The 121,896-nt window shown below is 31.7% G+C and overlaps 3 protein-coding genes, 1 long non-coding RNA gene and 1 pseudogene across 10 annotated transcripts; 2 read left to right on the top strand and 3 right to left on the bottom strand.

Moving 5' to 3' along the window:
- Positions 1-1,242: 1,242 nt before the first annotated feature.
- On the bottom strand, positions 1,243-7,736 carry LOC137820534 (WD repeat-containing protein DWA2-like). Of its 4 annotated transcripts, none has more exons than XR_011082646.1 (13): positions 6,992-7,736; positions 6,830-6,913; positions 6,613-6,745; positions 6,344-6,455; positions 5,402-5,501; positions 4,472-4,599; positions 4,013-4,082; positions 3,611-3,710; positions 3,275-3,320; positions 2,611-2,681; positions 2,449-2,522; positions 2,180-2,238; positions 1,243-1,626 (listed from the first exon to the last, which is right to left on the bottom strand). XR_011082646.1 is itself a non-coding variant. In XM_068624669.1 (13 exons), the coding sequence occupies exons 1-13, from the start codon at positions 7,193-7,195 to the stop codon at positions 1,585-1,587; spliced, it is 1,212 nt and encodes a 403-aa protein (XP_068480770.1). In that variant the 5' UTR covers positions 7,196-7,217; the 3' UTR covers positions 1,243-1,584. The 4 variants fall into 4 exon arrangements, 2 of the variants coding, with proteins under 2 accessions (XP_068480770.1, XP_068480771.1); XR_011082645.1 differs by having other exon boundaries at positions 2,611-2,901; positions 3,622-3,710; positions 6,992-7,217; XM_068624669.1 differs by having other exon boundaries at positions 3,622-3,710; positions 6,992-7,217.
- A 9,420-nt stretch (positions 7,737-17,156) lies between these two features.
- LOC137820608 (uncharacterized) lies at positions 17,157-21,415 on the bottom strand. Its single transcript, XM_068624770.1, has 5 exons — positions 19,970-21,415; positions 18,701-19,822; positions 18,449-18,640; positions 17,955-18,334; positions 17,157-17,214 (listed from the first exon to the last, which is right to left on the bottom strand). Exons 1-5 carry the CDS (start codon positions 21,413-21,415, stop codon positions 17,157-17,159), a joined length of 3,198 nt encoding a protein of 1,065 aa, XP_068480871.1.
- Positions 21,416-33,177: 11,762 nt separating this feature from the next.
- On the bottom strand, positions 33,178-36,243 carry LOC137820357 (uncharacterized). Its single transcript, XR_011082612.1, has 4 exons — positions 36,094-36,243; positions 33,838-33,858; positions 33,663-33,732; positions 33,178-33,501 (listed from the first exon to the last, which is right to left on the bottom strand). It is a non-coding gene; the product is annotated as an uncharacterized lncRNA (long non-coding RNA).
- A 223-nt stretch (positions 36,244-36,466) lies between these two features.
- Positions 36,467-60,510, top strand: LOC137820355 (U2 small nuclear ribonucleoprotein A'-like). Of its 4 annotated transcripts, none has more exons than XM_068624404.1 (11): positions 36,467-36,588; positions 36,676-36,740; positions 38,321-38,377; positions 38,694-38,733; positions 38,825-38,923; positions 39,630-39,695; positions 43,649-43,854; positions 44,054-44,227; positions 44,520-44,570; positions 45,502-45,675; positions 60,274-60,510. In XM_068624404.1, exons 6-11 carry the CDS (start codon positions 39,686-39,688, stop codon positions 60,283-60,285), a joined length of 627 nt encoding a protein of 208 aa, XP_068480505.1. In that variant the 5' UTR covers positions 36,467-36,588; positions 36,676-36,740; positions 38,321-38,377; positions 38,694-38,733; positions 38,825-38,923; positions 39,630-39,685; the 3' UTR covers positions 60,286-60,510. The 4 variants fall into 4 exon arrangements, with proteins under 4 accessions (XP_068480505.1, XP_068480504.1, XP_068480502.1 ...); XM_068624403.1 differs by having other exon boundaries at positions 54,519-60,510; XM_068624401.1 differs by lacking the exon at positions 60,274-60,510 and adding an exon at positions 46,232-48,693.
- On the top strand, positions 39,702-42,872 carry LOC137820354 (pentatricopeptide repeat-containing protein At2g13600-like; annotated as a pseudogene).
- Positions 60,511-121,896: the final 61,386 nt, after the last annotated feature.

Raw genomic sequence — 121,896 nt, 5'->3', positions numbered from 1 at the left:
AACGTGGGAATAGGGAAATAGAATGGCTCAAAAGTAAATCAAGTATCGATCCTCGTTGGAAAGCAAAAGTCTTCTCACCTTATCCACATCTCAGCCCCAAGTCTTAAGTCTAGTCACTGAAAATTGCTTGCACCTTCACTTCCACCTTTTGTTAAACGTTGCCTTGGCACGTTTCGTTCAATTTCTACGAGGACACGTTGGAGTACATGTTTTGACAGAAATGGTGGATAAGAAGCTGACTCAATCCGAGTGCACGCTGACGTGGTACCAGAAACATGACATAAAACTCATGGTCATTAACCTCTTAACGTGGCTCACGCAAACAAATCATCTAAGAAGTGAAATCACTCTTATTGCACCTTGACGAGGAGACCAAACAATGAGTAACAAAAAGAGCGTAGCCTCAAATGGATAACAGGGCAAGGCAATGCAACTCAACCTTCCTATTATATTCTTCCTCTTTCTCAAGGACCACAATTTAGTCACCCACTTTATATGATTAGGAGAGCCCCCAAAATGACATTAATTAATGGATATGACTGAGTACTCTGCTGAAGTAAATGTTTTCAGCGAACGGAAATAAGATAATCTATCAATTTCCTTGCTAGATTTCCTTTCTCTGATACAATGCCACAATGCCTTGTTGCCAAGACTGAGAAGAGAAAAATCCACATGCTCAAATCTCAAATTAACCACCACATGGACAACAAATGATTTCCAACACGACTATTTTCACGTTGAGCTTTCGCACATAGATAGGTGTCAATAACACCATTCAGTAGCTGTACATTGATCAAAGTAATTACGCCCATATTGTTTAAGATACACCTCCAACGTCCCATCGTCCACGAATCCGTGCTTCAGCCTAATAACCATTATTAATCAGCTAGTTATAAATAGAACCAAAAAGATTATCTTCTTTAAAACATAAAACATATTACAAGATGCAAGTGAAAAAATAAACATAAATGTATATGATATTGTTATCATTCAATTCAATCACTAATATGCATGGATAATAAGTTTATTAGTTTTTACAATAACTAATTTAAAAGTCAGAATAATAATAATAAATATTTATTATTGATTGACAGTATAAAATAATTTGTAGTAACATTTCATGACAACTAAACGTGGCATGGGGCAGCAAAATTAAAACTTCATCTAGCAATTTTCTGTTTCTCGATTACAGTCCATATGTAAAATAATGGAAGAGGTATTACCTTTCCTTAAGAAAAGAACTTACACAAACTTGTAATTCCATAGATTATACAATGACTTCATGAATTACATGACATGGATATGTAATCAAAGAATTAGCTAGAAACATAATCCAGCCTAAAACAATTCAACGTCCAAGGATAAAAAAAATTACAAAAAAAATGTTGATTTCTGAGAGCTATCAACGCTGGAATGCACAAGTAACACTAAACTTGTTCAGCCTCGTCAAACCCACCTACGGTAACATGATGATAAAACATTCGGGCGTTTCAGTCATCTGTTTATCTAAAGATCCCAGAGGCAGGACATTACTGACATACACAAGATGACAAATGATGGCTTCATGGTAATTGGTGCTGAACTTCATTTTTTGGGGATGAAAGACTTCACTGATTCTACGACAACCTGTTTTCAAAACGAAATATCAAATTAATGCGATGATTATTGATAAATGTAGACAAGTCAATCGAATTGTTATCCATGCTTTAAGAAAGTCAACGATTTAGACTGTCATTGTCATTATACCCAACCCAAGGCCTAATAATGACGGATTAAATAATAAAACAGGATATTACACTTTTGTTTATAAATATTTGTTTGTAACTACGTAGTATGATATTTGGGACCATATGCATGCTATTACCGCCCCTACTAGCAGGAAAATTAATTACCCAAAAGATTCAGTCGTTATACCCAAACTCAAGGATTAATAGCGGATCCAATAATAAAACAAGATATTACGCCTTTGTTTATAAATATCAGTTTTTGACTACGTAGTATATTTGGACCATGTGCATGCTATTAGCGCCCCTACTAACAGGAAAATTCATTATCCAATCGAGTATGTAACAGTAAGAAATAAGAAACAGAAATTTATGTTTTCTGCATATCTTTTTCATGAAGGGACTTTATCATCTTCCATTGAGAATAGCCTATATAGATTTACTTGTAGTCTTACCCTGCCATCATAGGATAATGATGCAAATATCCATGGTTCACGAGAACTCCACGTGAGCCCTGTAACATGAATAAAAAAACTGTAAAGGAGAGTCTATTTGCGTGTGTTTGGAATGATATTTTGTGTGTAAGAGCTGAAGACCATGTCAAAATTCACAAAAAGAAGCAGAAACTACAATTATCTATGTTTATTGAATGTGGATCCAATTTGACATGACGTAATTCCAGACAACTATAAAGATCACGGATTAAAAAACTTGAATCTCCTACCATAAATGCTGTCTTCATAATCACTGTATGAATTAAGCAATGGATCAACCCATCGGGCAGATGAATCTACTTGTCTGCTAAAATGAAAGCTCGGATGAATGAAAAAAAAAGTAATCATAAAATAATGTAATATGTAGTAATATCATAAGATAGCAATATGACCTTTCAACTGTTAACTCGTCATGATTCGTTGAGGCAAGCCACAAGTTGACAGTCGAATCCGTACCGCCACTCTGTAACAACCACAATCCATGACAAATAACTAAATGTCCCCTCATGATAATTTAGTATGCAAACCACCCCACCTTTCACCAATAAATGGACACCAGCAAGAGATTTAGAAGCCATTAAAAATGCATGTTTGTAATTTTTTGCACATGTGGGTGTGGGAAAAAAGCTTCTCAAAACCAAGTTCATATATGCAAAGTTGACAGTCGAATCCGTACCGCCACTCTGTAACAACCACAATCCATGACAAATAACTAAATGTCCCCTCATGATAATTTAGTATGCAAACCACCCCACCTTTCACCAATAAATGGACACCAGCAAGAGATTTAGAAGCCATTAAAAATGCATGTTTGTAATTTTTTGCACATGTGGGTGTGGGAAAAAAGCTTCTCAAAACCAAGTTCATATCTAAAATAAGAACTTAAGGGAGTATCCACCCTCAAATTTTAGTCGGTTAAGCTCACCATACACTTCAAAATAAATCAAGGATTGATACACCCTTTACTTTAGAAAAAAGCTCACTTCAGAGGAACCGCATTCCTCTGTGTGAGCATAGAGAGAGGGAGAGAGGGAGAGAGTGAGAAAGAGAGAGAACCAAGATCATTCCATCATACTCTGGATTACACTTGACAGTCCACGCCCTGGAAATACAAATAATACATAGTGCCAATCAGATGTCTGAAAAAATAATATCAAATAATATATTTCATTTTAGACGCAAGTTTTTAATGAAAAAAAAATTGTTTTAAAAGAATGATTGTAACAATATATGGCAAGCACTGAAAATAGAGCAGTTGTTCCCTCTCTGCTTTCTTTTTTGCTTTTTATTTTCTCTCATATTTACACCGCAGGGATGACCGAAAATTAGAACCTTGTTGGGTTCTTAGAGAGAGAATATAGCTAAAATATAAAATCAGCTCTGCGACTATACATGCTAAGTACCAATGAGTATGTCCTGGAAGCTCTTGGATGGGAACTTTGGGTTTTCTTACATCCCAAATATGTATCCCAGACTCATGTTCAGCAGTAACCTGTACAAAACATAGAAATTCAATTTTGCCAAGACGAACAAAAGGTGGTGGATTACAACTATTTCATAAGTTGCTTCTGTAAACTCAACGTGCAATAGACGTGAAAAAGTATTTATACTAGGAAAACAAAAGTTAAAATTGCTATCGAGGATGTGTTTATTTGTATTTGTAATAGAATGCCAACAAAAAACACCGACAGTCCATAAAAAACCACGCAAATTTCAATAAATGTTAATGAACACAAATGAGTGAAGGTATAAACATGTATAATTATAATGAGGAACACAAAATTCAACTCTTACAAGTATGTGCTGCTTCTGAGGATGGTAATCAACACTACATACATGAGAACATTCAACTGAAATACTCTTCCTGTGATTAAAAAATAATCACGTCAGAATATATGAAACTCCTAGGGGTACCAATTCAGACAAAAAGCAAATTGGTTTCAGGGGGAATGTATATTCCTCTCCTAGCACCCCAAATCCTGAACTTCAAACGAAACAAACATTTTACTTAACCAGAAAGAAAAGCCAGAGTTGCAGAAACATTAACTTCCAAAATTAAACAATATTGTATAATTTTTCTGGATGCCAAAGATTATATTAGTGCATAATTCAAGGTTCAAACTAAACTAAACCAGTAAAAAAGTGCAATTACAAAGTCACATTTCTGCTCAATGGGATGGATGGAATATTATCATGTCATAGCTAAAATTAAACCATTAAAAAACAGAATGACGTTATATAAACATTACATACTTCATTGTTCTGACATCCCAAAATTGGAGATACGATTCACAAGTTGCAACAACAGAACTCACATCATGAGGATCCCATGCCCCTCCAGATAACTTGTGCAGCATACCAGCTGAATCTTGTGATTGTACCTGGTGTGGTGTTTGAATGTATTGGAAGGCAGTGGAGGAACTAGTTCAAAATCACAAAAAATATCCTAGCATTTTTACAAATAGTAGGGATCATAATCACAAGGACTATGATTATTTGACTCTGAACTACAGATCTAGAGTCCTAAATTTATGAAACAAAAACATACAATATTAATTTAACACCAACTTCCTATATTTTTTTTGGTGTTTGACTTGTCATGAGACTCGAAGTTAATACAAATGTCAGTTTTTCCATCTCAATTAATCAACTGTCATAAGGGAACAAAATCAAATCTATTATGGGCAATATGATCCACTTTTGAAAAACTTTTATAACGAACTTAGGCTTCACAGATTTGTTTCAGGAAGTCCATTGACCTATATCTTCACTCATCTTCAATCATTCATTTTCTATAATGCCTCTCATTCAAATAACATGATAAGATTCAGTAACAGAAATTAACTGATTAATTGTTAATGCATAACAGATGAAGAAATATAAATTGTAAAATATTTTTCCAATTACTTTCAAAATTTAGATGCCCAGAGACAATAGAGAAACTATCCACTTATTTTTTACACAAGATCAAATGATCTTTCATTGTTTACTTAGCCTAAATCATCGTGAATTCTTCCACCAACCGTTTAGGGTTCATTTCTTTGTTTATTAAAACAAATTATGGTACCTTGAATAATGAAAGCATGTTATTTTGCACCAATATGTGTTACCTTTATGTATAAATGATTTTTTTTTTCAATGTGCTTGTGTCACAAAAAATATACAATAACATGAACTTCATACCTGTGCAGTTTTCTTTGAAACATCTAAATTCCACAAGTACATATTTTCCTCATTGATGCTGATCAATTTATCATGCCGTCCAGATGGCCACCAAAGAATACTGTTTGGTGTGAATATTTAGTAAGGAATACAAATCAATGTATCAAATTCAATGGTTTCAGTAAACATGCAGTGAACAGTAAGATTATCAAAGATTACAAATAGGCTTTAATTACACTTTTTATCCCAATATTGAGGCTCCGAAATTTTTAAAGCATTCAAATTCCCCAAATTTTCTAATGGAAAGTTCAGGTTCCTTGTCAATCTAGTGCCCAATTACTTATAGAGATGTTGGAGACATGGCCAACAATTTACATACATTACATGACATTTTACAGGGTAAAGCAACACAATGAACCCACTGGTAGTATTAACCTAGTTATATATATCATTTGATTACACTTAAATGTGTCATCATATATTTTCTGTATATTGGGGATTTAAATAAGTCAGTTAACAGTGAGACCATTAATAAGTCAACACAGTAAAATGTTGTGCCACATGTAAATTATCAGTCACTAACTTCAATTATTAATTGAACAAAATGATAATACTAGGATCTGATTTCTTTAATTAAGCAAATGGAGAAATTGATTGCTTCGAAAATCATCTGAACCAATCAACCAATCCCACGCATTGGTCATGATAGAGGAACCAAACAACAATTAAGCCTAAATAATACAAGCAAATTTTGTAGGATATACCCAAAAGTGCAGTCCAGTACAGTAAACTAAAGAAATCACACCTTGCTTAATATTAGCATCTCACTACTTTCCCACACAAACAGTTTCACAGCACAAAGCACATGATAGAACCCAAACTGTCAAAGTGCGAAAGATAAAACTGAAACATCATTCCATAGTCTAGAACTAACACGCCTGCAAACGGGAATTTCAAACCCACCATTTAATCTTCCCAGAATCAGTGTCAAGGGAAGTAATTCGCTCAAGCTGAGGTGAATTTAACTCGCCATATAACTCAGGTATCTGCCATATAGCTGCTCCATACGTTTCACCTATAAGAACACGGGTAATATAAATCTTCAAACCAAGAGTGATGCACAAGAAGCACCAGCTACATGTAGAGGTAGCAAAACATTTACAACACGCAAAGCAAAACCCAAATACGGACAAACATACACAAATAGAAAGTTAGAAGACGAGGTTGATTACCGTTAGAATAGACGGTTGAAAAGATCCGTTGATCAAACGGACAAGAGACGAGGTCCCAGATCTCGTTGGGGTGGGAAAACAATCCCTCGCAGAAGAGTTCGGTTCCATTGGACGAGAGCCGAATCAGATGTACCTACGATGGAACCATTCTATTACTGTCCACACGAATCAAGCGCGGAAATTGAAGCGCAAGAAACGAGAAAATGTGAAGATGTACCTCGTTCTCTTCTTTGAGGCTCAGAGTTCCTGCAAGGAAGCTAGTGTGATCTGTGTCTGCTTTTACATCAGATATACATCTAGCCTGTCATCAGAAACAGAGTATGAGAAATGGAAGAATTAGATCGATGAGGATAACTTGTGAGGGTTTTGCGGGTTGGACCTGATATTTGAGACCGTAACCGATGCCTGAAGAAGCAGCTTGCATTGCGATTTCTTGGACGCAGAATCTTTCTACTACACCACTCCTGCCACACCTCAATGTGGAGTTGCAGGCACACTGTCCCCAGATACCAGAGTTAAAGCCGGGAAATGGTAACACCGTCACACGCCGATGCTGCTTTTTTTTTCCCTTTCCTGAAACCATGTTTTGGGCCTGTACTCAGGCTTTTCTAGAGGGCAATTGCTTCCTGCACCATATCACTGCATCCGATTTCAGCGGAAAAGACGAAACTGTCCTTAAATTTTTTTTTCGAAATATGTGTTATGGATTTTTTTTTTCCGAAACGAAATTTTATATTACGGATTCTTTTATCCGGAATGGGTTTTTCATTTTTGTTTCCAGAATTTCATTTCCGAAACACAATAATTTTTTTTCTGAAATTTTTTTTCTGAAATGTATTATTTTTCAATTCTGGATTTTTTTGTCCGAAATAGAATTTTAATTTTTATTTCTGAATTTTTATTTCCGAAACTCAATAATCACTTCCAGATTTATTTTTCCAAAATATATTATTTTCAATTCCAAATTTTTATTTCTAGAATTAAGGGCATTTTTGGAAATTAAAAAAATATGTTGGGTGCAGGTTAAAAATATTGGATGTAGGAAGCATTTGCCTTTTTAGAGTTCTAGGGCCAATTCTTCCTGCACTTCCTACACCCAGTATTTTTTAACCTACCTCCAACATAATTTTAAAATTCCAAAAATACTTTTTATTTCGGAAATAAAAATCTAAAATTAAAAATAATACATTCCTAAAATAAAAATTCGTAAGAGCATTTTTTGTTCTGGAAACAATAATTAAAAATTTCATTCCGAATAAAAAAATTCGCAATACAAAAAATAATATATTAAGGATATTTTTGCTTTTTCCATTTAAATTGGATGCAATTATATGTTGCACGAAGTAATTGCCCAGAATAATTGTAATTTGCACTCAACATCTTTACACAAAATTATTCTGAAATACTCTTTCCAAAACACATATTTTTAATTTTCAAAATGATAAATTTGAAATTTATAATTTTTTTTTAAAAAAAGTATGTTATAAAAATATTCCAAAAATAATAATCTAAAAGTTATTTTAAAAAAAAGGATAAAATGATCTTTCCAAAAATTATGATTCCAATAAGTGATTTGTTGGGTGGTGGTAGAAACACCCCAAATTGATTAGTATTTTCCATAGAACAAGTTTTGCTAATATATATTTCTCAGAAACTATAACATTACTATCATGAATTATTTTAAATAATGTAAATGGTTTTTTTTACAACTTGTTTCGTTATTTTTCTTGAATACATCAAAATATTTTACTATGATAATTATATGTTAATATGGTTAATTTAACATTAAATTAATATATTTATTAAAAATTTGAATGGCAACACTGAATTTTTTTTGAGATGTCAAGAAGTCAATTTTAGAAACACCTAAAGATTATTTTTTTAAAAAACTTTATAAGTAAATATTAAATATAGTTGGTAATTGGGTAGTTGTTAAATTTAGGTTGGGAAACAAACAAACACAACCTACATGTCTTAGCTTAAGCTTTACTCTTATGGTCAATTTATTTATTTGGGCATGTTTATTCTAAATTTACTATTACTATAAAATATTTTATTTATATTTATATTTTTTTAGCAAAGAATTAATGAAATTAAAAGAGGGACACTTTAGGGGTGTCCCAACCCATATACAAGAAACCTTTGATTCTAGACCTTCAGATAGCACATACAAGGCTCTCACCTGCAAAAAATAGTGCAATTACATATCCTAAATAACTACTAAGAACAAAAGCACACTACCATCAAAGAGCCCAAAAAAATTACACCACACCAAAAGAACAACCAGCAGCAATGTGGTGGCATCAAACTAGATGGAAACAAATACACAATTCATCCCAGCCAAAGTCCATGATTCCCCCAGCAGTGCCTATTGATATTGTGACAGCTCCAGCACGCCAATCTTAAAAGTGCTAAAAGAACATCCTCTCTTCAAAATTTCAGCAAAGGAATTTGAATCTGGTTTGAAGACAACAACTTGAAGTACACAAGGTTCCAACTAGTTGCAGCCCCGTAACAACAACACCTCTGTTAACCCAGCTGCCCATCCTTTGCTACATAAATTTTTCATCTAAGAACCTTGAATTAAAACATCTTCGGGCCACCGCTTACTCTTCCATCTACCTTCCAAGATCTTTGCACACTTTATTCACCCTTTAGAGGATTATAACACTGCACCCCGCCGACTGTACTTGCACCAGTAAAACAAAACAACCTTCCCCATCTCTCAAACTGAACCAAGAAGAACATAAAAACCATAACCTTGACCTTAATTGAAATATGCAATATTTATTACAACATCCAACCACTAATACAAAAATCTTAAAGCTTGTACTGGTACGTGTAAGCTATATGCAACAGGTTATGAAAAAATAAAAAACACCTTTATTCACTTAACTAGTTACCATGTTAATACAGGTTACAGGTGATAGGATCCAATAGGAAAAGGAGAACATAACTCTATTTTCTTTATGTTTCAACCATACCCATGATTGTACTTGTGCCATGGTAAAAATCTCCTCTGCATCTATCTTTGCTTGGTTAAAGATAACTCTGTTTCTATGCTTCCATATACATCATACTATTGAAAACCAGAGGCTTTTCCACAACCTATTATCTTCCTTGTTAAAGCACATACAAGAGAATTGTTCATCTCATTGTGGTTCACAGAACAAATTCCCATCCAGCTGAAGCACATGTTCCAAACTTTACATGATTCCCTACATGAAAGGAGAATGTGTGCAATTGTCTCCTATTCCCTTCCACAAAAAAATGCATAAAGTGTCTCCTAAAGACACTCCTCTTTTGTGCAAATTTTGTTTTGTCGCTAACCTATTCGAGAAAGCCCTCCACACATAGAACATGGCTGAGGGCATGACCTTTAAACTCCAAAGAGAACCAAACACTGATACCCCCCCCCCCCCAAAACCCATGGTTACCTAACTTATTATAAGCAGCTTTTACCGAAAAAGTATATGATGGAGGGTCGTTCCATAACCTTGAATCTTCTTTATCAGGTTGTAATGACACTTGTGATAATATAGACATAAAATCCTCTACCATAGTTTTTTCCCATTCAAACCACTCTATTCTCCAACTGAATTTCCACTCCCACCCATCTGCGTTCCAATTTCCAAAACAATCAATGGATTTGTCTTTAAGCTCAGAGTTATTATATATTCTTTCATATCTTACTTTGAGTTGTCCATTGGCTATCCATTCATCTTCCCAGAATTTGACCTTCCCCCCTGATCCTACTTTCCAAACCATATTCTGATTGAACCAGTTGTCTCCTTGGTCTGAAATACTAACTTTGAATAAATCTATCCACCACCTAGATGTGAACCTATTTCTTTTCGGTACATAAGAGCTTGACAACCCTCTCGAACCATACTTAGATTCTAAAACCTCCTTCCAAAGTCCATGCTCTGTGGAACCCAGTCTCCATAACCATTTTGCCAAAAGTGCCTTATTAAATAACTCTATACGCCTAATACCTAGACCTCCCTCCTCTTTCGCTTTACAAATATTATCTCAGCTAGTCCAAGCAATTTTCCTCCCTTCCGTTCCCCATCCCCACAGGAACTTTCTTTGTAAATTTGTAATCTCCTTGCACACTTCGATTGGTGCTTTAAAAAATGATAGGTAAAAAAGTGGTATAGCGTTGATAACAGATTTTATAAGGCACACTCTTCCCGCAAATGACAGGTTCCTCCCCTTCCATACCGAAAGTTTCTTCCTTATCTTCGCTAACACTGGCTCCCAAAAAGAACACCTAGATGGATTACCACCTATAGTTAAACCTAAAGATGTGAAGGGTATATCCATTAGGCTACAATGAAGTATTTCTGAATACATTTTAACCTCGTATCTATCTACTCCAATTGCGCCTATCTTGCTCTTAAAGAAGTTTACTCTGAGACCCGAGCTTAATTCAAAACATCTTAATATAACCTTAATGCATCTAATATCCTGCACGTTTGGTTCGCACAAAAAAAGGGTATCATCAGCAAATTGGAGTAGATCCACCTCCACCTTTTTATCCCCTATTTTGATGCCAGATAACAAGTTTTTTCTTGTTGCTTGTTTTACTAGCCCAGATAAACCTTGTGCGACAATCAAAAACAAAAATGGTGCCATCGGGTCCCCCTGTCTAAGACCTCTAGTTGGTTTGAATTCTTTTGTTGGGCTACCGTTTACCAAAACCGAGACAGTAGCAGATTCAAGGCATGCTCTAATCCATTGAACATGTTCCTGCCGGTTGACCTAGCGCAAGAGCGTTGCCTCGTCACGTTCTCCCTCACCAGCTTGACACCACGTGCCCTTCAAGTCCACACCACAGATAGCCTCTCTGAGAACCTGAAAAACACAAGGTGGCGCCTCTGCGGCCGGTGGCGCTCCGACGCTCAAGTCAGTGACAAGAACACCCAAAAACTGAGAGAAAAATATACTTTGTAGAACCGTACTAAAGTGCCCTCAACCCAAAGCAATGAGCCGTAATGAAAAACGTCCCTCTGCAAATTTTGTTACGCTTACCTTTATACCTAGGTTTTTTTTTCTCTCCAGGCAGTTACGCTTTGGACGCGTGGCTCGCATCCAACCCTGCACGTGTCATCATCTGGGCTGGGGTAGCAGTTAGTACCCGGCCCTACACGTGTCATCATCTGGGCGGGGATAACTCGAGCGTCACTTCTGTGTAGCATCCAACCCTACACGTGTCGTCATCTGGGCTGGAGCAACAGGTAGCATCCAACCCTACACGCGTCATCATCTGGGTTGGGGTAACTTGAGCGTCTTTTCTGTGTAGTAACCAGTGGGCGGCTAAGTCTCCTATTCAAGGAGTAATCTAGCACGTAATACATTCTGGAACACCACCTGACAAGGCGAGTATCGGATGCAACAAAGTGCACCATCTCTGTAATATCGCTTGTCGCAAGTGCCACCTTCCTTATCGCTACGCCATGCATGTTCTAGCTGAGGAAACCTTGCCACCAACGAATGTCCACTCTGGGAATCCTGTCGCTGATGAGCAAGTTGTTCCCTTCAACCCACTCGACCTTCACGCCCCATGCTGGCGCAACAATCATCTTACTGAGCTTATACGCTTGAACTTACTCTTCTGAGCCTCCAGCAGCTTTAACTAAGTCTACTGGGAGATCCGACGATGTGCTCCTTGTGGCGATGTCAGACCACCCGATCTTCCATTATCTAATACGTCGATGACACACAAACCCGGCGACAACCGACTATGCTCGCTTCTGAACCATTCACCTTTCTCTTGTCCACGTGTTCTGCTGAGCACGCCCCACATAGTCACGTGCCAGACACGTCATCACACCCGATGACTTGGTCAGTACACAAGCCCCCCAGTCTTGAGTTGCGACTTGTTCAGCGAAAAGACTAAAGGGTTGAATTTTCGGCGACCTACGTGGCCTTGCGCGTTGGCGCTCATACTGTTCACTGATTGGACACTTCACCAACCCCCTTGATCATACGACACGTGGACTCATCAACGACCATTATTCATTGCCGTTTGCGCTTCTCGCAACGTTCGAAACTCTTCGAAACTCTTAAACATTTCGCGCCACTTCACTGTTTCATTATCTTCTTCCTCACTCCAAACTTCCGAAACGCTTCAGCGAACGCTTCGACTCCTTCAATCACCATCTTATTGAACGCTCTTCGGATCATCAAAAGGTAACTTTTTTATCACTCCCACTGATATTTATTGCATTTTAATCGGTTTGCATCATCCATTAACTGTTTGGAGCATACGTTGTGGGATGTTTTTCTTTGCTTCGCTTTTTTCTGCGCTTAGGGTTTCTAACCTTCTCTCTGCGAGCCCCCCTTGTTCTTCTATCTCCTTCTTTTCTGTTGAGTCGCTCTATTTACAAACTCTCATCTCTTCCCCTTTTCGTCTTCTTGCAGCTTTTCTGATGGCTCGCTCCAAAGTTACACCAAACCCTCCTCCATCTCCCCGCAACCCTCCGACGAAAACTCGTAGGGCCAACCCTTCCTCCTCCCGCGACCCCCCAAGGGATCCTAATGTCCCTTCGAGCCAGGTCGTGAGACCTGCGTCTTCTCGACCCAGCCAATCGCAGCCAAACCCACCTCACACCAGCACAGTTGTGAGGTCCCTCCCCGACTACAAGCAACTATACCCTTGGGCCTCTTCAGCTTTGTTGGGTGAGACTTCCTCCATCAACACCGACTGCGACATCCTCCGCCTCCGGAAAGGTGACCAGGATCACCTCTCTTTCAGCAAAGAACACGATGAGAAGGTATCTGTGCGTCCTTGTCCTCCCGGAAAGCCTATTTGCACCGATAACCAAGGGAGCGACGACGTCCCCTTTTGCTTCGTTTACACCACGACGTTCAAGAAGGTCAAACTCCGATTCCCTTTCACCCGCTTCGAGAGGGAGCTCCTAATCGAGCTTGACATTGCCCCCGCCCAGCTTCATCCCAATGGCTGGGCGTTTGTCCGAGCTTACCAGATCATCTGTGCGCACTTGGGACATCCAGCTTCGATGGACGTGTTCCTCTACCTGTTCGAGGTCAAGAACCCGGACGATCGTCTATGGGTTAGCCTCAATGGGGTCGCTGGGAGGTCAATACTCTCCATCTTCCAGCAATCCTATAAGGACTGGAAAGGGAAGTTCGTGCGCGTCTGCTGCAACGACCGAGACCCTACCCTCCTCGACGGATTTCCCTTGTATTAGGTGAACAAGGGAAAGAAAGAGTCCAGCTTCAAGAGGGCTAGGGGGCCAGAAAAGATGGGGGAGCTCGACAGGGACTTATGCAACTTCTGGAAAGGAGTTGCCTCCTCCAACGAGACCTTGCCCACCTCCTCCATCATCTCCTACGAGTTCTTCGAAGGCCAGCTGGATGTCCACATAGGTTTGTCTTTAAGTCCTATCCCTGGCTCGAATTCGCCTAACCTTATTTTTACTTTGGTGCCGCTGTTCTGGTTAACGCATAGTTTTAACTTATTCCATGCATTGACTTACACTGCTTATTTTCCTATGTCTCACCGATTGTTGAATCTCTGTATTGGTTCGTAATTGTTGGCCTCTTTATGCAGATATGATGCTGGGGAAAGATAGGATGGTTGAGCTGCGCTCCATAGCTAAACTCCACAAACTTGCGGCGGGCTCTCAAACCGTCCCCAACTCCGTCGCAGAGATCGCCGCTGCCTAAGGCCAGTCCTCACCAGTTGGTCCGTCCAACGCTGCTGCTCTTCCTGCCCCTGAACGGAAGAAGATTGCCCAAAAGGCTAAGAGGAAAGCCCCCAGAGTCGTGTCGGACGATGAGGCGGATGAGAGCACCGAGGACGGGCTGATCTGCAAACGAAAAAGGGGAGTTACAACAGAACCACCAACTGCCGAGGCCGCCCTTCCCAACTATGTCGAGAATCCCCCAGCGCCTCCACTCCTTTTGAGTCCTCTGGGGACGTTCTCGCCTCAAACGCCTCGGCCGCCGAAACTGCGCCTGAGCAGCTTGCTGATACGCAAGCTTCCTCCCAAGCTGCCACAGAACACCCCGCCTCACCGCCTCGCCTCGAGGCTCCCCTCGCCATCCAACCTTGCGAGGGTGGTGGTGAGAACCAACCCTCAGCTCCTCCCTCGACCCCAAGCCTTCCCGCTCCTCTCCAAGAGGCCTTGAAGTCTTTCACCGTGCGTCTGAACGCCATGGTCGACAGGTGCCTTCCCCAAATCGTCGGTGAAGGGCTAAAAGACTCCTTGGACAAATTCGAGCTTGACAACCGCGTCCATCAGGATGTGGCGAGCATCGCGAGAGCCGAAGCTGAAAAAGTCAAGTGCGACATGATGATGCAAGGCTTAGAGTTCTCGCGGGTCGAAAACGCTCTCAACAAAGAGCTCCGAAGCTTGCGTAAGGACAAAAAGGAACTGCGCCGGAAACTGCACGATAAGCTTCAGGATGCCGTTGAGTTGGAGAGCAAGCTCGTCCCCCTAAGGGAGAAAATTGCCACGCTGGAGGAGGCCCTAAAAGCCGACGCCAAAAAGATGGCCAATCTGGAGAAGAGGTCGACTGAGAGGGAGACCCTTCTGGGGAAAGTTGAACAAGATCGGGACAAGGCCACCAATGAACTGAGTGAAACTGCTGCCGAGCTCGCCCAAGTTCGCGAGGAGAACAGTGGGTTCAAGACGAAAATCGACGAGCTTCAGCTTGAAGCTGCCCAAGTTCTTATCTCCGGCTTCGGAGCGGCTTTGGAGCAGTTCGCTTGCAAATATCCCGACCTTGACCTCTCCAAGTTCTCGGTGTACAACGAAGTGGTGGATGGCAAGATCAAGCCTTCGACTTAACTGTTGCTCCCACCTGCCACTTCAACTTTACCGCCTTTGAAACTCTCGTATTTAAATTTGACTTGTATGTAATAACTTTCATTTTGCTCAAACTGTTTGATATTCATGTGCATATATATGTATATATATATGGTCTTCTAATTTATCTATTGTGTGATCGTTTGGTATGACCGACTGGTTTTTATTCGACCCAATGCACTTCGCACAAATTTGTACTTAATTCTCTGGAGATCACTTTAACTTAAACGAGCGGTTAGTCTGTAACAATAACGTTTAACGCGAAACCACTTACTTGGCAGTAGGGCGTAAGTCGATCTTAGCATCCGAAATCTGTCTCGCCCGATCTGCCAAAGGACAAGCGCACTCTTACGTTATCGCCCAAAACTTCACTGATCCGGCTCTCGCCGTGTGACCCCTTTTCTATTTCGATCTCGAAGCCGTGGGCCTTTTGCGACGCCGTTTTGCTTTAACTGAAAACGTTCCCTGCGGGGCCACCCGGTGACTTCATCTTTGCTCATCTGGAAGGTGAGCTGCCTTTCGGGTCTCCCTCTACCTTCCTGAGTCTTTAACCTGAGATAGCTTAAATCGTTGTCCCCTCATCTGGGGGTAGAGCCGCCTTTCGGATCCTTCTCTACCTCCCTAAGTTTTAGAACAATGATTTAGGTGGTGAGGTGTCCTTTGCGAACCTCCCCCAACCGCCCTTAACCTCTTATTTTTAACTGGTCTTACTAGGTCAATATTGATGTTTCACTTAAGGGGAAAAGCGTCTTCTATCGACCTTCCTTTCCTATTCTTAAGATCATTAACAACCCTGACTTTTCAGTTTCCTCTTGCTTGAACTCACTCGAGGGTGAGAAGGACTTTCTCTGGTGCCTCAACTTGCCCAGGGGCTACATCTCCTCCCCCCCGGATGCACTGAGGGCTTTCAACTTGCCTCAATTTGCTTATGCAAAGAGGTCTTGTAATCTGCTCTTGCCTGTGCTCGCTCAGGGCGAGGAGGACTTTAAATCTTTTCTCGCCTACACCCGCTCGAGGCGAGGAGGTCTTTTTAATCTCTTCTCGCCTACACCCGCTCGAGGCGAGGAGGTCTTAAAAACTTTATCCTATACCTCCGATCGCCAGCCGGCGATGAGGGTTTTAAAACTATGTGCTTTAAAACTTTGCGCTGAATGCATGCGATCTGAATTCGCCGTTGCTTTAAATTACACAAAGGCTTAAAAGTTTCTTTCCGAAAACTTAAAAAGCGATAAGCATGCAAACTTAATAACTTGGAAACTTTGATAAACTTCGAAACCTTTTTTATTGGGTGGCCTCGTTAAAAACCCTCCTTAGGGAAAAAAGAGTGCCCCCTTGAAAAACTGTTCAGACTGAAACATCCTTAACTGTTCAAGATAATTGCTACTTACAATTCTTTAACTGTAATAAAACTTAAGATGGGTGGCGTTCCAAGTGCGAGGAATCGCCCCTCCTTCCAGCATCTCCAAGCGGTAGGCGCCGTTCCCGAGTGCTTCGGTTATTCTGAACGGTCCTGTCCACTTGGGCGACAATTTGTTCTCCATCTCATACTGGTGGGCCTTCCTCATCACCAGGTCGCCATCTCTGAACTGCCTTGGTCTTATTCTAGAGTTGTACTTGCGTTCAACTCTTCTCTTTACTGCTTCAGCCTTCACCCGTGCTTCCTCCCTGACCTCATCCAGCGAATCCAAGTTCATTCTCCTTTCTTCATTCTAGTCTTCCTACACGAAGTTCTGGAATCTCAGCGAGCTTTCCTAGATTTCGACTGGAATCATCGCATCGCATCCATACACTAAGCTAAACGGGGTTTCATTGGTTCCCGATTGCTCAGTGGTGTGATATGCCCACACTATGCGGGGAACTTCTTCAGCCCAAGACCCCTTGGCCTTTTCCAACCTCCTCTTCAAGCCTCTCAGCAGAACCCGATTAGCTGACTCCACTTGCCCATTCGTTTGTTGGTGCTCCACAGAAGCAAACACCTGTTGCGTTCCGATGTCCTCGCACAGCTTCTTCAACAGGTGACTTGCGAACTGAGTCCTATTATCTGATACCAAACGCTTGGGCACACCAAAACGACACACAATATTCTTCCACACGAAACTCTGGATTTTGTGCATGGTGATCTGGGCTACTGGTTCTGCTTCAATCCACTTCGTGAAGTACTCGATCGCCATAACCAAATACTTCATTTGCCTGATCGCCAACGGGAAGGGTCCCAGAATATCGATTCCCCACGTGTGGAACGGTCAGGGGCTGTAGATTGACTTTAACTCTTCTGGGGGCTCCTTGTGCCAATCGGCGTGTTGCTGGCACTGCTTGCAACGCTGGGCATATCTCTTGCAATCTTCCCTCATTGTGGGCCAGTAATAACTTGCACGGACAGTCCTTGTTGCCAGAGCTCGACCCCTGATGTGGCTCCCACAAATCCCTTCATGGAGCTCTGCCATAATTCTCGTGCACTTCTCTCCGTGTACGCATGCAAGAAGAGGGTGTGTAAACCCGAACCTGTACAACTCGCCATCGATGAGGGTAAACTTGCTGGAGTTCTTCTTTATCTTTCTGGCCTCCGTCGAGTTCATTGGGAGCACGCCATCCGCCATGTAGCGCTGGTATGGCGTTATCCATGTATCTGGCTCGTGGATAGCGCAAACTTGCATCGTTTTTACCTCTTCCGCTAGGCACGCTCTGACCCTCGGCGTCCTCAAAGTTTCCTGCGCTAGAGATCTATGGCTCCTCGTCGTCCTTTCCATCGACTTGCAAATGTGAAGGACCTGGTGATCCGCGACAAAAGCTCGAGGTGTCTTCAAAGTTTCTTGTATGACGGTCCTCTGCCTGCCCCCCTTGCCCGAACTGGCGAGCTTGGCCAGCAAGTCAGCTCGGGCATTCTGCTCTCTCGGAACGTGTATCACTTCAAACAGAACAAAGGACCTCCTTAACTCTCACACGTACTCCAAGTAGGCTGCCATCTGTGGGTCCTTGGCTTGAAACTCGTCGGTTACCTGCCCAGTGACCAACAACGAGTCACTCTTGGCCATCAGTACCTTTTCTCCCATCTCCTTTGCTAAAAGAATTCCGGCGATCAGGGCCTCATACTCCGCTTGATTGTTGCTTCCTTTAAAGGCGAACCTCAAAGATTGCTCTATCAACACACCGTTGGGTCCCTCCGAAATAACCCCAGCCCCGCTACCCAGCTGGTTAGACGACCCATCCACCGAGAGTACCCAACGAAAATCATCCCCGGCGTTCTATACTGTTTCGGAGGATAGCTCAACCACAAAGTCAGCGAAGACTTGGCCCTTGATCGGTCCCCGAGGCTCATACTTGATATCGAATTCCGACAATTCCACCGCCCATTTCACCATCCTCCCAGCTACATCCAGTTTCTTCAAAACCTTCTGGATGGGTAAGTCAGTCATCACCAACACTGTAAAGCTCTGGAAGTAATGGCGCAGCCTCCTCGCTGAGAACACAACCGCCAGCGCTGCTTTCTCTAAAGCCTGGTATCTCACTTCTGGGCCCTGCAACACCTTGCTAACAAAATAGATGGGTCTCTGGACTTGATCTTGATCCTGGATAAGCACCGCACTTATCGCCTTCTCAGTTATGGCAAAAGATAACCTGAGGGGCGTTGCCACTTGAGGTTTACACAGAACCGGCGGGCTCGCCAAGTACTCTTTAAGCTTGACAAAAGCTTCTTCGCACTCCTTCGTCCAGACGAACCTGTTATTCCGCTTCAAGCATTGGAAGTACGGGTGACCCTTCTCTCCACTGGTGGACACGAATCGAGACAGGGCGACCATCCGACCCGTGAGCTGCTGCACCTCCTTTACAGTGGTAGGACTCCTCATCGCTAGAATGGCGGCACATTTGTCGGGGTTTGCCTCGATTCCCCTCTCCGACAAGAGGAAACCCATAAATTTTCCTGCCTCCACGCCAAAAATACACTTATCAGGATTTAGTTTCAGCTTGTACCTGGCTATTGTGGTGAACAACTCTTCTAGGCCAGTGACGTGCCTGCTCTTTTCTAGGGATGTTACGACCATGTCGTCAACGTACGCTTGCACATTCCTTCCGAGCATAGGGGCGAGTACCTTGTCCATTAGCCTCTGGTACGTGGCCCCCGCATTCTTCAGCCCGAAGGGCATCACTTTGTAGCAGTAGCACGACCTTTCTGTCATGAAAGCCGTCTTTTCCTCGTCCATGGGATGCATCTTAATCTGGTTGTATCCTGAGAAGGCATCCAAGAAGCTGAGCAACTTACACCCTGACGCACTGTCTACAATGGCATCTATACTTGGCAAAGGATAAGAATCCTTTGGGCAGGCTTTATTCAAATCCGTGAAGTCAACACACATCCGCCATTTCCCACTGCTCTTCTTGACCAGAACGACGTTAGCGAGCCATTCTGGATATTGGATCTCCCTGATATGGCCTGCTGCCAGGAGTTTCTGCGTCTCGTCCTTGATCGCCTGCCTCTTCTCTTCATTGAACTTTCTCCTTCTTTGGCGAATTGGCCTGACTTGGGGATCCATAGCTAAACGATGGCACAAGAAATCGGGGTCAATTCCCGGCATGTCAGAAGCAGACCAAGCAAATGCATCCAGATGTCTACTTATAACCCGGGCGATTTGGTCTTGTGTCTCGCTGTCTAAGGTTTTCCCCAGTTTAAACGTCTTGCCGCTGATCTTCTTCTCAAGCCATTTCTCCACCGGCTGAGGCCACTTCTCGCTGGCGATCAACGCCCTCGCGATACCTGACTCCCTGGCGGTCTCCGAGCAGCTTCTCTCTTCCTCCACCCGAGCAGCGCTTTCGGACCTCGCCTCAATATCCTCCATTGGCACATCGGGCACATCGCCCTCGACGACCACCTCCAACGCCATAGCCATATCTCGCCGGCTTTCTCGCTCAAGTTCCACACCAGGGGGCGGCGTTGTGGATACGTGGCATACATATCTCTTGTTCTTGAGGCTATTTTCATAGCACTTCTTCACCTCCTTTTGGTCAGAACGGATGGTGATGATCATCCCTTCCATTGATGGTAGCTTGACCTTCATGTGCCTTGTTGAAGGCACAGCTCCTGTCCTATTGAGTGTTGGCCTACCCAACAGGATGTTGTATGCCGACAGAGCGTTTACGACGAGATACCTTATCTTCTCTGTGCGCGAGACCAGACCGTCTGTGAACGTCGTTCTTAACTCAATATACCCCCTAACCTCCACCTGGTCCCCGACGAAACCGTACAGGCAGCCCCCGTATGGCCTTAGCTGGTCGGGGGATAATTGTAACTTCTCAAAAGTCGGCCAAAACATCACATCTGCCGAACTTCCTTGATCGACCAACACTCGATGAACAGTCCTTCCTGCCGTGATGAGCGAGATTACGATAGGGTCATTGTCGTGGGGCACGACATCCCTAAGGTCGTCCTTGGTGAACGTGATGTCCACGTCGGGTGAGTGGTCTTCAAAAACCTCCACTGACATCATAGACCTTGCGTACTTCTTTCGCTGTGATGCGGTGCACCCGCCACCCGAGAACCCACCAGCAATGGTGTGGATCTCGCCGTGGATGGGTACCTCGTGTTGCTGTCCCTCGCCACCCTCCGGTTGGGAGCTCAATGACTGGCCCGCTTGCTTCTCCAGCAAGTAATCCTTCAAGAACCCACATTTGACCAACTCGGCGAGTTGGTACCCCAAAGCCAAACACGAGTTGAGAGAGTGGCCAAAGATCTTGTGGAACTCACACCATGCGTCTGGCTTCGGTCCCAACACCTTGTCTGTTGTTTTCTCAGGCACTTTGAGCCTGGCAGCGATATTTGGGATGGCGATCAGGTCCGCCAACCCCATCACGAATTCATACCTTGGCGGGCGATTAGCCTCTTTGGGCTTCCCCGGCCCCTTCCCCTTACCTTTCTTTGGGTCATAAGGATGGCGCATCCTCTGATCCCTCTTCCCCGCCGCCGCCTCCATCACCCTCTGCGGCTGGATCCTTGTCTAAGTGCGGGGCTTAACTGGGGCCACATTTCCCCTCTTCTCGGAGACTTCGCTCTCAGCGGCGATGTGAGCCACGAAACGTCGCCGGATTTCAGCGAACGTGGCGGGGTGACACCTGATAAGCGACTCACTAAAGGGCCCAGGCAAAACGCCCTTTTTGAAGGCATGTACAAACATCTCTTCATCTCTGCCTGGCAAGTGGACTATTTGCACTCCGATCCTGTTCAAGAAATCCTTCAGGGACTCCCCCTGGTACTGCCTCACGTCGAACAAATCATAAGACACCAACGGCGGTGCCTTTTTCACTATGTAATGCTCAACGAACATCTTAGAAAACTGCTGAAACGTGGTAATGTGGCCAGTAGGCAAATTGACGAACCAGTCCAGCGCTGTTCCACTGAGTGTGCTCATGAACACCTTACAGTAGACTGCGTCCGACCCCCCCGAGAGCATCATCTGAGTGTGAAACGCCGTGAGATGAGCCTCAGGGTCCTCCACTCCGGTGAAAGACGCCTTCACCGCCATCGTATTTGCAGGGACCACCGAGTCCATGATCTCCTGAGAAAATGGCATGGGAAAGTTACGCGGTGGGGACGGGGTAGCAGATCTGTCCCCAACCGCGCGCTCCTCCCGTTCTTGAAGAGCTTTACACAGCTCTTCATTGATCCTGTTGAGCTCTTCATTCCTAGCTTGTGAAGCCACCAGTGCCTCGTGCATTCTTTCTTGCTCAGAGCGTGAAGCAGCTACGTTCTCCTGCAGCGTCCTCATCATATCCATCACCTGTGTCATAGACACAACATCCTCATCTGTTGACGGCGCGACTGAACTGGACCGCGTTGTCCTCATCCTTTCTCAGCAAGCTCAGCAACTCAAAGAAACTCCGAACGAACAGTAAAACTTCGAAAACCGACTGCGATAACAAGCAGTCGAACAGAAAACACCAAAACTTCAACAAACTCGAACTGTGGTTGGGAATCACCTTTTATACGGCCCCACGGTGGGCGCCAGATGTTCCTGCCGGTTGACCTAGCGCAAGAGCGTTGCCTCGTCACGTTCTCCCTCACCAGCTTGACACCACATGCCCTTCAAGTCCACACCACAGATAGCCTCTTTGAGAACCTGAAAAACACAAGGTGGCGCCTCTGCGGCCGGTGGCGCTTCGACGCTCAAGTCAGTGACAAGAACACCCAAAAACTGAGAGAAAAATATACTCTGCAGAATCGTACTAAAGTGCCCTCAACCCAAAGCAATGAGCCGTAATGAAAAACGTCCCTCTGCAAATTTTGTTACGCTTACCTTTATACCTAGGTTTTTTCTCTCTCCAGGCAGTTACGCTTTGGACGCGTGGCTCGCATCCAACCCTGCACGTGTCATCATCTGGGCTGGGGTAGCAGGTAGTACCCAGCCCTACACGTGTCATCATCTGGGCGGGGATAACTCGAGCGTCACTTCTGTGTGGCATCCAACCCTACGCGTGTCGTCATCTGGGCTGGAGCAACAGGTAGCATCCAACCCTACACGCGTCGTCATCTGGGTTGGGGTAACTTGAGCGTCTTTTCTGTGTAGTAACCAGTCGCGCGGCTAAGTCTCCTATTCAAGGAGTAATCTAGCACGTAATACGTTCTGGAACACCACCTGACAAGGCGAGTATCGGATGCAACAAAGTGCATCATCTCTGTGATATCGCTTGTCGCAAGTGCCACCTTCCTTATCGCTACACCATGCATGTTCTAGCTGAGGAAACCTTGCCACCAACGAATGTCCACTCTGGGAATCCTGTTGCTGATGAGCATGTTGTTCCCTTCAACCCACTCGACCTTCACGCCCCATGCTGGTGCAACAATCATCTTACCGAGCTTATACGCTTGAACTTACTCTTCTGAGCCTCCAACAGCTTTAACTAAGTCTACTGGGAGATCCGGCGATGTGCTCCTTGTGGCGATATCAGACCACCCGATCTTCCATTATCTAATACGTCGATGACAAACAAACCCGGCGACAACCGACTATGCTCGCTTCTGAACCATTCACCTTTCTCTTGTCCACGTGTTCTGCTGAGCCCGCCCCACATAGTCACGTGCCAGACACGTCATCACACCCAATGACTTGGTCGGTACAGAACCCATTTACCGTAAAACCCTAGTCTTCCCAACATGTAATATAAGAACTCCCAACTCACCGAATCGTATGCCTTCTCGAAATCAAGTTTCACAATCAGCCCCCTTTTCTTCCTTCTTTTCAGATCGTCCACTACCTCATTCACAATAAGGGCACTATCTAACAAGCCTCTATTGGACAAAAATGTTGATTGTGATCCATCTATCACTTTCTCAATTACTTTTTTAATCCTGTTAGAAAGCACTTTTGTCAGAATCTTGTAAAAGCAACCAACGAGTGATATAGGTTTGTACTCTTCAAAGGATTGAGGGTTCTCAGACTTTGGGATCAACGTTAAGAATGAAGCATTACATCCCTCCGGAATCTTCCCCTCTCTATGAAAGAATTTTACAGCTCCCAACACGTCCTTTTCTAAAACACTCCAGTTGTTTTTAATGAAATTGAAAGTTACTCCATCAGGGCTAGGACTTTTATGACCATCACAATTCCAAATGGCGTCATTTATTTATTTTTCATCAAACGGATTAATCAAGAGTCTATTATCAGATTCAGATATCTCCTTGAATTCCACATTATCCAGTCTAACCCCAATATCTTCGATGGCCGACATCTTGTTTTTGTAAAACTCTTTAACCATCTCCTTTACCTTATTTGGTTCTTCCACCCAGTTACCAGAGAGATTACAATGTGCTCCTTTTATCTCATTTCTCACCCTCTTCCATTTGATAGAAGCATGAAAGAATTTTGAGTTGGAATCCCCCTATTTAATCCATAGTGCTCTTGACTTTTGTTGTAGTAAAGATTTGTTTCTCTCATTTATTTCCTGTAACTGACTCAAAAGTTCTCTTCTCTCCCTGATTTTATTTTCATCCAAACCATCTGTATCATCTCTCATATCCAACTCTCTTATATTCCTCAAGATGTCAAGTTAATCTTATCAATATGACCAAATATCTCTTTATTCCATCCCTTCAGATCACTTTTTAACATATTCAATTTCTCTTTTAACACAGAGATTTCGTTACCCTGAACCAAGTAACTTTCCCACTTGCTTTTAGTGAAACTTTCAAACTCCTTATTTTCTTGCCATATGTCAAGAAACCTAAAGGGTTTTGGGCCCCAATCAACCACATTTGATTTTAGCACCAATGCACAGTGGTCAAATATTTGTCTATCTATGACATATTGCTTACATCCTGGCCATTGTTGTAACCATTCAAAAGTAATTAAGAATCTGTCGAGCCTGCTTTTTGCTTTACCATTAGGTCTGTACCAAGTATATTTTCTACCAATACAGGGTATATCCACCAATTCCATATTATCAATGAAATTATTAAAACCTTGCAATTCTCTCTTGTTACCATTGGAACTATTTATCCCCCTACGTTCCCTTTCGTGTCTTATGGAGTTGAAATCTCCCAAAATGCACCAAGAGTTACAAGGTTCCCTTTTGCCTAATCTCTAATAAATCTGCCCACATTTGCCTTTTCACTTGCAGATTACAAGAAGAATACACATTTACAATGACAACAAGAATGTTTTTCTCCTTAAAAAACCCCGAGAACAAAATAAACCATCTATTGATGAGGTAATTAGAACACTGGAAAAACTTTTTATGCCAAATAGTAAGAATACTCCCTGACCCATTAGTTGGTTCACTATAACAATAATCAATGTCATTATCTCCCCATAACTGACAACAATTATTTAAACTAAAATTTGTCATTCTTACTTCTTGCAAACACAACATTCTAACATCTTCCTTTCTAATCAATTCCTTAATATACCTCCACTTTACTGGATTCCCAAACCCTCTCACATTTAACGTAAGAATTCTCATTGATGACTCATATTCTCCCCCGCTTCCCTTTGGATTTTCAGAATCCTATCCCTTTTTTCTAATTCTTCTAGGCATACCATCACATTACTCTCAACCCCGCATATAACCCCTAGCTGTTTACCCAATTCCCATACTCTAATCGTTTCTAGACTTCCATGTTTTAACCAGAACAGTTATTTATTCCCATATCAGAAACAGAATTACTAATTTGGGATAGAACTGATCTTAAATTCTTGCGTTCTTCCCGCTTGCTGTTTTTGCTTGATTCGCCCACCCAAAAGACTCTTCTTTCCATTGTAGCAGATGAATTTATTGTAAACGGTTCATTGCCTTGAATTTTTTGGTTGTCCATATCATTCGCGAACAATTGATACCCCTTATTTGCTGGTTTTTCAAACGGTACATATGTGTCACTTATTATGCTTAAACTCGAACTAGATTGAAATTGGATGTGCGTATGTTTGTTCTTCGTTTCAACTGAATCATGTTGAGAAGGTGATTGGTAGGCCTCCCCTATTTGTGTTACGCATAAAGAATCTTCCACCCTCGAAATTGAAATCGTTGGATCATGCTCCCCTTCCTTCACCACTTTTGCCGACGTCTGTGTGTGTTCCCCCTCCTTCATCACTTTCGCTTTCGCTAACGTCGATGCGTTTTCCCCCACGTTCTCCATTTTCGCCGACGTCGATTCTTCATAGATAGGAACTGCTGCCCCTTGCACTATCATCTTCAACTTACATGGGTGTTTCCCCCTTTTCTCCCCCGTAACCTCGAACGGGTTAATGGTTATCGCGGTGGCCGCACCGTTACCGATATTCATATGACGTGTGGTGCCACTATCACTCCCTTGTTGTCCACCCTGGTCTGTTTTGTGAAGTTCGTAAAAAAAATCTGAGTTAACCGGGCTTCTAGACAACCCATTCCACAGCAACTCCTTCTTACACCCAACTGGGCCAAGTTTTGAAAAAGCCTGCTTTAAATTTTTACTTCTGCACCTCCCTTCTTCCGTTGCATATGTTACTTTGTTCTCCACACATTGGTCCATATCTGAAAGCCCACACCTTTTTTCCACGTCTACCCTACTTAGAGCCGTTGGTGTATCAGACCCTAGGTTTTCCTTTCCTATGACTGATTTGAGAATAGGTGCAGAGATAAGACCTATGGTTCTAGCCATGAGAGATTTACAGCAGCTTAACGGTGCAGCAGGTTCCGATTTCCGACAGCCTTGTACCGCTAGTGGCGGTGCCATACTCACTTCTGCCGTCGATTTCTCCTCGACAACCTTACTTGCTTCTTCAAAATCCCTACTGCCCGATCGCACTGATGCATTAGATGCTATTGAGTCAGCCTCTGTTTCGAAACCTTTAGAGTCTTCGTTCCAATAACATTGACAAAGTTTATAATCTGGAATTGTGCATTCTTCCTCCACTGAAACCTGATACAACACTTCGTTGATTTTCATATAGGAATCTTCGCTTCGCATCCCACTGTAACTCTATAACCTATGAATATAATCAATGTATTAATAATTTCAAACGGCACAATTATATATTCACAATACAATATTTAAATCTAAAAGTTCTCTTTTGTACATCTTTTATACATTTACAGTATATTTTTATTGAATTTAACTTAATTAAAATATTTAAACACATTCTTGAATTTAACTTAATTAAATATTTAATACACAATATAAAAAGCATAATATTTTTTTTTTAATTTTGCATTAAATCAATCCATTTAAAAAAAATTAAAAATTAAAAAATTAGAACTTTTAATCAAAAAATAAAGTTGACCTGATATGAGAATCTTAAGATTCTATACCAGTAATTTCTAAATTTTGTCTCATTTGTTAAAATAAAACACAATTATATACTCAATTACTCATATAACACTATTTACATTTTTATTTTTCCATCTAACACTGTTTTGTTTTTATTTTCCTATCTAACACCTTTTTGTTTTTATTTTTCTATCTAACAGAATTTCAAATATAAAAAAAATTAATAAATTAAAAAAAATTGATAATTTTAATTTTGAATGCATTAATAAAATAAATATTTTTAATGTTTAAAATAGTTAAAAATATAATTAATGAATAAATAAATAAGTTTTTACAAAATAAATAAAAAAAGTAATAAATTAAAAATATTTAGTTTACTTTTTTTTAAGAATGAAGAAAATAAAAAATTCAACCCTACAATAACATAAAAGTTGAATCTATAAACAAAAATTAATATTTATTTTTATTATTATTAATGATGTAATCATGTTAATTTCAAGTTCAAGTAAAAAATACAGGACATAATTATTAAGGGTGGCAAAGTGGGGCGGATTGCGGTAAAAAACGCGGGGCAGGCTAACGTTTTCAACCCGCATAACCCACGGCCCGCGCGGGCCAACAGCGGGGCGGGGCGGGGCGGGGCGGACTGGCCAGCTAACCTGCAAAATAAAAATAAAATATAAAAAAATTAATTGACTTGACAATAATGGTCCAATGGAGGAGTGACAACTTTGAGGGAAAAAAATTAGGTTTTCACTCAAAACACAACGCAATTACGCTATTTCAAAAAACACACACAACACACGACACACTCTCCTTTGCAGCGCTGCGCTCGCTCCGCTTACGACTTCGCGTGGCTTCGCCTTCAACTGTTGTGCGCTCCGCTGCTCCACACTGCTATTGCCTCCACTCCTTCTCTATGTTCTAAAAAAAAAATGGGTCGGCCCGCGGGCCAATCCGCATGCGAGGCGGGTCATGAAAATCGGCCCGCATTTTGTATGCGGGGCGGGCCAACGCGGCCCGCATTTTGCGGGCTTATGCGGGGCAGACCGACCCGCTTTGCCACCCCTAATAATTATAAAAAAAAGAAGTTAATTAGTATTAATTAATAATGGACACAAATAATATTGAAGTGTCTACCCTAAATGCAAAATCCTAAAAAAAAACTAATACAAATGTTACACTTAGTGCTTAAAAATGAGAAGAAAAAAAATTCAAAAATAAATAAATATAGAAAATAAAAACAAAAAACATTAATAAATAAAGAATGGCAGAAAAAAAATAATAAATAAAAACATAAAAGATATAAAAAAATACAAAATAAAATAAGATAAAGATAAAATATAAAAATAAAATAAAAACAAATAAAAACAAGATAACATAAGAGATATATGCTTTTCAACAATCTTGAGTTGTGTGTACAATCATCAACAACTTCACAAATTTTGTTTATTATCTTTGCTCAATACATTTGCATTTGATTTGATTATGCACTAAGGTGTTAATGGAAGCCAAAACCACCAACTAAGGAATGTTTAAAACTTAAGTTATGTAGTAAGAAAAAAGTGGTTACCTTGGTTCTATTAATTGGACACCTATGTATGGGTTTTAGAACAATTTGGACTCATGCGCAAAATTACTACTAACTCCACCTATTTTGTTTGTTATCTTCACTCAATACATTTGAATTTTATTAGGTGTTGTACTAAGGTGTTAATGAAAGCTAAAACTACCAACTAAGGAATTTTTAAAACTTGACTTATTCTGTAAAAAAATAAGTGGTTACCTTTGTTCAATTATGTGGACATCTACATATAATTTTTTTAACAATCTTGACTTGTGTGCACAATCACCAACAACTGCACAAATTTTGTTTATTATCTTCACTCAATACATTTGTATTTGATTTGGTTATTTACTAAGGTGTTAATAAAAGCCAAAACCACCAACTTAACAATGTTCTAAACTTAAGTTATGAAATAAGTGGTACATGTGTTCTATTAAGTGGACACTTGACATAGTTGCTCCTGTCAAGAGTTGGTGGCCATAAACGTAACACAGGTGACCACTTACACACACACAGGTAACCATTTTGACTGTGAAAATAGGTTTGCATGAAGCTTTGCCTAGGTAACACCTTGGTTAGCCCAAAATGTTGTAATCACGAAATTGGAAGTCATTAAGGAGTAAGGGTGAGTATTTAATGTTGTGGGGGGTGATGCGAAACTAATTCCTAGCTCATTGAAAATAGTTCATCCTGTCAAGAGTTGGTGGCCATAAACATAATATAGGTGACCACTTTACACACACACGGGTAACCACTTTGGTTTTGACAGTAGGTGTGCAGGAACGTGTGCCTGGGTAACAGTGTGGTTAGCTCAAAGGGTTGTAATAACGAAATTGGAAGTGATTGAGGAGTAAGGGTCAGGTTTTAATGTTTTGAGAGTGATGCAAAACTAATTTTTGGCTCATTTGAGACAGTTGATCCTGTGAGCAGTTGGTGGCCATAAACATAACATAGGTGACCAGTTACACACACACATGTAACCAATTTAGCTTTGACAGTAAGAGTGCAGGAACCTGTGCCTCGGTAACACCATTTTTGATGTCGTACTTGACTACGTTAATACATTTGGTTTGTTTATACAACGGTGTTACCCAGGCACAGGTTCTTGCATACCTACTGTCACAGTCAAAGTGGTTACCCGTGTGTATGTAACTGGTCACCTATATTATGTTTATGGCCATCAACTTTCGAAAGGATAAACTGCCTCAAATGAGCGAGAAATTAGTTCTACATCATCCCCAAAACATCAAAAAATCACTCTTACTCATCAATCGCTTTGAATTTTGTCATTACAACCCTTTGGGCTAACCACGTGGTTACCCATGCACAGGTTCCGACAGACCTACTGTCACAACCAAAGTGGTTACCCCGTGTGTGTGTAAGTGGTTACCTGTGTTATGTTTATGGCCACCAAGTCTTGACAGGATCAACTCTCTCAAATGAGCGAGAAATTAGTTCTACATCTCCTCCAAAACATTAAAAACTCACCCTTACTCCTCAATCACTTCCAACTTCGTCATTTCAACCCCTTGGGCTAACCAAGGTGTTACCTAGGCAAAGCTTCCTAGAAACCTACTTTCACAGCCAAAGTGGTTACCCATGTGTGTGTAAGTGGTCACCTGTGTTATGTTTATGGTCACCAACTCTTGACAGGATAAAATGTCTCAAATAAGCCAAAAATTAGTTTTGCATCACCCTTAAAACATTAAAAATTGACCCTTACTCCTTAATCAATTTCAAGTTTGTCATTTCAACGCTTTGTGTAAGGATCTAGAAAATAACCTTGGAGTAGAAGTGATATATTTTAAAAGATACCTGAATATTTTATTATTAAAATGAAAATGACATATAAATAGAAAATTCAGTTATCCAGGTTTCATTTTAAAATAACCACCATCTCTCTAAAAGTTTCCCTTTTCCTTTCTCTCCCTTCTCTCTAAGATTCTGACCTTCTCGTTCATCTGTTTGACGATCAGAGTACGCCATTAGACTCCTGGCAGCAAAGACTACAAGACTGCCCGATCAAAATCCTAAATAGAGTAAGTTCATTTTTGGCTTACTCTTTTAGCTTTAGGGTTAATTAACTCAAGGTCCTAGTTATATAGTTAGATTTTGATTAGGACTCTGTGGTGCAGGTTAATTACCTTTAAGTTTTTGGGTAGATTTGGAGCTCTTAGTGAGTATCAACTAAAGTTCAGGTAAGGAGGGAAGCTAGTCTTATTATTTTCAATAAAACCCTAGGTTAGAAGATTCTGGATGTGGAGGTGACGTGGTCACCAATTCCAATTGTTTTTGCTTGCAGGATTGTCTCTCTTGAAGAGTAAAGTAATATATTGACTGGAATGGTTGATTTTGAATCTGTTATGGGAATAATTTGTTGAAACTGTTTGTGATTGAGAATTGAAAGTGTTTGAATGATAATATAAATGAGTTGAACTATTCTTTTTGAATATTTTGGTTGAATTACTTAAGTGAGATGTTTGATGAGAAGTGGTTGTGTGATTTCAGATGATGATTGATTTAAAGAGCATATATTTGGAATTAATTATGTGTTTTAAGTAAAGTTTGAGATATATTTGGATTGTTTAGAAAGTTTATATATATGAAGTGATTGAGTGGTGCATTGATATGTTAAATGATGTATGTAATGAGGTTAAAGTGTGATCAAGACGTAGTATTTTTAGGAAAGGAAATACCATGTTGAGATTGTTATTAGGGTGTATTGATTTGTGAGTGTCCTGTGAATGAGACGATCCTGACTCTACTGATATAATGGAATCAAATAGATGAAGTTATTCAGTTGGTGAGAGTCGAAGGAGGTCCATTTGGCTGATTCTGAGGTTTGAAAGAACTGATCAGAGCATATCAAATGGATTTACCCTGTCATATGAAGATGATGAGATGATGAGATATTGAGATAATTATGTGCATGGCTGTGTGGGTTTCACAGCAGTAGTATGACAGGTGCAGGTCTCTGGATGCTAATTTCAATACACGAGTCTTCCGGAAGTAGAGTCAAGTGTCTATGTGTTGTGAGTCAGTAAAAGTCTGACATATGAAAGATAAATTTTATGAATGTAATAGACACTTGATGGTTTGAGAAATCATATGAGAATTGATGAATTATGCTTATTAATTTGAAATTTAAATTATATCAAAACTTTTTATATAGATAGCTTACCCTGTTATTTGTTTGTGTTTGTTTCTTTATCTGTGACGATCGTGTTTTACTTGGGAGCAGATGAGATTTCAGGTGATAGAGCTCCTTAGTGAACAGCTGGAGAATGAGATAGTTTTATTTGAATGTTTTGTTTTGTTGTTAAAACTTTTGATGTATATATATTAAATCCCTATGAAGAGGGATATTTCTTTTGAGATACACATATGAGAAAGTACTATATGTTATTTGTAATTAGATATTGCTTGTTTTACTTTTATTACATTATATATGGGTAAAATTAAGGATGTTACACTTTGGGCTAACCACGGTGTTCCCCAGGCACAAGTTCCTTCACACCTACTATCACAGCCAAAGTGGTTACCCGTGTGTGTTATGTTTATGACCATCAACTGTTCATAGGATGAATTGTCTCAAATGAGTCAGGAATTAGTTATGCATCACCCCCACAACATTAAAAATCGACACTTACTCCTCAATCATTTCCAATTTCGTCAATACTACCCTTTGGGCTAACCAATGTGTTACTTAGGCACAGGTTCTTGCACGCCTACTATCACAGCCAAACTGGTTACCTGTGTATGTGTAACTGGTCACCTATGTTATGTTTATGGCCACCAACTGTTCACATGACGAACTGTCTTATATGAGCCAAGAATTAATTTTGCATCACCGCCACAACATCAAAAACTGACCCTTACCCCTCAATCACCTCTAATTTTTTCATTACAGCCCTTTGGGCTAACCAACGTGTTATCCAAACAGAGGTTCCTACACACCTACTATCACAGCCAAACTGGTTACCCGTGTGTGTGTAACTAGTCACCTATGTTATGTTTATGGGCACCAACGGTTCACAGGATGAATTATCTCAAATGAATAAAACGTGAGTTTGCATGACCCCCAAAACATTAAAATTTGATCCTTACTCCTCAATCACTTCCAATTTCGTCATTACAACCCTTTGGGCTAACCACAGTGTTACCCAAACACAGGTTCATGCACATCTACTGTCACAACAAAAGTGGTTACCTATGTGTTTGTAACTGGTCACCTGTGTTATATTTATGGCCACCAACTGTTGACAGGATAACTTTCTTAAATGAGCCAAAAATTAGTGATTTAGATGAGCCAAAACTGTTCATTTTTTCATGACCTGTGATTTAGATTACGATTACCATATATGTTATTTTCATCATATGTCATTGAATTATTGAACTATTGGCCTCATTCCATTTTATAGTCCATGTACTCAAACATTAAATTAAAACTGACATTTCGAATCAATTTACATTTATACAAATATAACATTACATAAAATAGTTATTGTATGTCTTAAATATCTATAATTCTGCCAATACAATGCCAACCAATGTCTAAAAACATTTAACAATTATAAGGTCAAAATGTGATTTACAGGTTCAACCCTGTATCCTATCATAATAACTCAGCATTGCAAGACGTCACATTTTTCTGCCCTCAAGTCCAAATCTGACAGCAAATGTTCACGATGGATGTTGTCTTCGTGAAACACCAATTTGCAAACCAAATCTTGCCGCAAACTTTTAATTTGAACCTAAGCAGACAGCATCACCCATTAATATATAGACATGTGCCTTAAAACACAAATAGAAACATATATAAATGTAACCAAACTAATGAGTGGAATCCCATTTCGACCCAATGAGTAGTAATTTCTAATTAATGTAAGCATATGTGTTTTTAATATGTAGTTACCGTGCAGTTTCTTTCACAACATGCCAAGTATCCATATATCTTAAAGAATCCCAGCACCACTAGGTCATTGCTGTAGAGATAGAAATTTCAGTCCATATCAGATAAAGATGTAGAGATGCCAAGTTAAATGAGAATGAATATGTAATATTTATATCTTGTAATGACATTCTTGTACCTGCAAGCAAGACCGCATAACCTGAAATAAAGGGAGGGAGGGAGCATGACTTAGAAGAAAGAAAATTCTTCAATTACTCATATTAAGGAATGAAGCTAGAATTCTCATTCATAAGAGATGGGTCAAACATTTGTAACTGAAATGGATAGGTTAGCAGTATTGCAACTAGTTTTGATATTGCTCCAACAACAGCATAATCAACAGAATTCTGGGAAATAATTGTAAGTTTTGGATAAATTATAGATTAATTTGCCTATAACACAAAATTAATTGATATCTTTCTATAAACGTTAGATAGAAGGAAGCTAAATGTACCAGACCCAAATGTGTGGTATAAAGCTAAAAACTTGTAACAAAAGAATTTAGGATATGCATAAAGCTAAAATCTTGTAACAAAAGAATTTAGGATATGCATAAAGCTACAACTCTGGATCGTACCTAGCCATTTCAAAACAGTAAATAAAAGCTAACTGAGGCATCCACTACTCTCATGCAGGCAACAATCAGAATCGTGATTCTTGAGATGCATCATTTTGCTCAACCAAATTACTAGAGCAATTATTATAGTAATACAAGTGACAAAAAGGTCAAACATCAATAAATCATTTGAAAAATGTAAATTATCCAATACATGTAAATTCAAGAGTTAAATCGACCGAATGTCCTCTAACTTACCAACAATTTATCAGGATTTTTATTATGTAATGGATTTCCTATGAGCTCTTCTTGGATGAATGGTGAAAGATGGTGCGGAAGCTTATGGATGAGATGGACAAGGTCCTCCTAGGAGGTGTGATGACCTTGAAGGTGCATGAAGAGTATGGACATGGGGAGGTTCGGCTAGCCCCTTTGTAGGTGGTGAAAGGAAGATTAAAACCTAGAAGCTAGGCAAGGAGCAAAGTATGGCACTAAATGGGCAACATAACATTACTCAATTTAATCTTGAAAATACAAGGTGTAGGCTCCTCTTTTTATAGGCTAAAGAGGACCATCATGAAACCCTAATGCTAATCAAAATGAAATGCAAATTACATCACATGGGCACATGGAGCACATGGCCGGTCCTAGTGGGAGAAATCTTCTAGAAACCGTGAGCAATCTAGGGTAAATCAATAAGGAGACAAGTTTATGCTTTTCAACACTACACCAAATACTAAGCTACCCCTAATGGGCCTTCATGTAGCATGTACAAGTTCCTTTCTCTACCATCCGTAGATTGACCCAAATGTGCGTGGAGATGCTTGGCCATGGACCTAGTGATAGGTCCTAGACGCTCTAGTCTTCCTCCTAGACGCTCCCTTTCTAGACGCCCTTCATCTTGAGGTAGACGCTCCCCACTTGGCTCTAGACGATCTAGACTTGGCTCTAGACGTTCTAGACTTGGCTTTTGTTCGTCATGGGGTGGTGAGCTTGGCCCTCCTCCATCATTATGTAATGTACTTCTGCTGTTATTCTTTCTTATATGTTTTTAATTATATAATATACGTAAGCAAATGTTAACCAATTGTCATGGTAAATACTGAAAAAGTAAATATTGTAATTTCTATCCATTTGAGCAACTTGGAAAATAGATATATGGATGGTTTTAAATCCACCATATATGCTTCCCTTCTCCTACGAACATGATGATTTGTTCAAGCATGTGCACATCTACAGATTTCTCATTGTTATAACTACTAATATTTTTACAGCAATGACTTTCTTTGAGAAAAGAACAAATGAGGGTTGCTATGCTATTTACTAATGAACCCTTTCTCTCCTTCAAGAAAGGGGGAGGTGCTATTGATTGTCTCAAGATTCAGCAACAAAAAACCATTGAAGTCTAAATCTTTCTCAATAACTTGGTAATATTGAGTTTTTTCTCAATAACATGGAATCATGGACAAGATGATCTAAAACTCCTTCCGAACATAGTAAAAGCAGGTATACTATGAAACAACAAATTTTAGGAGATGTCCCGGGTGGTAATTCTTCTGGATTGGCATAGAATGCTTCCAAACGGAGCAAATCATTGTACTGAAATGTGAGAAATTTAATACTTGGAATGGGTTGGCCTCTTGGGAAGAGTCCAATGGTTTTCCATCATATCATATGAAAGTCCAATGGAAAAAGGAATAGAAATAAACTCTATATATAGATTAATACAAGCTAATGCAAAATTCCGAAAAAAATTATATCTATGAGAAATTAAAGTTAGATATATTTCAACATAGATATGTAAAAGAGACATGGACAATCTAAATACAGAAAATAAACCTAGAACCCGAGGTTGTCTGCTCCTTCGTCGTCGACGCTTCCTCTTTTCTCCAACAAACGCCGCTTACCCTTGAGTAACGAAGAACTCTGAAACCCTAGTCGCTCCCTATCTCAACAAATCTCCAAAGAAACCTCGTGCTCACCTTCTGACCTAATTTTTTTTAGAAAACTGCCTTGCGAGATCACCATCCGTCATTTACAAAACTGCCCATTGCCACATCCTCAACCTTGACCACGTGTGCAGCGTCAAGAGTGTGTAACGGCACAACATATTCTGCATCTCCCTCGTTTTGGTAAAACAGGGGACGGAGTTGTCTCCCCCTTATCAAGGTAATCTGGAACATCCACTCGCAGGCCACGTGTCTCCTCTTTCTCTCACTCCGTCACGGTTTTCGACCAATCGCAACCGCACCACCACCGGCCTCCTGCACTGATTTCGACGTCGCCTACTTCCATTCCTACGCTCACCTCGGTATCCACCTGGAGATGATCAAGGTTCCTCTCTCTCTTCCTCTTCTTCTCTCATTTCATCTTTCTCACCAACACTCATTCTCTCTATTCACATCATGCTTTCCGATGCAGGATCGCGTGCGTACTGAAACTTACGGGGAAGCAATCATGCAGAGTTTCATTTTAGGCAAAGTAAAGTAATTTTTCTGTTCCCTCTTTTCCATGCCGCCACTTGCTATCACTGCAATTTAATTCATATATTTTCTCTTTTTTTTTTTATATACTCTGCAAATGGTCATTTCTGTTTCTTCAGATAACAATGTACTATCTAAAGTTTTCAAGGGGATTCCCGACTACTATAGCCGCACCAGGAATAATTCTCGGATTACTGTACTCCACTAATAGAATCTTAGTCAAAATTAGTAATTGAAAAACTCTGTACTTCAATGACCCAATTCCTGTAGCAGACAGGAGTCGTGGAACCCTAATCCTAGTATGGTACTTGAAATGATTGTTCTCACCCTTTCACCAAACTCATTTCTAGAGATGCCTTTAAAAGGCATGTTGGGAGTTTGGGATTGCGAAGGGTTTGATATACTTTCAATAGAAAATGAACTATGTGCTGAAAGGTCGCCAGTGGAATTGCTTCTATTACAAATCCCCAGTACATCTCTCTTTTAGCTATCCAGTGTGTTGTGAGGAAACGGAACCTCAAGCTTTATATGTAAATAAATGGAAAACTCTCACTCACCTAAAGGGAGACAGAAAGCTAACATTATCTGTTTGCTTCCTTAGCTCCTAATTGTCCCTTTATCTTTTTTATTCAATTTTTACTGACAGAATCAGGTTTGATGGGAACTCTCCCAAAATGACCCAAACTCATATTTCCTTCGTTTTCTTTTAAATGCCCGAAATTTCCTGCTGTCCATATCTTTTTCATCCTAAAGTACTCTTTTTTCTTTTTGATAAGTGGGGGGCTAATTCCTATCCTTACACTCAATTATCCTCTTTTTTAATTTTTTAAAAATAAAGATCTACTTATCATAACTATTAAATATGAAGATTCTGTTTTTCATCTTGGAATCCTTGCTATATGAGATATAATAATTGTAATTGCAAAAACATGAATTTTCTACTTAATTGTTATTAAAAACCATTCTTTTTCAGTATATATAATGTATATGTTGTGCATGTAGATTCTCAAAATTTATTAAAACTACTCAAAATTAATAGCATTTATAATCAACTATAAAATTTCATTGGTGTCTTAAACAAAGCACAAAACTAAACATCAACAAAAGAAAAATACAAGCTTCCTAGATTAAATTTTTAGTCATCATCTAATTACATCTTTATACTTCAAATCTGGAAATTTAAATCCCAGAAATATCCCTCCAAAAAAGGTTTAATGTCTTTGTTAGAAGGTAGTTTTTAAATAAACACTAAATGGTGGTTGGTGCTGCCACAACTGCTAAGAAGCCCCTTTAGCGGCAGGGGCTGTTGCTCTCTGCTACACTGCTATAGACTCTATTGTGTGCTATTTAAAACCTGATTTCGATAACTTTTGGCCTTAATGGAGGCCATTTTTCAATTGAGATAGGTTAGTACATTGCCTATGGGACCCTTGTGGAGGGAGATGCATGATATTTGTGTTAAATATCAAATCATTGATATCTCATGCTATCATTCATAATTTGCTTGTTTTGCTAAGTTCTTCTAGATTTAAGTTTCTTATGGTTTTTCCTGTCCTTCCTGCTCCTTAATCTTATTCTTTCAGGTTGGATGTGGTACAGGAATTCTTTCTATATTTTGTGCTCAAGCTGGTGCAAAGCGGGTATGGTCTTTCAAACTAATGTTCATGTCATTTTAGTTAATACAAATGGATTGCTATTATATTTTTTTGGTGATAAAATCTATATTTTGCTTTAAGCCCTCTATTTCTTCATTTTTTTTTATCTCACCTTCTGTTCTATATTTTTAAACAGAGGAAGATCTTATGCACTTTTATCTTTGGGATTAATATTATATATTGCTGTATTCTTGGAACCTTATGCCTTTGTTTAAGCTTTTAATGTACTTGTTTCAAACATTTTTTTTCCATCACAAAAGCATTTGACATGCATGATGTTGTGGAATGTTTGTCTTGCCAGGTGTACGCAATTGATGCCAGTGAGTGACATTGCCCTGCAGGTAATTGTCAAAGATCATAAATTTCATTTGGACCCCACTTAGTTTTCATGTGAGGTTGTAACTAAAAAACACTCAATTTTCTATTTTGTAGAACTATTACAGAAAATGGGCCTTCCTTTTGGATCTTCTTAGATGCATCCATGGCTTTACAAGCCAATTATTCCCTTTTTAGAAATGCAGAAAACTTGAGGCAAGCTATATGTGTATTGGCTTTCATGCTAGATTTAGTTCTAAAGGGCTATATAACCCAATGGATGTGTGATATTATTATCTTATCCTGTGCTTGTTGAAGATAAGAATACAATATTTGGGCTATTGTATCGGTTTTGAGTTCATTTTATGATACAGTGTATGTAATATACTATATATCCATGCAACTATATTTTCGAATCATAATTATGACATACGGTAGAATGAATAGTGCTTGTCTATAGCTGACCAAATAGCAACCTAACCTTTAATTTTAATTGATCCCCTTTCTCTCTGCATCATTTTTCCTGAGGTTGTGAAATATAATATTTTTTTACTAATTTGCCTTTCCTTTAAAAATGAGTGATGGTGTCAATCATCATTATCTGTACTCTTTGAAAGACTGCAAGAATCCTTGTTACGCCTTTTCTGTTTCCTTTACTCATAAAGCATTGTAATACCAGTGGTTCTTAGTGGATTATTATAAACTTTTCTTGGAGGATTGTATTACTTTGCTTAACATTTTGTAATACTAGTGGCTCCTCTTTTTCTGTTTAATTTTTTAATTTTTGGTAGGATGTAGAAAGCAAAGAGTTGAGTTCTTATGATGTTGTTCTATAAGTTTAAAGGTTGAGATTGTGAATAAGTTGTTGCACATTTTTACCTTGAATACTTCGTTTCAATTAGTTACTTTCTTTTGGGAGCAGGCAAATGAGGTTGTGAAAGCCAATAACTTGTCTGATGTTGTTGTTGTATTGCATGGATGAGTCGAGGTAGGCTCCTTTGGCCAATATATGCTTTTTAATTTTTTTCATTAACGCCATACTTTATACCATAGCTTTACCTAGTATACAGTACTCTTCAGTATGTGTAATGTGTTCATGCTGTAGTTATCATTCCCGGATAGCAGAGTGGAGTGGCTGACCCCAAAAGTGGGATTAGTTGATAGGGGGTGAACACTATTATAATATTTTATATGCATACACACACATAAGCTGAAAAACAGAAAAGAAAACAAAAAATCATACACTAATCGTAGTTAGTAGTAACAACTTATAGTACTCAACAAACCTGGATAGTATAAAGTCAATAAAAAAACAAATATAAAACCTAAATTATCAACTTATAGTACTCTGATGAAGAGGTGGATGTTATAATTTCGGAATGGATGGGCTATATGTCTTCAAAATTGTTAGTTGATGAAGGAAATGATTGAGATTTGAATTTGATTAGAAGAAAGACAAGATATGAAAGTGATGGTGAATTATTATAACTGTATTGCTCCAACTGTGGAGCAAGTAAAGCAAATGTCTTACATGCAACTATCTCAAAAGTTTTACGATGCTTTCAAGCAGTGTGGGACTTCCCTCAAATCCCCACTCATTGCTCGCAAACTTCATGCCCAACTCATACTCTCTAGCTTGGACGCTTCCCTTTTCTTACTCAATAATCTATTGCACATGTACTCCAACTGCGCCATGCTAGATGATGCTTTTCGTGTTTTTTGCCAGACCAGTCACGCCAACACCTTTACCTGGAACACCATGCTCCATGCACTCGTCCATTCTGGTCAGATGCAGGAAGCAAAGAACTTGTTCGATGAAATGCCTGTAAGAATGAGAGACTCTGTTTCTTGGACCACAATGATATCTGGTTATTGTCAAAACGGCTTCTCTGCTCATAGCATCAAAACTTTCAAGTCAAAGCTTTGAGAATCTGATCATGAAATTCAAAACTTTGACCCCTTTTCCTATACTTGTACAATGAAGGCTTGTGCTTGCCTTGCCTCCACTCAGTTGGCTCTTCAGTTGCACGCCCATCTCATCAAGTTACATTTAGGAGCCCAAACTTGCATTCATAACTCCCTTGTTGATATGTATATTAAGTGTGGAGCAATCCGTTTGGCTAAGGCTGTTTTCCTTGACATTGAAAGCCCGAGTTTGCTTTGTTGGAACAGTATGATTTATGGATATTCTCAATTATATGGACCCTTTGAAGCTCTCCGAGCGTTCAACCGAATGCCTCAACGTGACAACGTTTCATGGAACACACTGATATCAGTGTTCTCTCAACACGGCCTTGTAGTACGCTGTCTTAGTATGTTCGTGGAGATGTGCAATCTAGGTTTTAGACCCATTTTCATGACTTATGGTAGTGTACTCAGCGCATGTGCCAACATTTCTGATCTACAATGGGGTGCCCATTTGCATGCTCGAATTCTTCGAATGGAACATAGCCTGGATGCATTTTTGGGAAGTGGTCTCATCGACATGTATGCCAAATGTGGATACTTAGGACTGGCTACGCGTGTTTTTGACAGTGCAGGGGAACGTAATCAAGTTTCTTGGACTTGTTTGATTGCTGGGGTGGCACAATTTGGACTTGGCGAAGATGCTTTGGCACTATTTAACCAAATGAGATTGGATTCTGTGGTGTTGGATGATTTCACTCTTGCCACAGTACTTGGGGTTTGTTCGGGTAAGAATTATGCTGCCCCTGGAGAGCTACTTCATGGATATTCAATCAAAAGTGGGATGGAATCCTCTGTTCCTATAGGGAATGCAATCATTACAATGTATGCAAAGTGTGGTGATACTGAGAAAGCTGGCCTTGCATTTACATTGATGCCACTTAGAGATACCATATCATGGACGGCCATGATTAGTGCATTCTCTCAGAACGGAGACATTGACGGGGCACGCCAATGTTTTGATACTATGCCTGAGCGAAACGTCATAACTTGGAATTCCATGTTAAGCACATATTTTCAGCACGGCTTCACGGAAGAAGGGATGAAATTGTATGTTTGGATGAGAAGGAAAGCAATCAAACCGGATTGGGTCACTTTTGCAACCTTTATCCGGGCTTGTGCTGACTTGGCAACTGTAAAACTTGGGACACAAGTCATATCTCATGCCATGAAGTTTGGGCTCAGTTCGGATGTTACAGTCGCAAATAGTATTGTCACTATGTATTCAAGATGTGGACAAATCAAAGAAGCACAAAAAGTTTTTGACTCAATACATGTGAAAAACCTGATTTCCTGGAATGCCATGATGGCAGCCTTTGCTCAAAATGGTATAGGCAAGAAAGTAATTGAAACATTTGAGGATATGTTGAGGACAGGATGCAAACCTGACCATATAAGCTATGTTGCTGTTTTATCTGGGTGCAGCCACATGGGGCTTGTAGCTGAAGGGAAACATTATTATGATTCCATGACTCAAATGTTTGGCATTTCTCCAACAAATGAGCACTTTGCTTGTATGGTAGATCTGCAGGGTTACTAGACCAGGCCAAGAATTTAATAGATGGAATGCCTTTTAAGCCAAATGCAACTGTTTGGAGTGCTCTACTAGGAGCGTGCCGAATCCATCATGATTCAAGACTAGCTGAAACTGCCATGAAGAAGTTGATGGAATTAAATGTTGAAGATTCTGGAGGTTATGTCCTTCTAGCAAATATATACGCAGAGTTAGGGGAGTTAGAAAATGTTGCTGATATGAGAAAGTTGATGAAAGTGAAAGGAATTCGGAAGAGTCCAGGTTGTAGCTGGATTGAGGTTGATAACGGGGTACATGTGTTCACTGTAGATGACACTAGTCATCCACAAATAAAGGAGATTTATATAAAACTGGAGGAGATGATGAAGAAAGTAGAAGATACAGGAAGATATGTTGGTGTTGTCTCTTCTGCTCATAGGAGTAAAAAATACCATAGTGAAAAGCTTGCTTTTGCTTTTGGGTTGCTTAGTTTGCCATCTTGGATGCCTATACATGTAATGAAGAATCTTCGTGTTTGCAACGATTGTCACTTGGTAATAAAGTTGTTGTCTTTGGTCACCTCAAGGGAGCTTATAATGAGAGATCGATATCGATTTCATCATTTCAAGGATGGGTTTTGCTCCTGTGGAGACTTTTGGTAGTTGAAGTACACATTATTTTTTTCTTTACCTGCTTCCCCCTCCCATTGCTTTTGTTTTATACCTTTTTCCTTCTCAAAAGCCGGCAACCATTATTTGAAAAGAGTTTGTTCACTATACCAAAATTGTTAACTTTTTTATCTATATTAAATAGCACTTTTGCATATAACTGCTAGCAATTTTGACAGAACAGAAATATATATGCTGCTTAACTTATCTTGTTTGAAAGTTGTGGTTTGAATCAAGACGGAGCTAATTCCATAACTATTAAACTTTCTTTCCATATTGTTTAATCACACATCCCATGTGCTAGTACAAAAGGGTACTGCTTTTCAATATTTTGAATGTGGCGTTTTTTCTCAGTTAGATGTACTCGGTGCCTTATCTCTATATGTTCAAATCTCTTTTAGTGTGTGCTGCTTGTATTTTGAGTTTGATAATGATAGGTTGACCCAACCCAAGATCTGTACACCCAATTTAGACTCATTACCTAGTGGACAAAGGGCAAGTCATCAATTCCAATGAAAGTACAGACAAGAAATTTGATCGTAGGCCAAAAGTTGAATACTCCATAAAACCCCTGTTCAAGCCTTCCTTCTTCTCCATTTCTTTATTGTTGTAGTTGCTGCTATAGAAGTGGTGTCTGTGTTGGTAGGTGCTGTTAAAGAAGTATCATTAATAACAACAGGATTACTAGAATTAATCCCAGCATTGGAGGTACAGTTTTTGAACTTTGAACTGCACATTCTTTCTTTTAATTTCCTCATTTTAGTGACCTTGCCCCTTCTGTCATTTTCATTGCAGAGTTCTTGCCAAACTTACACACACTAGTCCTCACTAACAACAGAATTGTAAACTTGGTAGAGATTGATCCTTTAGCATCCATTCCAAAGCTGCAGTTCCTTAGTCTGCTGGACAACAATATTACAAAGAAACCAAATTATAGGCTTTATGTTATTAACAAACTGAAATCCCTCCGGGTTTTAGATTTCAAGAAAGTGAAAAATAAGGTAATGCTTTTTTTCCCACTAACCGTACTATTTTTATCGGGCTTGTTGTTTGAAATATGAAAGATAGGATCGCAAGGCTTTTGTATCTACCAATGTTATTAAAAAGGAGAACGATTATAGTCAGGTCTATTTCTTATTTCCAATTGCATATGCCCTTCTATTATATTTCATTCTTTTTATGGTTTCTTTAAATTAATAGGAACGGTTGGAAGCCAAAAGCTTGTTTGCCTCGGAAGAAGTTATGGAAGAAATTAAAAGGACACCACCCAAACCATTTTCACCTGCTAAAACTCCAAATGTTTCAGAAGCAGCTGAGGAACAACAGACGCCCAAAGTGGTTGCTCCCACACCTGAGCAAATTACTGCTATCAAGGTACAATGATGATACTTGAACTCGTCATTTTATTTAAGGCCTATCACAGTAGGGCTGAACATGTCACATACCCAACATGCATTCATGCTCAATTCAGATCTATAATGTGTTCTCTCTTTCATCCGTTGATGCACTTTGCTAAATTGTAGATGAGAAGATTCCCTTCTTTCTTCTATCGATATCTTTACAGCAAACCATTGGAAGCTATTCCCAAAGTGCAAAGCAGAGGGACACACTCTGATAACTGCTAAGTTTGGTTACCTGTGGTTTGACGTGTTTCTTCTTTATGCAGGCTGCCATTGTGAATTCTCAGACTCTTGAGGAGGTTGCTAGACTTGAAAAGGTGCTTACTTTTCTAAATTAGACAATCTCTTATTGGATTTTAAATATTTGTTTGTCATACTCTTGCTTAACGTTATATTTAGATTATTGTAAATAATATTGTTAGATATTATTAGATATTATTTGATATTATGAGATATTATAGATATTGTTAGATATCTCATATTTATGTAATGGGCTTAGCCCATATGTTTCTTTTTCCTATATAAACATAACCCTATGTGTTCAATATACACAAGGGATTTACCCTATTCTTTCTTTTCCTTTAATAAATATGATAGGATAATTTGTAACTAATGACCTGCTAATAGAGGGATGATCTGCAGGAAGACTCTATGAAATGTGTCACATGTCACTAGAGCTTTAGAAACACTGACCCACACTCAGTTTTTTTGTCAACCTTGCTACTTGCTGGCATAGACTATGTAGATTGGATTATTTTCTGAGTGGGGTAGGTTGAATTGGGTTGGCATAAGTTGAGGGTTTTCTTTAGTGGTTTACAGAAAGAGAAGGGTAATTGTTTTTTTATCATTTGGTTTAGAGAGTCTTATTTTTCTGGTTATTTCCTTGATTCATGATATTGTATCTTCAAACTGAAAAAATGTTGATTCGTCCTAATTTAAATTGAGAAGCAGTTGATTGACAGTGTTAAGACATACCATTCTTACACTGATGAATATCTTAAGTATGCTTTTTATTTGAACAACAATATAAGAATACTTATTAATATAGCCCTTAATTTAATATGTTCCAAAATTACATATCATGTTAATTTTAATGTATATAAATGTGATACTTATTAATTTCAACAATGGTGTAAACTAAGAATGGTTTTAACTGTTGTAAACTGATTTTTCCTCATTTAATTATTTAATCTATTATGAAAAAGACTGTAATGATGCTGTACATCTAATCAGTGTACATGATTGCAGGCATTGAAGTCTGGCCAGCTTCCTGCAGATATAAAAGGCTTGAATGATAATATAGTGTTGGGTAATGTTGATGAAAAACCTGAAGATATGATTCATGATGACAGAGGTCAAGCTGATGGTGAATCCAATGATACACAGGAGCAGACAAATACTGATTCTACTTCAATTGAACAGGTATATGTCTACTCTGACGTGTTTATGACTTGTATTCTATATATTTGTTACAGTCGAGACATCATTATTGCTCTCTGATGCATGTTTATTCAGTTTATCCTATAGTTATCTATTTTGTTATACCTATGTCTTCATCAGAACTTTTTTTAGCATATAAGCAGTTGCTGCTCAATGTACTCAATCATTGTTTTATTTTAATAATTTAATTTTAACTAATTGTTAAAATGTATCAAAATGAACTTTTTCTGTGCGATTTACAGAGTCTGCAGATTCTTCCTCGTTTCTAATTCTTTTTACCCAGTTCCTACTGTCTGACTGTGCATCTCTGGTCTCTGGCCACTGTTGTCAGCCACCATGAGATTCTTTAGGCTGTTTCAGACCATCCCCTGATCGAGTCCCCTTTTCTTGCTATTTTTTTTGCCTGGGTCTCCTGTTTGGTTGGTGTTTTAACTTTACATGACATCTTTGCATTGTACCATGCCCTTATTTTAGGCTACGCACTAACTTAGCTGCTGTTTTATATGAACACTAGCATTTGTTGTTTTTTTTCCTGTAGTTGAGACTTTTGGAAATGTGGATAAAGCTCGAGTGTGCCTCAGCTGAATTATATATATATATATATATATATATATGTGTGTGTGTGTGTGTGTCCATACACACATAGTTATTGACTATATTGGAAAAGATAGGTGTAATCAGTATACAACAGAAAACAACTTTTCTAGCATTCCCCCTCAGGCTGGACACATAAATCACCAAGCTTGGAACACATGAACTGGATCTGAAGTCGCCCAAAGACTTTGTTTAGATGTATGCAATTTGATAATTTGAACCATAGTTATTAAAATTGGTCTGGACTGGATGGTTCAACCAATCCAACTGAGAACAGTCTAGTGTACTGTTACGAACCAAGAAAACGCACTCAAAGATAAATCAAGAACACCAAAATCTACTGAATAATTCTCTGTATTATTGATTCTGCACTTTTCATTCAGAACACCCACAAAGGAAAAAATTATTCCTTTTACACAGGATTTCCCAGTCTACCAAACTGAATACACAAAATGTACCCTTCACTAAACCGGTTAGTCTTTATTTAAAGACCACTAACCACACTAACCGCTATTAACTACTACTAACCACTACTAACCGCTTCTAACTACTACTAACCGCTTCTAACTACTACTAACCACTTCTAACCGACCTTTATTTTATATTTTTCCTATAATAAACTTTCCAAATCCTATCCTTACTTTGTGTCATAACATTACTCCCCTCCGACAAAACAACCTTGTCCTCAAGGTTGGAACAGTGGAACCTTGGTTCCGTGGCTCATCTTCAACACCATGATCTTTATCTACACTTCCTGAAAGTGTTGTGATATTGTCTATCATAGGGAGGGAACCCATTGGCTACTGCATGCAAATTTAGGTTTGGAGGCTTAGGTGGTGGTGGGAATGAGAGGGGGTTTTGCATAAAAGTCTCTGCACCCAATAAGTTGAAATTCCAAGATTCTGATGTCATTGATGTTCTAGCCACCTTCATTATCAAATATTGATCCCACAATGATTTATTATGCTTATGAAGTAAATCTAAATTTGGGAAAAAATTATGCTTGGCTACATCTCCATCTTCAACTTTCTTACTGGATAGCTCTATAAATGGCCTCTCAAGAAAAAGATCATTACAACACATAGTCTTTACTTTCTTTATTGATGCATCCCATGCCCTTATCATTTCAGTTTCTCTTACAAATCTCACTTCATTTTTTGTTTTTGCTTCGTTGCAGAGGATATGATTCTTCATATCTGAACCTTCTCCCACATCTTGGGTCTTCTTCTCTTTATCATTAACAGAAGATTTCTCTCATCCCTCTGACATTCTGTCCCCTTTCTTGATGTCCTGCAACATTTCTTTTATCTTTAGAATGCTTTCCTTTAGCCCGCTAATGTCTGTCTTTAAGCCGTTAATGTCTGTCTTCATCTCTGCCATTAACCTCCCCTGTTTGCTGGTTACTTTCTCTAAAGCCACGATTCTCTGTTCCGTCCTCACTTTTTTTTGATCTGACAGGTCGAACCAATTTGTTATGAACCAAGAAAACGCACTCAAAGATAAACCAAGAACACCAAAATCTACTGAATAAATCTCTGTATTATTGATTCTGCACTTTTCATTCAGAACACCCACAAAGGAAAAGATTATTCCTTTTACACAGGATTTCCCTCCCTGTCTACCAAACTGAATACACAAAACGTACCCTTCACTAAACTGGTTGGCCTTTATTTAAAGACCACTAACCGCACTAACTGCTATTAACTACTACTAACCGTTACTAACCGCTACTAACTACTACTAACCACTCATAACCGACCTTTATTTTTTATTTTTCCTATAATAAACTTTCCAAATCCTATCCTTACTTTGTGTCCTAACATGTACCTAGAAAAGTGTTGATTTATTTCTCTTCCTTTCCTTCCTGCAAAAAAACTCTAGACAAGCGACTGATTTCCCAAACCAAGCTTTTGTAGACTATTTTGGCCTATCGAGAGACTAAGTTTGTAAACTAGACTTGATCCTTTCAATTACAAACCCAAGATGTTATTCCATGAAAAATCTAATAATCATATCCAATTGATATAGTGGCCAATTGTGAATTGCATCCATAGTGAGAAGGAAGTAGATTGTGCGATGTTGGCTACATCTACAACGTAGAGTATCATTGTAATCAAGACCATGTATCTGACTGAATTTTAGGCAACTGATCTTTAAGACTATCCACCTCACTATTTGGACAAACTGTGATAGGATAGACTCAGAACAACAAATTAAATTACCTCTTCTCGAGAGGAGGTGAAACCAACCCCATGTATTACTCACTTCCACTACAAGAAAATCATCAAATAGAAACCATTTTTTAGAAACCAAAATAATTAGTTGTAATAGTAACTAAATTAGAGACCATTTTAGAAACTAAAACAAAAATTGGTTTCTAAATTAGTTTCTATTATTTTCTATTATTGTTAAATAGTTTCTAAATTGGTCTCTAATTAGCAACCAAGGTTTTAGAGACTAAACTTAGAAACTAAATAATTGGTAGATAAAACATTGGTTGTTAATTAGATACCAATTTAGAAACTATTTAACAATAATAGAAAATAATAGAAACTAATTTAGAAACCAATTTTTGTTTTAGTTTTCAAAATGGTCTCTAATTTAGTTACTATTGCAACTAACTATTTTGGTCTCTAAAAATTGGTTTCTATTTCATGATTTTCTTGTAGTGTTCTAGAGAGGAGGTGAAACCAACCCCATGTATTACTACTCATTTCAACAACTTGCATTTCAACTATCATAGGGTGTCATCATCCATGATGATCAAGTGCTTCAAAGATATCTTTTGAAATAGAAATAGAGAACATTGAGGATAGAACGGAGTAATATAGGCTAATGATGATAACTCAAAAAATTATAAATGGGATGGGATTTCAAGTACATTAAATACCTCTAGTAAGAGCCTTAGGCCAACCAATGCTTCCACTTTTTGAGGATTGGTTTTAGGAGTGACAGACGAAGGACATTAAATAGGTTGCAGGTCATGTAATTATGGATCAATTATTTGTATCTTGCTTGGTATGTGATTAGAGGAGGTGAATTGTTGGTTAGATAGTGGTTTTGATTCTCTTCCTGGTTGGACGTCTCCTATAAGATAGAAGTGGAATCTTGCATGGAGAAAGAAAAGGAGTTTCTTCAGAGAAGGTAAAATTAGCATATATTGTCTAGTGTTTGGAGAATAACATTGGTACACATTCTGAAGGTAAGCACGACTTTGCAAAGAGTTTTTGCAAACATGGACACACATCATGGATAAAATAGGTACAACCAAAATCATGGGAATCATGGTACAAGGATTCATTTGGAAAATTGATGCAATGTTGGATTTTTTTTACTAGTGATGAAGGTTGTCTATTTATTCAAAAGCAGCTAACATTGTTTTATGTAAAACATAATGAAACATGGTAAAACTTGCCTACACAAGGTATCCATCAAAATATAAAATATTTGAACTCTATGGACATTATAGAACGTAAAAGTAATAATTTTTGAGCATCATCCACTTTGTGACAAGGAATAAAATGTGACATTTTACTAAAACGATCCACTACCACAAAGATGAAATCATGACCTCTTGCAGTCCTAGAAGTCCTAAGATGAAATCCATGCTAATATCTTCCTAAGGAGCATTTGCAATCGGTAAAGGGGTATATAGTCCATGAGGCATTGTTTTAGATTTGCTTTTAAATATGAAATACATCTAGAACAATGTCTTTGGACATCCTTTTTCATGTGTGGCCAATAAAATTTTCCTTTTAAAAGATCAAGAGTCTTATCAACTCCAAAATGACCCATGAGACCCCCTTCATGTGATTCTTTTACAAGAAGTTTTCTATGTGTACCTTGGGGAATACAAAGTTTGCTTTCTTTAAAAAGATACCCCTCGGTCACATAGTAACCTTCTTGTGCTCTATGTTCACATTTAGCAAAGATTGATGCAAAGTCTTGATCTTCTTGATAAAGTTCTTTTATGTTGTCAAATCAAAGAATTTGAGCACCAAGTTTTGAAAAGAGCACATGTCTCCTTGAGAGAGCATCTGCCACTATGTTCATGCTTCCCTTCTTGTATTTGATAACATAAGAAAATTGTTCAAGAAATTCCATCCATTTTGCATGCCTTTTATTGAGCTTGTGTTGGCCTTTCAAATATTTTAAAGACTCATGATCACTATGAATAACAAATTCTTTTGAAACAAGATAGTGTTCTCAAGTCTTTAAGGCCCTCACAAGTGCATAGAGCTCTTTGTCATAGGTGAGATAGTTAAGGGTGGTTCCATGAAGTTTTTAACTAAAATAAGCAATTGGATGCCAACCCCCGATGCATCACACTCTATCTCAAAAGTTTTAGCAAAATTTGGTAGAGCTAGATTGAGTGCATTGGTAAGTTGAGCCTTTAGCCTTTGAAAGGCTTGTTCATGCTTTTCATTCCAACGAAATGTAATATCTTTCTTTACAAGCTCATTAGGAGGTGAAGTTATGCTTGAAAAATTTGGCACAAAGCGTCTATAGAAGCTAGCTAAACCATGAAAGCTTCTCACATCACTTACATTTTGTAGAGTTGGTCATTCTTGGATGACTTTGATTTTCTTGGGGTCAACATGTGATGGAGGAGGGCCCAAGCTCACCACACTATGAAAGCCAAGCTTCCAAGACTAAGACCGTCTAGCCATGATGGGAGCGTTTAGCCTAAAAAAGGAGCGTCTAGCCATGATGATGAGCGTCTAGGCCATGAAGAGGAGCGGCTACATAAGGAGCATCTATGAAGAGTCCTAGACCGTCTAGCTTCACATATACATGGGCCAAGCTACGGTTTGTGAAGAGAAGGCTTTGTTACATAAAGACCCATTAGGGGTGCTTAGTAATTAAAGTAGTGTAGAAAGCATATTTGTACATTCTAGAAAGACCATGGAGGGGGTGAGCATAAAAACTAGACACACCCCTCCCCATGTGATGGCATTTTCATGTGTTCTTCTTGAATCAAAGTAGAAAATAAGGTGCGGAAGCAATGGGTGAGATGATCAAGACCCTCCTAGGAGTTGTGTTGGCCTTGTAGGTGCATGATGAGTATGGTGTTTGAGTGGTTCGGCCAGCTTAAGGGAGAAGGTGAAAGGATTGAAGTTTAGAGCCTAGATTTCTAGGAGAAGTAAAGCTTGTGCACAAAAATGACAGCATAACCTTACTCACAATAAACTTGAAAATACAAGGTGTAGACTCCTCCTTTTATAGGCTAAGGAGGACCATAATGCAACCCTAATGCTAGCCAAAAGAAATGTAAATGTGAAGCACATGGCACATGGGTGCACAAATGAGCACATGGGGAGGGGTGTGTCTAGTTTTTATGCTCACCTCCCCCTCCATGGTCTTTCTAGAATGTTCACACAAATATGCTTTCTACACTACTCTAATTACTAAGCACCCCTAATGGGCCTTTATGTAACAATTACAAAGGTCTTCTCTTCCCAAAACCGTAGCTTTGACCCATGTGTATGTGAAGCTAGACGGTCTAGAAGGAATCCTCATCATGGCCTAGACGCTCCTTATGTAGCCGCTCCTCATCATGGCCTAGACGCTCCTTTTTGAGTCTAGACGCTCCTCATCATAGGCTAGACCGTCTAGTCTTGGAGGCTTGGCTTTCATCGTGTGGTGAGCTTGGGCCCTCCTCCATCATCCCCTCCCTCTTGAAAAGGATTTGTCCTCAAATCCAAAGCTTTTTCTTCAACTAGGGGGATGGTTGTGGCTGGATGGTGTCCATCATCTCCTCCTTCGGGAAAAGATCTATCCTCAGATCTACAGACTTGATCTCGGATAGCAACCTTTTGCTTCGCCAAAGCTTGTCCTCCTGGATCAAACGTCCACCTATAGAAATAATCAAATGAGGCATAGGTGTTAGTTTGCAAATTAATTTTACTAGGTTGCCATTTTTGCTTTTCTTTTGGTTTTGGCAACCTTGGACAAAGTTTCTCTTTTAATGGTTGTGTGTGGTCTCTAATCATCTTATGTATTTTAAAAGGTTAATTTGTGGTTACTTTCTCTTTAGGCATAAATCCTATAGAAGATGGTAACAACTTAAAAGGAGAAAGATGATTGAACCCACACATAACTTTAAAAGTAGAAATATAAGTAGTTTTGTGAACTACTTTATGGTATGTTTGCTCACCTCTAGAGTTGTGTGTGCACTTCATGATTATTCTAGGCATAGTAGAAAGAGCTAGATTTTCAAATATATTTTGACCATGCGTTTGAGGATGATAAGAATTTAAAGTGTGCAATTTAGTTGCAAGTTTTCCAAAGGAAATCCTCAAATCATGGTTTGCGAAATTTGGAACTCTATTCAACACTATGCTTGAAGATAAACCATGAAGATGTATCACTTCTCTAGAGAAGAGTTTATCCATAACCATGAAGATTGAATCACAACCTTTTGTTGTCCTAGGGAGTTTTAATAGGAAATTTATATCTTCCCAAGGATCATTTGCAAAAGGTGAAGGAGTATAGAGTTTATGAGACATTGCCTTGAGCATAGTTTGAAAACAAGAATTGTACCTAAGGTAATGTATTTGAACTTCTTTTCTCATGGGGGACAAAAATTTTCCTTTTAAAAGCTCTAGAGTTTTATCTACTCTAATTTGTCCCATGAGTTCTCCTTCATGAAGACTTTTTCTCTTATGTGTAAGGATAGTCTCGTTGTGACAACCATTGTTTATAAGGATTTGTACACTTTGCAATGGTTGTCTCAATAAGACATGACAAGTTTCTTTAGGCACTACTTCACATAAAAAATTGTTTTTGTAGATGCTTATAAAAAACTTGACATTCACTTGGTGATATCCTAGCACATATGAGAAATAATCTATTTCATTTTTATCTATGCAAGCTTCTTTTAAAGACTCTTCTTTTTCACTTAGGCTTGCAAGTGTTCCTTTACAAAAGGTAAGGCTTTGAGGTTGTTCAACAAGACACATATTTTCAAAGGTATTTTTAAATCTTTGGTCTTGTTGAATGACCTTGTGGGAAGGAACACTCTTCTCCCACGCCTTTTGTTCTTCAAGGGTCTTCTCATGCTTTTCTTTTTCTTCTTTTTCTTTAGCTTCCCTTTCGACTTCCCCTATCTTCTTTTGTGTTTTTCTTTCCTTTCTTTCTTTATGGGAAGCAAACAATTTTTCTACCCTCATTTCCCAATCTACGCATGCTTCTATATTTTCTTTTCCATGGAAATGGGGTTGGTCTACCCTAACCCCTCTTGGGTTTTCTTGTTCTTTTCTATCTCTTCTATGTCTTCTAGGGGGTGCTTGATAATAATCATTTACTCTAATTTTCTGAATCTATACATGTTTTGTCAAGTCATGTTCATCCATATTGTCAACAATTCATAGTAGTCCTTTTATTTGGCTTAATTGTTTCTTGATTTTGGGTCTTTTTATTTGCTTGAATCTGCTGTTCTTTGCTCCTTTGGTGCCTTTTTAATTTTTAGTTTGAGTTCATATTGTGTTTAGATCCTACACAATTCTATTTCACAAATTTCCATTGTGTCTAAACTTTGGTATCTTGCTGTTTTTGTTTCCAGTTTTCAGATTCCCCTGTTTTCACCTTTTCTGTTTTGGCTGTTTTAATCCAGAAAAATATTTCCACCCATAGGAAAATTTTGATTCTCTGGAAAATGCAAGTTTAAAGTGTTATAGAAAGGACAAAAAAAAAGAATTAGGTCAAAAGAAGCAACAGAAAAAAAATGATAAATCTTTTAAGATCAGAGTGCAAATCTGAAGCGCTCCAGCTGGCCTAACCGAACACCAATTTTGCAAAATTTATTAAAAAAAATGGTGTATCCGTTTTGAGTGAATCCAAAGCCAGATTTTAGATAAGATCCTGAATATCTTGCATAACAAATTTCAGAGCCAAATTCCAAAAATACAGATCAGCATAAATCGGGGAACAAACACGTTTTCTGGCCCACAACATTTTCCAGTGGTGCTGTTTTTTTATTTGGTCATCTAATCTAGTGCTTTTCTTTAGGAATTCTTTTGTGTGCCAACCTTTAATTGAGTACCTTTATTTGTTTGCTTTAATTACTTGATTCTCTTTCTAGTTGTCACAATCTAAATCCTTTTGGTGGTATTGTTTTATTCAATTAAATTTGTTTCTTGCTTTTGTTCTTTGATCTCTAATTTGGGTGCTGGAATTTAATTCTTCTTCGGTGCTTATGTGAATGGGAACTTGATTTGGTTAAGGTTTAGCCCTTTGCTAGGTGCTGGAAATTGGAGGATTAAAGGCCATCATTCTAAGGAGAAGACAAGGTCAAAGCCGAAATAAACATTCTTGAAATAAACACTACAAACACTTGGAAGATCAACAATCAAAGACAACAAGGAAGTGCACAGTTTGTGAAACTTCTTTCAAAAGAGTTTTTAAAGATTTTAATTCACTTCCAATAGACTTTGTAGAATGAGAAGAAGAAGACATGGCTAAAGCTTTGTGTATACAAGTATTTTACCTTGAGAAAACTTAGGAAAGTCAAAGAAGGTAGTTTTCCAGGTAAGGGAGGTGAGTCACAAAGGACTACTTAAATACCAAGCCTTTGCCTTAGCCAAAAACTATCCCTCAATGTCTTCACACAAAACTTTCTCTTAGTAAACCACTTAGAACACAATTAAGTTGAGAAATCAAATTTTCAATGAAAGAAAACAATGCAAGCTACTAATCAACAAAGCTAGTCGGTTTAACACAAACTTAACAAAAACTATCCCTCAATGTCTTCATACAAAACTTTCTCTTAGTAAACCACTTAGAACACAATTAAGTTGAGAAATCAAATTTTCAATGAAAGAAAACAATGCAAGCTACTAATCAACAAAGCTAGTCGGTTTAACACAAACTTAACAAAATAACCATGCAAAGCGTCACTAACTAAGCAAAAGAAAAGGCAAATTACAAACAAGTAACAACTACTAATCAAGAATGCTATACTATTCGGCCCTAGGTGAGACTTCTTGGACACTTTGAGCCCTTGAAGACACACTCACCGTCTAAACGTAATTAACAAGGTAATTAACAATAAACCAAGTTGCAAAGGAAATAAGAGAACTCCCTTTGTTGATCCTCTTTTGGTTAGTGCACTTCCTTGTTGTCTTTGCTTGTTGATCTTCCAAGTGTTTGTAGTGTTTTCTCAAGAATGCTTGTTTCGGCTTTGGCTTTGTCTCCTCCTTAGAATGTTGGCTTTAATTCTCCAATTTCCAGCACCTATTCACAAGGGCTAAACCTTAAACCAAGTCAAATTCCATGCACATAAGCACCAAGGGAGAAATTAAATTCCAGCACCCAAAAAGAGAGGTCAAGGAACAAAAGCAAGAAACAAATTTGAAAGAAAACAGTACCACCAAAAGAATTTATAATATGACAACTTAGAAAGAGATTCAAGAAATTAAAGCAAACAATTAAAGGTACTCAAATAAAGGTTGGCACACAAAAAGAATTCCTAAAGAAAAGCACTAGATTAGATGACCAAATAAAAAACAGCACCACTGGAAAATGTTGTGGGCCAGAAAATGTGTTTGTTCCCCGATTTATGCTGATCTGTAATTTTGGAATTTGGCTCTGAAATTTGTTATGCAAGATATTCAGGATCTTATCTAAAATATGGCTTTGGATTCACTCAAAACGGATGCACCATTTTTTTTTAATAAATTTTGCAAAATTGGTGTTCAGTTAGGCCAGCTGGAGCGCTTCAGATTTGCACTCTGATCTTAAAAGATTTATCATTTTTTTTCTGTTGCTTCTTTTGACCTAATTCTTTTTTTTGTCCTTTTTGTAACACTTCAAACTTGCATTTTCCAGAGAATCACAAATTTCCTATGAGTGGAAATATTTTTTTGAAACAAAAACAGCCAGAACAGAGAGATGAAACAGGGGAATTCTGGAAAACTGGAAAAACAGCAAGATAACCAAAATTTAACACAATGGAATTGTAAGAACGGAAATTGTGTAAGAACTAAGACACAATTATGAACTCAAACTAAAAATAAAAAAGGCACCAAAGGATCAAAGAACAGCAGATTCAAACAATTTAAAGAGACCCAAAAGCAAGAAACAATCAAGCCAATAATAGGACTACTAAGAATTGTTGACAAATATGGATTCACATGACTTGACACAACATTTATAGATTCAGAAAATAAAGACTCAAAGCATAAAACGAAGCAAAATTAAGAAAGCAATAAGGACTCAAATTCCTAAAAGAAAACAGCCACTCAATGGTGTAAGGAATCCTATCACAAGCTGCACAGAATTTGTTCAAGATCAATTGAACAATTGTGCTTCGGTTGGATCTTCCATAAGCACACCAAGAACAATTTAAAAAGTAAAAAAACAGCAAGACAAGTATGGAATTTAAATGACAATATGAAGTAAAGAAGAACTGAAAATTTAAAAGACCAAGCTACTCATCTTGAAGAACCAAAAGCTCTGATACCAAATGATGACATTTTCATGTGTTCTTCTTGAATCAAAGTAGAAAATAAGGTGCGGAAGCAATGGGTGAGATGATCAAGACCCTCCTAGGAGTTGTGTTGGCCTTGTAGGTGCATGATGGGTATGGTGTTTGAGTGGTTCGGCCAGCTCAAGGGAGAAGGTGAAAGGATTGAAGTTTAGAGCCTAGATTTCTAGGAGAAGTAAAGCTTGTGCACAAAAATGGCAGCATAACCTTACTCACAATAAACTTGAAAATACAAGGTGTAGGCTCCTCCTTTTATAGGCTAAGGAGGACCATAATGCAATCCTAATGCTAGCCAAATGAAATGTAAATGTGAAGCACATGGGTGCACATGGCACATGGGTGCACAAATGAGCACATGGGGAGGGGTGTGTCTAGTTTTTATGCTCACCCCCCCCTCCATGGTCTTTCTAGAATGTTCACACAAATATGCTTTCTACACTACTCTAATTACTAAGCACCCCTAATGGGCCTTTATGTAACAATTACAAAGGTCTTCTCTTCCCAAAACCGTAGCTTTGACCCATGTGTATGTGAAGCTAGACGGTCTAGAAGGAATCCTCATCATGGCCTAGACGCTCCTTATGTAGCCGCTCCTCATCATGGCCTAGACGCTCCTTTTTGAGTCTAGACGCTCCTCATCATAGGCTAGACCGTCTAGTCTTGGAGGCTTGGCTTTCATCGTGTGGTGAGCTTGGGCCCTCCTCCATCACCATGTGCTCATTTGTGCACCCATGTGCCATGTGCACCCATGTGCTTCACATTTACATTTCATTTGGCTAGCATTAGGATTGCATTATGGTCCTCCTTAGCCTATAAAAGGAGGAGCCTACACCTTGTATTTTCAAGTTTATTGTGAGTAAAGTTATGCTGTTAATTTGTGCTCAACTTTGCTTCTCCCTAGAATCCTAGGCTCTAAACTTCAATTCCTTCATCTTTTCCCTTGAGCTGGCCGAACCACTCAATACCCACACTTATCATGCACCTACAAGATCAACACCACTCTTAGGAGGATCTTGCTCACTCTCATTCATTGCTTCCGCCCCATACTCTACATTGATTCAAGAAGAACTTCATGAAAATGCCATCATTTGGTATCATGAGCTTTGGTTCTTCAAGATGAGTAGCTCCTTGTCTTTTAAATTTTAGTTCTTCTTTATTTCATATTGTCATTTACTTTCCTTACTTGTCTTTCTGTTTTTTACATTTTAATTTGTTCTTGGTGTGCTTTGTGGACGATCCAACCGAAGCACTCTTGTTCATTTGATCTTGAACAAGTTCTTGTGCAATTTGTGATAGGATTCCATACACCTTTGTGTTGCTATTTTCTTTTAGGCTTTGAGTCTTTATTGCTTTCATTATTTTGGTTAATATTATGCTTTGAGTCTTTAATTTTTTAAATCTATACATGTTTTGTCAAGTCATGTTCATCCATATTTCCAGAGAGTTTCAACAAAGGGAGTTTTCTTAATTTCCTTGCAACTTAATTTGTGTTAATTACCTCTTAATTACGTTTTAGACGGTGAATGTGTCTTCAAGGGCTCCAAGTGTCCAAGAAGCCTCACCTAGGGCCGACTAGTATAGAATTCTTAATTAGCAATTGTTAATTGTTTGTAATTGCCTTTTCTTTTGCTTAGTTAGTAACGCTTTGTATGTGTGGTTGTTTTAAGCTTTGTTAAAACCGTCTAGCTTTGTTAATTAGTTAGCATACATTGTTTTCTTGCATTGAAAAAAAAATTGATTTCTCAACTTAATTGTGTTCTAAGTAGTTTACTAAGAGAAAACTTTGTGTGAAGACATTGGGGGATAGTTTTTGGCTAAGGCAAAGACTTGGTAGTTAAGTAGTCCTTTGTGACTCACCTTCTTTACCTGGAAAACTACCTTCTTTGACTTTCCTAAGTTCTCTCAAGGTAAAAATACTTGTATACACAAAGCTTTAGCCATGTCTTCTTCTTCTCATTCTACAAAGTCTATTGGAAGTGAATTAAAATCTTTAAAAACTCTTTTAAAAGAAGTTTCACAAACTGTGCAATCAATTGCATATAGACAATTGGAGAGTGAGACTAAACTTAATGTTTTGACTAAAGCAAAGGATGAGAAGTCTCACATTCTAAAAAAATTACCTTCTCATGCATATATCTCTAAAGATCATGATTCTTTTGGGGAGGGAAGCATTAGAGTAAATGATTATTATCAAGCACCCCCTAAAAGACATAGAGGAGATAGAAAAGAACAAGAAAACCCAAGAGAGGTTAGGGTAGAACAACCCCATTTCCATGGAAAAGAAAATATAGAAGCTTGCCTAGATTGGGAAATGAGGGTAGAAAAATTGTATACTTCCCATAAAGAAAGAAAGGAAAGAAAAATACAAAAGAAGAGAGGGGAAGTCGAAAGGGAAGCTAACGAAAAAGAAGAAAAAAAAAAGCATGAGAAGACCCTTGAAGAACAAAAGGCGTGGGAGAAGAGTGTTCCTTCCCACAAGGTCATTCAACAAGACCAAAGATTTAAAAATACCTTTGAAAATATGTGTCTTGCTGAACAACCTCAAAGCCTTACCTTTTGTAAAGGAACACTTGCAAGCCTAAGTGAAAAAGAAGAGTCTTTAAAAGAAGCTTGCATAGATAAAAATGAAATAGATTATTTCTCATATGTGCTAGGATATCACCAAGTGAATGTCAAGTTTTTTATAAGCATCTACTAAAACAAATTTTTATGTGAAGTAGGGCCTAAAGAAACTTGTCATGTCTTATTGAGACAACCATTGCAAAGTGTACAAATCCTTATAAACAATGGTTGTCACAACGAGACTATCCTTACACATAAGAGAAAGAGTTTTCATGAAGGAGAACTCATGGGACAAATTAGAGTTGATAAAACTCTAGAGCTTTTAAAAGGAAAACTTTTGTCCCCCATGAGAAAAGAAGTTCAAAGACATTACCTTAGGTACAATTCTTGTTTTCAAACTACACCCAAGGCAATGTCTCATGAACTCTATACTCCTTCACCTTTTGCAAATGATCCTTGGGAAGATATAAATTTCATATTAAAACTCCCTAGGACAACAAAAGGTTGTGATTCAATCTTCATGGTTATGGATAAACTCTTCTCTAGAGAAGTGATACATCTTCATGGTTTATCTTCAAGCATAGTGTTGAATAAAGTTCCAAATTTCGCAAACCATGATTTGAGGATTTCCTTTGGAAAACTTGCAACTAAATTGCACACTTTAAATTCTTGCATGATATTTCTACTTTTAAAGTTATGTGTGGGTTTAATCATCTTTCTCCTTTTAAGTTGTTACCATTTTCTATAGGATTTATGCCTAAAGAGAAAGTAACCACAAATGAACCTTTTAAAATACATAAGATGATTAGAGACCACACACAACCATTAAAAGAGAAACTTTGTCCAAGGTTGCCAAAACCAAAAGAAAAACAAAAATGGCAACCTAGTAAAATTAATTTGCAAACTAACACCTATGCCTTATTTGATTATTTCTATAGGTGGACGTTTGACCCAGGAGGACAAGCTTTGGTGAAGCAAGAGGCTGGTATCCGAGATCAAGTCTGAAGATCTGAGGAAATTTGATATGTTTTCAATAGTTAAGATACTTTTAAACTATTATTATACAGAACATTCACTTTCTTATAGTTTCCTAGGTTATAAAACCTTAGATTGCAAATGAAACAAGTATTAAATATATCAAAACACAATTTTAACACTTGAAATTGTTTTTCAAAGATATCACAAGTGTTTTCAATCAATTAATAGCGAAAAGAACAAGTTGCAAACATTTAGTTAAGTAATACGCTTGTTTTCAATAGTTAAGATACTTTTAAACTATTATTATACAGAACATTCACTTTCTTATAGTTTCCTGGGTTATAAAACCTTAGATTGCAAATGAAACAAGTACTAAACATATCAAAACACAATTTTAACACTTGAAATTGTTTTTCAAAGATATCATAGGTGTTTCAATCAATTAATAGAACTTAGATTGTAATACAAGTATTAAACATATCAAAGCACAATTTGAACACATTTAGTTAAGTAATACGCTTGTTTTCAATAGTTAAGATACTTTTAAACTATTATTATACAGAACATTCACTTTCTTATAGTTTCCTAGGTTATAAAACCTTAGATTGCAAATGAAACAAGTATTAAACATATCAAAACACAATTTTAACACTTGAAATTGTTTTTCAAAGATATCATAGGTGTTTCAATCAATTAATAGACCTTAGATTGTAAAACAAGTATTAAACATATCAAAACACAATTTGAACACATGAAATGGTTTTTCAAAGGTATCATAAGTGTTTGAATCAATTAATAGACCTTAGATTGTAAGAGATATATTAAACATATAAAAACACAATTTTAACACATGAAATTGGTTTTCAAAGATATCACAAGTGTTTTTAATCAATTAATAGCGAAAAGAACAAGTTGGAAACATTTTAGTTAAGTAATACACTTGTTTTCAATAGTTAAGATACTTTTAAACTATTATTATACAGAACATTCACTTTCTTATAGTTTCCTAGGTTATAAAACCTTAGATTGCAAATGAAACAAGTATTAAACATATGAAAACACAATTTTAACACATGAAATTGTTTTTCAAAGATATCCATAAGTGTTTCAATCAATTAATAGACTAAGATTGTAAAAGAAATATTAAACATATCAAAACACACTTTTAACACACGAAATTGGTTTTCAAAGATATCGCAAGTGTTTTCAATCAATTCATAGCGAAAAGAACAAGTTGCAAACATTTAGTTAAGTAATACGCTTGTTTTCAATAGTTAAGATAGTTTTAAACTATTATTATACAGAACATTCACTTTCTTATAGTTTCCAAGGTTATAAAACCTTAGATTGCAAATGAAACAAGTATTAAACATATCAAAACACAATTTTAACACTTGAAATTGTTTTTCAAAGATATCACAAGTGTTTTCAATAAATTAATAGCGAAAAGAACAAGTTGCAAACATTTAGTTAAGTAATACGCTTGTTTTCAATAGTTAAGATACTTTTAAACTATTATTATACAGAACATTCACTTTCTTATAGTTTCGTAGGTTATAAATACTTAGATTGCAAATGAAACAAGTATTAAACATATCAAAACACAATTTTAACACTTGAAATTGTTTTTCAAAGATATCATAGGTGTTTCAATCAATTAATAGACCTTAGATTGTAAAACAAGTATTAAACATATCAAAACACACTTTTAACACACGAAATTGGTTTTCAAAGATATCACAAGTGTTTTCAATCAATTCATAGCGAAAAGAACAAGTTGCAAACATTTAGTTAAGTAATACGCTTGTTTTCAATAGTTAAGATACTTTTAAACTATTATTATACAGAACATTCACTTTGTTATAGTTTCCTAGGTTATAAAACATTAGATTGCAAATGAAACAAGTATTAAACATATGAAAACACAATTTTAACACATGAAATTGTTTTTCAAAGATATCCATAAGTGTTTCAATCAATTAATAGACTAAGATTGTAAAAGAAATATTAAACATATCAAAACACATTTTTAACACACGAAATTGGTTTTCAAAGATATCGCAAGTGTTTTCAATCAATTCATAGCGAAAAGAACAAGTTGCAAACATTTAGTTAAGTAATACGCTTGTTTTCAATAGTTAAGATAGTTTTAAACTATTATTATACAGAACATTCACTTTCTTATAGTTTCCTAGGTTATAAAACCTTAGATTGCAAATGAAACAAGTATTAAACATATCAAAACACACTTTTAACACACGAAATTGGTTTTCAAAGATATCACAAGTGTTTTCAATCAATTCATAGCGAAAAGAACAAGTTGCAAACATTTAGTTAAGTAATACGCTTGTTTTCAATAGATAAGATACTTTTAAACTATTATTATACAGAACATTCACTTTCTTATAGTTTCCAAGGTTATAAAACCTTAGATTGCAAATGAAACAAGTATTAAACATATCAAAACACAATTTTAACACTTGAAATTGTTTTTCAAAGATATCACAAGTGTTTTCAATAAATTAATAGCGAAAAGAACAAGTTGCAAACATTTAGTTAAGTAATACGCTTGTTTTCAATAGTTAAGATACTTTTAAACTATTATTATACAGAACATTCACTTTCTTATAGTTTCCTAGGTTATAAAACCTTAGATTGCAAATGAAACAAGTATTAAACATATCAAAACACACTTTTAACACACGAAATTGGTTTTCAAAGATATCACAAGTGTTTTCAATCAATTAATAGCGAAAAGAACAAGTTGCAAACATTTAGTTAAGTAATAAGCTTGTTTTAAATAGTTAAGATACTTTTAAACTATTATTATACAGAACAATCACTTTCTAATAGTTTCCTAGGTCAATAAAACCTTAGATTGCAAATGAAACAAGTATTAAACATATCAAAACACACTTTTAACACACGAAATTGGTTTTCAAAGATATCACAAGTGTTTTCAATCAATTCATAGCGAAAAGAACAAGTTGCAAACATTTAGTTAAGTAATACGCTTGTTTTCAATAGTTAAGATAGTTTTAAACTATTATTATACAGAACATTCACTTTCTTATAGTTTCCTAGGTTATAAAACCTTAGATTGCAAATGAAACAAGTATTAAACATATCAAAACACACTTTTAACACACGAAATTGGTTTTCAAAGATATCACAAGTGTTTTCAATCAATTCATAGCGAAAAGAAGAAGTTGCAAACATTTAGTTAAGTAATACGCTTGTTTTCAATAGTTAAGATACTTTTAAACTATTATTATACAGAACATTCACTTTCTTATAGTTTCCTAGGTTATAAAACCTTAGATTGCAAATGAAACAAGTATTAAACATATCAAAACACACTTTTAACACACGAAATTGGTTTTCAAATATATCACAAGTGTTTTCAATCAATTCATAGCGAAAAGAACAAGTTGCAAACATTTAGTTAAGTAATACGCTTGTTTTCAATAGTTAAGATAGTTTTAAACTATTATTATACAGAACATTCACTTTCTTATAGTTTCCTAGGTTATAAAACCTTAGATTGCAAATGAAACAAGTATTAAACATATCAAAACACAATTTTAACACTTGAAATTGTTTTTCAAAGATATCACAAGTGTTTTCAATAAATTAATAGCGAAAAGAACAAGTTGCAAACATTTAGTTAAGTAATAAGCTTGTTTTCAATAGTTAAGATACTTTTAAACTATTATTATACAGAACATTCACTTTCTTATAGTTTCCTAGGTTATAAAACCTTAGATTGCAAATGAAACAATTATTAAACATATCAAAACACAATTTTAACACTTGAAATTGTTTTTCAAAGATATCACAAGTGTTTTCAATAAATTAATAGCGAAAAGAACAAGTTGCAAACATTTAGTTAAGTAATACGCTTGTTTTCAATAGTTAAGATACTTTTAAACTATTATTATACAGAACATTCACTTTCTTATAGTTTCCTAGGTCATAAAACCTTATATTGCAAATGAAACAAGTATTAAACATATCAAAACACAATTTTAACACATGAAATTGTTTTTCAAAGATATCATAGGTGTTTCAATCAATTAATAGACCTTAGATTGTAAAACAAGTATTAAACATATCAAAGCACAATTTGAACACATGAAATGGTTTTTCAAAGGTATCACAAGTGTTTTCAATCAATTCATAGCGAAAAGAACAAGTTGCAAACATTTAGTTAAGTAATACTCTTGTTTTCAATAGTTAAGATACTTTTAAACTATTATTATACAGAACATTCACTTTCTTATAGTTTCCTAGGTTATAAAACCTTAGATTGCAAATGAAAAAAGTATTAAACATATCAAAACACAATTTTAACACTTGAAATTGTTTTTCAAAGATATCAAAAGTGTTTTCAATCAATTAATAGCGAAAAGAACAAGTTGCAAACATTTAGTTAAGTAATACGCTTGTTTTCAATAGTTAAGATACTTTTAAACTATTATTATACAGAACATTCACTTTCTTATAGTTTCCTAGGTTATAAAACCTTAGATTGCAAATGAAACAAGTATTAAACATATCAAAACACACTTTTAACACACGAAATTGGTTTTCAAAGATATCACAAGTGTTTTCAATCAATTCATAGTGAAAAGAACAAGTTGCAAACATTTAGTTAAGTAATAGGCTTGTTTTCAATAGTTAAGATACTTTTAAACTATCATTATACAGAACATTCACTTTCTTATAGTTTCCTAGGTTATAAAACCTTAGATTGCAAATGAAACAAGTATTAAACATATCAAAACACAATTTTAACACTTGAAATTGTTTTTCAAAGATATCACAAGTGTTTTCAATCAATTAATAGCGAAAAGAACAAGTTGCAAACATTTAGTTAAGTAATACGCTTGTTTTCAATAGTTAAGATACTTTTAAACTATTATTATACAGAACATTCACTTTCTTATAGTTTCCTAGGTTATAAATCCTTAGATTGCAAATGAAAGAAGTATTAAACATATCAAAACACAATTTTAACACATGAAATTGTTTTTCAAAGATATCATAGGTGTTTCAATCAATTAATAGACCTTAGATTGTAAAACAAGTATTAAACATATCAAAACACACTTTTAAGACACGAAATTGGTTTTCAAAGATATCACAAGTGTTTTCAATCAATTCATAGCGAAAAGAACAAGTTGCAAACATTTAGTTAAGTAATACGCTTGTTTTCAATAGTTAAGATACTTTTAAACTATTATTATACAGAACATTCACTTTCTTATAGTTTCCTAGGTTATAAAACCTTAGATTGCAAATGAAACAAGTATTAAACATATCAAAACACAATTTTAACACTTGAAATTGTTTTTCAAAGATATCATAGGTGTTTCAATCAATTAATAGACCTTAGATTGTAAAACAAGTATTAAACATATCAAAACACACTTTTAACACACGAAATTGGTTTTCAAAGATATCACAAGTGTTTTCAATCAATTCATAGCGAAAAGAACAAGTTGCAAACATTTAGTTAAGTAATACGCTTGTTTTCAATAGTTAAGATACTTTTAAACTATTATTATACAGAACATTCACTTTCTTATAGTTTCCTAGGTTATAAAACCTTAGATTGCAAATGAAACAAGTATTAAACATATCAAAACACAATTTTAACACTTGAAATTGTTTTTCAAAGATATCATAGGTGTTTCAATCAATTAATAAACCTTAGATTGTAAAACAAGTATTAAACATATCAAAGCACAATTTGAACACATGAAATGGTTTTTCAAAGGTATCATAAGTGTTTGAATCAATAAATAGGCCTTAGATTGTAAAAAATATATTAAACATATGAAAACACAATTTTAACACATGAAATTGTTTTTCAAAGATATCACAAGTGTTTTTAATCAATTAATAGCGAAAAGAACAAGTTGCAAACATTTAGTTAAGTAATACACTTGTTTTCAATAGTTAAGATAGTTTTAAACTATTATTATACAGCACATTCACTTTCTTATAGTTTCCTAGGTTATAAAACCTTAGATTGCAAATGAAAGAAGTATTAAACATATCAAAACACAATTTTAACACTTGAAATTGTTTTTCAAAGATATCAAAAGTGTTTTCAATCAATTAATAGCGAAAAGAACAAGTTGCAAACATTTAGTTAAGTAATAAGCTTGTTTTAAATAGTTAAGATACTTTTAAACTATTATTATACAGAACAATCACTTTCTAATAGTTTCCTAGGTCAATAAAACCTTAGATTGCAAATGAAACAAGTATTAAACATATCAAAACACACTTTTAACACACGAAATTGGTTTTCAAAGATATCACAAGTGTTTTCAATCAATTCATAGCGAAAAGAACAAGTTGCAAACATTTAGTTAAGTAATACGCTTGTTTTCAATAGTTAAGATAGTTTTAAACTATTATTATACAGAACATTCACTTTCTTATAGTTTCCTAGGTTATAAAACCTTAGATTGCAAATGAAACAAGTATTAAACATATCAAAACACACTTTTAACACACGAAATTGGTTTTCAAAGATATCACAAGTGTTTTCAATCAATTCATAGCGAAAAGAAGAAGTTGCAAACATTTAGTTAAGTAATACGCTTGTTTTCAATAGTTAAGATACTTTTAAACTATTATTATACAGAACATTCACTTTCTTATAGTTTCCTAGGTTATAAAACCTTAGATTGCAAATGAAACAAGTATTAAACATATCAAAACACACTTTTAACACACGAAATTGGTTTTCAAATATATCACAAGTGTTTTCAATCAATTCATAGCGAAAAGAACAAGTTGCAAACATTTAGTTAAGTAATACGCTTGTTTTCAATAGTTAAGATAGTTTTAAACTATTATTATACAGAACATTCACTTTCTTATAGTTTCCTAGGTTATAAAACCTTAGATTGCAAATGAAACAAGTATTAAACATATCAAAACACAATTTTAACACTTGAAATTGTTTTTCAAAGATATCACAAGTGTTTTCAATAAATTAATAGCGAAAAGAACAAGTTGCAAACATTTAGTTAAGTAATAAGCTTGTTTTCAATAGTTAAGATACTTTTAAACTATTATTATACAGAACATTCACTTTCTTATAGTTTCCTAGGTTATAAAACCTTAGATTGCAAATGAAACAATTATTAAACATATCAAAACACAATTTTAACACTTGAAATTGTTTTTCAAAGATATCACAAGTGTTTTCAATAAATTAATAGCGAAAAGAACAAGTTGCAAACATTTAGTTAAGTAATACGCTTGTTTTCAATAGTTAAGATACTTTTAAACTATTATTATACAGAACATTCACTTTCTTATAGTTTCCTAGGTTATAAAACCTTAGATTGCAAATGAAACAAGTATTAAACATATCAAAACACAATTTTAACACTTGAAATTGTTTTTCAAAGATATCATAGGTGTTTCAATCAATTAATAGACCTTAGATTGTAAAACAAGTATTAAACATATCAAAGCACAATTTGAACACATGAAATGGTTTTTCAAAGGTATCACAAGTGTTTTCAATCAATTCATAGCGAAAAGAACAAGTTGCAAACATTTAGTTAAGTAATACTCTTGTTTTCAATAGTTAAGATACTTTTAAACTATTATTATACAGAACATTCACTTTCTTATAGTTTCCTAGGTTATAAAACCTTAGATTGCAAATGAAAAAAGTATTAAACATATCAAAACACAATTTTAACACTTGAAATTGTTTTTCAAAGATATCAAAAGTGTTTTCAATCAATTAATAGCGAAAAGAACAAGTTGCAAACATTTAGTTAAGTAATACGCTTGTTTTCAATAGTTAAGATACTTTTAAACTATTATTATACAGAACATTCACTTTCTTATAGTTTCCTAGGTTATAAAACCTTAGATTGCAAATGAAACAAGTATTAAACATATCAAAACACACTTTTAACACACGAAATTGGTTTTCAAAGATATCACAAGTGTTTTCAATCAATTCATAGTGAAAAGAACAAGTTGCAAACATTTAGTTAAGTAATAGGCTTGTTTTCAATAGTTAAGATACTTTTAAACTATCATTATACAGAACATTCACTTTCTTATAGTTTCCTAGGTTATAAAACCTTAGATTGCAAATGAAACAAGTATTAAACATATCAAAACACAATTTTAACACTTGAAATTGTTTTTCAAAGATATCACAAGTGTTTTCAATCAATTAATAGCGAAAAGAACAAGTTGCAAACATTTAGTTAAGTAATACGCTTGTTTTCAATAGTTAAGATACTTTTAAACTATTATTATACAGAACATTCACTTTCTTATAGTTTCCTAGGTTATAAATCCTTAGATTGCAAATGAAAGAAGTATTAAACATATCAAAACACAATTTTAACACATGAAATTGTTTTTCAAAGATATCATAGGTGTTTCAATCAATTAATAGACCTTAGATTGTAAAACAAGTATTAAACATATCAAAACACACTTTTAAGACACGAAATTGGTTTTCAAAGATATCACAAGTGTTTTCAATCAATTCATAGCGAAAAGAACAAGTTGCAAACATTTAGTTAAGTAATACGCTTGTTTTCAATAGTTAAGATACTTTTAAACTATTATTATACAGAACATTCACTTTCTTATAGTTTCCTAGGTTATAAAACCTTAGATTGCAAATGAAACAAGTATTAAACATATCAAAACACAATTTTAACACTTGAAATTGTTTTTCAAAGATATCATAGGTGTTTCAATCAATTAATAGACCTTAGATTGTAAAACAAGTATTAAACATATCAAAACACACTTTTAACACACGAAATTGGTTTTCAAAGATATCACAAGTGTTTTCAATCAATTCATAGCGAAAAGAACAAGTTGCAAACATTTAGTTAAGTAATACGCTTGTTTTCAATAGTTAAGATACTTTTAAACTATTATTATACAGAACATTCACTTTCTTATAGTTTCCTAGGTTATAAAACCTTAGATTGCAAATGAAACAAGTATTAAACATATCAAAACACAATTTTAACACTTGAAATTGTTTTTCAAAGATATCATAGGTGTTTCAATCAATTAATAGACCTTAGATTGTAAAACAAGTATTAAACATATCAAAGCACAATTTGAACACATGAAATGGTTTTTCAAAGGTATCATAAGTGTTTGAATCAATAAATAGGCCTTAGATTGTAAAAAATATATTAAACATATGAAAACACAATTTTAACACATGAAATTGTTTTTCAAAGATATCACAAGTGTTTTCAATCAATTAATAGCGAAAAGAACAAGTTGCAAACATTTAGTTAAGTAATACACTTGTTTTCAATAGTTAAGATAGTTTTAAACTATTATTATACAGCACATTCACTTTCTTATAGTTTCCTAGGTTATAAAACCTTAGATTGCAAATGAAAGAAGTATTAAACATATCAAAACACAATTTTAACACTTGAAATTGTTTTTCAAAGATATCAAAAGTGTTTTCAATCAATTAATAGCGAAAAGAACAAGTTGCAAACATTTAGTTAAGTAATACGCTTGTTTTCAATAGTTAAGATACTTTTAAACTATTATTATACAGAACATTCACTTTCTTATAGTTTCCTAGGTTATAAAACCTTAGATTGCAAATGAAACAAGTATTAAACATATCAAAACACACTTTTAACACACGAAATTGGTTTTCAAAGATATCACAAGTGTTTTCAATCAATTCATAGCGAAAAGAACAAGTTGCAAACATTTAGTTAAGTAATAGGCTTGTTTTCAATAGTTAAGATACTTTTAAACTATCATTATACAGAACATTCACTTTCTTATAGTTTCCTAGGTTATAAAACCTTAGATTGCAAATGAAACAAGTATTAAACATATCAAAACACAATTTTAACACTTGAAATTGTTTTTCAAAGATATCACAAGTGTTTTCAATCAATTAATAGCGAAAAGAACAAGTTGCAAACATTTAGTTAAGTAATACGCTTGTTTTCAATAGTTAAGATACTTTTAAACTATTATTATACAGAACATTCACTTTCTTATAGTTTCCTAGGTTATAAATCCTTAGATTGCAAATGAAAGAAGTATTAAACATATCAAAACACAATTTTAACACATGAAATTGTTTTTCAAAGATATCACAAGTGTTTTCAATAAATTAATAGACCTTAGATTGTAAAACAAGTATTAAACATATCAAAACACACTTTTAAGACACGAAATTGGTTTTCAAAGATATCACAAGTGTTTTCAATCAATTCATAGCGAAAAGAACAAGTTGCAAACATTTAGTTAAGTAATACGCTTGTTTTCAATAGTTAAGATACTTTTAAACTATTATTATACAGAACATTCACTTTCTTATAGTTTCCTAGGTTATAAAACCTTAGATTGCAAATGAAACAAGTATTAAACATATCAAAACACAATTTTAACACTTGAAATTGTTTTTCAAAGATATCATAGGTGTTTCAATCAATTAATAGACCTTAGATTGTAAAACAAGTATTAAACATATCAAAACACACTTTTAACACACGAAATTGGTTTTCAAAGATATCACAAGTGTTTTCAATCAATTCATAGCGAAAAGAACAAGTTGCAAACATTTAGTTAAGTAATACGCTTGTTTTCAATAGTTAAGATACTTTTAAACTATTATTATACAGAACATTCACTTTCTTATAGTTTCCTAGGTTATAAAACCTTAGATTGCAAATGAAACAAGTATTAAACATATCAAAACACAATTTTAACACTTGAAATTGTTTTTCAAAGATATCATAGGTGTTTCAATCAATTAATAAACCTTAGATTGTAAAACAAGTATTAAACATATCAAAGCACAATTTGAACACATGAAATGGTTTTTCAAAGGTATCATAAGTGTTTGAATCAATAAATAGGCCTTAGATTGTAAAAAATATATTAAACATATGAAAACACAATTTTAACACATGAAATTGTTTTTCAAAGATATCCACAAGTGTTTCAATCAATTAATAGACTAAGATTGTAAAAGAAATATTAAACATATCAAAACACACTTTAACACACGAAATTGGTTTTCAAAGATATCACAAGTGTTTTCAATCAATTCATAGCGAAAAGAACAAGTTGCAAACATTTAGTTAAGTAATACGCTTGTTTTCAATAGTTAAGATACTTTTAAACTATTATTATACAGAACATTCACTTTCTTATAGTTTCCTAGGTTATAAAACCTTAGATTGCAAATGAAACAAGTATTAAACATATCAAAACACAATTTTAACACTTGAAATTGTTTTTCAAAGATATCATAGGTGTTTCAATCAATTAATAGACCTTAGATTGTAAAACAAGTATTAAACATATCAAAACACACTTTTAACACACGAAATTGGTTTTCAAAGATATCACAAGTGTTTTCAATCAATTCATAGCGAAAAGAACAAGTTGCAAACATTTAGTTAAGTAATACGCTTGTTTTCAATAGTTAAGATACTTTTAAACTATTATTATACAGAACATTCACTTTCTTATAGTTTCCTAGGTTATAAAACCTTAGATTGCAAATGAAACAAGTATTAAACATATCAAAACACAATTTTAACACATGAAATTGTTTTTCAAAGATATCATAGGTGTTTCAATCAATTAATAGACCTTAGATTGTAAAACAAGTATTAAACATATCAAAGCACAATTTGAACACATGAAATGGTTTTTCAAAGGTATCATAAGTGTTTGAATCAATAAATAGACCTTAGATTGTAAAAAATATATTAAACATATGAAAACACAATTTTAACACATGAAATTGTTTTTCAAAGATATCCATAAGTGTTTCAATCAATTAATAGACTAAGATTGTAAAAGAAATATTAAACATATCAAAACACACTTTTAACACACGAAATTGGTTTTCAAAGATATCACAAGTGTTTTCAATCAATTCATAGCGAAAAGAACAAGTTGCAAACATTTAGTTAAGTAATACGCTTGTTTTCAATAGTTAAGATACTTTTAAACTATTATTATACAGAACATTCACTTTCTTATAGTTTCCTAGGTTATAAAACCTTAGATTGCAAATGAAACAAGTATTAAACATATCAAAACACAATTTTAACACATGAAATTGTTTTTCAAAGATATCATAGGTGTTTCAATCAATTAATAGACCATAGATTGTAAAACAAGTATTAAACATATCAAAGCACAATTTGAACACATGAAATGGTTTTTCAAAGGTATCATAAGTGTTTGAATCAATAAATAGACCTTAGATTGTAAAAAATATATTAAACATATGAAAACACAATTTTAACACATGAAATTGTTTTTCAAAGATATCCAAAAGTGTTTCAATCTATTAATAGACTAAGATTGTAAAAGAAATATTAAACATATCCAAACACACTTTACCACACGAAATTGGTTTTCAAAGATATCACAAGTGTTTTCAATCAATTCATAGCGAAAAGAACAAGTTGCAAACATTTAGTTAAGTAATACGCTTGTTTTCAATAGTTAAGATACTTTTAAACTATTATTATACAGAACATTCACTTTCTTATAGTTTCCTAGGTTATAAAACCTTAGATTGCAAATGAAACAAGTATTAAACATATCAAAACACAATTTTAACACATGAAATTGTTTTTCAAAGATATCATAGGTGTTTCAATCAATTAATAGACCTTAGATTGTAAAACAAGTATTAAACATATCAAAGCACAATTTGAACACATGAAATGGTTTTTCAAAGGTATCATAAGTGTTTGAATCAATAAATAGACCTTAGATTGTAAAAAATATATTAAACATATGAAAACACAATTTTAACACATAAAATTGTTTTTCAAAGATATCCACAAGTGTTTCAATCAATTAAGAGACTAAGATTGTAAAAGAAATATTAAACATATCCAAACACACTTTAACACACGAAATTGGTTTTCAAAGATATCACAAGTGTTTTCAATCAATTCATAGCGAAAAGAACAAGTTGCAAACATTTAGTTAAGTAATACGCTTGTTTTCAATAGTTAAGATACTTTTAAACTATTATTATACAGAACATTCACTTTCTTATAGTTTCCTAGGTTATAAAACCTTAGATTGCAAATGAAACAAGTATTAAACATATCAAAACACAATTTTAACACTTGAAATTGTTTTTCAAAGATATCACAAGTGTTTTCAATCAATTAATAGCGAAAAGAACAAGTTGCAAACATTTAGTTAAGTAATACGCTTGTTTTCAATAGTTAAGATACTTTTAAACTATCATTATACAGAACATTCACTTTCTTATAGTTTCCTAGGTTATAAAACCTTAGATTGCAAATGAAACAAGTATTAAACATATCAAAACACAATTTTAACACTTGAAATTGTTTTTCAAAGATATCACAAGTGTTTTCAATCAATTAATAGCGAAAAGAACAAGTTGCAAACATTTAGTTAAGTAATACGCTTGTTTTCAATAGTTAAGATACTTTTAAACTATTATTATACAGAACATTCACTTTCTTATAGTTTCCTAGGTTATAAATCCTTAGATTGCAAATGAAAGAAGTATTAAACATATCAAAACACAATTTTAACACTTGAAATTGTTTTTCAAAGATATCATAGGTGTTTCAATCAATTAATAAACCTTAGATTGTAAAACAAGTATTAAACATATCAAAGCACAATTTGAACACATGAAATGGTTTTTCAAAGGTATCATAAGTGTTTGAATCAATAAATAGACCTTAGATTGTAAAAAATATATTAAACATATGAAAACACAATTTTAACACATAAAATTGTTTTTCAAAGATATCCACAAGTGTTTCAATCAATTAATAGACTAAGATTGTAAAAGAAATATTAAACATATCAAAACACACTTTAACACACGAAATTGGTTTTCAAAGATATCACAAGTGTTTTCAATCAATTCATAGCGAAAAGAACAAGTTGCAAACATTTAGTTAAGTAATACGCTTGTTTTCAATAGTTAAGATACTTTTAAACTATTATTATACAGAACATTCACTTTCTTATAGTTTCCTAGGTTATAAAACCTTAGATTGCAAATGAAAGAAGTATTAAACATATCAAAACACAATTTTAACACTTGAAATTGTTTTTCAAAGATATCATAGGTGTTTCAATCAATTAATAGACCTTAGGTTCTAAAACAAGTATTAACCATATCAAAACACAATTTGAACACATGAAATGGTTTTTCAAAGGTATCATAAGTGTTTGAATGAATTAATAGACCTTATATTGTAAAAGATATATTAAACATATCAAAACACAATTTTAATACACGAAATTGGTTTTCAAAGATATCACAAGTGTTTTTAATCAATTCATAGCAAAAAGAACAAGTTGCAAACATTTAGTTAAGTAATACGCTTGTTTTCAATAGTTAAGATACTTTTAAACTATTATTATACAGAACATTCACTTTCTTATAGTTTCCTAGGTTATAAATCCTTAGATTGCAAATGAAAGAAGTATTAAACATATCAAAACACAATTTTAACACATGAAATTGTTTTTCAAAGATATCACAAGTGTTTTCAATCAATTAATAGCGAAAAGAACAAGTTGCAAACATTTAGTTAAGTAATACGCTTGTTTTCAATAGTTAAGATACTTTTAAACTATTATTATACAGAACATTCACTTTCTTATAGTTTCCTAGGTTATAAATCCTTAGATTGCAAATGAAAGAAGTATTAAACATATCAAAACACAATTTTAACACATGAAATTGTTTTTCAAAGATATCATAGGTGTTTCAATCAATTAATAGACCTTAGATTGTAAAACAAGTATTAAACATATCAAAACACACTTTTAACACACGAAATTGGTTTTCAAAGATATCACAAGTGTTTTCAATCAATTCATAGCGAAAAGAACAAGTTGCAAACATTTAGTTAAGTAATACGCTTGTTTTCAATAGTTAAGATACTTTTAAACTATTATTATACAGAACATTCACTTTCTTATAGTTTCCTAGGTTATAAAACCTTAGATTGCAAATGAAACAAGTATTAAACATATCACAACACAATTTTAACACTTGAAATTGTTTTTCAAAGATATCATAGGTGTTTCAATCAATTAATGGACCTTAGATTGTAAAACAAGTATTAATCATATCAAAACACAATTTGAACACATGAAATGGTTTTTCAAAGGTGTCATAAGTGTTTGAATCAATTAATAGACCTTAGATTGTAAAAAATATATTAAACATATGAAAACACAATTTTAACACATGAAATTGTTTTTCAAAGATATCCACAAGTGTTTCAATCAATTAATAGACTAAGATTGTAAAAGAAATATTAAACATATCAAAACACACTTTAACACACGAAATTGGTTTTCAAAGATATCACAAGTGTTTTCAATCAATTCATAGCGAAAAGAACAAGTTGCAAACATTTAGTTAAGTAATACGCTTGTTTTCAATAGTTAAGATACTTTTAAACTATTATTATACAGAACATTCACTTTCTTATAGTTTCCTAGGTTATAAAACCTTAGATTGCAAATGAAAGAAGTATTAAACATATCAAAACACAATTTTAACACATGAAATTGTTTTTCAAAGATATCACAAGTGTTTTCAATCAATTAATAGCGAAAAGAACAAGTTGCAAACATTTAGTTAAGTAATACGCTTGTTTTCAATAGTTAAGATACTTTTAAACTATTATTATACAGAACATTCACTTTCTTATAGTTTCCTAGGTTATAAATCCTTAGATTGCAAATGAAAGAAGTATTAAACATATCAAAACACAATTTTAACACATGAAATTGTTTTTCAAAGATATCATAGGTGTTTCAATCAATTAATAGACCTTAGATTGTAAAACAAGTATTAAACATATCAAAACACACTTTTAACACACGAAATTGGTTTTCAAAGATATCACAAGTGTTTTCAATCAATTCATAGCGAAAAGAACAAGTTGCAAACATTTAGTTAAGTAATACGCTTGTTTTCAATAGTTAAGATACTTTTAAACTATTATTATACAGAACATTCACTTTCTTATAGTTTCCTAGGTTATAAAACCTTAGATTGCAAATGAAACAAGTATTAAACATATCACAACACAATTTTAACACTTGAAATTGTTTTTCAAAGATATCATAGGTGTTTCAATCAATTAATGGACCTCAGATTGTAAAACAAGTATTAATCATATCAAAACACAATTTGAACACATGAAATGGTTTTTCAAAGGTGTCATAAGTGTTTGAATCAATTAATAGACCTTAGATTGTAAAAAATATATTAAACATATGAAAACACAATTTTAACACATGAAATTGTTTTTCAAAGATATCCACAAGTGTTTCAATCAATTAATAGACTAAGATTGTAAAAGAAATATTAAACATATCAAAACACACTTTTAACACACGAAATTGGTTTTCAAAGATATCACAAGTGTTTTCAATCAATTCATAGCAAAAAGAACAAGTTGCAAACATTTAGTTAAGTAATACGCTTGTTTTCAATAGTTAAGATACTTTTAAACTATCATTATACAGGACATTCACTTTCTTATAGTTTTCTAGGTTATAAAACCTTAGATTGCAAATGAAAGAAGTATTAAACATATCAAAACACAATTTTAACACATGAAATTGTTTTTCAAAGATATCATAGGTGTTTCAATCAATTAATAGACCTTAGATTGTAAAACAAGTATTAAACATATCAAAACACACTTTTAACACACGAAATTGGTTTTCAAAGATATCACAAGTGTTTTCAATCAATTCATAGCGAAAAGAACAAGTTGCAAACATTTAGTTAAGTAATACGCTTGTTTTCAATAGTTAAGATACTTTTAAACTATTATTATACAGAACATTCACTTTCTTATAGTTTCCTAGGTTATAAAACCTTAGATTGCAAATGAAACAAGTATTAAACATATCAAAACACAATTTTAACACTTGAAATTGTTTTTCAAAGATATCATAGGTGTTTCAATCAATTAATAGACCTTAGATTGTAAAACAAGTATTAAACATATCAAAACACACTTTTAACACACGAAATTGGTTTTCAAAGATATCACAAGTGTTTTCAATCAATTCATAGCGAAAAGAACAAGTTGCAAACATTTAGTTAAGTAATACGCTTGTTTTCAATAGTTAAGATACTTTTAAACTATTATTATACAGAACATTCACTTTCTTATAGTTTCCTAGGTTATAAAACCTTAGATTGCAAATGAAACAAGTATTAAACATATCAAAACACAATTTTAACACTTGAAATTGTTTTTCAAAGATATCATAGGTGTTTCAATCAATTAATAAACCTTAGATTGTAATACAAGTATTAAACATATCAAAGCACAATTTGAACACATGAAATGGGTTTTCAAAGGTATCATAAGTGTTTGAATCAATAAATAGACCTTAGATTGTAAAAAATATATTAAACATATGAAAACACAATTTTAACACATGAAATTGTTTTTCAAAGATATCCACAAGTGTTTCAATCAATTAATAGACTAAGATTGTAAAAGAAATATTAAACATATCAAAACACACTTTAACACACGAAATTGGTTTTCAAAGATATCACAAGTGTTTTCAATCAATTCATAGCGAAAAGAACAAGTTGCAAACATTTAGTTAAGTAATACGCTTGTTTTCAATAGTTAAGATACTTTTAAACTATTATTATACAGAACATTCACTTTCTTATAGTTTCCTAGGTTATAAAACCTTAGATTGCAAATGAAAGAAGTATTAAACATATCAAAACACAATTTTAACCCATGAAATTGTTTTTCAAAGATATCACAAGTGTTTTCAATCAATTCATAGCGAAAAGAACAAGTTGCAAACATTTAGTTAAGTAATACGCTTGTTTTCAATAGTTAAGATACTTTTAAACTATTATTATACAGAACATTCACTTTCTTATAGTTTCCTAGGTTATAAAACCTTAGATTGCAAATGAAACAAGTATTAAACATATCACAACACAATTTTAACACTTGAAATTGTTTTTCAAAGATATCATAGGTGTTTCAATCAATTAATGGACCTTAGATTGTAAAACAAGTATTAATCATATCAAAACACAATTTGAACACATGAAATGGTTTTTCAAAGGTGTCATAAGTGTTTGAATCAATTAATAGACCTTAGATTGTAAAAAATATATTAAACATATGAAAACACAATTTTAACACATCAAATTGTTTTTCAAAGATATCCACAAGTGTTTCAATCAATTAATAGACTAAGATTGTAAAAGAAATATTAAACATATCAAAACACACTTTTAACACACGAAATTGGTTTTCAAAGATATCACAAGTGTTTTCAATCAATTCATAGCGAAAAGAACAAGTTGCAAACATTTAGTTAAGTAATACGCTTGTTTTCAATAGTTAAGATACTTTTAAACTATTATTACACAGAACATTCATTTTCTTATAGTTTCCTAGGTTATAAAACCTTAGATTGCAAATGAAACAAGTATTAAACATATCACAACACAATTTTAACACTTGAAATTGTTTTTCAAAGATATCATAGGTGTTTCAATCAATTAATGGACCTTAGATTGTAAAACAAGTATTAATCATATCAAAACACAATTTGAACACATGAAATGGTTTTTCAAAGGTGTCATAAGTGTTTGAATCAATTAATAGACCTTAGATTGTAAAAAATATATTAAACATATGAAAACACAATTTTAACACATGAAATTGTTTTTCAAAGATATCCACAAGTGTTTCAATCAATAAATAGACTAAGATTGTAAAAGAAATATTAAACATATCAAAACACACTTTTAACACACGAAATTGGTTTTCAAAGATATCACAAGTGTTTTCAATCAATTCATAGCGTAAAGAACAAGTTGCAAACATTTAGTTAAGTAATACGCTTGTTTTCAATAGTTAAGATACTTTTAAACTATTATTATACAGAACATTCACTTTCTTATAGTTTCCTAGGTTATAAAACCTTAGATTGCAAATGAAACAAGTATTAAACATATCAAAACACAATTTTAACACTTGAAATTGTTTTTCAAAGATATCACAAGTGTTTTCAATCAATTCATAGCAAAAAGAACAAGTTGCAAACATTTAGTTAAGTAATACGCTTGTTTTCAATAGTTAAGATACTTTTAAACTATTATTATACAGAACATTCACTTTCTTATAGTTTCCTAGGTTATAAAACCTTAGATTGCAAATGAAACAAGTATTAAACATATCAAAACACAATTTTAACACTTGAAATTGTTTTTCAAAGATATCACAAGTGTTTTCAATCAATTAATAGCGAAAAGAACAAGTTGCAAACATTTAGTTAAGTAATACGCTTGTTTTCAATAGTTAAGATACTTTTAAACTATTATTATACAGAACATTCGCTTTCTTATAGTTTCCAAGGTTATAAATCCTTAGATTGCAAATGAAAGAAGTATTAAACATATCAAAACACAATTTTAACACATGAAATTGTTTTTCAAAGATATCATAGGTGTTTCAATCAATTAATAGACCTTAGATTGTAAAACAAGTATTAAACATATCAAAGCACAATTTGAACACATGAAATGGTTTTTCAAAGGTATCATAAGTGTTTGAATCAATAAATAGACCTTAGATTGTAAAAACTATATTAAACATATGAAAACACAATTTTAACACATGAAATTGTTTTTCAAAGATATCCATAAGTGTTTCAATCAATTAATAGACTAAGATTGTAAAACAAGTATTAAACATATCAAAACACACTTTTAACACTTGAAATTGTTTTTCAAAGATATCACAAGTGTTTTCAATCAATTAATAGCGAAAAGAACAAGTTGCAAACATTTAGTTAAGTAATACGCTTGTTTTCAATAGTTAAGATACTTTTAAACTATTATTATACAGAACATTCACTTTCTTATAGTTTCCTAGGTTATAAAACCCTAGATTGCAAATGAAACAAGTATTAAACATATCAAAACGCAATTTTAACACTTGAAATTGTTTTTGAAAGATATCATAGGTGTTTCAATCAATTAATAGACCTTAGATTGTAAAACAAGTATTAAACATATCAAAACACAATTTGAACACATGTAATGGTTTTTCAAATGTATGATAAGTGTTTGAATCAATTAATAGACCTTATATTGTAAAAGATATATTAAACATATCAAAACACAATTTTAACACATGAAATTGGTTTTCAAAGATATCACAAGTGTTTTTAATCAATTAATAGCGAAAAGAACAAGTTGCAAACATTTAGTTAAGTAATACGCTTGTTTTCAATAGTTAAGATACTTTTAAACTATTATTATACAGAACATTTAATTTCTTATAGTTTCCTAGGTTATAAAACCTTAGATTGCAAATGAAACAAGTATTAAACATATCAAAACACAATTTTAACACATGAAATTGTTTTTCAAAGATATCCATAAGTGTTTCAATCAATTAATAGACTAAGATTGTAAAAGAAATATTAAACATATCAAAACACACTTTTAACACACGAAATTGGTTTTCAAAGATATCACAAGTGTTTTCAAACAATTCATAGCGAAAAGAACAAGTTGCAAACATTTAGTTAAGAAATACGCTTGTTTTCAATAGTTTTAAACTATTATTATACAGAACATTCACTTTCTTATAGTTTCCTAGGTTATAAAACCTTAGATTGCAAATGAAACAAGTATTAAACATATCAAAACACAATTTTAACACTTGAAATTGTTTTTCAAAGATATCACAAGTGTTTTCAATAAATTAATAGCGAAAAGAACAAGTTGCAAACATTTAGTTAAGTAATAAGCTTGTTTTCAATAGTTAAGATACTTTTAAACTATTATTATACAGAACATTCACTTTCTTATAGTTTCCTAGGTTATAAAACCTTAGATTGCAAATGAAACAATTATTAAACATATCAAAACACAATTTTAACACTTGAAATTGTTTTTCAAAGATATCATAGGTGTTTCAATCAATTAATAGACCTTAGGTTCTAAAACAAGTATTAACCATATCAAAACACAATTTGAACACATGAAATGGTTTTTCAAAGGTATCATAAGTGTTTGAATGAATTAATAGACCTTATATTGTAAAAGATATATTAAACATATCAAAACACAATTTTAATACACGAAATTGGTTTTCAAAGATATCACAAGTGTTTTTAATCAATTAAGAGGGAAAAGAACAAGTTGCAAACATTTAGTTAAGTAATACGCTTGTTTTCAATAGTTAAGAAACTTTTAAACTATTATTATACAGAACATTCACTTTCTTATAGTTTCCTAGGTTATAAAACCTTAGATTGCAAATGAAACAAGTATTAAACATATCAAAACACAATTTTAACACTTGAAATTGTTTTTCAAAGATATCATAGGTGTTTCAATCAATTAATAGACCTTAGATTGTAAAACAAGTATTAAACATTTCAAAACACAATTTGAACACATGAAATGGTTTTTCAAAGGTATCATAAGTGTGTGAATCAATTAATAGACCTTAGATTGTAAAAGATATATTAAACATATCAAAACACAATTTTAACACATGAAATTGGTTTTCAAAGATATCACAAGTGTTTTTAATCAATTAATAGCGAAAAGAACAAGTTGCAAACATTTAGTTAAGTAATACACTTGTTTTCAATAGTTAAGATACTTTTAAACTATTATTATACAGAACATTCACTTTCTTATAGTTTCCTAGGTTATAAAACCTTAGATTGCAAATGAAACAAGTATTAAACATATCAAAACACAATTTTAACACATGAAATTGTTTTCAAAGATATCATAGGTGTTTCAATCAATTAATAGACCGTAGATTGTAAAACAAGTATTAAACATATCAAAACACAATTTGAACACGTGAAATGGTTTTTCAAAGGTATCATAAGTGTTTGAATCAATAAATAGACCTTAGATTGTAAAAAATATATTAAACATATGAAAACACAATTTTAACACATGAAATTGTTTTTCAAAGATATCTATAAGTGTTTCAATCAATTAATAGACTAAGATTGTAAAAGAAATATTAAACATATCAAAACACAATTTGAACACATGAAATGGTTTTTCAAAGGTATCATAAGTGTTTGAATCAATAAATAGACCTTAGATTGTAAAAAATATATATTAAACATATGAAAACACAATTTTAACACATGAAATTGTTTTTCAAAGATATCTATAAGTGTTTCAATCAATTAATAGACTAAGATTGTAAGAGAAATATTAAACATATCAAAACACAATTTTAACACATGAAATTGGTTTTCAAAGATATCACAAGTGTTTTCAATCAATTAATAGCGAAAAGAATAAGTTGCAAACATTTAGTTAAGTAATACGCTTGTTTTCAATAGTTAAGATACTCTTAAACTATTATTACAAAGAATATTAACTTTCTTATAGTTTCCTAGGTTATAAAACCTTAGAATGCAAATGAAAGAAGTATTAAACCTATCAAAACACAATTTTCACACATGAAATTGTTTTTCAAAGATATCATAGGTGAGTCAATCAATTAATAGACCTTAGATTTTAAAACAAGTATTAAACATATCAAAACACAATTTGAACACATGAAATGGTTTTTCAAAAGTTATCATAAGTGTTTGAATCAATTAATAGACCTTAGATTGTAATAGAAATATTAAACATATCAAAATACAATTTTAACACATGAAATTGGTTTTCAAAGATATCACAAGTGTTTTCAATCAATTAATAGCGAAAAGAACAAGTTGCAAACATTTAGTTAAGTAATACGCTTGTTTTCAATAGTTAAGATACTTTTAAACTATTATTATACAGAACATTCACTTTCTTAGGTTATAAAACCTTAGATTGCAAATGAAACAAGTATTAAGCATATCAAAACACAATTTTAACACTTGAAATTGTTTTTCAAAGATATCACAAGTGTTTTTTCATTCAATTAATAGCGAAAAGAAAAAGTTGCAAACATTTAGTTAAGTAATACGCTTGTTTTCAATAGTTAAGATACTTTTAAACTATTATTACAAAGAACATTCACTTTCTTATAGTTTCCTAGGTTATCAAACCTTAGAATGCAAATGAAAGAAGTATTAAACCTATCAAAACACAATTTTAACACATGAAATTGTTTTTCAAAGATATCATAGGTGTTTCAATCAATTAATAGACCTTAGATTGTAAAACAAGTATTAAACATATCAAAACACAATTTGAACACTAGAAATGGTTTTTCAAAGGTATCATAAGTGTTTGAATCAATTAATAGACCTTAGATTGTAAAAAATATATTAAACACACTTTTAACACATGAAATTGTTTTTCAAAGATATCACAAGTGTTTTCAATCCATTAATGGCGAAAAGAACAAGTTGCAAACATTTAGTTAAGTAATAAGCTTGTTTTCAATAGTTAAGATACTTTTAAACTATTATTACAAAGAACATTCACTTTCTTATAGTTTCCTAGGTTATAAAACCATAGATTGCAAATGAAAGAAGTATTAAACCTGTCAAAACACAATTTTAACACATGAAGTTGTTTTTCAAAGATATAATAGGTGTTTCAATCAATTAATAGACCTTAGATTGTAAAACAAGTATTAAACATATCAAAACACAATTTGAAGACATGAAATGGTTTTTTAAAGGTATCATAAGTGTTTGAATCAATTAATAGACCTTAGATTGTAAAAAATATATTAAACATATGAAAACACAATTTTAACAAATGAAATTGTTTTTCAAAGATATTCATAAGTGTTTCAATCAATTAATAGACTAAGATTGTAAAAGAAATATTAAACATATCAAAACACAATGATAAAACATGAAATTGGTTTTCAAAGATATCACAAGTATTTTCAATCGATTAATAGCGAAGAGAACAAGTTGCAAACATTTAGTTAAGTAATACGCTTGTTTTCAATAGTTAAGATACTTTTAAACTATTATTACAAAGAACATTCACTTTCTTATAGTTTCCTAGGTTATAAAACCATAGATTGCAAATGAAAGAAGTATTAAACCTGTCAAAACACAATTTTAACACATGAAGTTTTTTTTCAAAGATATCATAGGTGTTTCAATCAATTAATAGACCTTAGATTGTAAAACAAGTATTAAACATATCAAAACACAATTTGAACACATGAAATGAATTTTCAAAGGTATGATAAGTGTTTGAATCAATAAATAGACCTTAGATTATAAAAAATATATTAAACATACGAAAACACAATTGTTTAATACATGAAATGGTTTTTCAAAGATATCCATAAGTGTTTCAATCAATTAATAGACCAAGATTGTAAAAGAAATATTAAACATATCAGAACATTCACTTTCTTATAGTTTCCTAGGTTATAAAACCTTAGAATGCAAATGAAAAAAGTATTAAACATATCAAAACACAATTTTAACACTTGAAATTGTTTTTCGAAGATATCACAAGTGTTTTCAATCAATTAATAGCGAAAAGAACAAGTTGCAAACATTTAGTTAAGTAATACGCTTGTTTTCAATAGTTAAGATACTTTTAAACTATTATTATACAGAACATTCACTTTCTTATAGTTTCCTAGGTTATAAAACCTTAGATTGCAAATGAAACAAGTATTAAACATATCAAAACACAATTTTAACACTTGAAATTGTTTTTCAAAGATATCACAAGTGTTTTCAATAAATTAATAGCGAAAAGAACAAGTTGCAAACATTTAGTTAAGTAATAAGCTTGTTTTAAATAGTTAAGATACTTTTAAACTATTATTATACAGAACATTCACTTTCTTATAGTTTCCTAGGTTATAAAACCTTAGATTGCAAATGAAACAAGTATTAAACATATCAAAACACACTTTTAACACACGAAATTGGTTTTCAAAGATATCACAAGTGTTTTCAATCAATTCATAGCGAAAAGAACAAGTTGCAAACATTTAGTTAAGTAATACGCTTGTTTTCAATAGTTAAGATACTTTTAAACTATTATTATACAGAACATTCACTTTCTTATAGTTTCCTAGGATATAAAACCTTAGATTGCAAATGAAACAAGTATTAAACATATCAAAACACAATTTTAACACATGAAATTGTTTTTCAAAGATATCATAGGTGTTTCAATCAATTAATAGACCTTAGATTGTAAAACAAGTATTAAACATATCAAAGCACAATTTGAACACATGAAATGGTTTTTCAAAGGTATCATAAGTGTTTGAATCAATAAATAGACCTTAGATTTTAAAAAATATATTAAACATATGAAAACACTATTTTAACACATGAAATTGTTTTTCAAAGATATCCATAAGTGTTTCAATCAATTAATAGACTAAGATTGTAAAAGAAATATTAAACATATCAAAACACACTTTTAACACACGAAATTGTTTTTCAAAGATATCACAAGTGTTTCCAATCAATTAATAGCGAAAAGAACAAGTTGCAAACATTTAGTTAAGTAATACGCTTGTTTTCAATAGTTAAGATACTTTTAAACTATTATTATACAGAACATTCACTTTCTTATAGTTTCCTAGGTTATAAAACCTTAGATTGCAAATGAAACAAGTATTAAACATATCAAAACACAATTTTAACACTTGAAATTGTTTTTCAAAGATATCAAAGGTGTTTCAATCAATTAATAGACCTTAGATTGTAAAACAAGTATTAAACATATCAAAACACACTTTTTTAACACACGAAATTGGTTTTCAAAAATATCACAAGTGTTTTCAATCAATTCATAGCAAAAAGAACAAGTTGCAAACATTTAGTTAAGTAATACGCTTGTTTTCAATAGTTAAGATACTTTTAAACTATTATTATACAGAACATTCACTTTCTTATAGTTTCCTAGGTTATAAAACCTTAGATTGCAAATGAAACAAGTATTAAACATATTAAAACACAATTTTAACACTTGAAATTGTTTTTCAAAGATATCATAGGTGTTTCAATCAATTAATAGACCTTAGATTGTAAAACAAGTATTAAACATATCAAAACACACTTTTAACACACGAAATTGGTTTTCAAAGATATCACAAGTGTTTTCAATCAATTCATAGCGAAAAGAACAAGTTGCAAACATTTAGGTAAGTAATACGCTTGTTTTCAATAGTTAAGATACTTTTAAACTATTATTATACAGAACATTCACTTTCTTATAGTTTCCTAGGTTATAAAACCTTAGATTGCAAATGAAACAAGTATTAAACATATCAAAACACAATTTTAACACTTGAAATTGTTTTTCAAAGATATCACAAGTGTTTTCAATAAATTAATAGCGAAAAGAACAAGTTGCAAACATTTAGTTAAGTAATACGCTTGTTTTCAATAGTTAAGATACTTTTAAACTATTATTATACAGAACATTCACTTTCTTATAGTTTCCTAGGTTATAAAACCTTAGATTGCAAATGAAAGAAGTATTAAACATATCAAAACACAATTTTAACACATGAAATTGTTTTTCAAAGATATCATAGGTGTTTCAATCAATTAATAGACCTTAGATTGTAAAACAAGTATTAAACATATCAAAGCACAATTTGAACACATGAAATGGTTTTTCAAAGGTATCATAAGTGTTTAAATCAATAAATAGACCTTAGATTGTAAAAAATATATTAAACATATGAAAACACAATTTTAACACATTAAATTGTTTTTCAAAGATATCCACAAGTGTTTCAATCAATTAATAGACTAAGATTGTAAAAGAAATATTAAACATATCAAAACACACTTTAACACACGAAATTGGTTTTCAAAGATATCACAAGTGTTTTCAATCAATTCATAGCGAAAAGAACAAGTTGCAAACATTTAGTTAAGTAATACGCTTGTTTTCAATAGTTAAGATACTTTTAAACTATTATTATACAGAACATTCACTTTCTTATAGTTTCCTAGGTTATAAAACCTTAGATTGCAAATGAAACAAGTATTAAACATATCAAAACACAATTTTAACACTTGAAATTGTTTTTCAAAGATATCACAAGTGTTTTCAATAAATTAATAGCGAAAAGAACAAGTTGCAAACATTTAGTTAAGTAATACGCTTGTTTTCAATAGTTAAGATACATTTAAACTATTATTATACAGAACATTCACTTTCTTATAGTTTCCTAGGTTATAAAACCTTAGATTGCAAATGAAACAAGTATTAAACATATCAAAACACAATTTTAACACTTGAAATTGTTTTTCAAAGATATCATAGGTGTTTCAATCAATTAATAGACCTTAGATTGTAAAACAAGTATTAAACATATCAAAACACACTTTTAACACACGAAATTGGTTTTCAAAGATATCACAAGTGTTTTCAATCAATTCATAGCGAAAAGAACAAGTTGCAAACATTTAGTTAAGTAATACGCTTGTTTTCAATAGTTAAGATACTTTTAAACTATTATTATACAGAACATTCACTTTCTTATAGTTTCCTAGGTTATAAAACCTTAGATTGCAAATGAAACAAGTATTAAACATATCAAAACACAATTTTAACACTTGAAATTGTTTTTCAAAGATATCATAGGTGTTTCAATCAATTAATAGACCTTAGATTGTAAAACAAGTATTAAACATATCAAAACACACTTTTAACACACGAAATTGGTTTTCAAAGATATCACAAGTGTTTTCAATCAATTCATAGCGAAAAGAACAAGTTGCAAACATTTAGTTAAGTAATACGCTTGTTTTCAATAGTTAAGATACTTTTAAACTATTATTATACAGAACATTCACTTTCTTATAGTTTCCTAGGTTATAAAACCTTAGATTGCAAATGAAACAAGTATTAAACATATCAAAACACAATTTTAACACTTGAAATTGTTTTTCAAAGATATCACAAGTGTTTTCAATAAATTAATAGCGAAAAGAACAAGTTGCAAACATTTAGTTAAGTAATACGCTTGTTTTCAATAGTTAAGATACATTTAAACTATTATTATACAGAACATTCACTTTCTTATAGTTTCCTAGGTTATAAAACCTTAGATTGCAAATGAAACAAGTATTAAACATATCAAAACACAATTTTAACACTTGAAATTGTTTTTCAAAGATATCATAGGTGTTTCAATCAATTAATAGACCTTAGATTGTAAAACAAGTATTAAACATATCAAAACACACTTTTAACACACGAAATTGGTTTTCAAAGATATCACAAGTGTTTTCAATCAATTCATAGCGAAAAGAACAAGTTGCAAACATTTAGTTAAGTAATACGCTTGTTTTCAATAGTTAAGATACTTTTAAACTATTATTATACAGAACATTCACTTTCTTATAGTTTCCTAGGTTATAAAACCTTAGATTGCAAATGAAACAAGTATTAAACATATCAAAACACAATTTTAACACTTGAAATTGTTTTTCAAAGATATCATAGGTGTTTCAATCAATTAATAGACCTTAGATTGTAAAACAAGTATTAAACATATCAAAACACACTTTTAACACACGAAATTGGTTTTCAAAGATATCACAAGTGTTTTCAATCAATTCATAGCGAAAAGAACAAGTTGCAAACATTTAGTTAAGTAATACGCTTGTTTTCAATAGTTAAGATAGTTTTAAACTATTATTATACAGAACATTCACTTTCTTATAGTTTCCTAGGTTATAAAACCTTAGATTGCAAATGAAACAAGTATGAAACATATCAAAACACAATTTTAACACTTGAAATTGTTTTTCAAAGATATCATAGGTGTTTCAATCAATTAATAGACCTTAGATTTTAAAACAAGTATTAAACATATCAAAACACACTTTTAACACACGAAATTGGTTTTCAAAGATATCACAAGTGTTTTCAATCAATTCATAGCGAAAAGAACAAGTTGCAAACATTTAGTTAAGTAATACGCTTGTTTTCAATAGTTAAGATAGTTTTAAACTATTATTATACAGAACATTCACTTTCTTATAGTTTCCTAGGTTATAAAACCTTAGATTGCAAATGAAACAAGTATAAAACATATCAAAACACAATTTTAACACTTGAAATTGTTTTTCAAAGATATCACAAGTGTTTTCAATAAATTAATAGCGAAAAGAACAAGTTGCAAACATTTAGTTAAGTAATACGCTTGTTTTCAATAGTTAAGATACTTTTAAACTATTATTATACAGAACATTCACTTTCTTATAGTTTCCTAGGTTATAAAACCTTAGATTGCAAATGAAACAAGTATTAAACATATCAAAACACAATTTTAACACTTGAAATTGTTTTTCAAAGATATCACAAGTGTTTTCAATAAATTAATAGCGAAAAGAACAAGTTGCAAACATTTAGTTAAGTAATACGCTTGTTTTCAATAGTTAAGATACTTTTCAACTATTATTATACAGAACATTCACTTTCTTATAGTTTCCTAGGTTATAAAACCTTAGATTGCAAATGAAACAAGTATTAAACATATCAAAACACAATTTTAACACTTGAAATTGTTTTAAAAAAGATATCACAAGTGTTTTGAATAAATTAATAGCGAAAAGAACAAGTTGCAAACATTTAGTTATGTAATACGCTTGTTTTCAATAGTTAAGATACTTTTAAACTATTATTATACAGAACATTCACTTTCTTATAGTTTCCTAGGTTATAAAACCTTAGATTGCAAATGAAACAAGTATTAAACATATCAAAACACAATTTTAACACTTCAAATTGTTTTTCAAAGATATCATAGGTGTTTCAATCAATTAATAGACCTTAGATTGTAAAACAAGTATTAAACATATCAAAACACACTTTTAACACACGAAATTGGTCTTCAAAGATATCACAACTGTTTTCAATCAATTAATACACGCTTGTTTTCTATAGTTAAGATAGTTTTAAACTATTATTATACAGAACATTCACTTTCTTATAGTTTCCTAGGTTATAAAACCTTAGATTGCAAATGAAAGAAGTATTAAACATATCAAAACACAATTTTAACACATGAAATTGTTTTTCAAAGATATCATCGGCGTTTCAATCAATTAATACACCTTTGATTGTAAAACAAGTATTAGACATATCAAAACACAATTTGAACACATGAAATGGTTTTTCAAAGGTATCATAAGTGTTTGAATCAATAAATAGACCATAGATTGTAAAAAATATATTAAACATATGAAAACACAATTTTAACACATGAAATTGTTTTTCAAAGATATCTATAAGTGTTTCAATCAATTAATAGACTAAGATTGTAAAAGAAATATTAAACATATCAAAACACAATTTGAACACATGAAATGGTTTTTCAAAGGTATCATAAGTGTTTGAATCAATAAATAGACCTTAGATTGTAAAAAATATATTAAACATATGAAAACACAATTTTAACACATGAAATTGTTTTTCAAAGATATCTATAAGTGTTTCAATCAATTAATAGACTAAGATTGTAAAAGAAATATTAAACATATCAAAACACACTTTTAACACACGAAATTGGTTTTCAAAGATATCACAAGTGTTTTCAATCAATTCATAGCGAAAAGAACAAGTTGCAAACATTTGGTTAAGTAATACGCTTGTTTTTAATAGTTAAGATACTTTTAAACTATTATTATACAGAACATTCACTTTCTTATAGTTTCCTAGGTTATAAAACCTTAGATTGCAAATGAAACAAGTATTAAACATATCAAAACACAATTTTAACACTTGAAATTGTTTTTCAAAGATATCATAGGTGTTTCAATCAATTAATAGACCTTAGATTGTAAAACAAGTATTAAACATATCAAAACACACTTTTAACACACGAAATTGGTTTTCAAAGATATCACAAGTGTTTTCAATCAATTCATAGCGAAAAGAACAAGTTGCAAACATTTAGTTAAGTAATACGCTTGTTTTCAATAGTTAAGATACTTTTAAACTATTATTATACAGAACATTCACTTTCTTATAGTTTCCTAGGTTATAAAACCTTAGATTGCAAATGAAACAAGTATTAAACATATCAAAACACAATTTTAACACTTGAAATTTTTTTTCAAAGATATCACAAGTGTTTTCAATAAATTAATAGCGAAAAGAACAAGTTGCAAACATTTAGTTAAGTAATACGCTTGTTTTCAATAGTTAAGATACTTTTAAACTATTATTATACAGAACATTCACTTTCTTATAGTTTCCTAGGTTATAAAACCTTAGATTGCAAATGAAACAAGTATTAAACATATCAAAACACAATTTTAACACTTGAAATTGTTTTAAAAAAGATATCACAAGTGTTTTCAATAAATTAATAGCGAAAAGAACAAGTTGCAAACATTTAGTTAAGTAATACGCTTGTTTTCAATAGTTAAGATACTTTTAAACTATTATTATACAGAACATTCACTTTCTTATAGTTTCCTAGGTTATAAAACCTTAGATTGCAAATGAAAGAAGTATTAAACATATCAAAACACAATTTTAACACTTGAAATTGTTTTTCAAAGATATCACAAGTGTTTTCAATCAATTAATAGCGAAAAGAACAAGTTGCAAACATTTAGTTAAGTAATACGCTTGTTTTCAATAGTTAAGATACTTTTAAACTATTATTATACAGAACATTCACTTTCTTATAGTTTCCTAGGTTATAAAACCTTAGATTGCAAATGAAAGAAGTATTAAACATATCAAAACACAATTTTAACACATGAAATTGTTTTTCAAAGATATCATCGGCGTTTCAATTAATTAATACACCTTTGATTGTAAAACAAGTATTAAACATATCAAAACACAATTTGAACACATGAAATGGTTTTTCAAAGGTATCATAAGTGTTTGAATCAATAAATAGACCTTAGATTGTAAAAAATATATTAAACATATGAAAACACAATTTTAACACATGAAATTGTTTTTCAAAGATATCTATAAGTGTTTCAATCAATTAATAGACTAAGATTGTAAAAGAAATATTAAACATATCAAAACACAATTTGAACACATGAAATGGTTTTTCAAAGGTATCATAAATGTTTGAATCAATAAATAGACCTTAGATTGTAAAAAATATATTAAACATATGAAAACACAATTTTAACACATGAAATTGTTTTTCAAAGATATCTATAAGTGTTTCAATCAATTAATAGACTAAGATTGTAAAAGAAATATTAAACATATCAAAACACACTTTTAACACACGAAATTGGTTTTCAAAGATATCACAAGTGTTTTCAATCAATTCATAGCGAAAAGAACAAGTTGCAAACATTTGGTTAAGTAATACGCTTGTTTTTAATAGTTAAGATACTTTTAAACTATTATTATACAGAACATTCACTTTCTTATAGTTTCCTAGGTTATAAAACCTTAGATTGCAAAATGAAACAAGTATTAAACATATCAAAACACAATTTTAACACTTGAAATTGTTTTTCAAAGATATCATAGGTGTTTCAATCAATTAATAGACCTTAGATTGTAAAACAAGTATTAAACATATCAAAACACACTTTTAACACACGAAATTGGTTTTCAAAGATATCACAAGTGTTTTCAATCATTTCATAGCGAAAAGAACAAGTTGCAAACATTTAGTTAAGTAATACGCTTGTTTTCAATAGTTAAGATACTTTTAAACTATTATTATACAGAACATTCACTTTCTTATAGTTTCCTAGGCTATAAAACCTTAGATTGCAAATGAAACAAGTATTAAACATATCAAAACACAATTTTAACACTTGAAATTGTTTTTCAAAGATATCATAGGTGTTTCAATCAATTAATAGACCTTAGATTGTAAAACAAGTATTAAACATATCAAAACACACTTTTAACACACGAAATTGGTTTTCAAAGATATCACAAGTGTTTTCAATCAATTCATAGCGAAAAGAACAAGTTGCAAACATTTAGTTAAGTAATACGCTTGTTTTCAATAGTTAAGATACTTTTAAACTATTATTATACAGAACATTCACTTTCTTATAGTTTCCTAGGTTATAAAACCTTAGATTGCAAATGAAACAAGTATTAAACATATCAAAACACAATTTTAACACTTGAAATTGTTTTTCAAAGATATCACAAGTGTTTTCAATAAATTAATAGCGAAAAGAACAAGTTGCAAACATTTAGTTAAGTAATACGCTTGTTTTCAATAGTTAAGATACTTTTAAACTATTATTATACAGAACATTCACTTTCTTATAGTTTCCTAGGTTATAAAACCTTAGATTGCAAATGAAACAAGTATTAAACATATCAAAACACAATTTTAACACTTCAAATTGTTTTTCAAAGATATCATAGGTGTTTCAATCAATTAATAGACCTTAGATTGTAAAACAAGTATTAAACATATCAAAACACACTTTTAACACACGAAATTGGTCTTCAAAGATATCACAAGTGTTTTCAATCAATTAATACACGCTTGTTTTCTATAGTTAAGATAGTTTTAAACTATTATTATACAGAACATTCACTTTCTTATAGTTTCCTAGGTTATAAAACCTTAGATTGCAAATGAAACAAGTATTAAACATATCAAAACACAATTTTAACACATGAAATTGTTTTTCAAAGATATCATCGGCGTTTCAATCAATTAATACACCTTTGATTGTAAAACAAGTATTAGACATATCAAAACACAATTTGAACACATGAAATGGTTTTTCAAAGGTATCATAAGTGTTTGAATCAATAAATAGACCTTAGATTGTAAAAAATATATTAAACATATGAAAACACAATTTTAACACATGAAATTGTTTTTCAAAGATATCTATAAGTGTTTCAATCAATTAATAGACTAAGATTGTAAAAGAAATATTAAACATATCAAAACACAATTTGAACACATGAAATGGTTTTTCAAAGGTATCATAAGTGTTTGAATCAATAAATAGACCTTAGATTGTAAAAAATATATTAAACATATGAAAACACAATTTTAACACATGAAATTGTTTTTCAAAGATATCTATAAGTGTTTCAATCAATTAATAGACTAAGATTGTAAAAGAAATATTAAACATATCAAAACACACTTTTAACACACGAAATTGGTTTTCAAAGATATCACAAGTGTTTTCAATCAATTCATAGCGAAAAGAACAAGTTGCAAACATTTGGTTAAGTAATACGCTTGTTTTTAATAGTTAAGATACTTTTAAACTATTATTATACAGAACATTCACTTTCTTATAGTTTCCTAGGTTATAAAACCTTAGATTGCAAATGAAACAAGTATTAAACATATCAAAACACAATTTTAACACTTGAAATTGTTTTTCAAAGATATCATAGGTGTTTCAATCAATTAATAGACCTTAGATTGTAAAACAAGTATTAAACATATCAAAACACACTTTTAACACACGAAATTGGTTTTCAAAGATATCACAAGTGTTTTCAATCAATTCATAGCGAAAAGAACAAGTTGCAAACATTTAGTTAAGTAATACGCTTGTTTTCAATAGTTAAGATACTTTTAAACTATTATTATACAGAACATTCACTTTCTTATAGTTTCCTAGGTTATAAAACCTTAGATTGCAAATGAAACAAGTATTAAACATATCAAAACACAATTTTAACACTTGAAATTTTTTTTCAAAGATATCACAAGTGTTTTCAATAAATTAATAGCGAAAAGAACAAGTTGCAAACATTTAGTTAAGTAATACGCTTGTTTTCAATAGTTAAGATACTTTTAAACTATTATTATACAGAACATTCACTTTCTTATAGTTTCCTAGGTTATAAAACCTTAGATTGCAAATGAAACAAGTATTAAACATATCAAAACACAATTTTAACACTTGAAATTGTTTTAAAAAAGATATCACAAGTGTTTTCAATAAATTAATAGCGAAAAGAACAAGTTGCAAACATTTAGTTAAGTAATACGCTTGTTTTCAATAGTTAAGATACTTTTAAACTATTATTATACAGAACATTCACTTTCTTATAGTTTCCTAGGTTATAAAACCTTAGATTGCAAATGAAAGAAGTATTAAACATATCAAAACACAATTTTAACACTTGAAATTGTTTTTCAAAGATATCACAAGTGTTTTCAATCAATTAATAGCGAAAAGAACAAGTTGCAAACATTTAGTTAAGTAATACGCTTGTTTTCAATAGTTAAGATACTTTTAAACTATTATTATACAGAACATTCACTTTCTTATAGTTTCCTAGGTTATAAAACCTTAGATTGCAAATGAAAGAAGTATTAAACATATCAAAACACAATTTTAACACATGAAATTGTTTTTCAAAGATATCATCGGCGTTTCAATTAATTAATACACCTTTGATTGTAAAACAAGTATTAAACATATCAAAACACAATTTGAACACATGAAATGGTTTTTCAAAGGTATCATAAGTGTTTGAATCAATAAATAGACCTTAGATTGTAAAAAATATATTAAACATATGAAAACACAATTTTAACACATGAAATTGTTTTTCAAAGATATCTATAAGTGTTTCAATCAATTAATAGACTAAGATTGTAAAAGAAATATTAAACATATCAAAACACAATTTGAACACATGAAATGGTTTTTCAAAGGTATCATAAATGTTTGAATCAATAAATAGACCTTAGATTGTAAAAAATATATTAAACATATGAAAACACAATTTTAACACATGAAATTGTTTTTCAAAGATATCTATAAGTGTTTCAATCAATTAATAGACTAAGATTGTAAAAGAAATATTAAACATATCAAAACACACTTTTAACACACGAAATTGGTTTTCAAAGATATCACAAGTGTTTTCAATCAATTCATAGCGAAAAGAACAAGTTGCAAACATTTGGTTAAGTAATACGCTTGTTTTTAATAGTTAAGATACTTTTAAACTATTATTATACAGAACATTCACTTTCTTATAGTTTCCTAGGTTATAAAACCTTAGATTGCAAAATGAAACAAGTATTAAACATATCAAAACACAATTTTAACACTTGAAATTGTTTTTCAAAGATATCATAGGTGTTTCAATCAATTAATAGACCTTAGATTGTAAAACAAGTATTAAACATATCAAAACACACTTTTAACACACGAAATTGGTTTTCAAAGATATCACAAGTGTTTTCAATCATTTCATAGCGAAAAGAACAAGTTGCAAACATTTAGTTAAGTAATACGCTTGTTTTCAATAGTTAAGATACTTTTAAACTATTATTATACAGAACATTCACTTTCTTATAGTTTCCTAGGCTATAAAACCTTAGATTGCAAATGAAACAAGTATTAAACATATCCAAACACAATTTTAACACTTGAAATTGTTTTTCAAAGATATCATAGGTGTTTCAATCAATTAATAGACCTTAGATTGTAAAACAAGTATTAAACATATCAAAACACACTTTTAACACACGAAATTGGTTTTCAAAGATATCACAAGTGTTTTCAATCAATTCATAGCGAAAAGAACAAGTTGCAAACATTTAGTTAAGTAATACGCTTGTTTTCAATAGTTAAGATACTTTTAAACTATTATTATACAGAACATTCACTTTCTTATAGTTTCCTAGGTTATAAAACCTTAGATTGCAAATGAAACAAGTATTAAACATATCAAAACACAATTTTAACACTTGAAATTGTTTTTCAAAGATATCACAAGTGTTTTCAATAAATTAATAGCGAAAAGAACAAGTTGCAAACATTTAGTTAAGTAATACGCTTGTTTTCAATAGTTAAGATACTTTTAAACTATTATTATACAGAACATTCACTTTCTTATAGTTTCCTAGGTTATAAAACCTTAGATTGCAAATGAAACAAGTATTAAACATATCAAAACACAATTTTAACACTTCAAATTGTTTTTCAAAGATATCATAGGTGTTTCAATCAATTAATAGACCTTAGATTGTAAAACAAGTATTAAACATATCAAAACACACTTTTAACACACGAAATTGGTCTTCAAAGATATCACAAGTGTTTTCAATCAATTAATACACGCTTGTTTTCTATAGTTAAGATAGTTTTAAACTATTATTATACAGAACATTCACTTTCTTATAGTTTCCTAGGTTATAAAACCTTAGATTGCAAATGAAACAAGTATTAAACATATCAAAACACAATTTTAACACATGAAATTGTTTTTCAAAGATATCATCGGCGTTTCAATCAATTAATACACCTTTGATTGTAAAACAAGTATTAGACATATCAAAACACAATTTGAACACATGAAATGGTTTTTCAAAGGTATCATAAGTGTTTGAATCAATAAATAGACCTTAGATTGTAAAAAATATATTAAACATATGAAAACACAATTTTAACACATGAAATTGTTTTTCAAAGATATCTATAAGTGTTTCAATCAATTAATAGACTAAGATTGTAAAAGAAATATTAAACATATCAAAACACAATTTGAACACATGAAATGGTTTTTCAAAGGTATCATAAGTGTTTGAATCAATAAATAGACCTTAGATTGTAAAAAATATATTAAACATATGAAAACACAATTTTAACACATGAAATTGTTTTTCAAAGATATCTATAAGTGTTTCAATCAATTAATAGACTAAGATTGTAAAAGAAATATTAAACATATCAAAACACACTTTTAACACACGAAATTGGTTTTCAAAGATATCACAAGTGTTTTCAATCAATTCATAGCGAAAAGAACAAGTTGCAAACATTTGGTTAAGTAATACGCTTGTTTTTAATAGTTAAGATACTTTTAAACTATTATTATACAGAACATTCACTTTCTTATAGTTTCCTAGGTTATAAAACCTTAGATTGCAAATGAAACAAGTATTAAACATATCAAAACACAATTTTAACACTTGAAATTGTTTTTCAAAGATATCATAGGTGTTTCAATCAATTAATAGACCTTAGATTGTAAAACAAGTATTAAACATATCAAAACACACTTTTAACACACGAAATTGGTTTTCAAAGATATCACAAGTGTTTTCAATCAATTCATAGCGAAAAGAACAAGTTGCAAACATTTAGTTAAGTAATACGCTTGTTTTCAATAGTTAAGATACTTTTAAACTATTATTATACAGAACATTCACTTTCTTATAGTTTCCTAGGTTATAAAACCTTAGATTGCAAATGAAACAAGTATTAAACATATCAAAACACAATTTTAACACTTGAAATTTTTTTTCAAAGATATCACAAGTGTTTTCAATAAATTAATAGCGAAAAGAACAAGTTGCAAACATTTAGTTAAGTAATACGCTTGTTTTCAATAGTTAAGATACTTTTAAACTATTATTATACAGAACATTCACTTTCTTATAGTTTCCTAGGTTATAAAACCTTAGATTGCAAATGAAACAAGTATTAAACATATCAAAACACAATTTTAACACTTGAAATTGTTTTAAAAAAGATATCACAAGTGTTTTCAATAAATTAATAGCGAAAAGAACAAGTTGCAAACATTTAGTTAAGTAATACGCTTGTTTTCAATAGTTAAGATACTTTTAAACTATTATTATACAGAACATTCACTTTCTTATAGTTTCCTAGGTTATAAAACCTTAGATTGCAAATGAAAGAAGTATTAAACATATCAAAACACAATTTTAACACTTGAAATTGTTTTTCAAAGATATCACAAGTGTTTTCAATCAATTAATAGCGAAAAGAACAAGTTGCAAACATTTAGTTAAGTAATACGCTTGTTTTCAATAGTTAAGATACTTTTAAACTATTATTATACAGAACATTCACTTTCTTATAGTTTCCTAGGTTATAAAACCTTAGATTGCAAATGAAAGAAGTATTAAACATATCAAAACACAATTTTAACACATGAAATTGTTTTTCAAAGATATCATCGGCGTTTCAATTAATTAATACACCTTTGATTGTAAAACAAGTATTAAACATATCAAAACAGAATTTGAACACATGAAATGGTTTTTCAAAGGTATCATAAGTGTTTGAATCAATAAATAGACCTTAGATTGTAAAAAATATATTAAACATATGAAAACACAATTTTAACACATGAAATTGTTTTTCAAAGATATCTATAAGTGTTTCAATCAATTAATAGACTAAGATTGTAAAAGAAATATTAAACATATCAAAACACAATTTGAACACATGAAATGGTTTTTCAAAGGTATCATAAATGTTTGAATCAATAAATAGACCTTAGATTGTAAAAAATATATTAAACATATGAAAACACAATTTTAACACATGAAATTGTTTTTCAAAGATATCTATAAGTGTTTCAATCAATTAATAGACTAAGATTGTAAAAGAAATATTAAACATATCAAAACACACTTTTAACACACGAAATTGGTTTTCAAAGATATCACAAGTGTTTTCAATCAATTCATAGCGAAAAGAACAAGTTGCAAACATTTGGTTAAGTAATACGCTTGTTTTTAATAGTTAAGATACTTTTAAACTATTATTATACAGAACATTCACTTTCTTATAGTTTCCTAGGTTATAAAACCTTAGATTGCAAAATGAAACAAGTATTAAACATATCAAAACACAATTTTAACACTTGAAATTGTTTTTCAAAGATATCATAGGTGTTTCAATCAATTAATAGACCTTAGATTGTAAAACAAGTATTAAACATATCAAAACACACTTTTAACACACGAAATTGGTTTTCAAAGATATCACAAGTGTTTTCAATCATTTCATAGCGAAAAGAACAAGTTGCAAACATTTAGTTAAGTAATACGCTTGTTTTCAATAGTTAAGATACTTTTAAACTATTATTATACAGAACATTCACTTTCTTATAGTTTCCTAGGCTATAAAACCTTAGATTGCAAATGAAACAAGTATTAAACATATCAAAACACAATTTTAACACATGAAATTGTTTTTCAAAGATATCTATAAGTGTTTCAATCAATTAATAGACTAAGATTGTAAAAGAAATATTAAACATATCAAAACACACTTTTAACACACGAAATTGGTTTTCAAAGATATCACAAGTGTTTTCAATCAATTCATAGCGAAAAGAACAAGTTGCAAACATTTGGTTAAGTAATACGCTTGTTTTTAATAGTTAAGATACTTTTAAACTATTATTACAAAGAACATTCACTTTCTTATAGTTTCCTAGGTTATAAAACCTTAGATTGCAAATGAAAGAAGTATTAAGCCTATGAAAACACAATTTTAACACATGAAATTGTTTTTCAAAGATATCATAGGTGTTTCAATCAATTAATAGACCTTAGATTGTAAAACAAGTATTAAACATATCAAAACACAATTTGAACACATGAAATGGTTTTTCAAAGGTATCATAAGTGTTTGAATCAATTAATAGACCTTAGATTGTAAAAAATATATTAAACACACTTTTAACACATGAAATTGATTTTCAAAGATATCCATAAGTGTTTCAATCAATTAATAGACTTAGATTGTAAAAGAAATATTAAACATATCAAAACACAATTTTAACACATGAAATTGGTTTTCAAAGATATCACAGGTGTTTCAATCCATTAATAGACCTTAGATTGTAAAACAAGTATTAAACATATCAAAACACAATTTGAACACATGAAATGGTTTTTCAAAGGTATCATAAGTATTTGAATCAATTAATAGACCTTAGATTGTAAAAAATATATTAAACAAACTTTTAACACATGAAATTGTTTTTCAAAGATATCCATAAGTGTTTCAATCAATTAATAGACTATGATTGTAAAAGAAATATTAAACATATCAAAACACAATTTTAACACATGAAATTGGTTTTCAAAGATATCACAGGTGTTTTCAATCAATTAATAGCGAAAAGAACAAGTTGCGAACATTTAGTTAAGTAATACGCTTGTTTTCAATAGTTAAGATATTTTTAAACTATTATTACAAAGAACATTCACTTTCTTATAGTTTCCTAGGTTATAAAACCTTAGATTGCAAATGAAAGAAGTATTAAGCCTATGAAAACACAATTTTAACACATGAAATTGTTTTTCAAAGATATCATAGGTGTTTCAATCAATTAATAGACCTTAGATTGTAAAACAAGTATTAAACATATCAAAACACAATTTGAACACATGAAATGGTTTTTCAAAGGTATCATAAGTGTTTGAATCAATTAATAGACCTTAGATTGTAAAAAATATATTAAACACACTTTTAACACATGAAATTGTTTTTCAAAGATATCCATAAGTGTTTCAATCAATTAATAGACTTAGATTGTAAAAGAAATATTAAACATATCAAAACACAATTTTAACACATGAAATTGGTTTTCAAAGATATCACAGGTGTTTCAATCCATTAATAGACCTTAGATTGTAAAACAAGTATTAAACATATCAAAACACAATTTGAACACATGAAATGGTTTTTCAAAGGTATCATAAGTGTTTGAATCAATTAATAGACCTTAGATTGTAAAAATTATATTAAACACACTTTTAACACATGAAATTGTTTTTCAAAGATATCCATAAGTGTTTCAATCAATTAATAGACTAAGATTGTAAAAGAAATATTAAACATATCAAAACACAATTTTAACACATGAAATTGGTTTTGAAAGATATCACAGGTGTTTTCAATCAATTAATAGCGAAAAGAACAAGTTGCGAACATTTAGTTAAGTAATACGCTTGTTTTCAATAGTTAAGATACTTTAAACTATTATTACAAAGAACATTCACTTTCTTATAGTTTCCTAGGTTATAAAACCTTAGATTGCAAATGAAAGAAGTATTAAGCCTATGAAAACACAATTTTAACACATGAAATTGTTTTTCAAAGATATCATAGGTGTTTCAATCAATTAATAGACCTTAGATTGCAAAACAAGTATTAAACATATCAAAACACAATTTGAACACATGAAATGGTTTTTCAAAGGTATCATAAGTGTTTGAATCAATTAATAGACCTTAGATTGTAAAAATTATATTAAACACACTTTTAACACATGAAATTGTTTTTCAAAGATATCCATAAGTGTTTCAATCAATTAATAGACTAAGATTGTAAAACAAATATTAAACATATCAAAACACGATTTTAACACATGAAATTGGTTTTCAAAGATATCACAGTTGTTTTCAATCAATTAATAGCGAAAAGAACAAGTTGCAAACATTTAGTTAAGTAATACGCTTGTTTTCAATAGTTAAGATATTTTTAAACTATTATTACAAAGAACATTCACTTTCTTATAGTTTCCTAGGTTATAAAACCTTAGATTGCAAATGAAAGAAGTATTAAGCCTATGAAAACACAATTTTAACACATGAAATTGTTTTTCAAAGATATCATAGGTGTTTCAATCAATTAATAGACCTTAGATTGTAAAACAAGTATTAAATATATCAAAACACAATTTGAACACATGAAATGGTTTTTCAAAGGTATCATAAGTGTTTGAATCAATTAATAGACCTTAGATTGTAAAAAATATATTAAACACACTTTTAACACATGAAATTGTTTTTCAAAGATATCCATAAGTGTTTCAATCAATTAATAGACTAAGATTGTAAAAGAAATATTAAACATATCAAATCACAATTTTAACACATGAAATCGGTTTTCAAAGATATCACAGGTGTTTTCAATCAATTAATAGCGAAAAGAACAAGTTGCAAACATTTAGTTAAGTAATACGCTTGTTTTCAATAGTTAAGATACTTTTAAACTATTATTACAAAGAACATTCACTTTCTTATAGTTTCCTAGGTTATAAAACCTTAGATTGCAAATGAAAGAAGTATTAAGCCTATGAAAACACAATTTTAACACATGAAATTGTTTTTCAAAGATATCATAGGTGTTTCAATCAATTAATAGACCTTAGATTGTAAAACAAGTATTAAACATATCAAAACACAATTTGAACACATGAAATGGTTTTTCAAAGGTATCATAAGTGTTTGAATCAATTAATAGACCTTAGATTGTAAAAAATATATTAAACACACTTTTAACACATGAAATTGTTTTTCAAAGATATCCATAAGTGTTTCAATCAATTAATACACTAAAATTGTAAAACAAATATTAAACATATCAAAACACGATTTTAACACATGAAATTGGTTTTCAAAGATATCACAGTTGTTTTCAATCAATTAATAGCGAAAAGAACAAGTTGCAAACATTTAGTTAAGTAATACGCTTGTTTTCAATAGTTAAGATACTTTTAAACTATTATTACAAAGAACATTCACTTTCTTATAGTTTCCTAGGTTATAAAACCTTAGATTGCAAATGAAAGAAGTATTAAGCCTATGAAAACACAATTTTAACACATGAAATTGTTTTTCAAAGATATCATAGGTGTTTCAATCAATTAATAGACCTTAGATTGTAAAACAAGTATTAAACATATCAGAACACAATTTGAACACATGAAATGGTTTTTCAAAGGTATCATAAGTGTTTGAATCAATTAATAGACCTTAGATTGTAAAAAATATATTAAACACACTTTTAACACATGAAATTGTTTTTCAAAGATATCCATAAGTGTTTCAATCAATTAATAGACTAAGATTGTAAAAGAAATATTAAACATATCAAAACACAATTTTAACACATGAAATTGGTTTTCAAAGATATCACAGGTGTTTCAATCAATTAATAGACCTTAGATTGTAAAACAAGTATTAAACATATCAAAACACAATTTGAACACATGAAATGGTTTTTCAAAGGTATCATAAGTGTTTGAATCAATTAATAGACCTTAGATTGTAAAAAATATATTAAACACACTTTTAACACATGAAATTGTTTTTCAAAGATATCCATAAGTGTTTCAATCAATTAATAGACTAAGATTGTAAAAGAAATATTAAACATATCAAAACACAATTTTAACACATGAAATTGGTTTTCAAAGATATCATAGGTGTTTCAATCCATTAATAGACCTTAGATTGTAAAACAAGTATTAAACATATCAAAACACAATTTGAACAGATGAAATGGTTTTTCAAAGGTATCATAAGTGTTTGAATCAATTAATAGACCTTAGATTGTAAACATTATATTAAACACACTTTTAACACATGAAATTGTTTTTCAAAGATATCCATAAGTGTTTCAATCAATTAATAGACTAAGATTCTAAAAGAAATATTAAACATATCAAAACACAATTTTAACAGATGAAATTGGTTTTCAAAGATATCACAGGTGTTTTCAATCAATTAATAGCGAAAAGAACAAGTTGCGAACATTTAGTTAAGTAATACGCTTGTTTTCAATAGTTAAGATATTTTTAAACTATTATTACAAAGAACATTCACTTTCTTATAGTTTCCTAGGTTATAAAACCTTAGATTGCAAATGAAAGAAGTATTAAGCCTATGAAAACACAATTTTAACACATGAAATTGTTTTTCAAAGATATCATAGGTGTTTCAATCAATTAATAGACCTTAGATTGTAAAACAAGTATTAAACATATCAAAACACAATTTGAACACATGAAATGGTTTTTCAAAGGTATCATAAGTGTTTGAATCAATTAATAGACCTTAGATTGTAAAAAATATATTAAACACACTTTTAACACATGAAATTGTTTTTCAAAGATATCCATAACTGTTTCAATCAATTAATAGACTAAGATTGTAAAAGAAATATTAAACATATCAAAACACAATTTTAACACATGAAATTGGTTTTCAAAGATATCATAGGTGTTTCAATCCATTAATAGACCTTAGATTGTAAAACAAGTATTAAACATATCAAAACACAATTTGAACACATGAAATGGTTTTTCAAAGGTATCATAAGTGTTTGAATCAATTAATAGACCTTAGATTGTAAAAATTATATTAAACACACTTTTAACACATGAAATTGTTTTTCAAAGATATCCATAAGTGTTTCAATCAATTAATAGACTAAGATTGTAAAAGAAATATTAAACATATCAAAACACAATTTTAACAGATGAAATTGGTTTTCAAAGATATCACAGGTGTTTTCAATCAATTAATAGCGAAAAGAACAAGTTGCGAACATTTAGTTAAGTAATACGCTTGTTTTCAATAGTTAAGATATTTTTAAACTATTATTACAAAGAACATTCACTTTCTTATAGTTTCCTAGGTTATAAAACCTTAGATTGCAAATGAAAGAAGTATTAAGCCTATGAAAACACAATTTTAACACATGAAATTGTTTTTCAAAGATATCATAGGTGTTTCAATCAATTAATAGACCTTAGATTGTAAAACAAGTATTAAACATATCAAAACACAATTTGAACACATGAAATGGTTTTTCAAAGGTATCATAAGTGTTTGAATCAATTAATAGACCTTAGATTGTAAAAAATATATTAAACACACTTTTAACACATGAAATTGTTTTTCAAAGATATCCATAACTGTTTCAATCAATTAATAGACTAAGATTGTAAAAGAAATATTAAACATATCAAAACACAATTTTAACACATGAAATTGGTTTTCAAAGATATCATAGGTGTTTCAATCCATTAATAGACCTTAGATTGTAAAACAAGTATTAAACATATCAAAACACAATTTGAACACATGAAATGGTTTTTCAAAGGTATCATAAGTGTTTGAATCAATTAATAGACCTTAGATTGTAAAAATTATATTAAACACACTTTTAACACATGAAATTGTTTTTCAAAGATATCCATAAGTGTTTCAATCAATTAATAGACTAAGATTGTAAAAGAAATATTAAACATATCAAAACACAATTTTAACAGATGAAATTGGTTTTCAAAGATATCACAGGTGTTTTCAATCAATTAATAGCGAAAAGAACAAGTTGCGAACATTTAGTTAAGTAATACGCTTGTTTTCAATAGTTAAGATATTTTTAAACTATTATTACAAAGAACATTCACTTTCTTATAGTTTCCTAGGTTATAAAACCTTAGATTGCAAATGAAAGAAGTATTAAGCCTATGAAAACACAATTTTAACACATGAAATTGTTTTTCAAAGATATCATAGGTGTTTCAATCAATTAATAGACCTTAGATTGTAAAACAAGTATTAAACATATCAAAACACAATTTGAACACATGAAATGGTTTTTCAAAGGTATCATAAGTGTTTGAATCAATTAATAGACCTTAGATTGTAAAAAATATATTAAACACACTTTTAACACATGAAATTGTTTTTCAAAGATATCCATAACTGTTTCAATCAATTAATAGACTAAGATTGTAAAAGAAATATTAAACATATCAAAACACAATTTTAACACATGAAATTGGTTTTCAAAGATATCATAGGTGTTTCAATCCATTAATAGACCTTAGATTGTAAAACAAGTATTAAACATATCAAAACACAATTTGAACACATGAAATGGTTTTTCAAAGGTATCATAAGTGTTTGAATCAATTAATAGACCTTAGATTGTAAAAATTATATTAAACACACTTTTAACACATGAAATTGTTTTTCAAAGATATCCATAAGTGTTTCAATCAATTAATAGACTAAGATTGTAAAAGAAATATTAAACATATCAAAACACGATTTTAACACATGAAAATGGTTTTCAAAGATATCACAGGTGTTTTCAATCAATTAATAGCGAAAAGAACAAGTTGCGAACATTTAGTTAAGTAATACGCTTGTTTTCAATAGTTAAGATATTTTTAAACTATTATTACAAAGAACATTCACTTTCTTATAGTTTCCTAGGTTATAAAACCTTAGATTGCAAATGAAAGAAGTATTAAGCCTATGAAAACACAATTTTAACACATGAAATTGTTTTTCAAAGATATCATAGGTGTTTCAATCAATTAATAGACCTTAGATTGTAAAACAAGTATTAAACATATCAAAACACAATTTGAACACATGAAATGGTTTTTCAAAGGTATCATAAGTGTTTGAATCAATTAATAGACCTTAGATTGTAAAAAATATATTAAACACACTTTTAACACATGAAATTGTTTTTCAAAGATATCCATAACTGTTTCAATCAATTAATAGACTAAGATTGTAAAAGAAATATTAAACATATCAAAACACAATTTTAACACATGAAATTGGTTTTCAAAGATATCATAGGTGTTTCAATCCATTAATAGACCTTAGATTGTAAAACAAGTATTAAACATATCAAAACACAATTTGAACACATGAAATGGTTTTTCAAAGGTATCATAAGTGTTTGAATCAATTAATAGACCTTAGATTGTAAAAATTATATTAAACACACTTTTAACACATGAAATTGTTTTTCAAAGATATCCATAAGTGTTTCAATCAATTAATAGACTAAGATTGTAAAAGAAATATTAAACATATCAAAACACGATTTTAACACATGAAAATGGTTTTCAAAGATATCACAGGTGTTTTCAATCAATTAATAGCGAAAAGAACAAGTTGCAAACATTTAGTTAAGTAATACGCTTGTTTTCAATAGTTAAGATACTTTTAAACTATTATTACAAAGAACATTCACTTTTTTATAGTTTCCTAGGTTATAAAACCTTAGATTGGAAATGAAAGAAGTATTAAGCCTATGAAAACACAATTTTAACACATGAAATTGTTTTTCAAAGATATCATAGGTGTTTCAATCAATTAATAGACCTTAGATTGTAAAACAAGTATTAAACATATCAAAACACAATTTGAACACGTGAAATGGTTTTTCAAAGGTATCATAAGTGTTTGAATCAATTAATAGACCTTAGATTGTAAAAAATATATTAAACACACTTTTAAGACATGAAATTGTTTTTCAAAGATATCCATAAGTGTTTCAATCAATTAATAGACTAAGATTGTAAAAGAAATATTAAACATATCAAAACACAATTTTAACACATGAAATTGTTTTTCAAAGATATCATAGGTGTTTCAATCAATTAATAGACCTTAGATTGTAAAACAAGTATTAAACATATCAAAACACAATTTGAACACATGAAATGGTTTTTCAAAGGTATCATAAGTGTTTGAATCAATTAATAGACCTTAGATTGTAAAAAATATATTAAACACACTTTTAACACATGAAATTGTTTTTCAAAGATATCCATAACTGTTTCAATCAATTAATAGACTAAGATTGTAAAACAAATATTAAACATATCAAAACACGATTTTAACACATGAAAATGGTTTTCAAAGATATCACAGGTGTTTTCAATCAATTAATAGCGAAAAGAACAAGTTGCAAACATTTAGTTAAGTAATACGCTTGTTTTCAATAGTTAAGATACTTTTAAACTATTATTACAAAGAACATTCACTTTTTTATAGTTTCCTAGGTTATAAAACCTTAGATTGCAAATGAAAGAAGTATTAAGCCTATGAAAACACAATTTTAACACATGAAATTGTTTTTCAAAGATATCATAGGTGTTTCAATCAATTAATAGACCTTAGATTGTAAAACAAGTATTAAACATATCAAAACACAATTTGAACACGTGAAATGGTTTTTCAAAGGTATCATAAGTGTTTGAATCAATTAATAGACCTTAGATTGTAAAAAATATATTAAACACACTTTTAACACATGAAATTGTTTTTCAAAGATATCCATAAGTGTTTCAATCAATTAATAGACTAAGATTGTAAAAGAAATATTAAACATATCAAAACACAATTTTAACACATGAAATTGGTTTTCAAAGATATCACAGGTGTTTTCAATCAATTAATAGCGAAAAGAACAAGTTGCAAACATTTAGTTAAGTAATACGCTTGTTTTCAATAGTTAAGATACTTTTAAACTATTATTACAAAGAACATTCACTTTCTTATAGTTTCCTAGGTTATAAAACCTTAGATTGCAAATGAAAGAAGTATTAAGCCTATGAAAACACAATTTTAACACATGAAATTGTTTTTCAAAGATATCATAGGTGTTTCAATCAATTAATAGACCTTAGATTGTAAAACAAGTATTAAACATATCAAAACACAATTTGAACACATGAAATGGTTTTTCAAAGGTATCATAAGTGTTTGAATCAATTAATAGACCTTAGATTGTAAAAAATATATTAAACACCCTTTTAACACATGAAATTGTTTTTCAAAGATATCCATAAGTGTTTCAATCAATTAATAGACTAAGATTGTAAAACAAATATTAAACATATCAAAACACGATTTTAACACATGAAATTGGTTTTCAAAGATATCACAGGTGTTTTCAATCAATTAATAGCGAAAAGAACAAGTTGCAAACATTTAGTTAAGTAATACGCTTGTTTTCAATAGTTAAGATACTTTTAAACTATTATTACAAAGAACATTCACTTTCTTATAGTTTCCTAGGTTATAAAACCTTAGATTGCAAATGAAAGAAGTATTAAGCCTATGAAAACACAATTTTAACACATGAAATTGTTTTTCAAAGATATCGTAGGTGTTTCAATCAATTAATAGACCTTAGATTGTAAAACAAGTATTAAACATATCAAAACACAATTTGAACACATGAAATGGTTTTTCAAAGGTATCATAAGTGTTTGAATCAATTAATAGACCTTACATTGTAAAAAATATATTAAACACACTTTTAACACATGAAATTGTTTTTCAAAGATATCCATAAGTGTTTCAATCAATTAATAGACTAAGATTGTAAAAGAAATATTAAACATATCAAAACACGATTTTAACACATGAAAATGGTTTTCAAAGATATCACAGGTGTTTTCAATCAATTAATAGCGAAAAGAACAAGTTGCAAACATTTAGTTAAGTAATACGCTTGTTTTCAATAGTTAAGATACTTTTAAACTATTATTACAAAGAACATTCACTTTTTTATAGTTTCCTAGGTTATAAAACCTTAGATTGGAAATGAAAGAAGTATTAAGCCTATGAAAACACAATTTTAACACATGAAATTGTTTTTCAAAGATATCATAGGTGTTTCAATCAATTAATAGACCTTAGATTGTAAAACAAGTATTAAACATATCAAAACACAATTTGAACACGTGAAATGGTTTTTCAAAGGTATCATAAGTGTTTGAATCAATTAATAGACCTTAGATTGTAAAAAATATATTAAACACACTTTTAAGACATGAAATTGTTTTTCAAAGATATCCATAAGTGTTTCAATCAATTAATAGACTAAGATTGTAAAAGAAATATTAAACATATCAAAACACAATTTTAACACATGAAATTGTTTTTCAAAGATATCATAGGTGTTTCAATCAATTAATAGACCTTAGATTGTAAAACAAGTATTAAACATATCAAAACACAATTTGAACACATGAAATGGTTTTTCAAAGGTATCATAAGTGTTTGAATCAATTAATAGACCTTAGATTGTAAAAAATATATTAAACACACTTTTAACACATGAAATTGTTTTTCAAAGATATCCATAACTGTTTCAATCAATTAATAGACTAAGATTGTAAAACAAATATTAAACATATCAAAACACGATTTTAACACATGAAAATGGTTTTCAAAGATATCACAGGTGTTTTCAATCAATTAATAGCGAAAAGAACAAGTTGCAAACATTTAGTTAAGTAATACGCTTGTTTTCAATAGTTAAGATACTTTTAAACTATTATTACAAAGAACATTCACTTTTTTATAGTTTCCTAGGTTATAAAACCTTAGATTGCAAATGAAAGAAGTATTAAGCCTATGAAAACACAATTTTAACACATGAAATTGTTTTTCAAAGATATCATAGGTGTTTCAATCAATTAATAGACCTTAGATTGTAAAACAAGTATTAAACATATCAAAACACAATTTGAACACGTGAAATGGTTTTTCAAAGGTATCATAAGTGTTTGAATCAATTAATAGACCTTAGATTGTAAAAAATATATTAAACACACTTTTAACACATGAAATTGTTTTTCAAAGATATCCATAAGTGTTTCAATCAATTAATAGACTAAGATTGTAAAAGAAATATTAAACATATCAAAACACAATTTTAACACATGAAATTGGTTTTCAAAGATATCACAGGTGTTTTCAATCAATTAATAGCGAAAAGAACAAGTTGCAAACATTTAGTTAAGTAATACGCTTGTTTTCAATAGTTAAGATACTTTTAAACTATTATTACAAAGAACATTCACTTTCTTATAGTTTCCTAGGTTATAAAACCTTAGATTGCAAATGAAAGAAGTATTAAGCCTATGAAAACACAATTTTAACACATGAAATTGTTTTTCAAAGATATCATAGGTGTTTCAATCAATTAATAGACCTTAGATTGTAAAACAAGTATTAAACATATCAAAACACAATTTGAACACATGAAATGGTTTTTCAAAGGTATCATAAGTGTTTGAATCAATTAATAGACCTTAGATTGTAAAAAATATATTAAACACCCTTTTAACACATGAAATTGTTTTTCAAAGATATCCATAAGTGTTTCAATCAATTAATAGACTAAGATTGTAAAACAAATATTAAACATATCAAAACACGATTTTAACACATGAAATTGGTTTTCAAAGATATCACAGGTGTTTTCAATCAATTAATAGCGAAAAGAACAAGTTGCAAACATTTAGTTAAGTAATACGCTTGTTTTCAATAGTTAAGATACTTTTAAACTATTATTACAAAGAACATTCACTTTCTTATAGTTTCCTAGGTTATAAAACCTTAGATTGCAAATGAAAGAAGTATTAAGCCTATGAAAACACAATTTTAACACATGAAATTGTTTTTCAAAGATATCGTAGGTGTTTCAATCAATTAATAGACCTTAGATTGTAAAACAAGTATTAAACATATCAAAACACAATTTGAACACATGAAATGGTTTTTCAAAGGTATCATAAGTGTTTGAATCAATTAATAGACCTTACATTGTAAAAAATATATTAAACACACTTTTAACACATGAAATTGTTTTTCAAAGATATCCATAAGTGTTTCAATCAATTAATAGACTAAGATTGTAACAGAAATATTAAACATATCAAAACACAATTTTAACACATGAAATTGGTTTTCAAAGATATCACAGGTGTTTCAATCAATTAATAGACCTTAGATTGTAAAACAAGTATTAAACATATCAAAACACAATTTGAACACATGAAATGGTTTTTCAAAGGTATCATAAGTGTTTGAATCAATTAATAGACCTTAGATTGTAAAAAATATATTAAACACACTTTTAACACATGAAATTGTTTTTCAAAGATATCCATAAGTGTTTCAATCAATTAATAGACTAAGATTGTAAAACAAATATATTAAACATATCAAAACACGATTTTAACACATGAAATTGGTTTTCAAAGATATCACAGGTGTTTTCAATCAATTAATAGCGAAAAGAACAAGTTGCAAACATTTAGTTAAGTAATACGCTTGTTTTCAATAGTTAAGATACTTTTAAACTATTATTACAAAGAACATTCACTTTCTTATAGTTTCCTAGGTTATAAAACCTTAGATTGCAAATGAAAGAAGTATTAAGCCTATGAAAACACAATTTTAAACATGAAATTGTTTTACAAAGATATCATAGGTGTTCCAATCAATTAATAGACCTTAAAACAAGTATTAAACATATCAAAACACAATTTGAACACATGAAATGGTTTTTCAAAGGTATCATAAGTGTTTGAATCAATTAATAGACCTTAGATTGTAAAAAATATATTAAACACACTTTTAACACATGAAATTGTTTTTCAAAGATATCAATAAGTGTTTCAATCAATTAATAGACTAAGATTGTAAAACAAATATTAAACATATCAAAACACGATTTTAACACATGAAATTGGTTTTCAAAGATATCACAGGTGTTTTCAATCAATTAATAGCGAAAAGAACAAGTTGCAAACATTTAGTTAAGTAATACGCTTGTTTTCAATAGTTAAGATACTTTTAAACTATTATTACAAAGAACATTCACTTTCTTATAGTTTCCTAGGTTATAAAACCTTAGATTGCAAATGAAAGAAGTATTAAGCCTATGAAAACACAATTTTAACACATGAAATTGTTTTTCAAAGATATCATAGGTGTTTCAATCAATTAATAGACCTTAGATTGTAAAACAAGTATTAAACATATCAAAACACAATTTGAACACATGAAATGGTTTTTCAAAGGTATCATAAGTGTTTGAATCAATTAATAGACCTTAGATTGTAAAAAATATATTAAACACACTTTTAACACATGAAATTGTTTTTCAAAGATATCCATAACTGTTTCAATCAATTAATAGACTAAGATTGTAAAACAAATATTAAACATATCAAAACACGATTTTAACACATGAAAATGGTTTTCAAAGATATCACAGGTGTTTTCAATCAATTAATAGCGAAAAGAACAAGTTGCAAACATTTAGTTAAGTAATACGCTTGTTTTCAATAGTTAAGATACTTTTAAACTATTATTACAAAGAACATTCACTTTTTTATAGTTTCCTAGGTTATAAAACCTTAGATTGCAAATGAAAGAAGTATTAAGCCTATGAAAACACAATTTTAACACATGAAATTGTTTTTCAAAGATATCATAGGTGTTTCAATCAATTAATAGACCTTAGATTGTAAAACAAGTATTAAACATATCAAAACACAATTTGAACACGTGAAATGGTTTTTCAAAGGTATCATAAGTGTTTGAATCAATTAATAGACCTTAGATTGTAAAAAATATATTAAACACACTTTTAACACATGAAATTGTTTTTCAAAGATATCCATAAGTGTTTCAATCAATTAATAGACTAAGATTGTAAAAGAAATATTAAACATATCAAAACACAATTTTAACACATGAAATTGGTTTTCAAAGATATCACAGGTGTTTTCAATCAATTAATAGCGAAAAGAACAAGTTGCAAACATTTAGTTAAGTAATACGCTTGTTTTCAATAGTTAAGATACTTTTAAACTATTATTACAAAGAACATTCACTTTCTTATAGTTTCCTAGGTTATAAAACCTTAGATTGCAAATGAAAGAAGTATTAAGCCTATGAAAACACAATTTTAACACATGAAATTGTTTTTCAAAGATATCATAGGTGTTTCAATCAATTAATAGACCTTAGATTGTAAAACAAGTATTAAACATATCAAAACACAATTTGAACACATGAAATGGTTTTTCAAAGGTATCATAAGTGTTTGAATCAATTAATAGACCTTAGATTGTAAAAAATATATTAAACACCCTTTTAACACATGAAATTGTTTTTCAAAGATATCCATAAGTGTTTCAATCAATTAATAGACTAAGATTGTAAAACAAATATTAAACATATCAAAACACGATTTTAACACATGAAATTGGTTTTCAAAGATATCACAGGTGTTTTCAATCAATTAATAGCGAAAAGAACAAGTTGCAAACATTTAGTTAAGTAATACGCTTGTTTTCAATAGTTAAGATACTTTTAAACTATTATTACAAAGAACATTCACTTTCTTATAGTTTCCTAGGTTATAAAACCTTAGATTGCAAATGAAAGAAGTATTAAGCCTATGAAAACACAATTTTAACACATGAAATTGTTTTTCAAAGATATCGTAGGTGTTTCAATCAATTAATAGACCTTAGATTGTAAAACAAGTATTAAACATATCAAAACACAATTTGAACACATGAAATGGTTTTTCAAAGGTATCATAAGTGTTTGAATCAATTAATAGACCTTACATTGTAAAAAATATATTAAACACACTTTTAACACATGAAATTGTTTTTCAAAGATATCCATAAGTGTTTCAATCAATTAATAGACTAAGATTGTAACAGAAATATTAAACATATCAAAACACAATTTTAACACATGAAATTGGTTTTCAAAGATATCACAGGTGTTTCAATCAATTAATAGACCTTAGATTGTAAAACAAGTATTAAACATATCAAAACACAATTTGAACACATGAAATGGTTTTTCAAAGGTATCATAAGTGTTTGAATCAATTAATAGACCTTAGATTGTAAAAAATATATTAAACACACTTTTAACACATGAAATTGTTTTTCAAAGATATCCATAAGTGTTTCAATCAATTAATAGACTAAGATTGTAAAACAAATATATTAAACATATCAAAACACGATTTTAACACATGAAATTGGTTTTCAAAGATATCACAGGTGTTTTCAATCAATTAATAGCGAAAAGAACAAGTTGCAAACATTTAGTTAAGTAATACGCTTGTTTTCAATAGTTAAGATACTTTTAAACTATTATTACAAAGAACATTCACTTTCTTATAGTTTCCTAGGTTATAAAACCTTAGATTGCAAATGAAAGAAGTATTAAGCCTATGAAAACACAATTTTAAACATGAAATTGTTTTACAAAGATATCATAGGTGTTCCAATCAATTAATAGACCTTAAAACAAGTATTAAACATATCAAAACACAATTTGAACACATGAAATGGTTTTTCAAAGGTATCATAAGTGTTTGAATCAATTAATAGACCTTAGATTGTAAAAAATATATTAAACACACTTTTAACACATGAAATTGTTTTTCAAAGATATCAATAAGTGTTTCAATCAATTAATAGACTAAGATTGTAAAACAAATATTAAACATATCAAAACACGATTTTAACACATGAAATTGGTTTTCAAAGATATCACAGGTGTTTTCAATCAATTAATAGCGAAAAGAACAAGTTGCAAACATTTAGTTAAGTAATACGCTTGTTTTCAATAGTTAAGATACTTTTAAACTATTATTACAAAGAACATTCACTTTCTTATAGTTTCCTAGGTTATAAAACCTTAGATTGCAAATGAAAGAAGTATTAAGCCTATGAAAACACAATTTTAACACATGAAATTGTTTTTCAAAGATATCATAGGTGTTTCAATCAATTAATAGACCTTAGATTGTAAAACAAGTATTAAACATATCAAAACACAATTTGAACACATGAAATGGTTTTTCAAAGGTATCATAAGTGTTTGAATCAATTAATAGACCTTAGATTGTAAAAAATATATTAAACACACTTTTAACACATGAAATTGTTTTTCAAAGATATCCATAAGTGTTTCAATCAATTAATAGACTAAGATTGTAAAAGAAATATTAAACATATCAAAACACAATTTTAACACATGAAATTGGTTTTCAAAGATATCACAGGTGTTCAATCAATTAATAGACCTTAGATTGTAAAACAAGTATTAAACATATCAAAACACAATTTGAACACATGAAATGGTTTTTCAAAGGTATCATAAGTGTTTGAATCAATTAATAGACCTTAGATTGTAAAAAATATATTAAACACACTTTTAACACATGAAATTGTTTTTCAAAGATATCCATAAGTGTTTCAATCAATTAATAGACTAAGATTGTAAAACAAATATTAAACATATCAAAACACGATTTTAACACATGAAATTGGTTTTCAAAGATATCACAGGTGTTTTCAATCAATTAATAGCGAAAAGAACAAGTTGCAATCATTTAGTTAAGTAATACGCTTGTTTTCAATAGTTAAGATACTTTTAAACTATTATTACAAAGAACATTCACTTTCTTATAGTTTCCTAGGTTATAAAACCTTAGATTGCAAATGAAAGAAGTATTAAGCCTATGAAAACACAATTTTAACACATGAAATTGTTTTTCAAAGATATCATAGGTGTTTCAATCAATTAATAGACCTTAGATTGTAAAACAAGTATTAAACATATCAAAACACACTTTTAAGACACGAAATTGGTTTTCAAAGATATCACAAGTGTTTTCAATCAATTCATAGCGAAAAGAACAAGTTGCAAACATTTAGTTAAGTAATACGCTTGTTTTCAATAGTTAAGATACTTTTAAACTATTATTACAAAGAACATTCACTTTCTTATAGTTTCCTAGGTTATAAAACCTTAGATTGCAAATGAAAGAAGTATTAAGCCTATGAAAACACAATTTTAACACATGAAATTGTTTTTCAAAGATATCATAGGTGTTTCAATCAATTAATAGACCTTAGATTGTAAAACAAGTATTAAACATATCAAAACACAATTTGAACACATGAAATGGTTTTTCAAAGGTATCATAAGTGTTTGAATCAATTAATAGACCTTACATTGTAAAAAATATATTAAACACACTTTTAACACATGAAATTGTTTTTCAAAGATATCCATAAGTGTTTCAATCAATTAATAGACTAAGATTGTAAAAGAAATATTAAACATATCAAAACACAATTTTAACACATGAAATTGGTTTTCAAAGATATCACAGGTGTTTCAATCAATTAATAGACCTTAGATTGTAAAACAAGTATTAAACATATCAAAACACAATTTGAACACATGAAATGGTTTTTCAAAGGTATCATAAGTGTTTGAATCAATTAATAGACCTTAGATTGTAAAAAATATATTAAACACACTTTTAACACATGAAATTGTTTTTCAAAGATATCCATAAGTGTTTCAATCAATTAATAGACTTAGATTGTAAAACAAGTATTAAACATATCAAAACACAATTTGAACACATGAAATGGTTTTTCAAAGGTATCATAAGTGTTTGAATCAATTAATAGACCTTAGATTGTAAAAAATATATTAAACACACTTTTAACACATGAAATTGTTTTTCGAAGATATCCATAAGTGTTTCAATCAATTAATAGACTAAGATTGTAAAAGAAATATTAAACATATCAAAACACAATTTTAACACATGAAATTGGTTTTCAAAGATATCACAGGTGTTTTCAATCAATTAATAGCGAAAAGAACAAGTTGCAAACATTTAGTTAAGTAATACGCTTGTTTTCAATAGTTAAGATACTTTTAAACTATTATTACAAAGAACATTCACTTTCTTATAGTTTCCTAGGTTATAAAACCTTAGATTGCAAATGAAAGAAGTATTAAGCCTATGAAAACACAATTTTAACACATGAAATTGCTTTTCAAAGATATCGTAGGTGTTTCAATCAATTAATAGACCTTAGATTGTAAAACAAGTATTAAACATATCAAAACACAATTTGAACACATGAAATGGTTTTTCAAAGGTATCATAAGTGTTTGAATCAATTAATAGACCTTACATTGTAAAAAATATATTAAACACACTTTTAACACATGAAATTGTTTTTCAAAGATATCCATAAGTGTTTCAATCAATTAATAGACTAAGATTGTAAAAGAAATATTAAACATATCAAAACACAATTTTAACACATGAAATTGGTTTTCAAAGATATCACAGGTGTTTCAATCAATTAATAGACCTTAGATTGTAAAACAAGTATTAAACATATCAAAACACAATTTGAACACATGAAATGGTTTTTCAAAGGTATCATAAGTGTTTGAATCAATTAATAGACCTTAGATTGTAAAAAATATATTAAACACACTTTTAACACATGAAATTGTTTTTCAAAGATATCCATAAGTGTTTCAATCAATTAATAGACTTAGATTGTAAAACAAGTATTAAACATATCAAAACACAATTTGAACACATGAAATGGTTTTTCAAAGGTATCATAAGTGTTTGAATCAATTAATAGACCTTAGATTGTAAAAAATATATTAAACACACTTTTAACACATGAAATTGTTTTTCGAAGATATCCATAAGTGTTTCAATCAATTAATAGACTAAGATTGTAAAAGAAATATTAAACATATCAAAACACAATTTTAACACATGAAATTGGTTTTCAAAGATATCACAGGTGTTTTCAATCAATTAATAGCGAAAAGAACAAGTTGCAAACATTTAGTTAAGTAATACGCTTGTTTTCAATAGTTAAGATACTTTTAAACTATTATTACAAAGAACATTCACTTTCTTATAGTTTCCTAGGTTATAAAATCTTAGATTGCAAATGAAAGAAGTATTAAGCCTATGAAAACACAATTTTAACACATGAAATTGCTTTTCAAAGATATCGTAGGTGTTTCAATCAATTAATAGACCTTAGATTGTAAAACAAGTATTAAACATATCAAAACACAATTTGAACACATGAAATGGTTTTTCAAAGGTATCATAAGTGTTTGAATCAATTAATAGACCTTACATTGTAAAAAATATATTAAACACACTTTTAACACATGAAATTGTTTTTCAAAGATATCCATAAGTGTTTCAATCAATTAATAGACTAAGATTGTAAAAGAAATATTAAACATATCAAAACACAATTTTAACACATGAAATTGGTTTTCAAAGATATCACAGGTGTTTCAATCAATTAATAGACCTTAGATTGTAAAACAAGTATTAAACATATCAAAACACAATTTGAACACATGAAATGGTTTTTCAAAGGTATCATAAGTGTTTGAATCAATTAATAGACCTTAGATTGTAAAAAATATATTAAACACACTTTTAACACATGAAATTGTTTTTCAAAGATATCCATAAGTGTTTCAATCAATTAATAGACTTAGATTGTAAAACAAGTATTAAACATATCAAAACACAATTTGAACACATGAAATGGTTTTTCAAAGGTATCATAAGTGTTTGAATCAATTAATAGACCTTAGATTGTAAAAAATATATTAAACACACTTTTAACACATGAAATTGTTTTTCGAAGATATCCATAAGTGTTTCAATCAATTAATAGACTAAGATTGTAAAAGAAATATTAAACATATCAAAACACAATTTTAACACATGAAATTGGTTTTCAAAGATATCACAGGTGTTTTCAATCAATTAATAGCGAAAAGAACAAGTTGCAAACATTTAGTTAAGTAATACGCTTGTTTTCAATAGTTAAGATACTTTTAAACTATTATTACAAAGAACATTCACTTTCTTATAGTTTTAACACATGAAATTGTTTTTCAAAGATATCCATAAGTGTTTCAATCAATTAATAGACCTTAGATTGTAAAACAAGTATTAAACATATCAAAACACAATTTGAACACATGAAATGGTTTTTCAAAGGTATCATAAGTGTTTGAATCAATTAATAGACCTTACATTGTAAAAAATATATTAAACACACTTTTAACACATGAAATTGTTTTTCAAAGATATCCATAAGTGTTTCAATCAATTAATAGACTAACATTGTAAAAGAAATATTAAACATATCAAAACACAATTTTAACACATGAAATTGGTTTTCAAAGATATAGGTGTTTCAATCAATTAATAGACCTTAGATTGTAAAACAAGTATTAAACATATCAAAACACAATTTGAACACATGAAATGGTTTTTCAAAGGTATCATAAGTGTTTGAATCAATTAATAGACCTTAGATTGTAAAAAATATATTAAACACACTTTTAACACATGAAATTGTTTTTCAAAGATATCCATAAGTGTTTCAATCAATTAATAGACTAAGATTGTAAAAGAAATATTAAACATATCAAAACACAATTTTAACACATGAAATTGGTTTTCAAAGATATCATAGGTGTTTCAATCAATTAATAGACCTTAGATTGTAAAACAAGTATTAAACATATCAAAACACAATTTGAACACATGAAATGGTTTTTCAAAGGTATCATAAGTGTTTGAATCAATTAATAGACCTTAGATTGTAAAAAATATATTAAACACACTTTTAACACATGAAATTGTTTTTTAAAGATATCCATAAGTGTTTCAATCAATTAATAGACTAAGATTGTAAAAGAAATATTAAACATATCAAAACACAATTTTAACACATGAAATTGGTTTTCAAAGATATCATAGGTGTTTCAATCAATTAATAGACCTTAGATTGTAAAACAAGTATTAAACATATCAAAACACAATTTGAACACATGAAATGGTTTTTCAAAGGTATCATAAGTGTTTGAATCAATTAATAGACCTTAGATTGTAAAAAATATATTAAACACAATTTTAACACATGAAATTGGTTTCCAAAGATATCATAGGTGTTTCAATCAATTAATAGACCTTAGATTGTAAAACAAGTATTAAACATATCAAAACACAATTTGAACACATGAAATGGTTTTTCAAAGGTATCATAAGTGTTTGAATCAATTAATAGACCTTAGATTGTAAAAAATATATTAAACACACTTTTAACACATGAAATTGTTTTTCAAAGATATCCATAAGTGTTTCAATCAATTAATAGACTAAGATTGTAAAAGAAATATTAAACATATCAAAACACAATTTTAACACATGAAATTGGTTTTCAAAGATATCATAGGTGTTTCAATCAATTAATAGACCTTAGATTGTAAAACAAGTATTAAACATATCAAAACACAATTTGAACACATGAAATGGTTTTTCAAAGGTATCATAAGTGTTTGAATCAATTAATAGACCTTAGATTGTAAAAAATATATTAAACACACTTTTAACACATGAAATTGTTTTTCAAAGATATCCATAAGTGTTTCAATCAATTAATAGACTAAGATTGTAAAAGAAATATTAAACATATGAAAACACAATTTTAACACATGAAATTGGTTTTCAAAGATATC

The sequence above is a fragment of the Phaseolus vulgaris genome, chromosome 9 (genome assembly GCF_000499845.2).
Source record: "Phaseolus vulgaris cultivar G19833 chromosome 9, P. vulgaris v2.0, whole genome shotgun sequence".
NCBI classification, from domain to species: domain Eukaryota; kingdom Viridiplantae; phylum Streptophyta; class Magnoliopsida; order Fabales; family Fabaceae; genus Phaseolus; species Phaseolus vulgaris.
The sequence above is the reverse complement of the archived record's forward strand: the minus strand, read 5'-3'. Positions and strand labels throughout refer to the sequence as shown.

Bases quoted from the DNA above. Each gene is read 5' to 3' on its own strand.
- LOC137820355 (XM_068624402.1), top strand. The intron at 43,855-44,053 runs GTAATGCTTTTT...TTAAATTAATAG, and splicing joins TCAAGAAAGTGAAAAATAAG to GAACGGTTGGAAGCCAAAAG. The intron at 44,571-45,501 runs GTGCTTACTTTT...ACATGATTGCAG, and splicing joins AGGTTGCTAGACTTGAAAAG to GCATTGAAGTCTGGCCAGCT.
- LOC137820534 (XM_068624669.1), bottom strand. From the start codon at position 7,195: ATGGTTTCAGGAAAGGGAAAAAAAAAGCAGCATCGGCGTGTGACGGTG. The intron at 5,502-6,343 runs GTGGGTTTGAAA...CACACCAAACAG, and splicing joins GATTCTGGGAAGATTAAATG to TATTCTTTGGTGGCCATCTG. The intron at 3,321-3,621 runs GTACTTAGCATG...TTGTATTTCCAG, and splicing joins CTTCCAGGACATACTCATTG to GGCGTGGACTGTCAAGTGTA.
- LOC137820608 (XM_068624770.1), bottom strand. From the start codon at position 21,415: ATGGAGGCGGCGGCGGGGAAGAGGGATCAGAGGATGCGCCATCCTTAT. The intron at 19,823-19,969 runs GTCAGGCCAATT...CTGGTCAAGAAG, and splicing joins GTTTAGCTATGGATCCCCAA to AGCAGTGGGAAATGGCGGAT. The intron at 17,215-17,954 runs GTTCGGGTTTAC...CGATGATTCCAG, and splicing joins ATCGATGGCGAGTTGTACAG to TCGAAATCTAGGAAAGCTCG.